This window comes from Ranitomeya variabilis, chromosome 4, assembly GCF_051348905.1.
Source record: "Ranitomeya variabilis isolate aRanVar5 chromosome 4, aRanVar5.hap1, whole genome shotgun sequence".
Taxonomy (NCBI): domain Eukaryota; kingdom Metazoa; phylum Chordata; class Amphibia; order Anura; family Dendrobatidae; genus Ranitomeya; species Ranitomeya variabilis.
This window is the reverse complement of record NC_135235.1, coordinates 499620809-499764987: the sequence shown is the minus strand read 5'-3', so window position 1 is coordinate 499764987 and position 144179 is coordinate 499620809. Positions and strand designations below refer to the sequence as shown.

Genomic DNA, 144179 nt, shown 5'->3' with positions numbered 1-144179 from the left:
GAGGAAGAGAGCCTTACAGTGTCTTCTGCTCCCTCCACTGTTCTGTCCCCAGCAGGCTGCAGTGTCTCCTCACTGTGAAGAGATGGGGGAGGAGGCTCACTGCACGGGACAGCAGGGATGCACCAGGGGGCTGATATCAGTGCTGTCTGCTCTGTGCCCCATCCCCCACAGTGGGGTCTGCAGCCCTCTCCAACTGAACTATGTGACCTCCTCCAGGGCTCATCTGATCACCTATACAAGATTAGTATGTGTGTATATATGTGCTTGTATGTATGTATGTATGTGTGTGTGCATCTGTGTGTATGTTTCTATCTGTGTGTATATCTGTGTATGTATGTACGGCATATGTGTGTATGTATGGTATATTTGTACGGCTGTGTGTGTATGCATGTACAGTATGTGTATGTCTATGTGTGTATGTATGTACAGTATCTGTGTGTATCTGTATGTGCAATAAATTTATTTGGATATATGGTATATATGTATGTTTATGTGCATGTACATACAGTATATGTGTATGTATATGTGTACGGTATGTGTATATACTGTATGTGTGTATGTATGGTACATGTATGTGTATCTGTATGTTCGGTATATGTATATATGTACGGTATGTGTATTTGGGTGTATGTATGGTATATGCATGTACGGTATGTGTGTACTATATGTGTATATAACTATCTGTGTATGTACGGTATGTGTGTGTATGCATGTAAGGTATGTGTATGTATGTACGGTGTATGTATGTGTATCGGTGTGTATGTATGGTATATGTATGTACGGTATTTGTGTGAATGTACGGTATATGCATGTGTGTATGTACGGTATGTGTATGTATGACGGTATATGTATGTGTATCTGTGTGCATGTAAGGTATATGTATGTGTTTGCATATACTGTATTTGTATGTATATCTGTGTGTATGTACGGTGTATGTATGTACGGTATGTGTATACTATATGTGTATATAACTGTATGTGTGTATGCATGTAAGGTATATGTCTGTGTATGTACGGTATGTGTATCTGTGTGTATGTATGGTGTATGTATGTACAGTATATGCCGGAACAAAAATCATTGTTCTCATCAGCACATCGCCCAGTTAAAACTGCAGATATGCTGCTAAGATGATACTGTATGGGGACAGATTGATTTACTAGTGATCATTCTGTCCCCATCATTATTCCTCAGCCAATGTAAAGAGGCTGGAAACAAGCGGCGAATGACTTCAATATTGTTAATCACACTCGTTTAGTGGCCTGAAATCAGCGCATGTAGCTACAACCAAAATGTTTCTGTTTGATGGTGCAATATGTTAGCATTTGGGGCCCCATTTTAAATATTTGCTTAGGGCCCTACTTTGCCAAAAACCGGCCCTGTGCAGGGGAACGTAGCTTTGTTGACTTGCGGTGTTGCACCCCCTGGTGGCATAAACTCATATGAACTATAGCGTGAGAAAATATTCAGAAAAATTCCCACGCTAGAGTTCATATGAGTTTATGCCATTGCTTTTGTCACCATTTTCAAAGATCCGTAACGTTCTCATTTTTCGGGATCTGGGGCTGTGTAAGGACTTTTTTTTTTTTTGCGGTCTGAGCTGATGTTTTTACCGATACCATCTTGGGGTAGATACAATGTTTTGGTCACTTTTTATTGCAATGCAATTCTAGCGTTTTGATTTGTTTTCTTGTTACGCCGTTTACTGATCGGATTTTTTATTTTGATATATTGGACAATACTGAATGCAGCAATAGCAATTTTTTTTTTATTTTTAAAATCAGGCAAAAGGGGGATGATTTGAACTTTTCTGTTTTTAAAACTTTTTTTTTTTTGCTTTTTACTGTATTCAATAGTCTCCTTAAGAAACCTGAGATCGTCCAATTGCCTGTGCTATGGGCAGGATCAAGAACATTTCCTGTCAGCGCACGTTAAATGCCGTCGTCACTGATTGAAAGCGGTATTTAAGGGCCCCAGAGCCCTTAGGTACATATATTTAGCCAAGGAAGGCACTTGATGGATGATTAAATCAGCCATAAAGTATGGGTAAAGAAGTGGGCTCAACGTGTGAGCCCGCATCAAAGGCTGATGATGTAAATATACGTCATCGGTTGTGAAGGTGTTAAATATTGTTGCTTTTTGTTAGACATCTTGAAAGCTCATCATAAACTAAACTTCATTTTAAAGGTGAACTTTTACCCAAATATTTCACGTTGAACTTGACAAGTTTTCACTGGGGAGGGGGGTATACTTTTTCCTGTATGATGCTGACCAATCATAAATAGGCAACAAACTCACAGGAAAAAAAGAGCATGCTCTCAACAATAGCTTAGAGCAGATTTCTCAGTGAGTGAGATGTATGATGAATCCTCGTCTCACCTCCTGCATGATTAAAAAGATATACCAGAGATTCCTGTATGTCAAAAAGGATACTTTGTATTTTCTTGTTGTTGAACAAGGGGCTCTCCTGTATTTCCATTACATTCATAGTGTATAACTTGTTATGTCGGCAGTAAGACAAAACTAGAGAACTCCAAGCCGATAGCTGCTTCTGTCGGGTATCGACATTTGGCTGTAACCTGCAAAAATTAAAGTATAGAAAAGAATTGAAAGCCATATAGGCATATCTGTTGGCATATCAGCAGAAGCAGCTGAGTCGCTGGCAAGAGCGGTACGTGACCTACGCTGGGCAGCACAGGCAGATAGTTAATTCTAAGGACCACAATAAAAAAAAAGTGTATATAGTCCTGCATAACCCCTTTCAAATTCTGTATTGTGTTGCCCCTCTGTTAATCCTACTGGAAATGTGTAATATAATTAACAAGGAGATGTTACCTTTTCATCGAGTTGTGTCTCTACAAACTGCCTAATTAAGTGTTGAAAATTTTAGAATGTATATAAATTATAAAACTGATTGAAAAGAGGAATGTTAACACCTAGATGTCAATAAAATCATACATTTCCAGGAAAATAATAATATAATATAATTTTATATAGCGCTAACATATTCCGCTGCGCTTTACAGACATTATCATCGCTGTCCCCAATGGGGCTCACAATCTAAATTCCCTATCAGTATGTCTTTGGAATGTGGGAGGAAACCGGAGTACCCGGAGGAAACCCACGCAAACACAGAGAGAACATACAAACTCTTTAACCGAGAAGCAACACAGCTCATTTAAAAAAAAAAGAAAAAAAAAAGGAGGGGACGATGCAGTATTATTTTATCGGACCTGTATGAAAACTGTCTAGAGAGCCAAAAGGTCCTTCTCAAACTCTGAAAATTAGGAACATAGGCAGGAAAATATGACACATACATATTTGTACTTACCCAAGGGGAATATCCAACAATAGATGCTTAACATCTAGCCACAGCTACGACCCTTTGCAAAGGCCACAACAATCAGGACTAATTATAAGGGACTTTATCTCTGGAATCGTATGATAGATTTAAAAAAAAAAAAGCAAAAAAAAAAAAAAAAAGCAGAATATTGAGTGGAGTACCGGGAATAAAATAAAAACTGGATACTTTTGACCAGGTGACAGGTCCACTTTAAAAGGAACCGGTCATGTCAGATAATACTATTAGCCTACAGATCTGTGGCTAACCTGAAGGATAATAGTGTTATGACGGTGCCCAGCTGCAGTATGGTAAATCCAACACCTGGGAGAAACCATAGGCATGCCTGGAGAGGCGGCTGTAAGCACACGCCGGCTCTGCGACTGACAGCCGGCTCTGAGACTGACAGCCGGCTCTGAGACTGACAGCCGGCTCTGAGACTGACAGCCAGCTCTGAGACTGACAGCCAGCTCTGAGACTGACAGCCAGCTCTGAGACTGACAGCCAGCTCTGAGACTGACAGCCAGCTCTGAGACTGACAGCCTGTCCAGTATCCTGTGTATACGAGTGGGAATAAGTGACTAGGATCAGTGGTACCATGCTAAGGGCGCATTCAGACGACCTCCGTGCATGGACCTGCCAGCTTCATATATTTCTATGAATCGGTCACACTGGGGAGACCCGCTGGTAAATCCATGCACTGCTGTCCGCTTTATCCGGCCCTCTGCCCCAGCTCTTGTCCGAACCTCTAATTATGGTAAGGGGCACGCCCGACCAGCTGATTACTAACTGGCACAAGCCCCTCACAGTGTAAAGCTATGGCAGAGCACCTCACACACAGTATTCCCCAGACTTCAGGCCATAAGAAGTAGTAGGAACAGGTTCTGTACAAGTGGAGCCTGTCCTCTGTGACATTACACAGCTGAGGGCACGGTGACAGAGAAACTAAGTGCACCCAGCAGTGAAGGAGTTAAGCCAGACTCCACTTCCTTGTTTCTACCGGAACTATTTAGAGAAGCACCTCTCCGGCACTGGGTGCTCTTCCCAAAGTGTTCCCCTCTTGTCATGCAGAACATTCACCCACGATCATACGAGAGTCTCTCACGTGTAGAACGGAGGAAAGTTGTACTGCCAGGGCCACTCGAAACCCATCTCTGCGGCGCCACCGGAAACCTCTTCCGGGCAGAGACAAGAAACAGCAAAGACTAGATGGTTCCTGGTTCCGACATACTTCACGCCCCGGCGCTGCGAGCTAATTGGCGGACAGTGGCTGAGGGGGCGGAGCTGCTGAGGGAAGGCGGGAAGGTCTTGTTGCCTGGTAGCAGTGTTGAGCTAGCGGTGCAGGTGTGAGGTGAGGCGGTGACCGGGCGCCATGCTCGTATTCTATGTGCGTGCACAGTGAGCCTCTGCAGTGGGAAGTAGCAGGACCGGAAACGTCACGTCTCATCATAAAGTGTGCACAAGCTGCTTTTCTAATTGTACGGGCGTGTGCACACTGTGAGGAACATTTCTGCATCTCTTGGCAAGAAAAAACCAAGCTGCAAAAACATTTTCACCAGCCCTTTCCATGCGTTTTTCTCTGCAGATTTGATTGAAGGCAATGGTGAAAATGCAGGGCAGGTTGCAGGTTTTGTCACAAATGTGCTGAGAAACCCCCCATCAAATCTGCCATGTGCGCACACAGCCTAACCCTGCCATGTGCGCACACAGCCTAACCCTGCCATGTGCGCACACAGCCTAAGGCTACTTTCACACTAGCGTTAACTGCAATACGTCGCAAATGCGTCGTTTTGCCGAAAATACGCATCCAGCAAAAGTTCGTGCTGGATACGTTTTTTCGTCATAGACTAACATTAGCGACGCATTTGCGACGCATTGCCAAACGTCGCGTCCGTTTTGCGACGCTTGGGCGTGTGGTAGCGGACCGTCGGGAGAAAAAAACCTTACATGTAACGTTTTTTGCTCCCGACGGTCCGCTTTTTCCGACCGCGCATGCGCGGCTGGAACTCCGCTCCCACCTCCCCGCACTTCCCCGCACCTCACAATGGGGCAGCGGATGCGTTGGAAAAATACATCCGCTGCCCCCGTTGTGCGGCGGAGACCACGCTAGCGTCGGGAACGTCGGCCCGACGCACAGCGACGGGTCTTTCCCGACGCTAGTGTGAAAGTAGCCTAACCCTTCACAACCCTGCCATGTTCAGTTTTTGCGTTTCTAGTTTTTGCTCCCTTTCATCCCAGAGCCATAGCTTTCTTATTTTTCCATCAATATGGCCGTGTGAGGGCTTGTTTTTTGCTGGACGAGTTGTTTTTTTTAATCAGCACCATTGCTTTTACCATACAGAGTACTGGGAAATGGGAAAAAAATTCAAATTGCAAATGAAATTAGAAAAAAGTGCAATTCCACAATTGTTTGTTATTTTCCCTGTTCACTAAATGCTAACACTGATCTGCCATTATGATTCTCCAGGTCATTACGAATTTGCAGATACCAAACATGTATAGATTCTTTTTTTTTAATTTTGAATGGAGGGTGATTTGAACTTTTTTTTTTATATATATATATATATATATATATATATATATATATATATATATATATATATTTTTTTTTTTTTTAAAAACATTTTTTCTCTACATTCTAGTTGCTTCAATAGTCCCCTTAGGAGACTTGAAGCTGCAATCTGATCTTGTCGGGGTCGTGATACGACAATTAATCCTCATTCACCAGTCATTCCAAATTGTAATGTGAGCGCAGAGCTTCTGGTACCGAAAAAGAAATGATTCAGACACGTAGCTGATTCAATCTTTGCTGATGCTCTGGCGTTCAGCTCAGTGAGTAGCCGAGCAACAACTGTGCTTTATTTTTCAATACATAGTACTAAAAAGGGAATGCAATGGGTGGGGTTTAAGCAGCATACATCTAGTGCTCAGTCTCTCTCTCTGATTCGTCGAACGTCTCCTGGTGAATTCCTCCTCTTCTTCTCATTCCTTTAGTTTCGATTCCAAAGAAATGATTCATCCCTCCAGACACAAACCAGAAACGAAACTGAACCCTGGCGGCCATTTTAAATACAATTACATTTGCATTAACTAACAGATAGGAAAAACTTATTGTTTCACAGTATAAAAGTATAGCAGTACAAAAAGAGTATAAAGTTATATAAAAGTATAAAAAGTATATAAGAAAATACATTTTCACCTTGACAATCCCCCCTAAACACTAAGTTTTTCCCTTAAAGAAGGATCCTTCGAGACTGTCCATGTGATGGGGAAAGGGGAGGTGGATTTCTCCATCCAGACACCTCAGAAACTCTCCCCTAGCGAGAGGCCTCCAGGCAGCTGAACCCCTCACTAACCTCACATGGAGTTCTCCCACTGTCCCTAAACTAAATCTCTTAGCATCATCTGAGAATGGGGGGTTCTGTCTACTCTCTTGAGAGGAATATACTTAGGGATTTCCCCTGGATCAGTACCATTGTACTCTGGTGGGTCTACTTCTTGATTGAGGAAGGTACCAGTCGGAGTTGCTTTGACAATGACCTTTTTGTACAAGGGAATAACACAACAGAGAATTATCGATCCAATTACAAGGAGGGCAATCAGTACCAGACAGGCCTGTTGAAAGAATCCCTTGAGCCCACCCAACCAACTGGAAAAGAAGGATGTGTCTACTCCGGCATTAGTTTTCAATTCTGCTGCTAACCCAGTTATCTTTTTAAGGGCTATCATGGTTTTTCCATTCACTCCAGTGTTCTGAGGGATATAGGTACAACACTCCTCTCCCACCATCCCACAAACTCCTCCTTTCTCAGCTAAAATCATATCAAGGGCTAGTCGGTTTTGAAGAGTCATTCTAGTGTTAGGGCCCAATTCTTCAACTATACCCTGGAAGGCATCTTGGCTAAAATTGACAAACCTTTGTTCACTGTAATATATGTAATTGATCCATTCAACATTTTTATTAATCTGCACCTGTGGGATTATAGAAGCAAAGCCAGCATAGATCTGGTTCTGGGCTTTAAACTGGTCCGGTACCCCCCTTGGCACTCCAATGGCATCAATATATACTAGTGGATCTTCTTCATAACTCATATGGAGCTGATCGAGACTTCTCCTCTTTCTGGTAGGTTCATCAGGTATCTTTGGATCCCAAGGTAGAATCTTGAACTGCATGGCTAGTTTAACAAGGGTGCATTGGCCTATCCAGGCATTAGGCAACCTAGGACGGAGCTTACCATCCCCACATAACCAATAAATGTCGTACATATAATGTGTATGTTTGATTAGCAAGTCAGTATCTAAAGAACTGTTCTCCCTGCAGAAACCTGTCTCGAAGATCCCTACTGGTGTACCTGTAGTGTTATAGGAATTGTAGCAGGTGTAATTGTCAGCTAATACGATTACTTCTCCTGGGACCTTTAGTTTGGGTCTCTCATGAATTAGTGGGACATAGTCTGGGCAATCAGTAGGCTTCAAACCTTTCAACAGATTCATAACACAGGCAGTGATGTTGTCATCAGGGAAAAGCAATGCATGTGTGTAGAGGTGCGTATTCGCAGCAGCACAAGCAATACATCCTACAGAGATGTTCTGGACTTTTACATTGTATCTTACCCATTCTAACCATAGGTTTTTCCTTGGGGCTGTTTGTGTTTCTATGGAGAAAACCTCTTGCCACCTGAGACCTGGAATGGGTATCACTTCATTAACTACACTTTGCAAACGCTCACTTGGACCTGTTTTAGGTATACTGGTAACAGGGGCCTTGGTTGGTTTAGAGCTAATATCCTGGAGCTGTATATGGCCTAAATACGCATGAGGTCCGGCACTAAATACATAATTATAATTTCTTCCCAATACAAATGTCTGCAGATCAGCAGATTGGCCGTTTTCAAGATTCAGGAGGAGGGGGTGACAACTTTTACCCCATTTACAGCCCCTAAGTGGTTGCAGAAGGGCTGTTAGATGCATTCTCTCACGAAGACTCCTACCCGTCCTATCCTTAGGGAACATGGCTTCGCTAGGTTTATATCCCCAATCTTTCCCTGTACTCCTGGCAGCATCTGTCTAATAATGACAATTATCATTGTATTGTCTGGTAACACACATATAAAACTGGATAGTTCCCCCTACTATCCGTTCAGTCTCAAGGCACTTGACTACATCACAGAAATCAAATCGCCAGATATTCACCGGGGCTGTCAGGTTTACCCAGAGAATAGTGGGGCCAGAATTCTTATTTACAACAGGGGCCGAAGAGGTAGGGGCGAGGATGGCCCCCAGTCCCAAGGTCAAAAACAGCAACATTTCCCTTCAGTCACTTCTGTGACTAAACACTGGTTCGGTCTCTTTTGCAATGTGAAGCGTGAATCCAGGTGCTCTTTCCTTCAAGTTTTACTGCAGTGGGGGTGACCAGGATCACCGTGTGGGGTCCTTCAAATCTTGGCTGGAGACAATCTCTGCGCACAAACTTTTTCACATACACCAGGTCTCCTGGCACAAAGTCATGGACCACGTCACCTGTGGATTCTGGAAGAGAAGCAGAAACTGTAGAATGGGTGTTAGACAGTTCCTTAGACAATGCAATCACAAATTGTACAACTTTATCATTTGTCTCAGACAACTCTTGAGGCCTAATATCTCCTATTTTAGGTGGAGCACCGAAAAGAATCTCAAAGGGAGTCAAGCCGTGTTTTCCCTGTGGGGTGTGTCTGATATGGTATAAGACCACAGGGAGCAAATCTGGCCATGGGAGTGGGTGGTCCTGGCTCATTTTAAGCAACTGTGTCTTAATTGTGGAGTTCATTCTCTCAACTTTGGCTGAACTGGAGGGGTGATAAGGGGTGTGTAGACCCAAATCTGTCCCTAACATGTGCCACAATTCCTCGTAGACATTGGCAGTGAAGGCTGGGCCTTGATCTGATTCAACAACTTCGGGTATTCCAAATCTGCACGAAATTTCAGTGATGAGCTTCTTAGCTGTAGTTTTGGCAGTCATATTGGTCACTGGGTAGGCTTCAGGCCATCCTGAGAACATATCCACAGCCACTAGGACATACTCATACTTTCCTGACTTGGGCATTTGAATATGATCAACCTGAATTCTCTGCCAAGGGTAATCTGGTTTGGCAAGATGCTGAAGTGGAACCTTGGCGGTGGCTGTTGGGTTACAAATGGCACAGACTGGGCAGGCTCTTGAGTAAGCTGTGACAGTTGTAGAGATTCCTGGGGCCCAGTAAAGCTTCTTGATACAGGCTAGTGCTTGGTTCTTTCCTCGATGAGTTGATCCATGAGCCCATGCTGCAACGGCTGGATACATTCTTTTGGGTAGACAGGGTCTCCCATCCACCTTATAGAGTCTAGGAAATTCGTATTGTCCGGCCGAACTACGATTCCCATGAATGGCTCCTGCAGCTTCCCACTGTTTCTTCTCTTCTCTAGAAGTCAACTTTTGTTCTTCCCACAATCTTTCTTCAGGTGGTCGAGCTGGCTTCCAGCCAGATCCGGTGGCAGGGTATTCCATTTCCATGTCTTCTATCAACTTCTTCTTCTTTCTTCGGGCTTCAGACTTCTCAAAGTCTCGTTCTTCTTCGGCTCGGGTAGCTTCTTTGGTTGCTTGTTCCTTTGTTTGTGCTCTGGTAAGCACAGGCATCACGGGTGTAGCAGTGTCTTCCCAACAGGGTTTTTCTGGTGCTGTTTCTTCTTCTTCCCACTTTGCTGAGACATTCTTTATGGCAGCAGCTTTGGCAGCTTGGTCTGCTAAATGGTTTCCTCTAGTTTCCTTCGAATTGACTTTCCCATGAGCTTTGACCTTGATCACCGCAATCTGTGCGGGGAGCTCTAGTGCCTTCATCAGGGCTTTAATCCTTAGTGCATGTTTAACAGGGGTTCCTGTAGCCGTAATGAACCCTCGGGATTTCCATAGGAATCCGAAATCGTGACAGATTCCATAGCTGTATCTTGAGTCAGTGTAGACATTGGCCGTTTTCCCTTCTGCTAGATAACATGCTTGTTGTAGGGCCACAAGTTCGGCTTCCTGAGCTGACAGGTGAGGTGGTAGAGCTTCAGCCAGAAGGACTTTTGTGTCAGTGGTGACAGCATATCCAGTGTGTAACTTGCCATAAGAGTCTGCAAATCGGGATCCATCAGTCCATAGTTGCAAATCAGGGTTGAGGAGTTCCTGAGTTACCACATTCTGTGGTGCAGAAATTTCTTGCTCCAGTGCTTTTACACAATCATGTGGGTCACCAGGTGATCTCCAGTCTGGTAAGTCCTTATACCATTCAGGTAACTCCCCCCTAGAATGTGGAAGCAAAGTGGCTGGGTTGATAGTAGTACATTTCTGGAAAGTGATGTTGGAAGGCAGAAGTAGAGAGCACTGAAGCCTGAGATGTCTTTGGCTCGTCAGATGCTTAGGAGATGTTTGTTGAAGGACAGCAGAGAGATCATGTCCAGCTTGAATGACCAAGTCGTGACCAAGGGCTATGTCAGCAGACTTGTCCAGGAGAACATGGGCCGCATGTACAGCCTTGAGACAGGATGGAGCAGTTCTGGCAACAGGGTCTAGTCTGGCTGAGTAGTATGCCAGAGGACGGAAACGATCAACATGTTTCTGTGCTAGCACACCAGAGGCATATCCTTCAGACTCTGAAACAAAGAGGTGGAACGGCTGAGTGTAGTCAGGGAGACCCAGAGCAGGGGCACTGACAACAGCTTCCTTGAGAGTCTCAAAACAGTCCTTTTGCTGAGCATAGATATACGGATTTTCAGCATGTTCCCAATCTGGTCCTCCAGTTTTAAGACAGTCATACAAGGGTTGCATGAGTCTTGAAGCATCTGGAATCCACTGTCTGCAGTAGGTAATGAGTCCTAGGAAAGACTGCATAGCAGAGTACGTCTTCAGTAGTGTAGCGTCGGGTGGTTTCGTCAAACTCAATTTGACAGGTGGACACGCCCCTATCAAGCTGTATCAAAGTGTGTAACCCCTCCCCCCTGACAGCTGTCCTCCTTGTCTTCTAACAGCAGCTGTGTGGCAGCTCCCCCTCCCTTTTTATATAATTTAATTTGTTAATAGAGTGAATATTATCTCCGTAATTGTTTTATATTAGAGTTTTATATTTATAGGGGTATTATAACGCATTATGTATGCGGGCATGTTACAACATGAATGTTATCCCCGGGGCATGTTACAACATGAATGTTACCCCCGTAATTGATTTATATTAGAGTTTATATTTATAGGTGATTTATAATGTAAGCACTACTATGTGTGCGACCATATTACAACAAGCGCAAGGTATGAATCGTGGTGTTTTATACGTTTATATAAAAAAAGCAAAGACGGGGTATTGTAAAAAAGTAAAAGATATTTATTGTAAATAAACACAGCTCAAATACATTTCAACGATTCTTGCAGAGTATAAAAGCAATAGCATTCAATAGCCCGTTGATTAGATGTCTATGTAGCACACTATCATCACTTTCTGAACACTTTTTTTTTTTTATTTATTTATTTTTTTTTTTTTCTGACTGGAGCCCCTGCAGCCTGTACACAGTACACTTCTTTCAAAATAAATTTAATTACCCTAACAGCTGCGATCACGGGGCCTGGAAAATGACTGGATCACTCTGCTTGGAAAATGTTTGCATATGATTCAAGCCGTTGTTTGTGGGGCTCCCCGCAGCTGTTTCTCTGGTACCCCCAAATAACAGCGCAAGCAGAGGATGGCTAAAAATAGCTTACTGTGTAAAGTAAGGTGTGCTAGAATTCTCACTAGCCGAGAAAACACAGAATTTTGCTAGCAGCTGTCACCCAAAGCAACTCTGTCACCCAAAGCAACTGTCACCTTGAACGTCCTCTAAGAATTTAAACAAGTAGTTAGATCACCGAAGACAAGTGCAGTTTTGATTAAATTGATAATTGCAATTAGAACGCGGTAAATTTGAAAATGTTGACGAAATAATCGTGACTGAAGACAAGTGCAGTTGGCCACGGCACATTTAGAGTGAAACAGCATATTTTTCAGCTTATAACGCAGTTTCTCATTTTCATGAGTTTTAAGAGGTCGTGTTATGTGTGATACGGGGGCTACATGCTCGTGTGGTTAATAGATAAAATACAGATATGATATGCCAATTCACCAACAGTGACCGGCTTACACATAACTCGACAATAATCAAGGGTAGATATACAATACAAGGCAATAGACTTTATTAAGTATGTATCAGACAGGCGTGATATTTACTAAGGCAGCTGAAATGAATTTGCCTCTGTAATCAGAGCAGTGTATTTTATACACAGTGTTCACATATAGTGAATAGTGCTTCTATATGTATTTGTGCTGAGCGTGCATTCTGCAACCAGAGCAATACTGCTAGCTATCAGTGTGAAACTTTCAGACAAGTACAGTATATTCTGGACATATTATGTATAATTATTAGTTAATTGTTCGCTAAAACGATCATTTCTGACAGAACAATGTCAAATTTTGACAAAGACAATTCAATAATATAAAAATTCTTACAGAATATAAAAAGCAAAAACATTAAATATGTATGTACACATGCATGATTTAGCTTAAAAGACATATTATGTATAATTATTAGTTAATTTTTCACTAAAATGACACAAAATTGTGTTTTATAATACACCATGCTGTTTATTCATTATATGTTGTATTAAATAGAGTCTAACTATCACATTACATGTCTTGCTGTACCAGTATGCATCAGTTTTATTGACATTTTCATAAACCTATAGTGCCAATAATATTTATTTAACCACCAGATAATTAATTAAAATCGCATAAAGCGTGTTAAATAGACATAACACCAAAAGCATAGCGAATCAAAAGCATAGCGAATCAAATTGTATTAAATTGATTACTGGTACGCTTCCAACAAATTGATAATAATATCATACAATACAAGGCAATAGACTTTATTAAGTATGTATCAGACAGGCGTGATATTTACTAAGGCAGCTGAAATGAATTTGCCTCTGTAATCAGAGCAGTGTATTTTATACACAGTGTTCACATATAGTGAATAGTGCTTCTATATGTATTTGTGCTGAGCGTGCACTCTGCAACCAGAGCAATACTGCTAGCTATCAGTGTGAAACTTTCAGACAAGTACAGTATATTCTGGACATATTATGTATAATTATTAGTTAATTGTTCGCTAAAACGATCATTTCTGACAGAACAATGTCAAATTTTGACAAAGACAATTCAATAATATAAAAATTCTTACAGAATATAAAAAGCAAAAACATTAAATATGTATGTACACATGCATGATTTAGCTTAAAAGACATATTATGTATAATTATTAGTTAATTTTTCACTAAAATGACACAAAATTGTGTTTTATAATACACCATGCTGTTTATTCATTATATGTTGTATTAAATAGAGTCTAACTATCACATTACATGTCTTGCTGTACCAGTATGCATCAGTTTTATTGACATTTTCATAAACCTATAGTGCCAATAATATTTATTTAACCACCAGATAATTAATTAAAATCGCATAAAGCGTGTTAAATAGACATAACACCAAAAGCATAGCGAATCAAAAGCATAGCGAATCAAATTGTATTAAATTGATTACTGGTACGCTTCCAACAAATTGATAATAATATCAAAAGTGTACCAACAATATTTATTCTCTTTTATTGACATCGGATATCGTAGTGCCTGTGCCGTCTATTTGCACACAATCATTTTGAAACCTTGGTATTATTCTGTTGTGAGCTTGAAGTCTGGGTACTATAACTGCTAACAGCTGCTAAGATTTTCTGTGCTGCAGATACAAACACTCCGCTTGCTAGCAGCTGTTAAAATGTGTCTGTACTGACCACTAACTAGATGTCAGGTTGTGCGTGTTAAGAGGTGTTTACCAAATATGTGAAACTTCTTACAAAACAATATTTTGTTACAAGTCATTTAACCACTATAAGATGTGCTGCTGACATTTTCATAGGCAGGACCCTCTTTTATTGACAGTTTGATACTATAAACAGTACTGATCTTTGTAAAATAAAGAACGAGAGAACTTTTCAGATAAAAGTAATAACGTTTATTGAACAAAATCAATTACATTTCTAAAAAAGTAATGTGAATAAATTTCGCTGTTCAATTAGATCAAAAGCTACTTCTTGAAATCCGCAATACATCACAAATAAACAAATCAAATCAATTATCACTGAACACTCATTATTACATTCCGATCCAGCGCAGCTCGCTGAGCGTTACCACTGTACTCATAGGCCCAATAATATTTATTTGGACTGCAGATAATTAATTAAAAGCGCATAAAGCGTGTTAAATAGACAGTACACCAAAATCACAGCGAATCAAAATGTATTAAATTGATTACTGATACGCGTCCAACAAGTTGATAATATCAAAAGTGTACCAATAATATTTATTCTCTTTTATTGACATTTTCATAAACCTATAGTGCCAATAATATTTATTTGACCACCAGATAATTAATTAAAATCCCATAAAGCGTGTTAAATAGACAGTACACCAAAAGCACAGCGAATCAAAATGTATTAAATTGATTACTGATACGCTTCCAACAAATTGATAATAATATCAAAAGTGTTCCAACAATATTTATTCTCTTTTATTGACATCGGATATCGTAGTGCCTGTGCCGTCTATTTGCACACAACCATTTGAATCCATGTTTTGCGGACCTTAAACATTTTGTATAACAGATGTGTTTCTCCGGATTTTTCTAGCGCAGCTCGCTGAGCGTTACCACTGCACTCATTTCTCTTTGCTGTTTCTGAATGTACACTATTCTTACCCATAGACAGCTCTCCTTTAAAAAATACGAATATTATTGAATATAATGTTTTACATATGTCACACTATTTTATTTTCCGAGTGTTACTTTAATAATAATAATGATAATAATAATAATAACCATACAGCGCAAAATTGTGCCAATATTGGACTACTATGAAATTTTCCATAAAAATCTTCTTGGTTATCCCAAGACACGTAAGAAACAAATGCAGGACTTTTACAACCGCCACAGACACGTATATTATTCCATCATTCTTTAATTCAACATTATTTTATCACACATTAATTTCACAGATGGCTGTGCCATCTATTTGCACACAACCATTTTGAAACCGTGTTTTGCTGACCTTAAACATTTGTATAACAGCTGTGTTTCTCCTGATTTTTCTAGCGCAGCTCGCTGAGCGTTACCACTGCACTCATTTCTCTTTGCTGCTTCTGAATGTACACTATTCCCAACCATGGACAGTTTTCCTTAAAAAATATGCGTATTATTGAATATAATGTTTTACATATGTTACAGTATTTTATTTTATTAATAGTTACTTTTAACTATTCTTTTAGAGTGTCTAGTAGATTTATATTCTTTGCCTGATATATTTCTACACAAAGCTTCAAACTATTTTGTAATTTATAATGTATCACAGTAGTTTCATATGAAGTTACATCTTAGGCCCCATTCAGACTATTGTAATATCTGTAGCTTAAAATAGAGGCAAATAGCTACTTTCAAATCCGGACATACACCACTGATTTTAATGGGGTCTAAGGGGGTTCTATCAAGGTTTCCACATAATAGTTATGGAAAGAATAATGCTACAGAACTGGCCGCTCCAGTTATAAAACAAAAATGATGAAAATTATCCATGATGTTAATGTGAAAAAGGCTTATGCAGTGGGTTTATGGATCTCTACAATAAACAACATGTGTAGAAATTTGGTTCTAGAACTTGTTGGATTAGTGAATATAATAACGTTTGTCATATTTTATAACATGCAGCTAATGATTCTTGCTTTCAAATTGTATGTAACAAGATTAAAATAAAGAATAATGACCTAGCTGATTTGAGTGATATTGTAAAACCATTTATTGTTTCTACTACTTGGCAATTGTTACATTCAGTTATTTTTATTTATGTATTTATTTATTTTTATTTATTTATTTATTTATTTTTCCATGGAATTTGTTAGCCATTACAATTATTTTTACTCCCAAGATAGGCTATTAGAGCCACCAAGCTACATAAATGTGCAGGCTCCTGAATATTACAATTACAAAACATTCAAAGTTTGTTTCTCCACTTTTTGCAGATAATAAATCTTAATTTCTTTATAATCTGACTTTTAGTTATAGTTTGTCGCAGTTCTTTGGCGTTCTATGTATACCGTAAATTTTGCGTCCTTTGAGTGAATAATATAAGACAGATTATTTTTATTCAAAAAACATCTAACTTATGTATACTTTTAAAGCTTTGTTACATTTCTAGCCACTCTACAACATGCTGTGTAACACAAATACATGCGCCCTTGTAGTGATTTAATATAGTGCACCAAACATGATATGGTTTTTGGTTTCTCTGAACTGACGCATACAAAACATATAAGGTAGTACGGCACAAGACGTGAGCGTGCCCGCAGCTCAATCTTTATAGAAATAATACTTCTGCACTCATGGCCACTTCTCCTCCACCTTTGCCTCCTGAACTCATCACTCACTGTGAAATAATGCAAAAATCCAGCTTTGTGGCACACACACACACAACAAACACACACACAACACATACAACACACACAACAAACATACACAACACATACAGCAAACACACACAACATACAGAACACACACAACACATACAACACAAACAACAAACATACACACACACACACACACAACACATGCAACACACACACACACACACACACACAACAAACACACACAACACATACAACACACACACAACAAACATACACACACACAACATACAGAACACACACAACACATGCAACACACACACACACACACACACACACACATACACAACACATGCAACACACACACACACAACAAACACACACAACACATACAACACACACAACAAACATACACACAACATACAGAACACACACAACACATGCAACACACACACAACAAACACACACAACAAACACACACAACACATACAGCAAACACACACAACATACAGAACACACACAACACATACAACACACACACACACAACAAACATACACACACACACAACATACAGAACACACACAACACATGCAACACACACACATCAAACACACACAACAAACACACACACAACATACAGAACACACACAACACATGCAACACACACACATCAAACACACACAACAAACACACAAAGCTGGATTTTTGCATTATTTCACAGTGAGTGATGAGTTCAGGAGGCAAAGGTGGAGGAGAAGTGGCCATGAGTGCAGAAGTATTATTTCTATAAAGATTGAGCTGCGGGCACACTCACGTCTTGTGCCGTACTACCTTATATGTTTTGTATGCGTCAGTTCAGAGAAACCAAAAACCATATCATGTTTGGTGCACTATATTAAATCACTACAAGGGCGCATGTATTTGTGTTACACAGCATGTTGTAGAGTGGCTAGAAATGTAACAAAGCTTTAAAAGTATACATAAGTTAGATGTTTTTTGAATAAAAATAATCTGTCTTATATTATTCACTCAAAGGACGCAAAATTTACGGTATACATAGAACGCCAAAGAACTGCGACAAACTATAACTAAAAGTCAGATTATAAAGAAATTAAGATTTATTATCTGCAAAAAGTGGAGAAACAAACTTTGAATGTTTTGTAATTGTAATATTCAGGAGCCTGCACATTTATGTAGCTTGGTGGCTCTAATAGCCTATCTTGGGAGTAAAAATAATTGTAATGGCTAACAAATTCCATGGAAAAATAAATAAATAAATAAATAAAAATAAATAAATACATAAATAAAAATAACTGAATGTAACAATTGCCAAGTAGTAGAAACAATAAATGGTTTTACAATATCACTCAAATCAGCTAGGTCATTATTCTTTATTTTAATCTTGTTACATACAATTTGAAAGCAAGAATCATTAGCTGCATGTTATAAAATATGACAAACGTTATTATATTCACTAATCCAACAAGTTCTAGAACCAAATTTCTACACATGTTGTTTATTGTAGAGATCCATAAACCCACTGCATAAGCCTTTTTCACATTAACATCATGGATAATTTTCATCATTTTTGTTTTATAACTGGAGCGGCCAGTTCTGTAGCATTATTCTTTCCATAACTATTATGTGGAAACCTTGATAGAACCCCCTTAGACCCCATTAAAATCAGTGGTGTATGTCCGGATTTGAAAGTAGCTATTTGCCTCTATTTTAAGCTACAGATATTACAATAGTCTGAATGGGGCCTAAGATGTAACTTCATATGAAACTACTGTGATACATTATAAATTACAAAATAGTTTGAAGCTTTGTGTAGAAATATATCAGGCAAAGAATATAAATCTACTAGACACTCTAAAAGAATAGTTAAAAGTAACTATTAATAAAATAAAATACTGTAACATATGTAAAACATTATATTCAATAATACGCATATTTTTTAAGGAAAACTGTCCATGGTTGGGAATAGTGTACATTCAGAAGCAGCAAAGAGAAATGAGTGCAGTGGTAACGCTCAGCGAGCTGCGCTAGAAAAATCAGGAGAAACACAGCTGTTATACAAATGTTTAAGGTCAGCAAAACACGGTTTCAAAATGGTTGTGTGCAAATAGATGGCACAGCCATCTGTGAAATTAATGTGTGATAAAATAATGTTGAATTAAAGAATGATGGAATAATATACGTGTCTGTGGCGGTTGTAAAAGTCCTGCATTTGTTTCTTACGTGTCTTGGGATAACCAAGAAGATTTTTATGGAAAATTTCATAGTAGTCCAATATTGGCACAATTTTGCGCTGTATGGTTATTATTATTATTATCATTATTATTATTAAAGTAACACTCGGAAAATAAAATAGTGTGACATATGTAAAACATTATATTCAATAATATTCGTATTTTTTAAAGGAGAGCTGTCTATGGGTAAGAATAGTGTACATTCAGAAACAGCAAAGAGAAATGAGTGCAGTGGTAACGCTCAGCGAGCTGCGCTAGAAAAATCCGGAGAAACACATCTGTTATACAAAATGTTTAAGGTCCGCAAAACATGGATTCAAATGGTTGTGTGCAAATAGACGGCACAGGCACTACGATATCCGATGTCAATAAAAGAGAATAAATATTGTTGGAACACTTTTGATATTATTATCAATTTGTTGGAAGCGTATCAGTAATCAATTTAATACATTTTGATTCGCTGTGCTTTTGGTGTACTGTCTATTTAACACGCTTTATGGGATTTTAATTAATTATCTGGTGGTCAAATAAATATTATTGGCACTATAGGTTTATGAAAATGTCAATAAAAGAGAATAAATATTATTGGTACACTTTTGATATTATCAACTTGTTGGACGCGTATCAGTAATCAATTTAATACATTTTGATTCGCTGTGATTTTGGTGTACTGTCTATTTAACACGCTTTATGCGCTTTTAATTAATTATCTGCAGTCCAAATAAATATTATTGGGCCTATGAGTACAGTGGTAACGCTCAGCGAGCTGCGCTGGATCGGAATGTAATAATGAGTGTTCAGTGATAATTGATTTGATTTGTTTATTTGTGATGTATTGCGGATTTCAAGAAGTAGCTTTTGATCTAATTGAACAGCGAAATTTATTCACATTACTTTTTTAGAAATGTAATTGATTTTGTTCAATAAACGTTATTACTTTTATCTGAAAAGTTCTCTCGTTCTTTATTTTACAAAGATCAGTACTGTTTATAGTATCAAACTGTCAATAAAAGAGGGTCCTGCCTATGAAAATGTCAGCAGCACATCTTATAGTGGTTAAATGACTTGTAACAAAATATTGTTTTGTAAGAAGTTTCACATATTTGGTAAACACCTCTTAACACGCACAACCTGACATCTAGTTAGTGGTCAGTACAGACACATTTTAACAGCTGCTAGCAAGCGGAGTGTTTGTATCTGCAGCACAGAAAATCTTAGCAGCTGTTAGCAGTTATAGTACCCAGACTTCAAGCTCACAACAGAATAATACCAAGGTTTCAAAATGATTGTGTGCAAATAGACGGCACAGGCACTACGATATCCGATGTCAATAAAAGAGAATAAATATTGTTGGTACACTTTTGATATTATTATCAATTTGTTGGAAGCGTACCAGTAATCAATTTAATACAATTTGATTCGCTATGCTTTTGATTCGCTATGCTTTTGGTGTTATGTCTATTTAACACGCTTTATGCGATTTTAATTAATTATCTGGTGGTTAAATAAATATTATTGGCACTATAGGTTTATGAAAATGTCAATAAAACTGATGCATACTGGTACAGCAAGACATGTAATGTGATAGTTAGACTCTATTTAATACAACATATAATGAATAAACAGCATGGTGTATTATAAAACACAATTTTGTGTCATTTTAGTGAAAAATTAACTAATAATTATACATAATATGTCTTTTAAGCTAAATCATGCATGTGTACATACATATTTAATGTTTTTGCTTTTTATATTCTGTAAGAATTTTTATATTATTGAATTGTCTTTGTCAAAATTTGACATTGTTCTGTCAGAAATGATCGTTTTAGCGAACAATTAACTAATAATTATACATAATATGTCCAGAATATACTGTACTTGTCTGAAAGTTTCACACTGATAGCTAGCAGTATTGCTCTGGTTGCAGAGTGCACGCTCAGCACAAATACATATAGAAGCACTATTCACTATATGTGAACACTGTGTATAAAATACACTGCTCTGATTACAGAGGCAAATTCATTTCAGCTGCCTTAGTAAATATCACGCCTGTCTGATACATACTTAATAAAGTCTATTGCCTTGTATTGTATGATATTATTATCAATTTGTTGGAAGCGTACCAGTAATCAATTTAATACAATTTGATTCGCTATGCTTTTGATTCGCTATGCTTTTGGTGTTATGTCTATTTAACACGCTTTATGCGATTTTAATTAATTATCTGGTGGTTAAATAAATATTATTGGCACTATAGGTTTATGAAAATGTCAATAAAACTGATGCATACTGGTACAGCAAGACATGTAATGTGATAGTTAGACTCTATTTAATACAACATATAATGAATAAACAGCATGGTGTATTATAAAACACAATTTTGTGTCATTTTAGTGAAAAATTAACTAATAATTATACATAATATGTCTTTTAAGCTAAATCATGCATGTGTACATACATATTTAATGTTTTTGCTTTTTATATTCTGTAAGAATTTTTATATTATTGAATTGTCTTTGTCAAAATTTGACATTGTTCTGTCAGAAATGATCGTTTTAGCGAACAATTAACTAATAATTATACATAATATGTCCAGAATATACTGTACTTGTCTGAAAGTTTCACACTGATAGCTAGCAGTATTGCTCTGGTTGCAGAATGCACGCTCAGCACAAATACATATAGAAGCACTATTCACTATATGTGAACACTGTGTATAAAATACACTGCTCTGATTACAGAGGCAAATTCATTTCAGCTGCCTTAGTAAATATCACGCCTGTCTGATACATACTTAATAAAGTCTATTGCCTTGTATTGTATATCTACCCTTGATTATTGTCGAGTTATGTGTAAGCCGGTCACTGTTGGTGAATTGGCATATCATATCTGTATTTTATCTATTAACCACACGAGCATGTAGCCCCCGTATCACACATAACACGACCTCTTAAAACTCATGAAAATGAGAAACTGCGTTATAAGCTGAAAAATATGCTGTTTCACTCTAAATGTGCCGTGGCCAACTGCACTTGTCTTCAGTCACGATTATTTCGTCAACATTTTCAAATTTACCGCGTTCTAATTGCAATTATCAATTTAATCAAAACTGCACTTGTCTTCGGTGATCTAACTACTTGTTTAAATTCTTAGAGGACGTTCAAGGTGACAGTTGCTTTGGGTGACAGAGTTGCTTTGGGTGACAGCTGCTAGCAAAATTCTGTGTTTTCTCGGCTAGTGAGAATTCTAGCACACCTTACTTTACACAGTAAGCTATTTTTAGCCATCCTCTGCTTGCGCTGTTATTTGGGGGTACCAGAGAAACAGCTGCGGGGAGCCCCACAAACAACGGCTTGAATCATATGCAAACATTTTCCAAGCAGAGTGATCCAGTCATTTTCCAGGCCCCGTGATCGCAGCTGTTAGGGTAATTAAATTTATTTTGAAAGAAGTGTACTGTGTACAGGCTGCAGGGGCTCCAGTCAGAAAAAAAAAAAAATAAATAAATAAAAAAAAAAAAGTGTTCAGAAAGTGATGATAGTGTGCTACATAGACATCTAATCAACGGGCTATTGAATGCTATTGCTTTTATACTCTGCAAGAATCGTTGAAATGTATTTGAGCTGTGTTTATTTACAATAAATATCTTTTACTTTTTTACAATACCCCGTCTTTGCTTTTTTTATATAAACGTATAAAACACCACGATTCATACCTTGCGCTTGTTGTAATATGGTCGCACACATAGTAGTGCTTACATTATAAATCACCTATAAATATAAACTCTAATATAAATCAATTACGGGGGTAACATTCATGTTGTAACATGCCCCGGGGATAACATTCATGTTGTAACATGCCCGCATACATAATGCGTTATAATACCCCTATAAATATAAAACTCTAATATAAAACAATTACGGAGATAATATTCACTCTATTAACAAATTAAATTATATAAAAAGGGAGGGGGAGCTGCCACACAGCTGCTGTTAGAAGACAAGGAGGACAGCTGTCAGGGGGGAGGGGTTACACACTTTGATACAGCTTGATAGGGGCGTGTCCACCTGTCAAATTGAGTTTGACGAAACCACCCGACGCTACACTACTGTCTTCGGATAAGGGATGTCCTCGATGGCATGTTTTCTGTCCTCGGTGAGGTGTCTCGAGCCTTGAGAGATGCAGTGTCCGAGGAAGACAACTTTCTCTTTGCACCACTGGACCTTGGCCTTTGAGACTTTGCAGTTAGCAGAGTGGAGGAAGAGGAGTACGGACTCAGAAGCAGCAAACAGATTCTCTTCAGTTCCACAGAGGAGTAGGTCATCAACATACTGGAGAAGCGTGACATGAAGATTCTGTAACACCCACGGATCCAGGGTCATCTTCATAGCATGAGTGAACTGGTTTGGGGAGTTCTGGGCACCTTGAGGTGTCCTGGTCCAGGTTAGCTGAGATCCTTGAAACGTGAAGGCAAATAAGAACTGTGAGTCTTCATGAAGCGGGACACTGAAGAAAGCATTAGCCAGGTCAATGACGGTGAAGAGTGTTGCTGAAGTAGGCACTTGGGAAAGCAAGGTGTTGGGGTTGGGTACCACAGGAGTTTCCAAGATGGTGGCTGAATTGACTGCTCTGAGGTCCTGTACGAGTCTGTATCTCGGAGGGTCTCCAGGAGCTGTCTTTTTCTTTACCGGAAACAGGGGCGTGTTGCAGGGTGAAACACATCTGATTAGCACTCCAGAACGCAGGAGGGAGGTAATCTGAACTCCAAGGCTCTGCTCTTGGGCAGCCTTAAGTGGATACTGAGGTAGTCTAGGGTACGGATGCCCAGGTTTGAGGTGTACTTTTACTGGGGGCACTTTGAGCAGACCCACATCTTCAGGTCCAGTTGACCACAGAGCGGTAGGTACATTGGGCAAATCCGGGGAAGGTGTCGTTTGCAGAGTCATCATCATCAGAGGGAAAGCTTTAAGGACACAGCGATCTTCAGCGCCTTGTTGTGAGGCAGGGTCCTGTAACTGCAGTTCCATCCCTTGATCACCAAAGGTGATGGTAGCATGAAGTCTTTGAAGGAGATCAGCTCCTAGAAGGTTGACAGGGCAGGTTTCAGACACCAGAAATTTGGCAAAGACACCAGAGAAAGGGCCAGCTGAGACAGGAACAGTGAGTGGTGATGAGGTTTGTTGGCCTTCAACTCCAATACACGTGAGGAAATCTGAAGACAGGGAAATCGTAGGAGGCAGCTGAGATGAAGAGATAACAGAGGTGGCCGCCCCAGTGTCCACTAAGAACTTGAGAGGTTGGCTGTCCACTTCCAGGGTCACTGCACCGCAAGATGAAGAAGTACAGGTGGCGGGAAAAGTGGGCACCGGTTGGCCTGAACTTCATGAGTGTGGAGGAGGAGGAGGTTTCTGAGGGTACCCCCTGCGAGGACAACTTCTTCTCATGTGACCAGGGCTGGCACACTCCCAACACAGAGGTCTCCCCTGGTCATCACGAACTGGTCTGTCCCTGTAATTCCGGCCTTCGGGCCCTCTCAACCTCAAGGGTGGTGGTCCATATCGATCCTGAGCCTGATACACCATAACAGGTACTTCTGAGGCCTCTGCCATATACATGGCTGGTTTCTTCTTGCCTTTGTCCTTCTGTGCTTCCTTCTCTGCTTCTTTTTCTGCTTCTTTTTCTTCCCTTTGAAGCATTTTCTGATAACTCTTCACAACAGTAAGGGCCTGTTTTAGGGGACCATCAGGTAATTCGGGACGAAGCTTCATGACCTTATCCTTCAGTGGATCTTCCAGACCATCAATAAAAGCACGGACCAACAAGGCTGCCTGCGTCTTCACATGAGTTGAATAACCCAAATCTTCAAACTGCATAGTTAGTCTGGCAGCATATTTCTCCACAGCTTCTCCAGATTCTTGTCGTATATCCTGTATTGATCCTGCTTCGTCACAGAGACGATCCTGGGCCCACTTTGTGAGTTGAGCAATAAACTCCTTTCCAGACTTGAACTTATTGAGAGGTCCTGCTTTAGTGGGATCCAGTTCCTTCATAATGGTGGGGAGGAAATATTCGGAGGCTCCGATAGAGGTAATACCTGATAGATCAGACCATGTAGCCCCGTAGATGCTCCTAATCTGCTCCAGTCTCCTCACATACTGCATGGGAAATTTGTCTGGGTCACATAACTTGCTGACAATAGCATCAATCTGTACCGGAGTGAAGGGTTTGTACTTCAGCTTCAGTTCTTCTTCTTCGTCATGTGTCACTACCTCGCCCTCCGGGGCAGTTGGGGGTGCTGTGGGTGTTATCTCATCCAGAGGCTTTATACCCGTATGCATCAGTGGCACCATGTATTCAGCTACCAAGGGCATGATGCCCTCTAATCCAGACTCGTGGTAACAGACGATTCTGACTTCTTGTAAGTCTAAATTTGGGGTTGATTGGAGGCAATTCTTGATGACTTCAACATGTTCCTTCATACAGGGGCCCAGTGGGTATCCAAAGAGTCCTGAAGATATCAATGGTACAGCCAAAGTTCTACGAGGAAGTGTATCTCTCCCTAGACGTCCTGCAAGGATGACCACTGTCTGCAGGGCAGTCTGCAACATTGTACGGCAGTGTTCGGGTGTCCTGTTGTCGTATATAGGGCCTGCAGTGTGTAGCACTATATCACAGGGCAAATTCCCTCCCTGGGTAGTCATAGCATCTCCTGGATGCAAGGGGCCATAATTGACAAGGTAGGCCTGACACTCTTGGGCTATGGATGGGCCCCCCTTTTTAGCTATCTGTTGGGCCAAACCACCTCTATGTGACAGGGCAGAATTAGCTGGGTTCACTATGGCTCCCACCTGGTGAGTAAGTATGTCTCCATAGCCCACTGAGAAGAGAACCTGGGAGCCCTGAGGTGTGATGTAATAACGTGAATGACAGGGGAACCAGATTTCGGGGTCATGGGGCAGCTTAGAGGATTTGTTGAGAGGGGTAGGTAGTGGGCTCCTTCCAGGCCGGGGGGATTCGAATGGACCTAATAGCATTGGCAGGGCAGGGGGAATTGTGGCGGCCTGGTTGTCCAGGTCTTCTGATTCTTCATCATCTCCGATAGCTTGGCGTCTCTTACGTATTACGGACTGGAAAGCTGCACTGCCGGTCAGAGCTTCGAGGGTAAAGGGACCCTGACCTGGCGTGTTTACAAATATCACAGTGGGTTGCACTGGGAGACTAGACCCCGAGACTGAAGTGGATACGGGAACATTGGAGGTGGAGGCAGCATCAGTCGGTGCTGGGGGTTTCTCAGGAAGTGGTGGTCCCTGATAGTACTCGCCGGAAAGTGTTACCAGCGGACATAGTGGCTGGGGAGGAATTCCAGGTGCACCAAGATGGCTGCCGGTGGAGGCGTGGCATGCCCCACTTCCGGGGGAAGTTCCGGGTGCACCAAGATAGCTGCTGGAGGAAGTGTGGCATGCCCCACTTCCTCCCATGATCTGGGCGGACCCCTGAGGACGGCCCGCCCCACACACACGGCAGATTTCCACCCAGTTTGGATTCTGCACGCCACAAGCAGGACACACCCACGCTTCTGGAGAGTTTGGCCCATCGCCATTATAGGGTGGTGGTTGGGACTGCATTTTCATCACCAGTGGCACGGCGGCCATTTTACAATCTGTAAGATCACAGTTCAAAGGCATTTTATAACCAAACATTGGCTCCGCATTGTCTGAACCTCCCCCCCCATCGACTTCTTTCCATCCTTCATTCTTCAAGCCCCGCGCAACTCGCAGATGAGCTTGTGCTTGTTCTAACAATCCTTTATCTTTCAACATGCCTCGCTTGTTCTCTATGAGGTTATACCACATAGCCGGCTGCAATCTGCCTGACGAGGGCAATCCTACATGCTTATACAATCTCTCAACATTCTTGACTGCCTTCTTGCCCTCCCGTGACTGAACTATTGCCCTGACTTCCACAGCATCCTCATCTAACTTGTGGGGCACGGACTTCTTCTGCTTTAAAAGACGCAACATGACTCTTACAGAATACTGTGATTTTCTGCAGTAAAACCACTAGCAGCGATATCAACGCTGGTGTCCCACAATACGGAAACTCGCTCAACGTATTAGAAAAAGATTTTCTGTCCCTAACTTGAACACCAACGATTAACAGACTATCCTGCTACGATATTCTAAACAGTCGGGAGGCGGTCTCCTAGTGAGAGCCCTCCACAGAAATACAGGTGGTCCCTGCTCGGGACGTCTTAATTACCTAGCTGGTACAATATCACAGAGGCTGCGTCTCCTATCCCTTCCTCTAAGCTGCCCCACAATCTACAACTTGCTCAATTTTTTTTTCAGTCCACTTCACTACTAGACAATAGTCATGGGTAGGGTGGTTGAACGGAGTACAATGACCGGTGAGGGAGGTGTGGTGTACAGAGATCGCACAGGATGCGATGTCTCTCAGTTGCTGGTTCAGAGCGTGGCACAGGATCACATTCGATCTCACCACTCGACCGGTCACTCTCCAGACCCAAGGAGACCACAGACAAACCAATAACGGCTGAGACACTAGCAAGTGTGACACATACAGTGTATATGATCGCCACTTACCGTGTGAGGGTGATCAGTCCTCGAGGTCAGCCACTACGGGTATCATCCACAGACATCCAGGCATGGGTCCAGAGGGTCTCGGATCGCTGGCCACGGCCCCACGTTGGGCGCCAAAATTGTCGGGGTCGTGATACGACAATTAATCCTCATTCACCAGTCATTCCAAATTGTAATGTGAGCGCAGAGCTTCTGGTACCGAAAAAGAAATGATTCAGACACGTAGCTGATTCAATCTTTGCTGATGCTCTGGCGTTCAGCTCAGTGAGTAGCCGAGCAACAACTGTGCTTTATTTTTCAATACATAGTACTAAAAAGGGAATGCAATGGGTGGGGTTTAAGCAGCATACATCTAGTGCTCAGTCTCTCTCTCTGATTCGTCGAACGTCTCCTGGTGAATTCCTCCTCTTCTTCTCATTCCTTTAGTTTCGATTCCAAAGAAATGATTCATCCCTCCAGACACAAACCAGAAACGAAACTGAACCCTGGCGGCCATTTTAAATACAATTACATTTGCATTAACTAACAGATAGGAAAAACTTATTGTTTCACAGTATAAAAGTATAGCAGTACAAAAAGAGTATAAAGTTATATAAAAGTATAAAAAGTATATAAGAAAATACATTTTCACCTTGACAATCTCTTGTGCCACACATAGCAAGGATTCAGCCCTGCTGTGTGTAGCGGAAATCATCAACGTGGCCGACGTTCATAGGAGATCTGCAATGACAAGCACGGGGGTCTTCTGCAGACCTCCAGGTCTCATGCCAATCCATCGGTACCCCGTGATCATGTGACAGGTTTGTGACACGCTTCCAGGGCGATCGTGTTAAATGCTTCTGTCAGAGGTTGACAGCGGTATTTTAACATGTTAACAGCTAAGGGTAGATCGCGATACCATCCACAGCTGCGGCTGTTACGGGGCATATTACAGCTGATCAAATCAGCTGTCGCATGCTGGAAAAGTTGCGGCTCATCTTCGGAGCCCGCATCAAATGCCGGTACGCGACCTATGACATACCTATATGTCATAGGTCAGGAAGGAGTTAAACATCCACAGGTCAACATAACCCCCCCCCCCACATGAGGACATATGGACACTGTACAGAGGTTTCTGGCAAGGACCCCAGTGCTGTTGAACAAAAAGTTTTGCAATACCCTGATCTACCGGCCATGTTGGTAGTCTGTGGCCACAGGACCGGAGTCCTGTAAAACTCCTACTATCTGGTGCATTTTTGATTGTTAGGCACCAGCGACATCAAGCAGGCCGCAGCACAGTGACGTCACAGGGCCTACTAATCCCTAGTAGTGTCGGGGAGGCCTCAGCAGGCAGGGCCGGCGTTAGGGGCAGGCAGACCAGGCAGCTGCCTGGGGCCCCGCTCCCCCAGGGGCCCCCAGCTAGCGGCAAGTCACGCAGCCGCTATGGGGCCCCTGTGAGGCAGGGGGGCCCGCCTGCCGCCAGCGCCGACTCCCCCGCCGCATTGAACTATACCGGCGTCTGCCGGTAGAGTTCAATGCAATGATGGAGGAGAGAGTGTCACCTGCGTCATCGCTCACTCACTGTGTGCCAGGCAGTGCGGCGGCAGCCGCCGACACAGGAGCAGGGAGCAGCGCGGGCTCGGGGAGAGGTAAGGAGCTTGTGTTTATTTTTTTTTTTTACTGGACTACGGCCATTCTCGGGAGGAGAGAGGCGGGGAGGGGAGGGAAGGGGGATGTGGGCTGTGCTGTATACTACTGTATGGGCAGCAGTGCTGTATACTACTGTGTGCAGTGCTGTATACTACTGTGGGCTGTGCTGTATACTACTGTGGGCAGTGCTGTATACTACTGTGGGCAGTGCTGTATACTACTGTGGGCAGTGCTGTATACTACTGTGGGCTGTGCTGTATACTACTGTGGGCTGTGCTGTATACTACTGTATGGGCAGCAGTGCTGTATACTACTGTGTGCAGTGCTGTATACTACTGTGTGCAGTGCTGTATACTACTGTGTGGGCAGTGCTGTATACTACTGTGTGGGCAGTGCTGTATACTACTGTGTGGGCAGTGCTGTATACTACTGTGTGGGCAGTGCTTTATACTACTGTGTGTGCTGTGCTATATACTACTGTGTGGGCTGTGCTATATACTACTGTGTGGGCTGTGCTATATACTACTGTGTGGGCTGTGCTATATACTACTGTGTGGGCTGTGCTATATACTACATGGCTGTGCTATATACTACTATGTGGGCTGTGCTATATACTATGGGGGTATATTATATTCTATGGGGGAGGCTGTGTTATATACTATGTGGCTGTGTTATATATTTGGGGGTACATTATACATTATATTCTATGGAGGGGGCTGCATTATATTCTGTCGGGGGCTTTATTAGATTTTATGAGGGATGATTGCATCATACCCTTTGATGGGGCTACATTATTTTCTATGGGGAGGTGGGCTGTATTATATCCTGTTTGGGGCTACATTATATTCTATGGGGGGGCTGTATTATATTTATGTTCTATGAGGGGTGATTGCATCATACTTTATGAGGGGGCTACATTATACTATATGGGGGCTGCATTATATTCTATGGGGAGGTTACATTATACTCTGTGGGGGGTTACATTATACTCTGGGGTGGCTGCATTATACTCTGGGGTGGTGGCTGCATTATACTATGTGGGCTGAATTAATGTATCGAGGACTATGGGGAATACATTATACTATATGAAGAACTATGGGGTGCATTATACTATGGGAAGTGAATTGTACTACATGGATGACTATGGCGGTGCATTATACTATATGGAGCACTGTGAGGAGTGTATTATGCTATATGAAGGACTGAGGAGTATATTTTAATATATGGAGGACTATGAGGAGTGTATTATACTATATGGAGGACTATGGGAAGTGTATAATACTATATGGAGGACTATGAGAAGTGTATTATACTATATGGAGGACTATGGGGCACATTATATTATATGGAGGACTATGGGGTGTGCATTTTACAATATGGAGGACTGTGGTGCACATTATAATATATGGAGGACTGTGGGGTGTATTATACTAAACAAGCAAAATGCTGCATATTCATTGGGTGATTGGATTGTTTATGCTGGATTAAAAATCCTTGTTCTCAGCAGCACATTGCCGGTGTAAACTGTAGATGTGCTGCTGATAACATGATACTGTATAGTGATCTGTTAGTGATCTATTAGTGATCGTTCTGTCCTCTTCATTCTTTCTCAGATGGTGGAAAGAGGCCGGGAAACAAGCGTCCAACAACTTCAGTATTGTCGATCACACTCGTTTAGCGGCCTGAGATCAGCGCATGTAAATACAACCGAAATGCTTCTGTATGATGTGCAATATGCTAGCATTTGGGGCTCCATTTTAAACTTTGCCTAGGGCCCCACTTTGCCTAAAACCGGCCCTGTCAGCAGGTTGGCAGTGCTGGACCAGTGGTCGCGGGCTACCAACATGTCCAGCTCCTTTGAAACTCTTTGTTCAACTCTACTACTTGTCATTGACCCCCCCATGGCTTTAACCCCTTAATGACCTCCGCTTTTTTCATTTTTCGCTCCCCTCCTTCCCATGGCCACATGAGGGCTTATTTTTTACGGGACGAGTTGTACTTTTGAACAACATCATTGGTTTTAGCATGTCGTGTACTAGAAAACGGAAAAAAAAAATCTAAGTTCGGTGAAATTGCAAAAAAGTGACATCCCATGCGTGTTTTTTGTTTGGCTTTTTTGCTAGGTTCACTAAATGCTAAAACTGACCTGCTATTATGATTCTTCAGGTCATTAGGAGTTCATAGACACCAAACATGTCTCGGTTATTTTTTCTAAGTGGTACAAAAAAATATTCCAAACTTCGCTTAAAAAAAAAAAAACAATTGCGCAATTTTCCGTTTCCTGTAGCGTCTCCATTTTTCGTGATCTGAGGTTGGTGGGTGAGGGCTTATTTTTTGCGTGCTGAGCTGATTTTTTTAACCCCTTTCTGCCAGCTGACGGAATAGTACATCAGCTGGCAGAACCCCCGCTTTGAGGTGGGCTCCGGCGGTAAGCCCACCTCAAAGCCACGACGTGTCAGCTGTTTTGTACAGCTGACATGAGCGCGAGCAGAATCACGATCCGCCCTCGCTCATTAACTAGTTAAATGCCGCTGTCAAGCGCTGACAGCGGCATTTAACTAGCGCTCCCGGACGCGCGGCCGGAAGTACTCACACCGCTGACCCCCGTCACATGATCGGGGGTCATCGGTGCATTGCCATAACAACCAGAGGTCTCCTTGAGACCTCTATGGTTGTTGATGGCCGATTGCTTTGAGCGCCACCCTGTGGTCGGTGTTCAAAGCAACCCTGGATTTCTGCTACATAGAGGTGATCTGTGCTTCACCTCTATGTAGCAGAGGGGATCGAGTTGTGCATGCTTCTAGCCTCCTATGGAGGCTATTGAAGCATGGCAAAATTAAAAAAAAAAAAGTGTTTAAAATCTAAAAAAAATATATAAAATTTCAAATCACCTCCCTTTCGCCCCAATCAAAGTAGAACAATAAAAAAAAATTAAACATACACATATTTGGTATCGCCGCGTTCAGAATCGCCCGATCTATCAATAAAAACAAAGGATTAACCTGAAAATAAATCAAAACGCCAAAATTACAGTTTTTTGGTCGCCGCAACATTGCATTAAAATGCAATAACGGGCGATCAAAAGAACGTATCTGCACCAAAATGGTATCATTAAAAACGCCAGCTCGGGATGGAAAAAATAAGCCCTCACCCAACCCCAGATCACGAAAATTAGAGACGCTACGGGTATCGGAAAATGGTGCATTTTTTTTTTTTAGCAAACTTTGGAATTTTTTTTTTACCACTTAGATAAAAGAGAACCTAGACATGTTTGGTGTCTGGAGAATCATAATGGCAGGTTAGTTTTTAGCATTTGGTGAACCTAGCAAAAAAGCCAAACAAAAAACAAGTGTGATATTGCACTTTTTTTGCAATTTCATCGCACTTGGAATTTTTTCCCGTTTTCTGTTACATGGCATGGTAAAACCAATGGTATCGTTCAAAAGTACATCTCGTCCCACAAAAAATAAGCCCTCTCATGGCCATATTGATAGAAAAATAAAAAAGTTATGGCTCTGGGAAGGAGGGGAGCGAAAAACGAAAAAACGGAAAAAGCTCCGGGGTGAAGGGGTTAACAACACCATTTTGGTGCAGATACATTCTTTAGATCGCCTGTTATTGCATTTTAATTGCATTTTCTCGCTACGCCATTCAGCGATCAGGTTAACTCTTTTTTTTTATTGATCGGGTGATTCTGAACACGGCGATAACAGATATGTGTAAGTTTGATTTTGTTTTTTTATTGTTTTATTTTGAATAAGGCGAAAGGGGGGTGATTTAAACTTTTTTTTTTCGTATTTTTAAAAATATTTTATTTTTACTTTTGCCATGCTTCAATAGCCTCCATGGCAGGCTAAAAGCTGGCATAGCTTGATCGGCTCTTCTACATAGGAGCGATGCTCAGATCGCTCCTTCGTAGTAGAATTGCTGCATTGCTATGAGCGCCGACCAAGGGTGCCTAAACTTTTGCATCTGCCGATTTTCATTTTTGTCATTTTTCAAATGTAAAATATATATTTTTTGGCCTAAAATACAAATTAAATGTGTCATCTTTAACTTTAGCCCTTTTAGAGATCATTTCATCTTCAACTTGCTTAACTGTTCACAGTAACAGTAATTTTGACTAGTGGTGCCCAAACTTTTACATGCCACTGTAACTGACTATAAGTAAATAACATAAAAGATTACAGCTCCATAATGTGAACAAATAAATTTGGTGATGCCACCAAAATAATCTACTAACAAAGGATATGTCCGGCGGATGACTCAAAATATACATACAGTGGGATGATAAAGGGGAATGAAGGCCGTAATGGTAGGGAGAGGGGAATGGGACACCTCCTGGCTCCCACCTGTGCCTGTCCCTAAGCACCCCTAAGACCCTAAGCGGGTCCATTCCCCTGTCACGTGCCTAGTCCCTGACTGTCACCTCTCTTAACCTTGGCTAGTGCATTGGCCGGCATGGATGCTAACATTTCCACTGTAGGTAATATAACACAGGGAAAGAGACAAGGGGCTGACAGAAAGGATACAACTCAGCTCAAAATCTGCTGCTACGCTCCACGGCAGCAGAGTAAGGCTACTTTCACACTAGCGTTAACTGCATTCCATCACAATGCGTCGTTTTGCCGAAAAAACGCATCCTGCAAAAGTGTTTGCAGGATGCGTTTTTTCGCCATTAACATTAAGCGACGCATTGTGACGGATTGCCACACGTCGCACCCGTCGTGTGACGGATGCGTCGTGCAGTGGCGGACCGTCGGGAGCAAAAAACGCTACATGTAACGTTTTTTGCTCACGACGGTCCACTTTTTCCGACCGCGCATGCGCGGCCGGAACTCCGCCCCCACCTCCCCGCGCTTAACCGCATCTCACAATGGGGCAGCGGATGCGCTGAAAAAATGCATCCGCTGCACCCGTTGTGCGGCGGAGACAACGCTAGCATCGGGAACGTCGGCCCGACGCACAGCGACGGGCCGAGCCCGACGCTAGTGTGAAAGAAGCCTAAACTGCACCAGGTTAACAGGACTCCCAACAGCGGCAATACAACAGTCACAGGAGAGCTCCACATACCTAGTTGGTCTGCATAGAATTAACTCTATAAGGAACGATCAGCTGATGAGTCATATGACTATTTAAAGGGAGATGGGAGTGGTTACCAAGCAACATCAGCTGAGCAGCCTAAAAGAAGCTGCCAGCAAGAGACTGACATTAACTCTTGCTGGACCAAAAGAAAAAAAAATATTTAAATTTATATTCCAGCAGACCCAGAGATTCCACATATCTCTCGTGACACTGTTTGTGAATTTCCAATAACTATTCTGCATAAATGAAAGAGGGAAAATTTGTGCTTTTCTTGTACAATGTTTAATAGCATGGCAAGTCTATACATTATATTTTTTCCAATTCCTCCCTAAAGTTCTGATTCTGTTTCTTGAATCCACTAATTATTCTAAGCTAGCAACTGTCACTCTGCCAGCCTGTCAACTGAGCGTGATAGGATGTCATCTAGATGATCCCCATTGGGAAGAAAATTATTATTGGAGCTGCAGCAAGACAAACATATCATTCCTTTACACATGGTGGCTCACATTTTCCTACCAGAAGATAACTGACTTTCAGGACTGTGTTTTTGTGTCCGTTTTCCTGTTTTCTTAGATCGAGGGAATTGAATTTTTTTTTAAGTACAGTAATATTAGTGATAAGAGATTGGTAATATACCAATCAATAGAATTACAGAATGTCAAAGCTCATCCAAAGAGCATGAGGGAATGAGATGTATTTTTTGCATTTTGAAAGCACATCTTGTTACATAGATTGAATTAGAAAATGCGTGGTACAAAGACTGCCCCTTCATTCATTTTCTGAGGGATGGGTGCGCATTAAGATCCAGTTTAAAGAAGCACTCCTCGTCCCATCAAAGTTTTATCCTCTTAAAGGGACTCTGTCACCTGAATTTGGAGGGAACAATTTTCAGTCATATGGGCGGGGTTTTCGGGTGTTTGATTCACCCTTTCCTTACCCACTGGCTGCAATATTGGATTGAAGTTCATTCTCTGTCCTCCGTAGTACATGCCTGCACAAGGCAATCTTGCCTTATGCAGGCGTGTACTATGGAGGACAGAGAATGAACTTCAATCCAATATTGCAGCCAGCATGCAGCCAGCGGGTAAGGAAAGGGTGAATCAAACACCCGAAAACCCCGCCCATATGACTGAAAATTGTTCCCTCCAAATTCAGGTGACAGAGTCCCTTTAATATATTGTAGTCATCACATTACATCACTGCCTACTTGATTAAAAACTGACGAGCTGAATCCTTCTAAGTTCTATGTAGAAACAGGAGGTACATTTTTTTTCCTGCATGACTCATGAGTCACTGCAAAAGTCCCTGGCAGGGAGAGGAGGGAGCAGTTGGGCCAGGAGTTGAAGAGGGGAATGATTTTTTTTCAGGGATAAGACACTAAAAATATCTACATAGCACAGAAAAAAGAATTAGCTCTGTAGAAAGGCAAAATGAGCAATTGTAAGTACACAGTGCTATATAATATGATGATTGCAATATATTAAGAAGATAAAAACTTTGTGGGAGTGCTTCTTTAAGTAGAGTATTGTGGCTAGTGGCTAGGGAGATAAGCTCACTGATTGAACTATCTAGGAAGGAAAAGGAATTTGGTCCAAAGAAATATGAAGTGCGCATTTTCACAATTTATTCAAATCTGTTAGAATCATTTTAGGTAAAAGTACAATCCTAATGCAAAGTAATAGTCACAGATAAGAATCAATCGAAAATTCTCACATACTTTGTTTTGCCACTGGAAAGGTAAGCTAGAGCAAATATATGGAGTCAAGTAAAAATATGCTGAACCTCTCTAATTTGACATTGACATTACTATTGTGCCTGCTAATGGTATCAAGACCATCAAGGTTTTTGGTCATATTAATTCGGGGTGAGGAACCACATACAAATTGGGGAATGGATTTCAAAAAGAAAGCAAAAGAATAAAAGGCGGAACAATTAAGAATGGTATGGTTCATAATAAAGGAACAAAAATTGGCTATATAATGAAGGTTGACAATGCACGTATTAGTAAATGAATGTACATTTAGGAACAAGTTGTATACAACATATAAAGAGCAATTAAAGGTATGGTACCGCGATTGTAGATTATTAATAAATCACTGTAATGTAGCATAACATGCTGCTATAACCAAGTTTTAAATGCATGTGAAACAGATTTCGTGTGTTATATGTGTTTAAAGAAGGAACTGGGGGCTGACATCTTGGTTTCACAGCAGTAGCACGTCACTAGCAGTGTCATTTTACAGCACCCCATGGACATAGGAGACAATAGACAGGCGCTGACCCTATCTATAACATTGGAGGGGTGTTAGCAGTGAGCTGGGCACGCCTCTGTGGGCTGCACAACTCACTGCTGTAGGTGTGACTAGCAGCCATTTTACTATAGCCCAGTGCTCTCTGCCCAGCTCCACTTACTCTCTATCGCTGCAGGACAGAAGCGCTGACTGGAGCCGGAGAGATCGGGTGATTTACCTCCGTGCTGAGCTCCTCTACTCCAGGCACCGCACGTCCTGAGCAGACATGCTCTGCTCCTCACACGCTGCCCTGTGTCCTCCTGCTCTGTCTCCACCTCCCCACTTGCACACAGTCCCAGACTAGTGATCTCCGGTAAGCTGCACTCTCCCCCTGTGTCGCTCTGCCTCCTCCCTGCGTTCTCTCCCCGTGTCCTTCTCTCCCCCCCCCCCCTCCCCCTCCCCCTCCCCCTCTGTGCTGGCTCTCCGGCACCGAGGACCCTGCTGATCCCGACATGCGGGAGGCACAGACCTCAGTGCGGTGACATTATCTCCTGCTCTGATCTCTCTGCTTTCATTTGGCAGAGAAGGAGATACCGGGGGAGGTGCCAGAACAGAGCTGCTGTGAGCAGGAGAACTGGAAGAGCTGCATATGGACATCAACCTGCTCTGCAACACAGTGACAGAAGTGTGTGTGTGTAGTCTGTGAGTGTGTAAAACATGAGTGTATGGTATCTGTACTGTGTGTGTGATGTGTGTGCGGTATCTAGTGTGTGTAATTGTGCGGTGTCTAGTGTGTGTGTGATGTGTGTGCGGTATCTGTAGTGTGTGTGATGTGTGTGCGGTATCTGTAGTGTGTGTAATGTGTGTGCGGTATCTGTAGTGTGTGTGATGTGTGTGCGGTATCTAGTGTGTGTGATGTGTGTGCGGTATCTGTAGTGTGTGTGATGTGTGTGCGGTATCTGTAGTGTGCGTAATGTGTGCGGTATCTGTAGTGTGTGTGATGTGTGTGCGGTATCTGTAGTGTGCGTAATGTGTGCGGTATCTGTAGTGTGTGTGCGGTATCTAGTGTGTGTGTGATGTGTGTGCGGTATCTGTAGTGTGTGTAATGTGTGTGCGGTATCTAGTGTGTGTGTGATGTGTGTGCGGTATCTAGTGTGTGTGTAATGTGTGTGCGGTATCTAGTGTGTGTGTGATGTGTGTGTGTGATGTGTGTGCGGTATCTGTAGTGTGTGTGCGGTATCTAGTGTGTGTGTGATGTGTGTGCGGTATCTAGTGTGTGTGATGTGTGTGCGGTATCTGTAGTGTGTGTAATGTGTGCGGTATCTGTAGTGTGTGTAATGTGTGTGCGGTATCGTGTGTGTGATGTGTGTGTGGTATCTGTAGTGTGTGTAATGTGTGTGCGGTATCTGTAGTGTGTGTGATGTGTGTGCGGTATCTGTAGTGTGTGTGCGGTATCTAGTGTGTGTGTGATGTGTGTGCGGTATCTGTAGTGTGTGTAATGTGTGTGCGGTATCTGTAGTGTGTGTGCGGTATCTAGTGTGTGTGTGATGTGTGTGCGGTATCTGTAGTGTGTGTAATGTGTGTGCGGTATCTGTACTGTGTGTGCGGTATCTAGTGTGTGTGTGTGTGTGATGTGTGTGCGGTATCTGTAGTGTGTGTAATGTGTGTGCGGTATCTGTAGTGTGTGTGCGGTATCTGTAGTGTGTGTGATGTGTGTGCGGTATCTGTAGTGTGTGTAATGTGTGTGCGGTATCTGTACTGTGTGTGCGGTATCTAGTGTGTGTGTGTGTGTGATGTGTGTGCGGTATCTGTAGTGTGTGTAATGTGTGTGCGGTATACTTCATCGCGGTAATGTGACCGCGACGTCATCGCAGGTCCTTCACACACACCACGGAAGCCGCTTAGGAGGTCGGGCCGCCAGAAGGTGAGTATATCGCTATTTTTTATTTTAATTCTTTTTTTTTTACCGTAATCTGATTACTTCCCGCATGGTGTGCACAGCCCCGTGCGGGAAGTAAGCAGATCAATGCACTCCTAGGTGTGCAGAATCGCCGCGATTCCGCAATTTTAATGAACATGCTGCGTTTTTTTCTGGATTGCGATTCCGCTCAGGAAAAAAATTCAGCATGTGCACAAAAAATGCGGATTGCATTCTGTTACATAGGATGCTTAATGTTAGGGTTTTTTTCGCGGTTTTATAGCATTTTTATAGCGGAAAAACCGCGAAAAAAAAGCAAAAAATCTGCTACGTGTGCACACAGCCACATACTCGTGTGTGTGTGTGTAATAATGAGTAATGTGTACATAATGAGCCTGTGTTGTCCACCATGTGTGCTGTGTACATGTATGATGTGTGTGTCTGTGTGACTATATGAAGTGATGAGCCTGTGTTGTCCAGCATGTGTGCTGTGTACATGTATGTGTGTGTCTGTGTGACTATTTGAGGTGTATATAATGAGGTTGTGTTGTCCAGCATGTGTGCGGTGTACATCATATATGAAGTGTATGTAATCAGTCCAGCCCTGGACCCGATCCTGCAGTCCAGCGAGCCCCGTCCCGTCCACACGGAGAGCGTGGAGTCTGATGAGGAGAGCGAGACAATTATTGAAATTTCTTTTTTTTTTTTTTTTTTTTTTATAAATTTAACAGATATGCCACGCTGCATTGTTAACAATTGTGGTAGTCATACCAAGAAGAATTCGTCTGAAGGAATAATATTGCATGGGTTTCCATACTCCATGGAAAGAATAAAACTGTGGCTGCAGCAGACAGGACAATTTACTAACATTGACACAGTTGCCAAAAGAATCCGCATTGGGAAAACGCACAACAAATTCAGAATGTGTTCAAAACACTTTGAAGAAGATTGTTATATTTCTGTATCGGAAAAAAAGATTAGTTGCCTAATGGATTCTGCAGTGACCACTATTTTTCAAAATAATTGCGCACTTCAACCGCCATGTAAAGTACGTAGAGTGTATGAAGAACACAACTACTTTTCTGTAAAAAAAAAACATGGTAACTACTTCTATAACATCTACATCTGGTCATATGGACACATCTGGTGAACTAAAAAGAAACAAACAACCTACATCTAGACATCTTTAAAATTGGGCATGCAGGACATGCGTATGCGTTGTTTTGACACTCCCGCCAACTGCATGGGAACGCAACAAGTTGCATTCCCGTCCTGTCGGCGTGAGCGTCAAAACGACGCATCCGCATGTCCTGCATGCCCAATGTTAATGATAGGTACGCAGGAAGCTTGTAGAAGTAGGCGGGGCTTAACGGAGGAAGTACACAGCCCTCCACAGAGCCCCCGAACGCTAATGTGAACCCAGCCTATGTGCCTATAACACCCACATAGTAATCCAAACGTTTCAGATGAAATAAAATGACAGTATTTTTGTATTAAACACACTTTATTTGCCAAAAAACATTTGTTTGAAAGTTGGGTTGCACCTTATATTCGAGTTGTGCTGTACCTGGCTGTGCTTTCTGGGTGTGAAGGCAGTGTGCAATTCTCTAGAGGCAGCCATAGGCGATCGTGTGTGTATATTCACTGCATCCCTCGCATTGTCATTGGCGTGTGAAGCATTGAATATCACGGCAGTGGATCCGCATGCCTTTTTTGTGCGTTTTTCTCCCCTTTTTTTTTTTTTGTGGATCTTTCGCTTTTTTTTTCTTGAGGTTCCCAATGCAATAATATAGTTGGAAATCCGCAAAATTAACCCCTTCACTCTGCAGCCCTTTTTCGTTTTTGTTTTTCGCTCCCCTCCTTCCCAGAGCCATAACTTTTTTTTTTTTAAATATTTTTTTTTACATTTGCCATGCTTCAATAGCCTCCATGGGAGGCTAGAAGCTGGCACAACTCGACCAGCTCTGCTACATAGCAGCGATCATCAGATCGCTGCTACGTAGCTGAAGTGCAGGCTTGCTATGAGCGCCGACCACAGGGTGTTGCTCACAGCAGGCATGCATCAGTAACTATAGAGGTCTCAAGGACCTCTATGGTTACTGTCCTGACGCATTGCCGACCTCCGATCATGTGACGGGGGTGGACGATGCGCTCATTTCTGGCCGGAAGTGGTAGTTAAATGCCGATGTCAATAGCCGCTGTCAAATGCTAACAGGTTAATAGTGGCGGGTGAATTGCGATTTCACCCGCCGCTATTGCGCGCACATGTCAGCTGTTCAAAACAGCCGACATGTTGTGACTTTGATGTGGGCTCACCGCCGGAGCCCACATCAAAGGGGGAGACACGGCATGCGCAGAACATGTTTCGTTTTTTACTGCAATGCGTTTTTTTCCCAGAAATAACGCAACATATGCACAAAAATTGCGGAATGCATTATAAATCATGGGATGCATATGTATGCACTTTAAAATTGTTTTTATCGCATTTTTATAGAGAACAAACGCTAAAAAAATGCGTAAAATCCTGAACGTGTGCACACAGCCTCAATGTGTATGTCCCCATCACACTCCATATGTGTCTCACTCATCATACTTCATGCCTTTTTCTCTCCCATCAGTCACTCTTAGGGTATGTTTCCACATTCAGGAAACGCTGCGTTTTTGACGCAGCGTCCAGATGTTACAGCATAGTGGAGGGGATTTCATGAAATCCTGTCTCCACTGTGCAGGAAAAAAATCGTGCGTTTTTCAGCCTGAAGCAATCCTGAACGTGGACACATACCCTTAGCCATACAATGTATCTTTCCCCTCCCTCCATAATGCCTGGCTATTCACTGCAGACCTGGAGCTCCTTCTTATCTTCTTGAGGGATGAGTCAGACAGCTCCTAATGCTGCTCCATGCACACCAGATGTCTTCACTCTTCCTTGGGTCCAGATGCTGCTGAGTCCACTGTGTTCTGCTCCTCTGTAAGCAAGCTTTGCTTCTAATGCAGTAAGTGCTGGTGATAGCAGATCACAGGTCAGTCACACACAAAATGGCTCTGCCCTGTGATGCTGCTCTTCATTCTGCCCCAGGGATATTAGACCACCCAAAAGGGGAGGGAAATGCTGATGTCAGCAGTTACTGCCCAGATTTTCCAGCTAACAGTAAAGCTGGTAAGTCTTACTATAGCTGCTTGAGGTCTAAAACGGAAAATGCTCCCCCTAGTGGTAAATATGTATATTTCTAAAAAAAATATAATATTTTTCATATAGAAATGTTTGCAAACAGTGCAAACATTGCATTAATACATTTTAATTACTATTATAAGCTTAATTTCACAAAAAAAAAAATACAAGAAAACTGGTGGCACCTTCCCTTTAAGTAAGACCATATTGTATAATCACATAAATTCCTATCTACAGCTAGCATTGTACAGTCCCTATTCTGCTGTCTCTTAGCTGAGTCTTATATTATTTTTTATTTGTTATCCAGTGATTTTTACATTGATTATGGTGATATAATTGACTGTACCCATAGTAATTTAATGCAAGAGTATATATAACATTAATATAACCTTCATGTCGCCATTTGGAACATGTTATTGAAATATTGAGTGAACCCTGAATGGACTTGGATATTTCTACTGTTATTTCTTGAAACCGTTTCACCAGTTTCCTGTGATTTATTGAGTAGGATTTTCTGTTGAGAACAGATGAAACGAGAAGCTGAACAATGAGCTTTGGATAAAATAATGTTGTGATCCATTTAGTCTAGCTATCACCAGGGGGCAGTAGTTTGTAAATGTAGAGTCAAGTCTAGTAAGTTAGTGAAATGCAATTAAAGTAAACTATGATGATTGTGCATACGCTTAAAGAGAACACCTCATATACTATTCAGATAGGAAACGCTTCACTAAAGATCATGTACTGATAGAGGCAATGAAGGAAATTTTTTACCAATAAAACAATTTTTTTTTATATTATCAAAAAATTAGAATAACGTATTACAATAACACTATCACCACATAGTGAAAACATGAGTACACATTGGATGGTGTTATCCACCCATAGAAAATCCAGGTTATTTGCACAAAAGAAGAGATAGAAAATCACACATCAATATGCATCATGGCCACTCCACTCGTATTCCATAAATGGCCTGGGATTATTAGTTACTAACATCAGTGATGATTAACAGCTTCATATAATATCACGGTTTAAATATTATTCCCAGCTACAGCTGTATTCATCATACTGAGCTAAAAGTGCATGTGCTCCATAGCAGAACTGCATATCAAATATAGCAATCCCTATATAAATCACTATTGCACCTATCCCGTTATATATCCCAATAGCAGAGAAACATCAATAGATCATCTTGATTTACCTGTGGTCATGATGCTTTGAGATATGTGAATCTATGCCGCATCGCGACGTGTGTTTCACCGCCTCTGCAGTTTCTTCAGGAGGTAAGTAAGCAGTATAACTAACCTTATATAGTGGGAGTATATTGCCGAATCATAAACAGCTGTGTGTCGTACGTCTCCGCTATGTTGCGTCGCGTGAAGGAGAGCAGCGCTCAAGGCGCGCGTCACCGGGTCACATGGTCCGGTCACATAACCATGCCGATGCAACTCCCGTGCTGAACGCCAATCCCCGCAACGAGAGGCAGCGTATGCTCGGTTCCCGCTCTGGCCGTCCGACCTGGGCAAGCAGGGGCTAAAGACTAGTACAAATACCTCTTAATGGAGGAGATAGATATATCTACTTTAGAATTTACCTTCAATCCATCGCTTATATCAGACATAGAAATGTATAAAAGTAGACCACTCAATCATTAGGGGCTAAGGACAGGTTTTGGGGCAATAATAACTTATCTAAATACAAAGTGTAACATTTTTTTCTACATCCCATTAACAACATCATGGAAATCAGAACATTTAACCCTTTCATAACACCCCACTCATGGCACCAGCCCCCCCAGTGTCTACACATGCTGAAATTATGGGAATAGCACTTAACGGACTCATCATGTACAGACTCATAATTCAAAACTATACTAACAATATAAATAATGTAGAATAAACCCATCTCCATATATCTAAACAGTTCAGCCTTTTAATGTACAATTGTGTATCATAGAAAAAAATCGTCTGATGCAATTGGTCTCAATGATGTTCATCCAACAGGCTGCCTCATGCAAAATTCACCATATTTAGCTCCATCCCAGACCATAAGCGCTATGTCCACACAGCTGCAAAGGATGAATAAATTCTCCCGTTTCTCAATGTTGTGTAGTTGAACAATCTATTAAGTGTATAGGTATGATGAAAGAGCACTAAACTACAAAATATGAAAAACTCATGATAATATAAAACATACAACCACTAACTAAAAAAGAAAAAGAAAACATTTTTTTTTTAAATTATACATATAAGATTCGCGCTTACTACTTAAATGAAGGGCTTGAAGCTTAATGACTTATTAAGTCCTTTTGGGGCAACAGTATCAATGCAAACGCAGACCATCCACTTTGTTTCACTTTTTAACAATTCCCTTTTGTAATCCCTGCCTCGAACACCCAATTGAACCCTATCTATGCCTTTATCTTTGAGCCATTTTGGATTACTATTATGGTGGATTCGAAAATGTCTTGGTATTGTTTTTAGAATTGTCTGGTCTTGAACCGTCGCTGCATTTTTTTATATCTCTCGCATGTTCCAAAATCCTCACCTTCAATTGTCTCGTTGTCATCCCTATATATATATTAATTTGCAAGGACAAAAAACATAATACACAACCATATTTGTAGTACAAGAGATATGGTGTGTAATCCTGTATGTCCTGGTGGCATCTCTTGTCAAATGTAAATGTTCTTTCAATGTATCGGCATGCAGAACAGTCTCCACATTGGAAACTGCCCCATGCTGGACCAGGTTGATTTGAAAAGGACTTCTGTGGAGCCACATAGTGACTACGTGTAAGTAGATCTTTGAGATTTTTTGATCGTCTCCAGGTAACAGATGAATTTGCAGGTAAATATCTGCATAAATATTCATCTGCCCATAAGATGGACCAATGTTTCCTCAGTATATCCGTTATATCTGTCCATCTAGAATTGAATGTGGTAATGAGCCTTACTGATTGTTCCTGTTGTCGTGACTTCCTTTTTTGTACCAGGAGTTGGTCCCCATTAGTGTTCACAGCTCTCCTGTAGCCAGCTCGTATGTATTTGTGATTGTACCCTCGCTGTTGAAGGTTCCTAGTAAGAATTTTTGCTTGATTTTGAATTCTACTATCGTCAGAACAGATCTGTTTCATGTGCAAAAATTGTCCCACCGGTATTGCCCTAGTCGTCTGAGGATGATGTGCCGATTTAGCATGTAAGAGGGTATTCGTTTCTGTGCCTTTACGAAAAACATCTGTTGGGATGCACTTAATTGCATCCACCTCTTTCCATACATCAAGGAATTCCACTTTTTCTTTACTATATTTACAAGTCAATTTGATGTTATACTGATTGTCATTTAATTTATCAATAAATGAATTCAATGATGTTTCAGAACCCTGCCATATAAAAAGTATATCGTCGATATACCCGGAACATGAGACCACGGCGGCAAAGTCCTCCATGTCATAGACCACCTCTGTCTCCCACAGCCCCAGGAACAAATTAGCATGCGAGGACGCGCAAGTGGCCTCCATAGCTGTTCCCTGGAGCTGTAGGAAGAATCTATCCTTAAATGTGAAAAATTTATGGATCAGAGCAAACTAAAAGATCTATAATAAAGTTAACAAGGTCACCTTCCAAATTTGTCATCTCCAGGAAGGACCTCGATACCGTGATCCCATGGTCATGGGATATCGACGTATGCAGTGATTCAACATCACAAACCATTAGGAACATATCTTGTTACAGTTGAATGTTTAAACGTGTCAGAATATCTGTGGAATCTTTTGTAATAGATGGCAAGGTTTCAACACAGCGTTGTAGAAAAAAATCAATGAACCGACATATACCCTCATTCGTGCCCCCAATTCCTGAGACTATAGGGCGTCCCGGTGGGTTTGTAATATCCTTGTGTATTTTGGGTATCAAGTAGAATGCTGGAACAACGGTGTATCTGTCATCAACCCTTCCAACATCCTACTTTAGCACAAGAAACTGGATAGTAATCCACTTAATACATTTAAAATGGAATTGGACATTTTAAATGTATTAAGTGGATTACTATCCAGTTTCTTATAACATTGTCTATTGTTTAGCTGTCGAAAGGCCTCCTGTTCATACATAGCACATGGCCAGATCACAACATTGCCCCCCTATCTGCTGGTTTAATAACTACATGTTTCATATTACGTAATTCTTGAATAGCTCTATTTTCAGCAGATGTTAAATTAAAAGAAGCTCATGATGATTGTGCAGTAGCATTTTATGACAAACCACTTCATGTGGGTAAATCGTACATTTTGGGCTTTCAGAAATGAATATTGAAACTCATGACACAGTATATCAGAAAGTACAGAAACACTTGTGCTTACATCAGCTTACTGTCATTGTTCTTTGTACTAAAGCAGATTTTGGTTCTCTCGAAGCTGCCAAGACCCTTTCAACTCTTCTTAGATATTTCCGCAAGTTGGAAAATTCACCAAAGTAGGTGTGTATGACCAGTACGCATTGACTGCATGCCTCAGCTCATCTATGTGCTCATACTAGTGAATTGTGACATGGAAATATTTCAGTTTATTCTTCTATAGTGCCATTAATTCCAAAGCGCTTTACGGACTTCATCATAGCTGTCCCCACTGGGGCTCACAATCTGAATTCCCTATCATTATGTCTTCGGAGTGAGGTAGGAAACTGGAGACCCAGAGGAAACCTACATAAACATGGGGAGAACAAACAAACTACTTGCAGATGTTGTCCTTGGTGGGTTCTGAAGCCAGGACCTCAGTGCTGCAAAGCAACGGTGCTAACCACTAAACTACCTTGTTGCCCACTGTATTGCTCAATTCAGTTGTATCAAAGTAGTTTTACTACAGTGAGGAAAAAAGTAGTCAGCCACCAATTGTGCACGTTCTCCCTCTTAAAAAGATGAGAGAGGCCTGTAATTGACATCATAGGTAGACCACAACTATGAGAGTCAAAATGAGAAAACAAATCCAGAAAATCACGTTGTTTGATTTGGCAAGATTTATTTTGCAAATTATGGTGGAAAACAAGTATTTAGTCACCTAAAAACATGCAAGATTTCTGGCTCTCACAGACCTGTAACTTCTTCTTTAAGAGGCTCCTCTGTCCTCCACTCATTACTTGTAGTAATGAAAAATATTTAGAATTGAGAGTCCTCAGTGGTTGATACCTTTTAATGGCTAACTGAAAAGATGGTAACAAATTGCAAGCTTTTGAGACTTTTCAGTTAGCCAATAAAAGGTATCAACAACTGAGGACTCTCAATTCTAAATATTTTTCTATCTGCTGGCTAACATGGTACCAAGATATATTTCTTTCCTGTACTTGTAGTAATGGCACTTGTTTGAACTTATCAGTATAAAAGACACCTGTCCACAACCTCAAACAGTCACGCTCCAAACCCCACTATGGTGAAGACCAAAGAGCTGTCGAAGGACACCAGAAACAAAATTGTAGCCTTGCACCAGGCTGGGAAGACTGAATCTGCAATAGGCAAGCAGCTTGGTGTGATGAAATCAACTGTGGGAGCAATAATAAGAAAATGTAAGACATACAAGACCACTGATAATCTCCCTCAATCTGGGGCGCCATGCAAGATCTCACCCTGTGGGGTCAAAATGATGACAAGAGTGGTGAGTGAAAATCCCAGAACCACACGGGGGGACCTAGTGAATGACCTGCATAGAGCTGGGACCACCGTAGCAAAGGCTACCATCAGTAACACTATGCTGCCAGGGTCTCAGATCCTGCAGTGCCAGACATGTCCCCTTGCTTATGCCAGTACATGTCTTTGCCCGTCTGAAGTTTGCTAGAGAGCTTTTCGATTATCCAGAAGAGCATTGGGAGAATGTCATATGGTCTGATGAAAACAAAGTTGGACTGTTTGGTAGAAACAAAACTCGTGTTTGGAGGAGACAGAATGCTGAGTTGCATTCAAAGAACTCCATACCTAGTGTGAAGCATGGGGGGTGGCAACATCATGGTTTCGGGCTGTTTCTCTCTAAAGGGACCAGGACAACTGATCTGTGTACATAAAAGAATGAATCGGGCCATTTATCGTGAGATTTTTATTGCAAACCTCCTTCCATCAGCAAGGGCATTGAAGATGAAATGCGGATGGGTCTTTCAGCATGATAATGATCCCAAGCACACCACCAGGGCAGCGAAGGAGTGGCTTCGTAAGAAGCATATGAAGGTCTTGGAGTTGGCTAGCCAGTCTCCAGATCTTAACTCCATAGAAAACCTTTGGAGGGAGTTGAAAATCCATCTTGCCTAGCGGCAGGCCCAAAGCATCACTGCTCTAGAGGAGATCTACATGGAGGGATGGGCCAACATACCACCAACAGTGTGTGCCAACCTTGTGAATACTTACAGCAAATGTTTGACCTCTGTTATTGCCAACAAAGGATATATAACAAAACATTGAGATGAACTTTTGTTAATGACCAAATACTTATTTTCCACCATAATTTGCCAAATAAATCTTGCCAAATCAGACAAGGTGACTTTCTGGATTTGTTTTCTCATTTTGACTCTCATAGTTGTGGTTTACCTATGATGTAAATTCCATCCTCTCTCATCTTTTTAAGTGGGAGAACTTGCACAGTTAGTGGCCAACTAAATACTTTTTTCTCCCCACTGTACTTGAGATAGTACCTTGAACCCTACTGATATTCATCAAAGGTGTTTTCTGGTTTCTGAAAACCCTTGTACCCTGCCTGCAGTTTGTTTTATAAAGATAAACTGTTCTTTACGCACCCACCCCGGTCCAGCATTGAGACTCTGCTGATGTTCCTGGTGTCTGTTATTGTTATGCTTTGAGAGCACTGCAGGCAATTACTGAGCTTAGCTTCTTGTGTCATCAACTGTCTATAATGTGGCATGGGGCTGTAGTCATGGGTGAGGTACTCATCTCCTGCACTCGAGCGCGTTACATGAAAGTGGGATCATGGCTGGGTGTGTGGACTTGTGCTGTCAGGGTGCTACATCAAGGCAGGCACATAAAACCGATTTGCGGGTTTGCCAAGACCAGATGTTTCGCAGTTCAATGAGGGAGACCACTTTTTGAAAATAAACTTTTTCCACACAGTTTCCTTCTTTTGTTTATCTATTGTTCACCTTTCCTCTTCATTCTCTCTACTTGTCCTCTGTCTCCATTGTTTCTCACTACTTCACCACAGCCAAACTCAGTACTACAGTCCTGTTTAGCAAAAGTCCATTACTCAACCCACCGTTCCGAATCTTTTCTCCGCTCAGTGTGCCATTATAGCAGGGACTTATCTTCTCTATTGTTGATGCTCTGTAACACCAGCCCGAGTCAATCTATTCATCTCGCATACTCAGTCCTTTCTTGGTCCTTTATCTTTAAGAACTGTAAGCTACACAGGGCCTTTCTGCTAGGCATCCTCTATCAGGACCCATCTTCAGTAGATCACTGTATCCTAGTCACTTCTTTTTCCTTCGGTCTCCACTCACTTTAGGGACACCCCAGAATATGGCACTGCTCACAATGGACGTTAGGTCCTCTGTTGTGATTCGGTTCGTGGGCTCCCCCGGTGGTCTCTTGTGGTACTGGTGTCCTGCAAGCTTTGCCTTCTCAGTTCACCTGTTCCTATCAGGATGTGGGAGTATCCTATTTAACCTTGCTCCTCAGTAATTCTAATGCTGGCCATCAATGTATCCAGAGTGATTCTGTTGCATGTTCCTGCTCCCAGTTTTCTGCTCAGCTAAGTTGGACACTTTAGTCCTTAAGTCTATTTTTGTATGTTTTGTCCAGTTTGCACTTATGTGAATCTCTGCAGCTGGAAGCTCTTGTTGGGCTGAAATTACCACTCCGGTGTCATGAGTTGTCACATGAGTTAAGGTAATTTCAGGATGGTGTTTTGAAGGGTTTTGCAGCTGACCGCGAAGTCCTCTGTTGTATCTTTCTGCTATTTAGTTAGCGGGCCTCTCTGTGCTAAATCTGCTTTCATACTACGTGTGTCTTTTCATCTGCTCTCACCGTTATTATATGTGGGGGGCTGCTATCTCCTGTGGGGACATTCACTGGAGGCAAGCCAGGACTGTGTTTTCTTCTACCAGGGGTAGTTAGTTGTCCGGCTGGCGCGCGGCATCTAGAGACAACGCAGGAATACCCCCTGGCTACTTCTAGTGTGGTGTGTAGGTTTAGCATCGCGGTCAGCTCTAGTTTCCATCACCCGAGAGCTTGTCCGTTTATTCTATGCTTCTGATGTTTCCTTGCCATTGGAAACCATAACAGTCCTCTTTCTTTGGACTACATGCCCTATCTGACTTCCTAACAGGAAATCGTCACTTTCCCTTCTGCCCAGCCCTTCCCACTCTGGGCTAGTCCCAAACATTAACTCTCACTATATTGTCAAATTACACGCATCATCAATATTACTAACATTTTTAATGCACATCACAATTTACACTATACCTCACATTTCACTACATAGCATTAAACTTGTTTCTGCAAGAGGGAAATGGGGGCAGTATATACATTTCCTTACGTGTCAACTTGTGCAGAGCTGCTGAGCTCTTATTTTCTACAGTGCAGATGTCTACAGCCAATAACTGACACCAGGGACAGTGGCAAAGATTCAGCTCTGGAGTCGGGAGACTGAGTAAAGCACAATATGTTTGTTTTTCTTTTTTTAAATCAAACTGAAGCATGTGTAGAGGGCTGTCACTGGTTTATCATGACAGGGAGGAGCCAGAAGACCGCAGCATCCTATTTTCTCCTATTCCTGCACTGACAAGAAGTACTTCACCTTCATATTAATCTGTGTAAATTTCTTTTAGCAGTGCAAGGGTTAATCTGCTCAGTTAAGAGCTCCTGGAAGATTCCCTGCATTAAGGGTATGTGCACACGTCAGGATTTCTTGCAGAAATTTCCTGAAGAAAACCGGAAGTTTTCTGCAAGAAATCCGCATTTTTTTTTTTTTGCGTTTTTTTCGCGGTTTTTTAGCATTTTGCAAGCGTAATTAGCTTGCAGAATGCTAAAGTTTTCCAAGCGATCTGTAGCATCGCTTGGAAAACTGACTGACAGGTTGGTCACACTTGTCAAACATAGTGTTTGACAAGTGTGACCAACTTTTTACTATAGATGCTGCTTATGCTTATGCAGCATCTATAGTAAAAGATAGAATGTTTAAAAATAATAAAAAAAATGGTTATACTCACCCTCTGCAGACAGCCGATATCCTCAGCGACGTCCGTTCCTATAGATGGTGTGGTTCAGGACCTTCGATGACGTCGCGGTCACGTGAGCGGTCACATTACCGGTCTCGCGACCAATCACAAGACAGCGACGTCATCGCAGGTCCTGAACCACACCATCTTTAGGAACCGAAGCGGCAGCATGCAGCGGTGAGAGGCAGGAAGACTCCGGGGCCATCGAAGGTGAGTATATGACTATTTTTTTATTTTAATTTTTTTTTTTACCAATTATATGGTGCCCAGTCCGTGGAGGAGAGTCTCCTCTCCTCCACCCTGGGTACCAACCGCATATAATCTGCTTACTTCCCGCATGGTGTGCACAGCCCCGTGCGGGAAGTAAGCAGATCAATGCACTCCTAGGTGTGAGGAATCCCCGCAATTCCGCATTTTTAATGAACTTGTTGCTTTTTTTTCTGCGATGCGATTTTTTCATGGAAAAAAGTGCAACATTTGCACAAAAAATGCGGAATACACTGTAAATAATAGGAGGCATATGTTAGCGTTTTTTTCGCGTTTTTATCACATTTTTATAGCGAAAAAACGCGAAAAATACTGAACGTTTGCACATGGCCTAAGTCTCAGCTGTGCACTGTTTGCTTCTCTTATCTCCAATATAATCTGGGCCCTGCTATCACTCATTGTCAGATAGCTTTAGCTGCATGGCTGGAAGTTGTTGGTTATTATTGGAGAAGGCGTTTGGTGGATTTATCAGTGACTGTTGCTAGGTTTTGAGTGTGTGATCATTTCCTTTCTTCTCCTACTTTGACTTAACTCCATCCTCCACTCCCTGATGCATTCCTCTGTTGTAAGTGTGAGTATATTTGTATGTTTGGTGTTTTCAGTTATCCCTGTTCGTATTACCTTGTTAGTCTGGTTAATGTAATATAGTACACTACTCCCCTCTTCCAAAGGTGGGGGAATGGTACAGACTGAGGGCAGATTCAAGAGCTAAGGCAAGGTAAGTGGCCCAGGTGTCTTCACTTTCACAAGTAATCCATGGAACAGGGCGAGCTAGGGCGCCCCTAGTGGTAGGGACAGGGAAGGAGCCTCTGGTCCTGGAACACCCGACAACAGAGTCATGACAAAGGAATTTCCAAAACCGTAAAAACCCTTTAATTTCTATTCATCCGCATCATGGTTCATTACCAATGCAGCGTGGGGCTATAATACTTCAATCTGTCTGACTGTTGAACACAATGTATTAGATTTCTATGTAAATATGCTTTGTGATATATACATATTCTATAGCCATGCAGTCACTAGATATGTGCCCCTGGCCTGACGAACATGTTGATATGGTGCTGATAGTTGCATATACATTTCTTTGTGGAGATTTTACTCCAGCCCATACTTTGGCTATTGTTTCTCCTTTACAATTACTGGTTAAGAACTATTGACAGCAAATTTGCACAGGGCGGTGTGTGGAAGGAGACCTTCATAACGCTATAGAACTTTGCTATTCTGATATGTTTGAATGAGCTTCAAACTGTTTTATTACATTCAATTAATTTTTCCATCATACATGATGGCACCACGAGAGAGGGGATCCGCCCTTCAAGGACAGGAAACATTCAAGATAAAAGGGGAGGCTCCTCTCTCCGCATCAGTTGGTTTCCTGTCCTTGATGGGGAACCCTCAAGATGGAAGATCTTGAAGATAGAAAAGGATGCCTGGGTTGGAAGGATTTGGGCAGGCACTAGTCTGCTGCTTCCATCACCAGGTGCCGGTAGTCGCCTTGGGGGCCATGTATATCCATGCCCCCCTGAGCGAAGCATGGCCACAACCCGTGATGCAATGCCCGGGTAAAGATTAATCCTCGGGGGCCGCATGTAGCGATTCCCCCCTATTGCCACAAAAACCTGCTGTCCGTGGAGGTCACTGTTATGGTGCCCTTCCTGTTGACCTAAGGTGGCCACGAAGCCTGTAAGGCACATCGGTGCCTGGGCTAGGTAAGTCTCGGAGGTTTTAAGGCCCTCCCTGTCGAGCATAGAATGCAGGTTCTCCCCCCTCCTCCCTCCCTGGTCGGTACCTGCAAGCGGCTATACGAGGGAAAAGGATCAGGTAGAACAAAAGGTTCCCAGAGAGACTGTCCTAGAAGCAATACCGGCCATAATAGCAGCGGCAGTATTTCTAGCTGAGGCTTCAGTGGACTCAGCTAGACTGGCAGCAAAGTCAGCAGCATTAGCCAATACAGGACGCCATACGATATGGCTTAAATGCTGGCCGGGAGACACACAGGCAAAAATGAAACTTTGCTCTCTACCATGTGAAGGGAATTTCCTGTTTGGACCGGCATTGGATGAGGTATTTGAAAAAGCCGGTGACAAGAAGAATTTCCCAAAACAGCCATTCCAGTCCTTTCGGCGCTCCTTTCAGAGAGGCCGAACGTTCAGAAGACAGCATTATAAAGACCTAGACAGAAACAGCTTTGACAAGCGATCCAGGGGAGGAAAAGGCTTCTATTTTGGCAAGCCCTCCAAAGATACCAAGAAACCCTCCCAGTGACGGTTCCTCTCAGGTGGGAGGGAGGCTCTCTCACTTCCTTCCAGCCTGGGAAAGGATCTCATCCAGCGCTTGGATCAGACAAATTGTGGGTTCAGGCCTGAAGTTAAAGTTCCACCACTGGCCTCCAAGAAAATACATGCAGACTCCAGTACAGCCCCCACAAAAAAAACAAAGGAGTCTGGAAGGGGAAGTAATATCGCTCCTAGACAAACATGTGCTGGAAGAGGTTCCGGTAGAGGAAAGAATGGAAGGATTTTATTCACCCCTTTTTCTTATAAAAAAAAATGGACAATTCTTGGAGAGCAATCATAAATTTGAAAGGCCTCAACAGATATCTAATAATCCCGTCATTCAAACTGGAGACGATAAGATCAACAGTGAAACTCCTATATCCTCAGTGTTACATGTCGGTCCTAGACCTAAAGGACGCTTATTACCACTTTCCGATCAGACAACAAGATCGCAAGTTTCTCAGGGTGGCAGTTCAGATGGGGTCTCAGTTACGTCACTTTCAGTACAGGGCTCTGCCCTTTGGGATAGCAATAGCCCCACGAGTATTTACAAAATTGATTGCAGAGGTCACAGCACATCTCAGCGAGAAAGATACTCTGATAATACCTTATTTAGATGACTTCCTGATAGTGGGGAAAAAATGTTCTCACTGTCAAGAGCAAGTCAGAATAGTGATGGACACACTACAGACACTAGGATGGCAGCTGAACCTCAAAAAAAATCCAAACTGGAACTAGCAATAGTTCAGAATTTCTTGGGGATAACAGTGGACTCGGTGGCACAGGAGTGTCGCCCCCAGAGGAGAAGGAAGAAAAAAATCAAACAAATAATTGTAACAACAATAAAAAAGCCAGAAATGACTTTAAGAAGAGCCATGTCAGTGTTAGGGTCCCTAACCTCCTGCATACCAGCAGTAAAATGGGCCCAGTTCCATGCAAGAGAACTGCAATGGTGTGTGCTGCTGAACGACCTGGAACTTCAGGGGCAGTTAGAGCAGAAGCTCACCCTCCCGGTCTCTGTACTCCAATCACTCAGATGGTGGTTACAGATAGAGTCATATTTGAGAGGAGTCCCCTGGACATACACAGCCACCAAAATAGTCACAACGGACGCCAGTTCTTGGGGGTGGGGAGCTCACTTAGACACACTATGGATCCAGGACCCCTGGGCTCAGGATGAAAAAAATCAAACGATTAGGAACTCCTAGCAATCGAAAAAGCGCCAAGGAGGTTGCTTCCACATTTAACAGGGCATCATATGAGAGTCCTATCGGACAACCGAACAGTGGTCGCATATGTAAACCACCAAGGGGGCACCCGTTCTCGGTCATTGATGCAGATAACCAAAAAACTCATGGCTCTTGCAATACAAAATTTTCTTTCATTATCGGCTCTGCACATCCGAGGTGTAGACAACTTGAAAGCAGACTTTCTAAGCAGGAACTGCTTAAGGTAAGGAGAATAGTCCCTAAAAAACGTTCATTTTTCAACAGATTGTGCACATGCGGGGAAGACCCAGTGTAGACCTCTTTGCCACAAAAGCCAACAAAAAGGTGCAGAAGTTCTGCTTCCTAAGCCCAGCAGACTGGCCGTTAGCAGTAGATGCCTTCAGCATAGAATGGACATCAGGACTCTTGTATGTCTTCCTACCGATATGTTTAATACCAGCAGTTCTGAAGAAGATCAGAGAGCACAAGGCCAGGGTGATTGTAATAGCTCCCTTTTGGCTGAAAAGACCATGGTTTTACTGGCTAAGAGTGATGTCAGTGACGGACCCATGGGTACTCCCAGAGGACCGGGACCTCCTAACACAGCGTCCCTTCAGCCACCCGCAGAATTCCGGGCTGCATTTGACAGCCTGGCATTTGAAAGGTCGTTGTTAGAAAAAGAAGGGTTCTCAGCTGGTTTAATATCCACCTTAGTAGTAGAAAACCAGTAACCAGGATTTATGGGAGAATGTGGAGAAAATTCTTGTCCAGCTCAGGACCAATACGGAAAGGGGAGGTCCCGATAGTGGTAATACTGGAGTTCCTGCAAAGGGGTTTAGATTTGGGATTAGCTGTTAGTACCCTCAAAGTGCACATTTCAGCTTTAGCAGCCTTATTTAACTGACCTGGCAAGCAATAGGTGGGTGACACGGTTTATCCGAGCCTGTAGTAGAGCTGACTCTGTTCCATCCCCTACTCCTCCACCATGGGATCTAAATTTAGTGTTGACAGCTTTGACAGAAAGCCCCTTTAAGCCATTAAATAGAACAACAGATAAGATACTAACATTTAAAACAGCCTTGTTAGTGGCACTGACATCGGCCCGTAGGGTTGGGGATTTACACGCGTTATCAGCAGATCCTCCCTACACACAAATTATAGACGCTAGAGTTGTATTAAAATTAGATCCAGCATATCTCCCCAAGGTGGTATCAAGATTTCATAGGGCTCAGGATATAACCCTACCCTCTTTTTGTCCTAACCCTAGCAACAAGAAAGAGGAAAGGCTCCATTGCCTAGATGTCAGGAGATGTATCTTGCAGTATTTAAAGGCGACAAAATCCTGGAGGGACAGAGGACTTTACTTGTTTCATTCCAGGGGTCAAGAAAGGGTCTTAAAGCCTCAAAACAAACTTATCGCTAGATGGGTGAGAGAGGCCATTATACTAGCCTATAATAGTGCCGGCAGGGCTGTTCCTCAGGGTCTAAAAGCCCACTCCACGTGGGCCATGGCGACGTCTTGGGCGGAGAGCGCAGATGCTACTATCGACCAAATCTGTAAGGCGGCCACTTGGTCCTCTCCGTTTACATTTTTTAAACATTATAGGCTAGACCTTCTACCTCTGATCTCACATTTGGGAGAAGAGTGTTACAAGCAGTGATCCCTCCCTAAAGAGAATACAAATCTCTGTAAGTCTCTCATGGTGCCGTCATGTATGATGGAAAAACATGGGTATTATATACCTAGTAATATGTTTTTTCATGAGACATGACGGCACCCTTATATTCCCACCATGTTGATCACATCATTGGTTGCATTATTAGCATTATACACTCCCTTGGGTGCTGGTGATTAGAATAATATATAGGATGTATTATGTGTACACTAATCTGCTGAGTTCCTCTCATGCTCTGTAAAACAACTGATGCGGAGAGAGGAGCCGCCCCTTTTATCTTGATGGTTTCCTGTCCTTGAAGGGCAGATCCCCTCTCTCGTGGTGCCGTCATGTCTCATGAAAAAAACACATTACCAGGTATGTAATACCCATGTTTTCTATTTACAGGTTTACACACGCCTCTTGTATGTCATCTAATTTGTTAAAGGCTTATTCACAAAATATTAAGTCATCCCCTATCAACGGGGGGATATAACATATTGATTGCTGGGGGTCTAATCAGTGGAACCCTCAGATATCTCAACCAAAGGGCTTTGAAACCCCAAGAGCAAGACTTGGCAACTCCATTGTGAATAGCGCGAAGGTGCACATGCTCATCCTACACTCCATTGATTTTCTGTAACTGTCAGAGAGAGCTGAGTACAATGCTCAACTTTTTCTGCCAGTCCCACAGACAATAATAAATGGAGCATTAGGTAAGTGTGAACACCTCTGTATTCAAGTCTGAGCTGCAGAGAACCATTCTCACAGTCCCACAGCCCTGTTCTTGGGACCACTGGAGGTCCCAGTTGTTGAACCCCCAGTGATCAGCATTTTATTCCCATCTTTTGGCTTATTTTGAATATTTTAGTTGGAAGGAGCACTCTTCAGAAAACGTTCCATTTTTTTGTCATTCATTGAACATTTAGATGATGCTGGCTTGATTACAATGTTGGCAGAGTATTTAGTTTCTTGATAATTATTGCGAAAGTTGAGCCATTGTTTCTCCTCTACAATTATGAATTAAGGACTACTTTCATTTTGCAAGGTAGTGTGTGGGAGGAGACCAAGGAGACCTTCATAACACTTCAGACCCTTTGTCCTATGCATTTCTAAGAACATTTCCTAACAATGCTCACTCTATTGAGGGTAATGTTTGGCATATTTAGTAATTGAAATAAGAGCCATTCAATTAGAAGAAACATTTGTTTTTAGGATACTGTCCAATAATAATTCTGAGTTACAAACCGCTGAATTTGTGAAGTATCTGATGGGAATAGTGTTGTTTTTTTTGTCTTCCACAATTCTGGGAATGTTAAAAGTCTGTTCTAATTCTCTTATGCGTATATAGTGATGTATAAAGAGAGGCATTGAGCACCAAGTTATTTGACTTTTACCTAGTAGGGCAATTTAACATATTGTAGGAGAAATTTTAGCTTAAACAAGCCAAACAGGATCTTAATGGTGTTGTTCAAACCTGACAGTTTTCTTTAAAATAATAAAAAAGCGCTGTACGCGCTTGTACTGCTATAACAAAATGTAAGCTCTACAGCCTGTCATTGACTGCAGATTTGTTTGATTAGGTGATCACCACTGTGGGCATTAATTGGTTGCAGTGGTCTTGGACATGGCTCTAGCAGGAGACGAACCACAGAGACTGGCTAGGGATGCAAACAATGCTAGAAGAAAAGCAGAAGGGAATAAGGATGAGAGTATACAAAAGCTGAAAACCTTATTGCTCATTTACGTGTATCTGTCATTATGTTGGTGTATTATGCAGGTTCAGTGTCATGGGTATGTCAGGTGTGACAGATAGTCATCTTGGATCTAGCTGTAGAAGTTCTTTGCATTTAGTTCAAGCATCTTGATTTTGATTTCTGTTATGGAGCAATAGCCTCCCTCTAGGACCCTTCTGTTGCTAATTGCACAACTTGTGCTGCTAATTACACACATGGTCTGAAGGTTTAAGTACATTCAATTGCTGCACCATGGTGCAGGTGTTAGCTCATACTTGCCTCAGTCTTGTTGGAGGTTCTAGCAGTCAGTGTCTTTCTCTGAGGGCCCTAGGAGGGTTGCTGGTGTGACATATCGGTTGTCTTCTCCAGCTAAGTGTCCCCCCGTCCGTCTCTCCTCTCTGTCTTTAGTTGTAGTGGGGACTGACTAGTGCAAACCCCGTCCACCCCTATGTAGGGCCTATCGCTAGGGTCAGGCAGGGATTAGGTTCCTGCTCGGTGATAGATGCAGAACATAAATAGGGACATTTAGGGCAGACAGGGTGATTTTAGATCTACCTAGGGATCTCCACTCCTCCCTTCCCTAGTGTTTGGGGTCACCCTTCCCTATTCCCTTTGTTGTGCACGTATCCTTCACCCAGCGTGACATTCAGGAGCTGAATGAAAAAGAAGAGGAAAGAAACCACTATAAGGTATGCGCACCACCAGTAGTGTGTCCAAATGGGCCTTAAAATGCCTAGGGAGATTGTCATGGAGGCACATCGGACCACTTGTAAAACGTGGAGCACAGCAGTGGTCATTGGCCATAGAGGAACCAGACAGAGCCCTGCTGAGCTGAAATAGGTGCAGCTGTCAAGCTCTGATAATGGCATTTAAGGAAGCACTCACATTATTTTCTTTATTGGCTATACTTGTGTAAGGGTTAGCATAGTGTTGATGTGTTGATATACTCACTATTTGCAGTCTTTGTCAGTTTTAATTGCTGTTCCGGTCCTCTTGTTAGTCACATGACCACAGGATGGCACTGTGCTCCATGTATGAGCTGGCAGTTTCTTTTTCAGTACACATCTAGGGAGCCTCTCTCTGACGCTCCATAGGCTTACATTGTAAAAGTTACTTTCAGCTCATACAGAGTGTAGTGTGTGCCAGTAAGTCAGAAGAAGTGTGACGTGACTTAAAAGAGGATAGGAGCCCTGGGAACCCGAGAAGACGGTGATTGACAAGTATATTAACATACTTAAAGGGGTATTCCATTTCCAAGATCCTATACCAATACTTGGTAAGTGTAATTATAATATTAGAAAATACCTTCAATTAGAAATGTAGTATAGTTCTTCTGATAACTATGTCTCTTTCCTCATGTGCAGGCCATTGCAGTAGCTTAGGTATCCATGGTTGCGACTACTCACATAGTGACATTTAGTTGCTAGTGGTCGTAACCATGGATACCTAAGCTACTGCAATTCCTGCACATGGTGTAAGCAATCTAGTTTATCAGCTGGAAATACCCCCTTAAAGTACATTACATTAAGATTTACACAGGTTTAGGAAATAAAAATAATGTAAGTGCTTCTAGACCAGTGTTTCCCAAATCCAGTCCTCACAGCCCCAAGCAGATCATGTATTCAGGATTTCTTTGGTATTGCACAGGTGATGGAAATATTATCAAGGTATCAAAAACTGCCACAGGTTCTCTCACCTGAGCAATACTAAGGAAATCCTGGAAACATGATCTGTTGGGGGCAGTGAGGACTGGAATTTGGAAACATTGGACTAGACCAATTTAAACCAAATTTGGCACATAGGTAAATCATTCGCTTGGGAAAGTTTTAGACCGGGATCAGTTCTCTAGGATGTACCATTCCCAAGCAAATATTAATTTACAGCAAACGACTGGATAAATCTACCCCAAATTTGGCATATTGGTAAATCAGACACTTCAAAAGATTTTACACTGGTTTTAGCTCTCTAGGACCTAAAAACGGAACAATTACAGTCAAACAGCATTTATACATAAACGGAAGGTTTTACTCCGGAGTTCAGCTCTATAAGACCTACTCATCAAAAATGCAATACAAAGACGTTCAAGATATCCAGCCAACAAAACAGAAGCAAGCATTTATTCAATTCCAAACGAATGGACTAATTTGCCCCAAATTTGACATGTGGGTAAAACAGGCTCTTCAAAAAGTTTTACACCGAGTTTCAAATCGCTAGTAGAGTTGCGCGATTATGTTCGGATTCAGTTGCCGAATGTGAATTTGCCATATTCATTCCATATTGCTACCCTATTCGTGCCAAATTTATGTTTGATCGGTTCCAAATATATTCAGTAATTTCTACTCCCTTTGACTCCAATGACATTGGGCTGTGTTCGGCGAATATTGCAAAAACAATATTCGCCGCCAATTGTAATCGGAACCGAATTTTGAAACATTCGCTCAACTCTACTCGCTAGGATCTGCTGTTTCTCGAGATATTTGCAAAAACACAAACAAAAAATCGAATAATTATTTATGGCCAAATGATAGGATCAGCCTGCGTCAAATTTGGCATATAGGTAAATCAGGTGCTTCTGCAGTTTTTAAACCGGATTTCAGCTCTCTAGAGCCTAGCATTCCCAATATATTCACCTGAAAAGTTAAAAAATGGAACACCAGTGCAAATATCAGAACCAAACAAAAACTTTTTAACCAAACACAAGCAACAAACACGTAAATCAAATTGCTAATGTAAAATTCTACAAGTACATTATAAATATAACTAGGCCATTATTTACTCTGTCTAAAAGAGTAATGGTCTTTGTTAAACACAGTAACCAATCAGAGCTCAGCTTTAAATTTTTTTTTAAATAGTTCTGATAAAATGAAAGCAGCTTTTTGATTGGTTGTTGTAGGCAACAAAGACAGATTTTGGAGAAAAGACACATAGGGGAAATATATTGGAAGTACACTGAATTGAGCATTAGAAACCTTTACACAGGTTAATAGGAACAGACAATTACATTTATTGACATTATTATTTATTATTATAGCGCCATTTATACCATGGCGCTTTACATGTGAGGAGGGGTATACATAATAAAAACAGGTACAATAACCTTGAACAATACAAGTCACAACTGATGCAGGAGGAGAGAGGACCCTGCCCGCGAGGGCTCACAATCTACAAGGGATGGGTGAGGATAGAGTAGGTGAGGATAGAGCTGGTCGTGCAGTGGTTTGGTCGATCGGTGGTTACTGCAGGTTGTAGGCTTGCCGGAAGAGGTAGGTCTTCAGGTTCTTTTTGAAGGTTTCGATGGTAGGTGAGAGTCTGATATGTTGTGGTAGAGAGTTCCAGAGTAGGGGTGATGCGCGAGAGAAATCTTGTATGCAATTGTGGGAAGAGGAGATAAGAGGGGAGTAGAGAAAGAGATCTTGTGAGGATCGGAGGTTGCGTGCAGGAAAGTACCGGGAGACGAGGTCACAGATGTATGGAGGAGACAGGTTGTGGATGGCTTTGCATGTCATGGTTAGGCTTTTTGTACTGGAGTCTCTGGGTAATGGGGAGCCAGTGAAGGGATTGACAGGGGAGAGGCCGGGGAATAGCGGGGGACAGGTGGATTAGTCGGGCAGCAGAGTTTAGAATAGATTGGAGGGGTGCGAGAGTGTTAGAGCGGAGACCACAGAGCAGGAGATTACAGTAGTTGAGGCGGGAGATGATGAGGGCATGGACTAGGGTTTTTGCAGATTCTTGGTTTAGGAATGTACGGATCCGTGAAATATTTTTGAGTTGAAGGCGGCAGGAAGTGGAAAGGGCTTGGATATGCGGTTTGAAGGAGAGATCAGTGTCAAGGATTACCCCGAGACAGTGAGCTTGTGGGACTGGGAAGAGTGGGCAGCCGTTTACTGTAATGTATAGGTTCGTTGGGGGGGTCGCTTGAGATGGGGGAAAGACTATGAATTCTGTTTTGTCCATGTTAAGTTTTAGAAATCTAGCGGAGAAGAAGGATGAAATAGCGGATAGACATTAAGGGATTCTGGTTAGTAGGGTGGTGATATCTGGTCCAGAGATGTAGATCTGTGTGTCATCAGCATAGAGATGATACTGAAAACCGTGAGATTCTACGAGGTGTCCCAGGCCAAAAGTGTAAATGGAGAAGAGCAGGGGCCCTAGAACTGAACCTTGAGTGACTCCGACAGATAGGGGGCGAGGTGAGGAGGTGGTGTGTGAATGGGAGACGCTGAATGTTCAGTCAGTTAGGTATGACGAGATCCAGGATAGGGCCAAGTCTGTGATGCCAAGGGATGAGAGTGTCTGTAGTAATAGGGAATGGTCCACTGTGTCAAAGGCAGAGGACAGGTCCAGGAGGAGGAGGATAGAGTAGTGTCGCTAATATTAGAAGCTATGCACAACACCATGTCACCTATTGCCAGCTCTGCCACGGTCATCAGTAACATGTCACAGAGCAGTTAGAGGACATCATGGGGCATGCAGGGAGCCTGAAGAAGAAGCATAGTGGTTGTGGGAAATGTAGTTTACAGTAAGAATCTGTGGCAGAAGCTCCTAATTGAACCTTTAGGTCAGACGTAAAGGAAGCCTTAAAGGGGTTTCCCTGGAACTAAACTTAATTTTAATCAATAGATCTTGGAATAATAATAACTACCACAATTGGATGTGTTAAAAAATGTCCCTGTACTGAGATAACCTTATAACTGTGCCCCTGCTGTGTACTGTGTAATGGCTGTGTCTGACCATACAGGGACATAGTCTGATGATACCACACCTGGCCAGGAGGGAGAAACAGAAAAAAAGTATGCAGATAGCACAGGATCGCAGCTGATTCTTTTTGTGAGGCAAAACGTTTCACTGCTTGTTTTTAACCCCTTAGTGACTGAGCCAATTTTGACCTTAATGACCAAGCCAATTTTTACATTTCTGACCACTGTCATTTTATGAGGTTATAGCTCTGGAGCTCTTCAATGTATCCCACTGATTCTGAGATTGTTTTTCATGACATATTGTTCTTCATGTTAGTGATAAAATTTATTCAATAAGACAAGTTTATTTATGAAAAAAGTGGAAATTTGGCAAACATTCTGAAAATTTTGCAATTTTCAAACTTAAAATTTTTGTGCCTTAAATCAGAGAGACATGCCACACAAAATAGGTGATAAATAGCATTTCCCACATGTCTGCGTTACATCAGCAAAATTTTGGAAACATAATTATTTTTTTTAGGAAGTTATAAGGGTTAAATGTTGATCAGCGATTTCTCATTTTTCCAACAAAATTACAAAACCATATTTTTTAGAGACCACATTATTATTATTATTATTATTATTATTATTTATTTATATAGCACCATTGATTCCATGGTGTTGTACATGAGACGGGGTTACATACAAATTACAGATCACTTACAGTAAAAAGCTAACAATTGAAGCGATGGCCGGGGGACCACCATGGTGCAGGAAGACTACTGTACACAAGATGAGGTGCAAACAACAAAGGGTAGATTTATTGGAAGGCAAGGAATGAAGGGAATGAGGAAGATGCAAACGGGTATACCATGGCAACAGACAATTTGCAAGAGTTATGAACTTTAACTTTTCCGTAAAACAGCAAGGTGCTACAACTATTGCAGACTCAAAATATGTCTAACAAGCAAATATAAACAATAAACGAGTGATGATGCTACTCTACGTATAACCTCCCTGGCCTTTACTAAGCAGGCCACACGGCTCCCGTGTACTGACTATTGAAGCCTACACTGAACCCTAACAGGTGCACCAAACAGGAACAGACTCACGGTGTTGTTGGAGAATCAGATCCAGTCCCAGGGGGGCCCCCAGCAGTCTACGGTGGTGCGCACGGCTTTCTGTCAGCTCTGTGAAGCGTGGTCTTCTCCTTGCTTCTGGATCCTAGGGATGCTTCGGGAAACTGTAAATCCCTTCCTCTGTATCTTCGTAGCTCTCTTACAGCTATATCAGGGCACAGTTCTTCTTTCAGCTATCAGGACAAAAAGTCCTCTCTGCACCAGCCTCCGCTCTCACACGCTGCTCCAGCTCCACACCTGCACTCTGCACAGACTAGTTCATCACAATTATTATTGCAGGGGAGAAGCAGAACATTCCATCACGCCAAACAAGGTGGTGCAGACTTTCCATAACAGCACCACCCTCTTACATGCCTCCCTTCTTAATGATGGTCGTCCTTGGCCATCACAGCATCAGGGTCAAAGTGTAATGGAGGAAGGTGCAATGCGGAAACAGCACCTATAGAGGGGGCAACAAAGGTGTAAAAACAGACAGCACACTGTTCTACATATCGGACTGGTGGAACCCCTGCATTAGACCTCTGGGATCTCCAAAGCTCTTGGCTGTCAGGCAAGGCTTGACTATCTTCCAGAGTACCACTTGTTGCAGGAGACATTGCGAGCTCTTGTCTGGTCTCATCCTCGCATGGCGGTACTGGTACATCCATGAGATTACCGTCTCTGTGCGGCTGAGGACCCCCTACTGTGTCAGGGACGGTCCACCACTCATTGATTTCACCATCAGGCATGACAGATTCAGGAAGTGGAGTAGCGCCTTCAGGCGACAATGGTGTAGAACAGACCTCAGACCAGCAAGGCCGCAGCATATTTCTGTGAAGTACTCTAGGGGCGGATGCCCCAGTCTCAATCTGTACCTTGTAGACAGGGCCGTTAGCATACACTCGCTCGATAACTTTGTACGGCTGTACTTCCCATCTCTCACTTAGTTTTCCCTTAGGGCATTTCTCTCTGACTAATACTCGGTCTCCAGGTTGGAGCGGTAACTCTTGAGTCCGTTTGCGGCCCTTATGTTCTTTTTCTTGCAGCTGCTGACCTGCCAACCGCCGTATCGTTTGCAATCGTTGCCGATGCTCTTTTCACCCATGAAGTTACAGTTCGCTCCATCAGCTCCTCTGGCTGTTCCAATTTCAGCTCAATGATCTCTCGTCCAGCTCTTCCAAACAACAGTAGATAGGGGTATAACCCGTGGTGGAGTGGACCCGATTGTTGTAGGTCCAGACCAATTCCGGCAGATAGTCTGGCCAACGCGCCTTATCCTCCTCCAAAGTTCTCAGCATTTGAAGTAAGGTTCGGTTGAAGCGTTCACAAGCTCCGTTGCCTTGAGGGTGGTAAGGGGTGGTCTGGGACTGCTCGATGCCATACATACGATACAATTCTTCCATCACTTTGCCTTGGAAACATGCGCCTTGGTCGGAGTGGATGCGCTTTGGGCACCCATACACCTGGATGAAGTGTTGACAAATGGCTCGCGCCGCCGATTCCGCAGTCTGATCTCTAGTCGGAGTGACTACTGCGAACTTAGAGAAATGATCGGTCATCACCAAACAGTATTGCAGCCCCCGAGCCGACGAGGAGATAGTCGATCATCAAGACTTCTAGTGGTTCCTTAGTTTGGATGGGTGCCCTCTGTTCGGTACTCTTAATGAGGTCACATACTCGACATTGCTGGCAAACCTCTTCCACCACAAACTCCAACCGGGGGCAATACACATACCGCTGTAACCATTGGTAGGTCTTTGTGGGGCCGAAGTGCGCTCCAAATTCATGGGCTTCTTTAGCTACTTCTTGAGCCATTATTCCTGGGATGACCATTTGCCACCTTACTTCCATATCTTTTGGCTGTTGCCTCTTACGATATAGCACTGACTCTCGCACTTCCAGTCTATCCCACTGGTGTAACACACTCCTCATTTCAGAGTCCAGATCATCTCTCTCTTGTTTGCCAGGCTTCCGCTTTTGAGTTACCCACCATTTCATCTGTCTCAGCCCTTCGTCTTCATCCTGAATGTGTCCCCATTCCTCATTGGTTCTCCGCAGGGACCGGGGTAATGTGCAGGCCTCCTTTCTTGACTGGGCCGCAACCATTGGGGGCTTAAACTTACGAAAGTCTGGGGTTTCCTCTTCGAGTTGCTCATCAAGATCCCCCACTGGAGTCTCCACAGTCACTCTTGACAGCCCAGAAGAAAATATAATGGGCACACTGTAGAGTTCAATGAAGAAGGTGCTGGCTAGACATCCAACGGCTACCTGTGGATAGGCCTCCTTGAGTAGGGGCCAGTGTTTATTAATGGTCTTATAGATCAAGGGCATAGTGGGATGGTGCGTGTGTATGAACGGAATTCGTTCCTGTTTAGGGGATCGTGGTCTAGAGGGAAGATACTCCAGGGCCCTTGTTTTTTCTTTTTGAAGGCTCTTATCGGGATAATTTCTGTCTCTAAATTTTTTTCATTATTTTTTTCATTTCCCCTTCATTTTAAATTAATAATTTTATTAATTTTTTCTCATTCATTTTCATTTAATTTTCATTTAAGGAGTTTTGTACTCTGACGGAATATGCATCCCTAATCTCATTCCTTTCATAACACCATGATCATGACCCCCAAGTGTGAATTCTCCCTACCATAGGTTACACTTATATCCCCCTTCTCTCTCCCTTAGGAGGACACTCCCTTATTGGCGCTACTTGTAGCCCCTATATGACAGGAGAAGCCCTTCATGCATAAAAGTTTACCCTGCATCTAACGCTAGGTTTCCCAGCCCCCTGATCGCCGCTACCATTTGCTCCCCTTACACGAACAGGACAAGTGAGGCCCCCCAGGCGTAATAGGTTTCTCAGCCCCCTGACAGCCGCCACCATTTGCTCCCCCTGCACTAGCGCTACTTGGTTCAGTCTCCTCAAAGCACACTGCGCATGCTCCAGGCCCTCTTGCACTATAGGCGCTGCCATAATATCTCTCTCCTAATCTAGCGATTACTGCGCATGCGCCAGTCTGACACGCACGCCGCTCTGCGGAGCAGACCTCGCTTTCACCACACAGGTGCACGTCAGCACACCGGATATGACCGCAACAGCGGTGTACTTAAAAACGCTGACAGCGCTCATTACAGCCACTGCACCACCAATAAGACGGACACCTTATTCCTGGAGTCGACCGTGAGCTGGTAAAAACTGCACCTTTGTGCTTGTATACCCTTTGCTTCCTTGTTATTCAATGTACCATATATTTAACCGCATCCTCTCTGTTTTTCCCTAGTCCTTGGGGACTCTCCTCCTTATTTCCTTTTCTTCTATACCATTCCTCTTACTTAAGGTCAGTATATCACTTTGGCGTCTTGAACAGTGTCGTTTTTGGTTTCTTTTGTCCTTTTTTTGCTTTTTTGATGTTCCCTGCATTCATTTGTTTTTTGCTTATTTCCAGCCCAATACGAGCTCTCAGTTTAGGAATGTTCTTTTTGAATAGTCTCCATACAGAACCTGGTTTCAGGTTATCTCCACCCTCTCTTTTATCTATGCCATGATTCATTGTCCTTGGACATAGATGTGTCCGTAGTTACAAACTGTGGGCATACATATGTATATTTCCTGTATATAATTTTCATGTAGTTTTTTTATATATACATTTTGTAGCTTGATTTAGGAAATTTGTGTTTTGTTTTGTCTTTATGAATTGCATGTTTTTCTATGCACATGTAAATATGTACAGCACACTTATACGTTGTATTTATTATTGCAGTGGGGTTTGAAAAAGACCGTGCCAGGTCGAAACGTCACCCTACCTTATGGTCCGCAACCACTTGTTATCTATGTAAAAATCACTTGATGGTGCCTGTACACTTGAATAAAAACAAAAGAAAAATCTTCACATTTCCAAGACTTGAGTGCGGCTATTTTCTGTATATTTGACTCTTGACAGCCCATCAGCATTTGCGTTTTCGGTAGCAGAGCGATAACGGATGGCAAAGTCGAACTTGGCTAGGCGAGCCACCCACCGTTGTTCCAAGGCCCCCAATTTAGCACTCTCAAGGTGGGCCAGGGGATTATTGTCTGTTCGAACTTGAATCTTGGTACCTGACAGGAAGCCTGCAAACTTTTCTGTCATGGCCCACACCAGGGCCAGGAGCTCTAACCGGAAGGAGCTGTAATTGTGAGGGTTTCTTTCGCTGTCTCGCAGGGACCTGCTGGCATACCCGATGACTCTCATGTCTATCCTGTATCTGAGAAAGTACTGCACCGAGTCCATGAAGGCTACTATCTGTGTACAACAGGAACGGTTGATCGAAGTCTGCGTAGGCCAAAATCGGGGCTGAGGTAAGGGCATTCTTTATAGCTTGGAAGGCATTGTCTTGTCCCTGTGCCCAGGGGATGCGCTGGGTCTTCGGCACTCCAGCGGTCCCCCTCAGCAACTCATTGAGAGGACCCACCACCTTTGCGAAGTTCTTAACAAACCGGCAGTAGTACCCAGCAAGTCCCAGGAAGGCCTGGAGTTCTCACTGTTCGAGGGACTGGCCACTTCTGGATAGCAGCCACTATTGGGTAGAACTCCATCTTGTGACACTATGTGGCCCAGGTACTCGATCTCTCTCTTGAAGAGGTGGCACTTTGGCTTCACCTTCAGGTTATGAGCCCGTAGTCTTCCGAGTACCTGTCCAAGCCGGGTAAGGTGTTCTTCGAATGAGGCCGAAAACACAATGATGTCATCCAGATAGATAATAGATCAGGGTAACCTCAAAATTTAAGTCTCCCAAACACTTTTCCATCAGCCGTTGAAATGTGCCTGGAGCATTGGAGAGCTCGAAGGGCATCCGGTTAAACTCGAACAGCCCCATAGGGAGGATGAAGGCGGTTTTCTCTTTGTCTTTCTCTGCCACGGCTACTTGCCAGTATCCGCTTGCTAGGTCCAGGGTGGAGAAGTACTTGGCTTTCCCCAACGCTGTCAAGGATTCCTCGATGCAGAGCAACGGATACGAGTCTCGAACAGTGCAGGCATTGAGTTTCCTGTAATCTACACAGAACCGGATGGTCCCATCCTTTTTCTTGACGAGCACCACTGGGGCAGCCCAAGGGCTCTGACTAGTCTGCACCACTTCTGAATCCAGCATCTGCCTCAGTAATGTTTTCACCTCTTGATATATCTTGGGCGGGATCTGCCGGTATCGTTCTCCAAAATGGACGAGCTTCCCCAGTCGGTATCTCATGTGTGATGGCTTCAGTACAGCTGAAATCTTCGGCGTGACGGGTGAATGCAGCCTGATTTTCCCACAGCATAGTTTCTATTGCTTGCATACGTTCAGGGCCCGGAGCCTTCACATCCACTTCCATTTGATCAAGGATGACCCGTTCACTCCACTCCAGGGATGGCATCTTTTCATCCCCCGCAGCAACTGCTAGGGTCCACCATACACCTTTCGGTGATAAAGACATCTCCTTCTGACTCACCACTTCACCCTTATGTAGGTACACCAGGGCCAGATCTGTCCCTTGTGGCAAGGTGACCTCCCCGGGGCCCACATTCAAAGCTCTTATGAGGACATGTCCTCGCTGGACCACAGCTATCGTACGAGCTATCATGACTTCTTGGTCCACTTCTCCACCTACCACAGGCTGAACAACCACTTCCAACCCGTCAAGGTTGTGGTGAGTCCCCACTGGAAGGTATACTATAGTTTCTCGCTCGGGAGGTAGGATTACAGGTTCTTTACCAGGAGCCCTGATGACCCCTACCGTCTGATAAGATGGCACACTCTTCTGCGTCCCACAGACGTGGATCAGTCGTTGAAGGGTTTCTTGAGTAGGCTTATGTGTAGTAGCCTTCCAATATCCAGGTCCCCGTTTGGTAAACATAATCTGATCGAGTTCACGTAGGATGTTCATTCCCAGTACTACAGGCACATCTTCCTTGATAGGCTCAGGGACTAGCAGGATCTCTTTTCTCCCAACTTCTTGCCCACAGATTCGAATATTCATCCACACGACCCCTGTGACTGGGATCGGTTGTTGGTTGGCAGCAAACAACCGGATCAATGTCTCTTTTTCTGGCTTGGCCAGGTCCTGGAAATGCTGCTTGAAATACACTACTGGCATTGTCACTTGTGACCCGGTATCTATCAGGCAATCCACTGGAACTCCTTTGAATTCAGCATGAAGGATGGGGCTCCCAGCAATCAAGTGTTCGTTATGATATGGAGCGGCCTCTCTGCTCGCCTCCCCCGCAGTGTGCCGCACTACTGCGGGGGTTGGTAGTTTAACGGCGGCTTCCGCTGGCCTTGCGTATAGTTCTGACAGTCTCTGGCAAGGTGCCCCCATCCTCCAAATTCCCAGCATTGGATGCCTCCTCCTCGCCGGGGATTCCTTCGAGCCTGTCCTCGTGCCTCCGATGCCTGACGGGAGGGGACTTGCTCCCTCTGATCCCTTATCGGTCGGGCTGAAGTATGGTTGCATGAGTACGGTGGGTCAGACTGTTGTAGTTCCCCCACTCTTCGCTCCATCTGGGTCAGTTTCTCTTGCACGTTGACAAGGGACCGCTGCAAGTCTTGCACCAGCTGGACCAGCACCTCCTGATGGTTTGGGTCCCCACTGGTATTGGCGCCCTGGACATGCATCACCCCAGACGCATAGCTCTCTTCTTTACTTCGGGCCACTGTTTCCGCCAGGATTTGACGAAACGTAAGAGCCGGATCTGCCCGGATCCGTTCTGACAGTGCTCGCCTCAAGGATGTGCTGTGCAGTCCCAGAATAAATTGCTCCCGGAGTATCTGGTCTTTAGAGCTCATGCCGCCAAATCCATCCACCTCCTTTTTCTGCACCTCTGCTAACACTTCTTGCAGTGCTGTTGCATACTGAGAGATTCCTTCTTCCCGCTGCAGCCTAGAGAAACATTTGGCGCAAAGGTGTCTGGCGCTAGCAGTCTCGCCGAAGATCTCTTCCAGGAACTTCACTAGCTCCTTCAGGGTACTGCGGGTGAGTTCTGGTTGTAGGCAGACTTTTCTACGGGCTTCTCCCTCTAGGGCAGTTAACGCAATGTCCACTTCAAGGTCTGGGCTAATGTTATAAATCTTCAGGGTGCTTTGCAGCCGGGACACCCAGTCGGACAGTGGCATATTCTTGCCGTCAAACTTTGGTAGCACCCTAAATATGGTGCCCATAGGGAGTGTCCTTGCAGGGGTTCCACCAATGCCCACAGCATCTCCATTGACACTAGCATTCCCGCCATTGCCGTCTGCTGCCTCCATCTTGGTGACAGTACCCTGCTCGCAGCGCCACTTGAAGCGATGACCGGGGGACCACCATGGTGCAGGAAGACTACTGTACACAAGATGAGGTGCAAACAACAAAGGGTAGACATATTGGAAGGCAAGGAATGAAGGGAATGAGGAAGATGCAAACGGGTATACAATGGCAACAGACAATTTGCAAGAGTTATGAACTTTAACTTTTCCGTAAAACAGCAAGGTGCTACAACTATTGCAGACTCAAAATATGTCTAACAAGCAAATGTAAACAATAAACGAGTGATGATGCTACTCTACATATAACCTCCCTGGCCTTTACTAAGGGGGCCCCCAGCAGTCTATATGGTGGTGCGCACGGCTTTCTGTCAGCTCTGTGAAGCGTGGTCTTCTTGCTTCTGGATCCTAGGGATGCTCCGGGAAACTGTAAATCCCTCTGTATCTTCGTGGCTCTCTTGCAGCTATATCAGGGCACAGTTCTCTCTTTCAGCTATCAGCACAAAAAGTCATCTCTGCACCAGCCTCAGCTCTCACACGCTGCTCCAGCTCCACACCTGCACTCTGCACAGATTAGTTCATCACAATTATTATTGCAGGGGAGAAGCAGAACATTCCATCATGCCAGACAAGGGGGTGCAGCCTCTTAAAGTGACAGCGTGTTCCTTACTGTCCATAACAGCACCACCCTCTTACACAATCGCAGACTGATTCAGAGAGGAGAGGACACTGCCCTTGTGGGCTTACATTCTACTGGATGGTGGGGAAGGAGACAGTAGGTTGGGGGGTTGTAGCAGCTCTGGTGTTGGTGAGGCGGTAGCTCCGGTAGTGGTAAGGAGGCAGCGGGGTCATTGCAGGCTGTAAGCTTTCCTGAAGAGGTGGGTTTTCAGGTTCTGTCTGAAGGATCCGAATGTGGTTGATAGTCGGACGTGTTGTGGTAAAGAATTCTAGAGGATGGGGATATTCGGTAGATGTTTTGGAGGTGGTTGGGTGAGGAGCGAATAAGTGTGGGGGAGAGAAGGAGGTCTTGGGAGGACCGGAGATTACGTGAGGGAAGATATTGGGAGATTATTTCAGAGACTTACGGAGGAGACTTTTTATAGATGGCCTTGTCGGTCAGTATTAGTAATTTGAACTGGATACGCTGAGGGAATGGAAGCCAGTAAAGAGATTTGCAGAGGGGAGAAGCAGAGGAGTAGCGAGGAAAGAGATGAATTAGTCGGGCAGCAGAGTTAAGGATGGACTGGAGAGGTGCAAGGGTGTTAGCAGGGAGGCGACAGAAAAGGATGTTGCAGTAATCGAGGCGTGAGATGATTAGGGCATGCACAAGCATTTTAGTAGATTGAGGAAATGACAGATTCTGGAGTTTTTTTGAGCTGGATGTGACAGTAGGTGGAAAGAGATTGGATGTGCGGTTTGAAGGACAGGGCAGATTCAAGGGTTACTCCGAGGCAGCGGACTTCTGGTACTGTGTGAAGATGACACTTGAAGGAATGTTGCTGGCGCACCACAATACCTCAATCAACTAACAAAGGGGGTGCAGAGACAGTGTCAAAAAATAGCAATAATAAAGACGGAGAAAAGGAGCCACTATATAATCCGCACACCACCCAATAGTAGATGAAAAAAGGACAAACTTTATTGGTAACAATGATAAAAAGAATTGAAAACAATGCAAACACTGCCTGTTCCCATATCAATCTAAATAACCATAGAATATGTCACAAAATACACCACATGGCACTGAGGAAATCACATAAAAAAGTTGAAAAATACATAAATTATATGTACAATCCTAATGGTTACCGTCATATGAAACACATGGTACTCAGACAATTCAATAGTACAGATTGCCTATGATGTGTGGTCTATCCCAGTAATTGACCAGTACACTGAGGACCCCCCAGGGCACTGCAAGGTGCATGTAAGGCAGGACCCCCGATGTAAAGTGCATAAGTGTGAATCCAGGGTCAGAAAATACCTGAAACAGGAGTCAAAAACAAAAGGAGGTCACCAACTGTGGATTTGAAATAAAAGTCCACGTTGCAGAGGTTAAATGCTGCACAAAAAATAGCCTGGTGATCCTCAGGAGGATGATAAACTGAGAGGCCACGGAAAGTAACAGTGTAAGGTGGAGGACCCAACGCGTATCGCTGTTACTAGGACAGCTTCGTCCCCTGTGATTTCCTCAGTGCCATGTGGTGTATTTTGTGATATATTCTATGGTTATTTAGATTGATATGGGAACAGGCTTAAGGAGAGAGTGTTGTTTGCATTGTTTTTAATTGTTTTTATCATTGTTACTAGTGATGAGCGAATATACTCGTTACTCAAGATTTCTCGAGCATACTCGGGGGTCCTCCGAGTATTTTTTCGTGCTCGGAGATTTAGTTTTTAGCACCGCAGCTGAATGATTTACATCTGTTAGCCAGCTTGATTTACATGTGGGGATTCCCTAGCCACCAGGCAACCCCCACTTGTACTGGCTAACAGATGTAAATCATTCAGTTGCGGCAAGAAAAACTAAATCTCCGAGCACTAAAAAAAAACTTGGAGGACCCCCGAACATGCTCAAGAAATCTAGAGTAACGAGTATATTCGCTCATCACTAATTGTTACCAATAAAGTTTGTCCTTTTTTCACCTACTATTGGGTGGTGTGCGGATTATATAGTGGCTCCTTTTTTCTGTCTTTATTATTAGGATCACACCTGAAGTGACTTTGAACAGTCAATATGACAGAAAAAAAAACAAAAGTGACACCATTCTAAAAATTGCACCCATCAAGAAGTTTATTAATCCTTTAGTTGCTTCACGAGAACTAAAGCAATATGGAAGGAAAAAATTAACATTTAACTTTTTTCAGAAAAAAATTACTTTAGACCAAAACTTTTTAATTTTCACATGGGTATCAGGAGAAAATTGGCCACAAAGTTTGTTGTGCAAATTCTACTAAGTACACCGATACCCTATATGTGGGGGAAATCCACTGTTTGGGCGCATGGCAGAGCTCAGAAGAGAGGGAGCACCGTTTGACTTTTTGAACGCACAATTGGCTTTAATCAATGGTGGGCACCATGTCACGTTTCGAGACCCTCTGATGTGCCTAAACAGTGGAAACCCCCCAATTCTAACTCCAACCCTAACACAGCCCTAACCCCAAGACACCCCTAACCACGACCTTAACCGCAACACAATCTAACCCCAACCCAACCTTAACCCCAACACAATCCTAACCCAACCCTAACCACAGCTCTAAGGCCAAACCCAACCCTAACCCTAACTGCAAATAATGGAAAAAAATTTTTTTTTATTTTTATGCAACTAGGGGGGTGACAAAGGGGGGTTTTATTTACTATTTTTTTTATTTTGATCACTGTGGTAGGGTCTATTAAAGTGATCAAAATGAACCAATAGGAAAAATCTACTGTTGCCTGGTACCACCTGGCAGATCTCGGCTGGTGTACTGCACCTGTGCCAGCCATTTTCTTCCGGGAAGATGACGCGGAGGACCAGGGGATGGAGCAGGAGGATACGGGAATGGTGGAGGTACCAGGTGAGCTTGGAGGACCACATTTCTCCTGGTTTGCTAGATCATATCAGAGGAGAGAGAAATGAATAGAAAACCGCATCACTAACACTTCCCATTAAAATTGCGGATGTAATCCTTCCAAAAAGCAACTTTCTATAGTTATATCTTACATGCTCTTTAGTCATAGTGGTGTGCTTCATCGCGTTCAGTCAGGCTTGTCCCCACCCATGCAATTTGAATTGTTCCCGGGGTTGCACTGTCACTTTCTAGCCCACACTTGCGCAGTGTTTATAGTTTTATGCGCACGGCGCATGAGTGGATCGCCAATGGACAATGCGCAGATCAGCAACATACTGCGCAAGCGTGGGTCCCACATTACACACTGCGCAAGCGCAGAAAACTAAACACTACGCAAGCGTGGACTATAAATTGACATTGTCGCAACCCCAGGAACAATTCAAGCTGCGTGGGCGGGGACAAGCCTGACTGAACACGTTGAAGCACACCCCTATGACTAAACAGGCAAGTAAGATATAGCTATATAAAGTGTTTTTCTTTTTTGTTTTTTTTTAAGTGATGCACATTGCATCACTAACAATGCACTGGGGACACTTCACATGCTGCAAAGGACATGACAGGTTCCCTTTAAACACATCCAGTTGTGGAAGTTATTATTATTCCAAGACGGATGTATTGAATAACTTGAAAGGCATTTACTTACAGCAAAATGTAAAAAAATAAATATCTGATAGATACAATGGTGTCGTAATGGCTAGTTCTTTGTGTGTTTGGCTGCCATATATCAATAGCATAACAATAGCTGATAACAGTTTTTCATCATTAAATTTTCACTTGTGAGAGTGACTTATCCAGCTCCTTTAGTGGATCTAAAAGTCTACACACACCCCTGATAAAATGTTATTTTTTGTCATGTCATACAGAGAAGAATCATCTGTTCAGTTTGTGTGGTGGGCTCCACCTTCATCTACTTTTGTATTCACTCTTCTGGGTCTTTTTAGCCCTGCTTCACAACTGCTTTGTTGGTCAGTCCTTTGCCTTCCAACTCTTGGATTTTCCCCTCTGTTGCCATGGACTACTCTGCTGTTGTTGGACTCTGTTCATATTGAGCCTTCATTCCTGCACTGTTCTGTGACTCCATCACTTGATTGCTTCTTCGGACTTGCCTGTGGCCTCTTTACCGGTCCTCTTTTGATCAGCAGCATGCCAAGTCCTCGCTCCACATGTGCCTTCCTACTTGCTGCACCAACACCCGGGGTCCGTGTGCCCACCCAGACATGAGGCTCAGTGGAACCTCACAAGGTTGTGTCTAATAGGTAGCCTTTTCTTATAAAGAAAACATCTAAACCCTGCTATGTTTTGACAAAACCATAAGTTAGGGACATACTAATTATGTCCCTAACCAAAATGTGCGATTTGCTAATTGAAGGTATTTAGGAATGTATTTATAATGACATTTCCTTTACTTATTTATTTTTCTAAAGTCCCGGAGAACCCCATTCCCCGTTAATGTTTGGTGAACCGGAAAAAGTTAATAAAATCCTTTCTAAATTGATTGTAATTGTTTGTAGAAGCCCAAATATGTGATTATGAAATGATGTGGTACAACAAAATTTGTGTAAAATTAACAAGACAATTTATTCTTCTTACATGTTCACATGGTGAACTTGAACTCTGCTTGATATTGTTTTCAATGGGAACCTATGCTGTTCATACAAGGCAGATATATTTCATATATACTGTATATTGCAGGAAAAAAGAATTGTCATGTAAATTCTTGGGACGATTTTTACAACAAGTAGCCACGTACAGATTTTCCCCTTTGAATTCGGCCCATAAGTGAAAGGATTTGAGGAAGTGCAAATCGCAAATCAACAGCAGAAATCTAAGGCTATGTGCACACGCTGCGGATTTTGCTGCGGATCCGCAGCGGATTTGACAGCATGTCAATTCTTTGTGCAGATTCTGCAGCGGTTTACACCTGCTCCTCAATAGGAATCCGCAGGTGTAAAACTACAGGTGGAATTCTCACAAAAACCACGGTAATTCCGCAGTAAATCCGCGGTGCGGTTTTACTGTGGATTTACCAAAATCAGCAGAAAAATCCGCACACCATTCCGCAGAGTGTGCACATACCCTAAGGGTCATCCTTTGATTTCTGCTACAGTTTTTCTTTTACATCAATGCCTGATTTTTCTGTATGAAAAATAAGCTACTTGAATACATAACCTAACCTGTATAGTCACGCGTGCATGGGATTGTCGCTGTAGTATATGTATGGATTTTTGCAAGCTCGATTCAGACGAATGTAGTATTTTCTGAAAAAAAAAAAAAGCCGCACGTACACTGTGTTCCAAATTATTATGCACAAAGAGTTTAGGAGTGATAAGGTTGGAATTTTTTTGTTTGTCATTTAAACTCATTGATGGTGATGTGTGTCAGGGCTCTTTATATCACTGAAAGCAATTGCAGATACCTGTGCAAATTAGTTTGGCAGGTGTGTCCACATAAAGGCAAGACTACTTAAGAAGGCTGTAGGTTGAAGTGAAGGACAGCATCCAGTCAGGGTGAAAGAAATTCTTCTTTATTTAAGCCATAATGCTAGCATTATGGCTTAAATAAAGAAGAATTTCTTTCACCCTGACTGGATGCTGTCCTTCACTTCAACCTATGGTATGTACTCTTCCTCTTGGCTCCAGTGGAATTAGGATGTGCATCTGCCTTCACTTGTTTTGCTGTCAGAGTGCTGTCAGCCGTTAAGCCTTCTACTTAAGAAGGCTGTTCCACATTATTAAGCAGCCTACATTTTTTGCCAAAATGGGAAAGAAAAAGGATGTGTCGGCTGCTGAGAAGCAACAAATTGTGGAGTATTTAGGTCAAGCCATGACTACAGTCAACATTGCCAAGACACTTCATCGTGATCATCGCACAATCAAGAAGTATGTAGCTGATTCCCAGCACACACATGTGCGTGCTGATAAGGAAAAATTGAGGACTCTATCCAACAGGCAATTGAGTAAGGTTAAAAGAGCAGCTGCAAAAATGCCTTGTCATAGCAGCAGACAAGTTTTTGAAGCTGCTGGTGCCTCCAACATCCCCAGAACAACAAGATGCAGGGTCCTTCAGAGGTTTGCAGGTGTGCGTAAGCCATCCTGTCGACCACCTCTATCCACTGCACACAAGCAGAAACGGCTCCAGTGGGTCAAACGATACATGAAGACTGACTTCCAAACTGTTTTGTTCACCGATGAGTGCTGTGCAATGCTCGATGTTCCAGATGGATGGAGTGGAGGATGGCTGGTTGATGGACACCCCATGAAAACACGGCTAAGGCGCCAACAAGGAGGTGGAGTAATGTTTTGGGCTGGAATCATGGGGAGAGAGATTGTCGGCCCCTTTATGATCCCTGAAGGGGTAAAGATGAACTTTCTAAAACAACACTTCCTGCCATGGTTCAAGAGGAAGAACCATGCTTTCCGCAGCAAGATTATTTTCATGCATGATAATGCACTGTCTCATGCTGCAAAAAACACATCTGCATCTCTGGCTGCTATAGGCATAAAAGAGGACAAACTTATGGTGTGGGCACCATCTTCCCCTGACCTCAACCCCATTGAGAACCTCTGGAGCATCATCAAAAGGAGTGTCTATGATGGTGGGAGGCAGTTCACATCTAAGCAACAGCTCTGGGAGGGTATTCTGTCCACATGCAAAACAATTGAAGCAGAAACCATCCAAAAACTGACAAATTCAATGGACGAGAGTGTTCAGAAGCTTCTTTCGAACAAGGGGTCCTATGTGCAAATGTAACATCACCTAGAATAAAGTTTTCACTTGAAAACTGTTTGATTTCATTTTGTAATAAGCTGATAATGCTTATAACTTCACAATTGACCATTTTTTTGTTCAAAATAAAAAAAAAGGTTGAAAACTCTGCTGTGCATAATAATTTGGAACATGCATTTTGAGTGTTTATTTTTTTTAAAAAGATACTGTTTTCATAGGCAGTTTGTTCCAAAACATTGCAATTATACTAGAATAGTAGATGACTGGAAAATAACAATTACTGCAATTCAGATACAGTAGGTAATTTAGAGAAAATATGAGGAAATATTATTTGCATAATAATTTGGAACACTGTGTTATAGAGGATCTGTAACGAAAATAGACCGCAGTAGTACATGTCAGTATATTAAACTATAAAATTATATCTTACAAGTATAAAAGGTGTATAACTCATAGAAATATAAAAATATATATGTTTATTAATAAATATAGAACAAAACAAAAGATATAATTACAATCCAGAGAAATAGACAATAATTAACACAGAGTCATATGAATATTGAGAACTGGGTGCACCAGAACCAGTGTTGTACCATGGACAAAGAGGGAAAACTACAATTTAAAGTGCAAATGCTTGATATACCGCAGTAATAGGTATAATAACAGAGGTAGGAAGGGATGTACCCTATGGTCAAGTGACCGTCATCCTAACAATATAAGAGAGCTAGTCTCATGCTGTCCTCTTACCCTTTTCTTTGTCCATGTGTAACAACACGCGCGTGTTGTTACACATGGACAAAGAAAAGGGTAAGAGGACAGCATGAGACTAGCTCTCTTATATTGTTAGGATGACGGTCACTTGACCATAGGGTATATCCCTTCCTACCTCTGTTATTATACCTATTACTGCGGTATATCAAGCATTTGCACTTTAAATTGTAGTTTTCCCTCTTTGTCCATGGTACAACACTGGTTCTGGTGCACCCAGTTCTCAATATTCATATGACTCTGTGTTAATTATTGTCTATTTCTCTGGATTGTAATTATATCTTTTGTTTTGTTCTATATTTATTAATAAACATATATATTTTTATATTTCTATGAGTTATATTACTTCATGTTTTTTGGTTTTGATTGTATTTGAAGTATCTCAGGGTATTATCCCGATAAGTCCTGGATGATCCAGACAGGACTACTTTCTAGGTAGTTATGGTTTCTGTATCTGAGGTCTTGTTTCTAAGTATAAAAGGTGGCATTTTCTTCACATACCATCAGCCGGTAGTTTCCTTCTTTTCTGGCTGAAGGCTTTGCTGTAAATGTATTTTTTCATGCTGATAATTTTCATTGAAATGTTTTTGTACAAGTTTTCAAATAGGTGAACCCTAGATTATGTAGATTAAGAGTTAAACAATTAAAGATGTTGAGGTTGTCTACTAGGGCAACCCCTTCTTGATCAAAATGTTTGGCCCCCATAAAATAAAGCTTATACTCCACTCCCATGCCCAGGGCTGCCATCACCTGACTGACATATGGGGATAGATGACCAGAGGGGGCCCGCATTGGGCCCCATCTCTTTTGGTCATCGGGCCCCAGTGGCAGGGTTCTGCCGGTGCAGAAACTGAACCTGCATCCGAGATACAGGTTCAGTTAAACTTTATTGCCGTGCGGGCAATAGTTAAAAGCCGCCAGCCAATCGGAGGCTGGCAGCTGATGTCGGCACATACGTGGCCGGTGTATGATGTCATTGCCATTCATCGGCGAGTGCTCGCTTGAACTGCGTGAAGGAAACTTCGCTGCAGGAGCACGGCAAGGTAAGGGGAAAGTTTTTTTGTTATTTTTATTGAAAGCAGCAGCGGGGCAGGATGGGAGACACAAGGCAGAATGGGAGACAGGGGGAAGAATAGAGACACGAGGCAAGAATGGAGACTCATGGGACAAGAATCGAGACACAGGGGGCAAGAATGGAGACACATGGGGCAGGATGGAGACATGGGACAAGATGGAGGCAGATGGGGCAGGATCATGGGCAGGATGGAGACACGGGGCAGGGTCATGGGGCAGGTATGAGACAGATGGGGCAGGATGGAGACAGATGGGGCAGGATGGAGACAGATGGGGCAGGATGGAGACATGATGCAGGATCATGGAGGATGGAGACACATGGTGCAGGATGGATACAAAGACAGATGGAGCAGGATCACGGGGCAGATGGAGCAGGATCACGGGGCAGATGGAGCAGGATCACGGGACATCACATGGGGCAGAATTGATACTGATGGGGCAAGGATGGGAGAACATATGGCTGGAGCCAGGAATGAGACACGTGGATGCGGGATATTATTACCATAGGGGCTAATTAACGGATTTTATTACTGCAGTCATATATTTATTTTACTTTTTGAGAGTACTGTTTTAAATGGGGGGGGCGGTCCTGTTACTGTGCAGAGCGACACTATCTTGCCTTTTTTTCTTCATCTGGTGTGTAGAAGTTGGGAAAAAAATAAGTAATGTGTTCTGCAAGCGGTGCTCTAGCTAAATTTGTTATTTCCAGCTGAGACGAGCCTTGGCTGGAAGAAGTGATGGCGGTCTGTGCTGGATGAAGATGAAAAGCAAAGATGAAGGACTTCACCTAGAGACATCACTGGTGAGTCAGTGTGTTACCTGTACACTGACACTATACACTGTATACTTTATACAGCGTTCCTGTGTACAATATCACCAGTGATCACTGTATTACCTTTACATTGACACTGTATACAGAGCTCCTGTGTATAATGTCATTGATCACTCTATAACCTGTACAATATATACAGCGCTCGTGTGTATAATGTCACTGTTGATCACTGTATTACCTTTACACTGACACTGTATACAGAGCTCCTGTGTATGTCATTGATTACTGTATAACCTGTACAATATATACAGCGCTCGTATGTATGCCACTGTTGATCACTGTATTACCTGTACACTGATACTATATACAGAGCTCCTGTGTATAATGTAATTGATCACTGTATAACCTGTACAATATATACAGCGCTCGTATGTATAATGTCACTGTTTATCACTGTATTACCTGTACACTGATACTGTATACAGAGCTCCTGTGTATAATGTCACCGGTAATCACTGTATTACCTGTACACATACACTGCATACTAAGTACAGATCTCCTGTGTATAATGGCACTTACGGTGATATTAGTATTTTTTTTTTATTATTAATGATCAGTATTGTAGTATTCAGTCACTATTTGGTGGTAATATTTTTTCCGGCCATGGTGTTGTGGTATTTGTTCCTTGTGTGTGCTATTATTTGGACACAATGTGGTGGTAATACACACGTGGTCAAAATTGTTGGTACCCCTCGTTTAACCCCTTCATGACCCAGCCTATTTTGGCCTTAATGACCTGGCCGTTTTTTGCAATTCTGACCAGTGTCCCTTTATGAGGTAATAACTCAGGAACGCTTCAACGGATCCTAGCGATTCTGAGGTTGTTTTTTCGTGACATATTGGGCTTCATGATAGAGGTAAATATAGGTCGATAATTTCTGAGTTTATTTGTGAAAAAAACGGAAATTTGGCAAAAATTTTGAAAATTTCGCAATTTTCACATTTTGAATTTTTATTCTGTTAAACCAGAGAGTTATGTGACACAAAATAGTTAATAAATAACATTTCCCACATGTCTACTTTACATCAGCATAATTTTGGAAACAAATTTTTTTTTTTGCTAGGAAGTTATAAGGGTTAAAATTTGACCAGTGATGTCTCATTTTTACAACAAAATTTACAAAACCATTTTTTTTAGGGACCACCTCACATTTGAAGTCATTTTGAGGGTTCTATATGGCTGAAAATACCCAAAAGTGACACCATTCTAAAAACTGCACCCCTCAAGGTGCTCAAAACCACATTCAAGAAGTTTATTAACCCTTCAGGTGTTTCACAGCAGCAGAAGCAACATGGAAGTAAAAAATGAACATTTAACTTTTTAGTCACAAAAATGATCTTTTAGCAACAATTTTTTTATTTTCCCAAGGGTAAAAGGAGAAACTGGACCACGAACGTTGTTGTACAATTTGTCCTGAGTACGCTGATACCTCATATGTGGAGGTAAACCACTGTTTGGGCGCACGGCAGGGCTCGGAAGGGAAGGAGCGCCATTTGACTTTTTGAATGAAAAACTGGCTCCAATCTTTAGCGGACACCATGTCGCGTTTGGAGAGCCCCCGTGTGCCTAAACATTGGAGCTCCCCCACAAGTGACCCCATTTTGGAAACTAGACCCCCCAAGGAACTTATCTAGATGCATAGTGAGCACTTTAAACCCCCAGGTGCTTCACAAATTGATCCGTAAAAATGAAAAAGTACTTTTTTCTCACAAAAAAATTATTTTAGCCTCAATTTGTTCATTTTCACATGGGCAACAGGATAAAATGGATCCTAAAATTTGTTGGACAATTTCTCCTGAGTATACCGATACCTCACATGTGGGGGTAAACCACTGTTTGGGCACATGGTAAGGCTCGGAAGGGAAGGAGCGCCATTTGACTTTTTGAATGAAAAATTATCTCCATCGCTAGCGCACACCATGTCACGTTTGGAGAGCCCCTGTATGCCTAAACATTGGAGCTCCCCCACAAGTGACCCCATTTTGGAAACTAGACCTCCCAAGGAACTAATCTAGATGTGTGGGTTGCACTTTGAACCCCCAAGTGCTTCACAGAAGTTTATAACGCAGAGCCATGAAAATAAAAAATAATTTTTCTTTTCTCAAAAATGATTTTTTAGCCCACAATTTTTTATTTTCCCAAGGGTAACAGGAGAAATTGGACCCCAAAAGTTGTTGTCCAGTTTCTCCTGAGTACGCTGATACCCCATATGTGGGGGTAAACCACTGTTTGGGCACACGTCGGGGTTCGGAAGGGAAGTAGTGACTTTTTGAAATGCAGACTTTGATGGAATGCTCTGCGGGCGTCAGGTTGCATTTGCAGAGCCCCTGATGTGCCTAAACAGTAGGACCTCCGCACAAGTGACCCCATTTTGGAAACTAGACCCCCAAGGGAACTTATCTAGATGTGTGGTGAGCACTTTGAACCCCCAAGTGCTTCACAGAAGTTTATAACGCAGAGCCGTGAAAATAATAAATGTGTTTCCTTTCCTCAAAAATATTTTTTTAGCCCAGAATTTTTTAATTTTCCCAAGGGTAACAGGAGAAATTTGACCCCAAAAGTTGTTGACCAGTTTCTCCTGAGTATGTTGATACCCCATATGTGGGGGTAAACCACTGTTTGGGCAGATGCCATGGCTCGGAAGGGAAGTGACGTTTTGGAATGCAGACTTTGATGGAATGGTCTGCAGGCATCATGTTACGTTTGCAGAGCCCCTGATGTAACTAAACAGTAGAAACCCCCCACAAGTGACCCCATTTTGGAAACTAGACCCCCCAAGGAACTTATCTAGATGTGTGGTGAGCATGTTCAACCCCCAAGTGCTTCACAGAAGTTTACAAAGCAGAGCCGTGAAATTAAAAAAAAAATTTCTTTCCTCAAAAAAAGATGTTTTAGCAAGCAATTTTTTATTTTCACAAGGGTAATAGGAGAAATTGGACCCCAATATTTGTTGCCCAGTTGTGAGTACGCTGATACCCCATATGTGGGGGTAAACTACTGTTTGGGCGCGCGTCAGGGCTCGGAAGGGAAGTAGTGACATTTGAAATGCAGACTTTGATGGAATGGTCTGTGGGCGTCATGTTGCATTTGCAGAGCCCCTGATGTGCCTAAACAGTGGAAACACCCCACAAGTGACCCCATTTTGGAAACTAGACGCCCCAAGGAACTTATCTAGATGTGTGGTGAGCACGTTCAACCCCCAAGTGCTTCACAGAAGTTTACAACGCAGAGCCGTGAAAATAAAAAATAATTTTTCTTTCCTCAAAAATTATGTTTTAGCAAGTAATTTTTTATTTTTGCAAGGGTAACAGGGGAAATTGGACCCCAACAGTTGTTGCCCAGTTTGTCCTGAGTACGCTGGTACCCCATATGTGGGGGTAAACCACTGTTTGGGCGCACGTCGGGGCTTGGAAGGGAGGGAGCACCATTTGACTTTTTGAACGCAAGATTGGCTGGAATCAATGGTGGTGCCATGTTGCGTTTGGAGACCCCTGATGTGCCCAAACAGTGGAAACCCCTCAATTCTAACTTCAACACTAACCCCAACACACCCCTAACCCTAATCCCAACTGTAGCCCTAACCCTAATCACAACCCTAACCCCAACACACCCCTAACCACAACCCTAACCCCAACACACCCATAACCCTAATGCCAACCCTAATCCCAACCCTAACCCTAATCCCAACCCTAACCACAACTGTAACCCCAACACACTCCTAACCCTATCCGTAACCCTAACCACAAGCCTAATCTTAACCCTATTTCCAACCCTAGCCCTAATTCCAACCCTAACTCTAATTCCAACCCTATCCCTAAGGCTATGTGCCCACGTTGCGGATTCGTGTGAGATTTTTCCGCACGATTTTTGAAAAATCTGCAGGTAAAAGGCACTGCGTTTTACCTGCAGATTTACAGCGGATTTCCAGTGTTTTTTTGTGCGGATTTCACCTGCGGATTCCTATTGAGGAACAGGTGTAAAACGCTGCGGAATCCGCACAAAGAATTGACATGCTGCGGAAAATACAACGCATCGTTTCCGCACGGAATTTTACGCAGCGGATTTGGTTTTCCATAGGTGTACATGGTACTGTAAACCTGATGGAAAACAGCTACGAATTCGCAGCGGCCAATCCGCTGCGGATCCGCGGCCAATCCGCTGTGGATCCTGTCATGGTTCCCAATGGCAAGGGAACGTCAGAGAACATAAATAACAACAGCTCTTGGGTGATGGAATCTCGAGCTGACCGTGAGCTAAACCTACCACACAACTAACAGTGGCCGGGTGGCGTACCTACGTTTTATCCCTAGACGCCTAGCGCCAGCCGGAGGACTAACTAACCCTAATAGAGGAAAAGACAGACCTGGCTTACCTCTAGGGAAATTCCCCCAAAAAGGAGACAGAAGCCCCCCACATATATTGACGGTGAGTTCAGAGGAAAAGACATACGCAGTATGAAGGTAGGTTCAGCAAAGCGAGGTCCGCTTACTAGATAGCAAGAAGATACAATAGGGAACTTCACGGTCAGCTGAAAACCCTATTAAAGTACCATCCCGAAATTACTTTAAGACTCATGTGTCAACTCATGACACCGGAGTGGCAATTTCGGCCCACAAGAGCTTCCAGCTACAGAAAAATAACATAACTGTGAACTGGAACAAAAATGCAAAACAAACTTAGGACTAAGAGTCCAACTTAGCTGATAGTAGTCTAGAAGCAGGAACATGCAACAGAAAGGCTCTGGTTACATTGATGGCCGGCACTAGAATAACTGAGCAGCAAGGCTAAATAGGATACACCCATATCCTGACGGAAACAGGTGAACAGAGAAAGTGAAGCACACAAGTCCAGTACCACCAGTGACCACCGGGGGAGCCCAAAAACCAAACTCACAACAGTACCCCCCCCTCAAGGAGGGAGCACCGAACCCTCACAAGAACCACCAGGGCGATCAGGACGAGCCCCATGAAAGGCACGGACCAAATCAGAGGCATGAACATCAGAGGCTGTCACCCAAGAATTATCCTCTTGACCGTAGCCCTTCCACTTGACCAGATACTGAAGTTTCCGTCTGGAAACACGGGAGTCCAAGATCTTCTCCACAACGTACTCCAATTCACCCTCAACCAACACCGGAGCGGGAGGCTCAACGGAAGGCACAACCGGTACCTCATACCTGCGCAACAATGACCGATGAAAAACATTATGAATAGAAAAAGATGCAGGGAGGTCCAAACGGAAGGACACAGGGTTAAGAATCTCCAATATCTTGTACGGGCCGATGAACCGAGGCTTAAACTTAGGAGAAGAAACCCTCATAGGGACAAAACGAGAAGACAACCACACCAAGTCCCCAACACGAAGACGAGGACCAACACGACGACGGCGGTTAGCAAAATGCCGAGTCTTCTCCTGGGACAACTCCAAATTGTCCACCACCTGTCCCCAAATCCGATGCAACCTATCCACCACAGTATCCACTCCAGGACAATCCGAAGACTCCACCTGACCGGAAGAAAAACGAGGATGAAACCCCGAATTGCAAAAGAAAGGAGAAACCAAAGTGGCAGAACTAGTCTGATTAGTGATGGCAAACTCCGCCAACGGCTAAAAGGCAACCCAGTCATCCTGATCCGCAGACACAAAACACCTCAAATAAGTCTCCAAGGTCTGATTAGTTCGCTCAGTCTGGCCATTAGTCTGAGGATGGAACGCAGACGAAAAAGACAAATCAATGCCCATCCTAGCACAGAACGCCCGCCAAAATCTAGACACGAACTGGGTCCCCGTCAGAAACGATATTTTCCGGAATACCATGCAAGCGAACCACATTTTGAAAAAACAGAGGAACCAACTCGGATGAGGAAGGCAACTTAGGCAAGGGCACCAAATGAACCATCTTTGAAAAACGGTCACACACCACCCAGATGACAGACATTTTCTGAGAAACAGGGAGATCAGAAATAAAATCCATAGAGATGTGAGTCCAAGGCCTCTTCGGAATAGGCAAAGATAACAACAATCCGCTAGCCCGAGAACAACAAGGTTTGGCCCGAGCACAAACATCACAAGACTGCACAAAAACTCGTACATCTCGAGACAGGGAAGGCCACCAGAAGGACCTAGCCTCCAAATCCCTGGTACCAAAGATCCCGGGATGATCTGCCAACACAGAAGAATGAACCTCCGAGATGACTCTACTGGTCCAATCATCAGGAACAAACAGTCTACCAGGCGGGCAACGATCAGGTCTATCCGCCTGAAACTCCTGCAAAGCCCGTCGCAGGTCTGGGGAAACAGCAGATAATATCACCCCATCCTTAAGGATACCTGTAGGTTCAGAATCACCAGGGGAATCAGGCTCAAAACTCCTAGAAAGGGCATCCGCCTTCACATTTTTAGAACCTGGTAAGTATGAGACCACAAAATTAAACCGAGAGAAAAACAACGACCAGCGCGCCTGTCTAGGATTCAGGCGCCTGGCAGACTCAAGATAAATCAAATTCTTGTGATCGGTCAATACCACCACCTGATGTCTAGCCCCCTCAAGCCAATGACGCCACTCCTCAAAAGCCCACTTCATAGCCAAAAGCTCCCGATTACCAATATCATAATTTCGCTCGGCGGGCGAAAATTTTAGAGAAAAGAACGCACAAGGTCTCATCACGGAGCAGTCGGAACTTTTCTGCGACAAGACCGCCCCAGCTCCGATCTCGGAAGCATCGACCTCAACCTGAAAAGGAAGAGTAACATCAGGCTGACGCAACACAGGGGGCGGAAGAAAAGCGGCGCTTAAGCTCCCGAAAGGCCTCCACAGCAGCAGGGGACCAATCAGCAACATCAGCACCCTTTTTGGTCAAATCAGTCAAAGGTTTAGCAACATCAGAAAAACCAGTTATAAATCGACGATAAAAATTAGCAAAGCCCAAAAATTTCTGAAGGCTCTTAAGAGAAGAAGGTTGCGTCCAATCACAAATAGCCCGAACCTTGACAGGATCCATCTCAATGGAAGAGGGGGAAAAAATATACCCCAAAAAAGAAATCTTTTGAACCCCAAAAATACACTTAGAACCCTTCACACACAAGGAATTAGCCCGCAAAACCTGAAAAACCCTCCTGACCTGTTGGACATGAGAATCCCAGTCATCCGAAAAAATCAAAATATCATCCAGATACACGATCATAAATTTATCCAAATATTCACGGAAAATGTCATGCATAAAGGACTGAAAGACTGAAGGGGCATTTGAAAGACCAAAAGGCATTACTAAATACTCAAAATGGCCCTCGGGCGTATTAAATGCGGTTTTCCACTCATCCCCCTGCTTAATTCGCACCAAATTATACGCCCCACGGAGATCAATCTTAGAGAACCACTTAGCCCCTTTTATTCGAGCAAACAAATCAGTCAGCAGTGGCAGAGGATACTGATATTTGACTGTAATTTTATTCAAGAGTCGATAATCAATACACGGCCTCAAAGAGCCATCTTTTTTAGATACAAAGAAAAAACCGGCTCATAAGGGAGATGAAGAAGGACGAATATGTCCCTTTTCCAGGGACTCCTTAATATATTCTCGCATAGCAGCATGTTCAGGTACAGACAGATTAAATAAACGACCCTTTGGAAATTAACTGCCCGGAATCAGATCTATGGTACAATCGCAGTCTCTGTGAGGAGGTAGTGAACCAAGCTTAGGCTCCTCAAAAACATCACGATAATCAGATAAAAATTCCGGAATCTCAGAGGGAATAGATGACGAAATGGAAACCAAAGGTACGTCCCCATGAGCCCCCTGACATCCCCAGCTTAACACAGACATTGCTTTCCAGTCAAGGACTGGGTTATGAGATTGCAACCATGGTAATCCGAGCACCAAAACGTCATGTAGATTGTACAACACAAGGAAGCGAATCATCTCCTGATGGTCTGGATTCATACGCATATTCACTTGTGTCCAGTATTGTGGTCTATTACTAGCCAATGGTGTAGAATCAATACCCTTCAGAGGTATAGGAACTTCCAGAGGCTCTAGATCAAACCCACAGCGCCTGGCAAAGGACCAAGCCATTAGACTCAAAGCGGCGCCAGAGTCGACATAGGCATCCGCGGTAATTGACGATAATGAACAAATCAAGGTCACAGACAGAATAAACTTAGACTGTAAAGTGCCAATTGAAATAGACTTATCAACCTTTTTTGTACGTTTAGAGCATGCTGATATAACATGAGTTGAATCACCACAATAGAAGCACAACCCATTTTTTCGCCTAAAATTCTGCCGTTCGCTTCTGGACAGAACTCTATCACATTGCATATTTTCCGGAGCCCTCTCAGAAGACACCGCCAAATGGTGCACAGGTTTGCGCTCCCGCAAACGCCGATCAATCTGAATAGCCATTGTTATGGACTCATTCAGACCTGTAGGTGCAGGGAACCCCACCATAACATCTTTAATGGCATCAGAGAGACCCTCTCTGAAATTCGCCGCCAGGGCGCTTTCATTCCACTGAGTAAGCACAGACCATTTACGAAATTTTTGGCAGTATATTTCAGCTTCATCTTGCCCTTGAGATAGGGCCATCAAGGCTTTTTCAGCCTGAATCTCTAAGTTAGGTTCCTCATAAAGCAACCCCAAAGCCAGAAAAAACGCATCCACATTGAGCAACGCAGGATCCCCGGGTGCCAATGCAAATGCCCAGTCTTGAGGGTCACCCCGCAGCAAGGAAATTACTATCCTAACCTGCTGTGCGGGATCTCCAGCGGAGCGAGATCTCAGGGAAAGAAATAATTTACAATTTTTTTTGAAATTCAGGAAACGAGATCTATCCCCGGAGAAAAATTCTGGCATAGGAATTCTAGGCTCAGACATAGGAGCATGAACAACAAAATCCTGTAAATTTTGAACCTCCGTAGCAAGATTATTCAAACCTGTAGCCAAACTCTGAGGATCCATTTTAATCAGGTGAGATCAGAGCCATTCAAGGATTAGAAGGAGAGAGAGAGACAAAGGCTGCAATTAGAGCAGAAATGCAACTAAGTCAACTATAGAGCAAGCTCAGAGGAAAAAAAAAAAAAAAAAAAATCTGCAGACTTCTTTTTCTCTCCTTTCTTCTGCCAACGGTTTTAACACTGGGCCGGCCATACTGTCATGGTTCCCAATGGCAAGGGAACGTCAGAGAACATAAATAACAGAACAGCTCTTGGGTGATGGAATCTCGAGCTGACCGTGAGCTAAACCTACCACACAACTAACAGTGGCCGGGTGGCGTACCTACGTTTTATCCCTAGACGCCTAGCGCCAGCCGGAGGACTAACTAACCCTAATAGAGGAAAAGACAGACCTGGCTTACCTCTAGGGAAATTCCCCCAAAAAGGAGACAGAAGCCCCCCACATATATTGACGGTGAGTTCAGAGGAAAAGACATACGCAGTATGAAGGTAGGTTCAGCAAAGCAAGGTCCGCTTACTAGATAGCAAGAAGATACAATAGGGAACTTCACGGTCAGCTGAAAACCCTATTAAAGTACCATCCCGAAATTACTTTAAGACTCATGTGTCAACTCATGACACCGGAGTGGCAATTTCGGCCCACAAGAGCTTCCAGCTACAGAAAAATAACATAACTGTGAACTGGAACAAAAATGCAAAACAAACTTAGGACTAAGAGTCCAACTTAGCTGATAGTAGTCTAGAAGCAGGAACAAGCAACAGAAAGGCTCTGGTTACATTGATGGCCGGCACTAGAATAACTGAGCAGCAAGGCTAAATAGGATACACCCATATCCTGACGGAAACAGGTGAACAGAGAAAGTGAAGCACACAAGTCCAGTACCACCAGTGACCACCGGGGGAGCCCAAAAACCAAACTCACAACAGGATCCGCGGCCAATCCGCTGCGGATCCGTGGCCAATCCGCTGTGGATCCGCAGCCAAATCCGCACTGTGTGCACATGCCCTACCTTTAACCCTACCCCTAGTTATAACCCTAGTTCTAACCCTAACCCTAGTGGAAAAAGAAAAAAATATATATATTTTTTATTATTATTGTTCCTACCTATGGGGGTGATAAAGGGGGGGTCATTTACTATTTTTTTTATTTTGATCACTGTGATAGGTTTTATCACAGTGATCAAATTATACCTGGAACGAATCTGCCGGCTGACAGATTCGGCGGGCGCACTGCGGATGCGCCCGCCATTTTGGAAGATGGCGGCGCCCATGGAGAAGACGGATGGACACCGGGAGCCTTGGTAAGTATAAGGGGGTGGAGATCAGGGCACGGGGGGGTGTCGGAGCATGGGGGGGTGGCATAGGAGCACGGGGGGAGCGGACAGGAGGACGGGGGAGCGGAGCACAAGACGGAGCGGAGTGGCTTGGGGGGGGCGATCGGTGGGGTTGGGGGTCACATCAGTGTTTACAGCCATGGCCGATGATATTGCAGCATCGGCCATGGCTGGATTGTAATATTTCACCAGTTTTTTAGGTGAAATATTACAAATCGCTCTGATTGGCAGTTTCACTTTCAACAGCCAATCAGAGCGATCGTAGGCACGGGGGGTGAAGCCCCTCTCCATGTTGTCGTGTCAGTACTGCGGTAGCATGTCTTCCCTGCTCTGTGCAAAATAAGAAAAATGGCTGATCATAGTTGTGTGATGTGGTTGGTTCTCTGGTGGTGGGGGTGACTAGATGACCGGTTGGGGGTGACTAGACATGCTGGTCTACAGCTCCTTCCCAAAAGGATTACTGTCAGCCTACTCTCAAAAGTTAATGTCCCCACTATCCACCAACCACAATCCTGTGTCATCTTCTTATGTCACTACATGTGATCTTGTCTGGACAGGATTCAGTGCAATTCATAGGTCAGGTTGCAGCACAGATCATACAAGTATTTCTCCAGTCTGGGTTTGTCTGATCATGGTGTTTAGAAGTCCATCTGTCTTGTCTGGGTCTCTGGTTATACAAAGGTATGACCGTGGCGGTAATGTGTCAGTCATAGTCGGACTTCATCAAAACATTCATAATACACCTTACTTCCATCCTGCTGCACTCTCTCAGACGCCATTTTTTCACTTGCTATTTTCCTCCTTTGTCTGTGCCTTTTTGAACAACCAAACATCCACACACTGGCATTTTTGCCTTTTTCAATATTGGTTTTACATCTTTCACTGCTTCCTTTTTCCAATCTATACAGCGGTTTTGGATCCCATTGGGGGCCCTGACTGCACACAGAATAAGTTGCCCATGGCTTCAACTTATCCGCTCAAAAACACCAAGCAGGTTAACCACCTACCACTCGGTAAATCAGCTGGCTAGCACAGCTCCATGGACGGCAAGGTTACACCACCTAATGCCGTAGACTGACTGTAGCAGGTTACACCACCTATACTACATCAGCCGTGCAGTTGGTTACCTCCTCTGCTGATCCTCAGACATTCGTAAGTTAACCCTTTCACCCGATCTGCAGGGACGCGATCATTCCATGACGCCTCATGGGTCGGATTGGCACAGATTTTCATGACGCCTACGTGGCGTCATGGGTCGGGAAGGGGTTAATGACAGCAAAACCCACAATGGTCACAGAAATAACTTGATTCTGACAAATGTAATAATAAATAAAAGATCTATGAAAATGAACAAATGAAAGTCAGACATTGCTTTTCAACCATGCTTCCACAGAATAAAAAAAAATAAGCTCATGAAATAGGTCTGGACAGAAATGATGGTACCCTTAATATTTTGTTGCACAACCTTTTGAGGGAATCACTGCAATCAAACAGTTAATGTAACTGTCAATGAGACTTCTTCACCTCTCGACAGGTATTTTGGCCCACTCCTCAAGAGCAAACTGCTCTAGTTGTCTCATGTTTGAAGGTTGTTTTTTTTCCAGATGGCATGTTTCAGCTCTTTCCAAAGATGCTCAATAGGATTTAGGTCAGGGCTCATAGAAGGCCACTTAAGAATAATCCAATGTTTTCCTCTTAGCCATTCTTGGGTGTTTTTACCTGTGTTTTGGACCATGCTTTCTGACACTAGGCAGCGCATTTTAATCTAGAATCCTTTGATAGGCTTGAGATTTCATCGTACAGTGCACAGATTCTAGACACCTTGTGCCAGATGCAGCAAAGCAGCCCCAGAACATAACAGAGCCTCCTCCATGTTTCACAGTAGGGACAGTGTTCTTTTCTTGAGATGCTTCATTTTTCCGTCAGTGAACATAGAGCTGATGTGCCTTGCCAAAAAGTTCAATTTTTGTCTCATCTGTCCATAGGACATTCTCCCAGAAGCTTTGTGGCTTGTCAACATGTAGTTTGTCAAATTTTTCTCATACAACAACGGATGGTGCGATCTGTCACTGATGTTCCTTGAGCTTGAAGTTCCCCTTTAATCAGTTTAGAAGTTTTTCTGGGCTCTTTTGTTACCATTCGTATTATCCAACTCTTTGATTTGTCATCAATTTTCTTCCTGCGGCCAGGTCCAGGGAGGTTGGTTACAGTTCCATGAATCTTAAATTTCTGAATAATATGTGCAACTGTAGTTACAGGAACATCAAGCTGCTTGGAGATGGCCTTATAACTTTTACCTTTTAACATCTTAATATATACTTACCTTGTAATGTCTTCATATCCTGTTCCATCCAGATGTGTCTGCATCCCAGAATTCCAATTGGCGGAAGTTCACCGACCTTCATATTGGGACACCCAAGTGATGGGTGTCTCAATATGGAAACTGCTAGTGGTACCAGCCTCTTGCGTGGTACCACCAACGGACCACCGTCGCACTACACACACACATACTGTATAGTCCGTACACACCACACACAAACACACTGTACGCCGTATGCACCACACACACACTGTACGCAGTATGCACCACACACACACACACACACATTATACGCCGTATGCAGCCTCTTGCGTGGTACCACCAGCGGAACACCGTCTCGAACACGCCGCTGTCTGGATCAGTTGAATGATTTACAGACCGCCGCCATCTCTGAACAGGAGGAGTGCATGCGCAGTTTTAATGTGACTGCTGCTATCTGTCTTCACAAAGATGGCAGTGACCTACTTTGCTTTCAATTTAATCCTAAGGATAAACAGTCGCACTGAGAGATCCTTTAAGGTGCAAACAATTTAGAATTTTATTTTCAAAACACCCAAATTAAATGATTCACTGCAGTTTAGACAATAAGGTATCCCAATGGTCTAAGGTAACGTTTCGACCCACTGGGTCTTTATCAAACCTTACTCAGTAGAAAGGCAAGGAGAGGAAATATTTCATGAGAGGTGCTGGAGTCCCATTAGGGGCTACTTGTATGCTGCATCTGGAGACCGGTGGTGTGACACCACCGCAGTCTCCAGATGCAGCATACAAGTAGCAGATGAGGGGAGAACATAGCACAAGAAAGAGAGAGACAGCAGACAAGGGTGATTGCACATGGGGTAGACAGGTCAAAGAATAGAGCACAGACGGGAGAAGTCAGCACATGGGGAAAGAGAATGGATAGGTGGGTGAGCACATGGGGGGAGAGATTCTCAATGCTGCAAAGCTTGCCCCCATCTTGACATTACCGCCCTCCAGATGCGATAGCATCGGGCCTCCATCTAGTGTTTGTCTATAATTTTCTTTCTAATCTCCTGAGACATCTCTTTCCTTTGCTTCCTCTGGTCCATGTTGAGTGTGTTACACACAATGTCACCAAACAGCACAGTGAGTATCTGTAGCCCTATATACAGGCCCACGCACTGATTCCAAGATTGATGACACCTGTGATGCTAGTTAGTGGACATACCTTGACCGAATTCTACAATGCATTTGGCCACTCATCACTGCTACAATAATATCATCATCATCTGTACTATCTAACTCGAGCTGTTCTCCTCTTCCCACAAGCATGCACTGAATGTCTCCAGCTTCCCCTAGACCCTGAATGTCTATCTGATCTCCATTTTTTTTCCTCTGGTATGCACTGAATGTCTCAAGCTTCCCCTAGACCATGATTGTCTATCTGATCTCTTTTTTTCCTCTGGTATGCACTGAATGTCTCCAGCTACCCCTAGACCCTGAATGTCTATCTGATCTCCATTTTTATGCACTGCTCACCCTTAACTTTTGTTCCATAATGTACTTCAGTTCTCTGGTGTCTTCCATGCATACCTCTGAGTGGTCAGTGTAATCCCTCCTCCCTCTTTTATGATCTTTGTTTTACTCTGAACATGTGTTCTGGCCACACATGCTCTCACAGCTGAACCCACTTTCCAACTCATATATTCACATGCAGGCGTCTGCTCCAGACATAGTCTGCTCCATTCATCTTTTAACTTCCATCTTTTAAATTACATCTTTTTAATTACTTTGAATTAGACTGAATTGGACTGGAATTGACTGGAAGGTAATGGACTAGCAAACGTCTACAATATTTCGGTTTCTTTTCTCTTTCACTCCCATACTACTTTCCTTCTTACAATCTCCTGCAATCCCTCCACCTAGTAAAGAACAAGTCATTTCTCCATCCATCCTCCCCAGCCATCTCACCTCCTCAGAACTGTTCCTCCACATACAATCTTTCTCCAGACACACACGGCCACATCATGTCCTATCCTGCTCCCACCTTCTAATGCTCTGTCTGCTACTCATCTCTGGTGATGTATCCCCAAATCCCGGCCCTCCTCAACACATCCCCACACATTTCTAACCCCCTGCCACGATCCTCTGCACGTTTTCCCAACCATGATAACCAAATACCCATTCATCCAGCCCCCACTCCCCTGGTCCCTCTACCTGGAGCACTATGGAACGCATGCTCTGCAACAAACTGCCATTCATCCATGACCTCTTCATCACCAACACACTCTCCTTCCTTGGCATCACTGAAACCTGGCTCACCCCCGCTGACTCAACCTCTCCGGCTGCACTTTCCTATGGCAGATTCCACCTCTCTCATACCCCTCACCCCAGCAACAAATGTGGTGGAGGAGTTGGCTTGCTCCTGTCTGACAACTGCTCCTTTAATCCAATCCCTCTACCACCTTCTGCTGCTCTTCCCTCGTTTGAGGTGTACTCCGTCCGCATCTATTCCCCCTCCAACCTCCATCTGGCTGTCATCTACTGCCCCCCAGAACTAGCCTTCTCCACCTTTCTTGACCACTTCACCACCTGGCTACTTCATTTCCTCTCTGCTGACATCCTCACTATCATCATGGGTGACTTCAACATCCCCATTGACACTTCCACCTCAGCTGCCTCTAAACTTTTATCACTGACTGCCTCCTTTGGCCTCAGTGTTCCTCTGAGGCCACTCACAAAGATGGCCACACGCTGGACTTCATCTTCACCTGCCTCTGCTCCCTTACTAATCTCACTAACTCTCCTCTCCCCCTGTCTGACCACAACCTACTGATATTCTCTTCCCTCTCCTCTCCTAGCGTGCAACCCCCGCTCCACAAACTCACTCACCCTCGCAGAAATCTCAAAACCTCAACTTACAATCACTCTGAGTCCCTTCTCCCTCTTACAGACAGCCTCCTTTCATGACACAGAGGCTGCTGCCACTTTTTATAACAGCACAATAACAGCAACACTCGGTTCAGCCACCCCCTTTCATGCATAGCAAAACCCGTACACTCAACAGGCAGCCCTGGCTAACCAGCCTGACCAAAGAACTGAGATGGGCCTCCAGGATGGCTGTGCGGAGATAGAAGCGATCCCGCTCTGCCGACCACTTCACTGCATACAAGCAGTCCCTCGCCAGCTTCAAGTCCACGCTCACTGCCGCAAAACAAACTTCTCATCTCATCCTCCCTGTCTCACAACCCTAAACAGCTTTTCAACACTTTCAATTCTCTACTCCTTCCCCCCACACCTCCCTCCCCTCTTATTTCTGCTGAAGACTTTGCCTCTTTCTTTAAGCAGAAGATCGATACAATCAGAGAAAGCTTCAGCCCACAGGGCCCAATGCCCCTCTTAGCTGCTCAACCCTGTTCCCACAAAACCAGCTTGACACATGACAGAAGATCAGCTCTCCACCCTCCTGTCAAGATCACACCTCACTACTTGCACACTTGATCCACTACCGTCCCACCTCATCCTTATCCTTGCCACGGTCTTCATCCCAACCCTAACGCACCTCTTCAACCACTCACTCACAACAGGTGTCTTCCCCTCATCCTTCAAGCATGCCAAGATCACACCCATCCTCAAAAAGCCCTCCCTCTACCCATGCTCTGTGTCTAGCTATCGCCCGATATCTCTTCTCCCTTATGCCTCCAAATTACTGGAACAACACATCCATCTTGAACTGTCCTCCCACCTCTCCTGCTCCCTCTTTGACCAGTTACAATCTGGCTTCCGACCCCATCACTCAACTGAAACTGCCCTAACTAAAGTCACCAATGACCTAGTAACTGCCAAAAGTAAGCGACACTACTCTGTCCTCCTTCTCCTAGACCTCTCTTCTGCCTTTGATATTGTGGACCACTCCCTTCTGCTATAGATGCTCTCATCTCTTGGCATCACAGACTTGACCCTTTCCTGGATCTCGTCAGATATGACAGCCCGAACATTGTGTCTCCCTCCCCCACACCACCTCCTTACTTTGCCCCTTGTCTGTCATTGTTCCTCCAGGCTCTGTTTTAGGACCCCTACTCTTCTCCATCTACACCTTCGGCCTGGGACAGCTCAAAGAATCCCACGGTATGCAGTACCATCTCTACGCTGATGACACGCAGATCTACCTATCCAGACCTGACCTCACCTCCTTACTTACCAAAATCCCACACTGTCTGCTATCTTGGCCTTTTCTGCTCTCTTTCTAAAACTGAACATGGACAAAACAGAATTCATCATCTTTCCCCCATCTCACTCTACCCCTCCACCAGACCTTTCCATCAATGTTAACGGCTGCTCACTTTCTCCAGTCCCACACGCCCGGTGCCTGGGGGTGATCTTCGACTCTGCCCTCTTTCATGCCACATATCCAAGCCCTTGCCTCTTGCCATCTGAAACTCAAAAATATTTCCTGGATCCGCGCATTCCTTGACTGCGACACCACAAAAACACTAGTGCATGCCCTTATCATCTCCCACCTTGACTACTGCAACCTACTCTCTGGCGTCCCCTCTGTCACCACTCCAATCCATCCTATACTCTGCTGCCTGACTAATCTACCTGTCTCCCCGCTATTCCCCAGCCTCTCCCCTATGCCAAGCCCTTCACTGGCTTCCAGTCGCCCAGAGACTGCAGTTCAAAACCCTTACAATGACATACAAAGCCATCCACAACCTGTCTCCTCCATACATCTGCGACATGGTCTCCCAGTACTTACCTACACGCAACCTCCGATCCTCTCAAGATCTCCTATTTCCCTCTCATCTCTTCTTACCATAACCGCATCCAAGACTTCTCCCGTGCTTCCCCCATACTCTGGAACTCTCTACCCCAACACATCAGATATTGCCTGCCATAGAAACCTTCAAAAAGAACCTAAAGACTCACCTCTTCCGACAAGCCTACAGCTTGCAGTGATCCTCAACCTACTGAACCACAGCACAACCAGCTATATCCTCTCCTAGTGTATCCTCACCCATCCCCTGCAGACCCCCTTTTCACATGTAAATAAAAGAATAAATGGCACTATAAAAATGTATAATAGTAATAATAATTTAACCCCTTCATGACCCAGCCTATTTTGGCCTTAATGACCTGGCCGTTTTTTGCAATTCTGACCAGTGTCCCTTTATGAGGTAATAACTCAGGAACGCTTCAACGGATCCTAGCGATTCTGAGACTGTGTTTTCATGACATATTTGGCTTCATGTTAGTGGTAAATTTAGGTCGATAATTTCTGAGTTTATTTGTGAAAAAAATGGAAATTTGGCGAAAATTTAGAAAATTTCGCAATTTTCACATTTTGAATTTTTATTCTGTTAAACCAGAGAGTTATGTGACACAAAATAGTTAATAAATAACATTTCCCACGTTTTTACTTTACATCAGCACAATTTTGGAAACAAATTTTTTTTTTGCTAGGAAGTTATAAGGGTTAAAATTTGACCAGTGATTTCTCATTTTTACAACAAAATTTACAAAGCCATTTTTTTTAGGGACCACCTCACATTTGAAGTCAGTTTGAGGGTTCTATATGGCTGAAAATACCCAAAAGTGACACCATTCTAAAAACTGCACCCCTCAAGGTGCTCAAAACCACATTCAAGAAGTTTATTAACCCTTCAGGTGTTTCACAGCAGCAGAAGCAACATGGAAGTAAAAAATGAACATTTAACTTTTTAGTCACAAAAATGATCTTTTAGCAACAATTTTTTTATTTTCCAAAGGGTAAAAGGAAAAACTGGACCACGAACGTTGTTGTCCAATTTGTCCTGAGTACGCTGATATGTCATATGTGGGGGTAAACCACTGTTTGGGCGCACGGCAGGGCTCGAAGGGAAGGAGCGCCATTTGACTTTTTGAATGAAAAATTGGCTCCAATCTTTAGTGGACCCCATGTCGCGTTTGGAGAGCCCCTGTGTGCCTAAACATTAGAGCTCCCCCAAGGAACTTATCTAGAAGCATAGTGAGCACTTTAAACCCCCAGGTGCTTCACAAATTGATCCGTAAAAATGAAAAAGTACTTTTTTCACAAAAAAATTTCTTTTAGCCTCAATTTTTTCATTTTCACATGGGCAACAGGATAAAATGGATCCTAAAATTTGTTGGGCAATTTCTCCTGAGTACGCCGATATCTCATATGTGGGGGTAAACCACTGTTTGGGTGCACGGCAAGGCTCGGAAGGGAAGGCGCGCCATTTGACTTTTTGAATGGAAAATTAGCTCCAATCGTTAGCGGACACCATGTCGCGTTTGGAGAGCCCCTGTGCGCCTAAACATTGGAGCTCCCCTACAAGTGACCCCATTTTGGAAACTAGATCCCCCAAGGAACTTATTTAGATGCATAGTGAGCACTTTCCTCAAAAATGATTTTTAGCCTGGAATTTTTTATTTTGCCAAGGGTAATAGGAGAAATTGGACCCCAAATGTTGTTGTCCAGTTTGTCCTGAGTACGATGATACCCCATATGTGGGGGTAAACCACTGTTTGGGCGCATGGCAAGGCTCGGAAGGGAAGGCACACCATTTGGCTTTTTGAATGGAAAATTAACTCCAATCATTAGCGGACACCATGTCGCGTTTGGAGAGCCCCTGTGTGCCTAAACATTGGAGCTCCCCCACAAGTGACCCCATTTTGAAAACTAGACCTCCCAAGGAACTAATCTAGATGTGTGGTGAGCACTTTGAAACCCCAAGTGCTTCACAGAAGTTTATAACGCAGAGCCATGAAAATAAAAAATAATTTTTCTTTTCTCAAAAATGATTTTTTAGCCCACAATTTTTTATTTTCCCAAGGATAACAGGAGAAATTGGACCAGAATAGTTGTTGCCCAGTTTGTCCTGAGTACGCTGGAACCCCATATGTGGGGGTAAACCACTGTTTGGGCGCACGTCGGGGCTTGGAAGGGAGAGAGCACCATTTGACTTTTTGAGTGCAAGATTGGCTGGAATCAATGGTGGCGCCATGTTGCGTTTGGAGACCCCTGATGTGCCTAAACAGTGGAAACCCCTCAATTCTAACTTCAACACTAACCCCGACACACCCCTAACCCTAATCCCAACTGTAGCCATAACCCTAATCACAACCCTAACCCCAACACACCCCTAACCAGAACCCTAACCCCAACACACCTGTAACCCTAATCCCAACCCTAATCCCAACCCTAATCCTAACTCTAATCCCAACACTAACCCTAATCCCAACCCTAACCACAACTGTAACCCCAACACACCCCTAACCCTATCCGTAACCCTAACCGCAAGCCTATTCTTAACCCTATTTCCAACCCTAGCCCTAATTCCAGCCCTAACTCTAATTCCAACCCTAACCCTAAGGCTATGTGCCCACGTTGCGGATTCGTGTGAGATTTTTCCGCACAATTTTTGAAAATCCGCAGGTAAAAGGCACTGCGTTTTACCTGCGGATTTACAGCGGATTTCCAGTGTTTTTTTGTGCGGATTTCACCTGCGGATTCCTATTGAGGAACAGGTGTAAATCGCTGCGGAATCCGCACAAAATTGACATGCTGTGGAAAATACAACGCAGCGTTTCCACACGGTATTTTCCGCACCATGGGCACAGCGGATTTGGTTTTCCATAGGTGTACATGGTACTGTAAACCTGATGCAAAACTGCTACGAATTCGCAGCAGCCAATCCGCTGCGGATCCGCGGCCAAATTCGCACTGTGTGCACGTGCCCTAACCCTACCCCTAACCCTACCCCTAGCCTTAACCCTAGTTATAACCCTAACCCTAGTGGAAAAAGAAATTTTTTTTTTATTTTTTTTTATTATTGTCCCTACTTATGGGGGTGATAAAGGGGGGGGGGTCATTTACTATTTTTTTTATTTTGATCACTGTGATAGGTTATATCTCAGTGATCAAAATATACCTGGAACGAATCTGCCGGCCGGCAGATTCGGCGGGCGCACTGCGCATGCGCCCGCCATTTTGGAAGATGGCGGCGCCCATGGAGAAGACGGACGGACACCGGGAGGCCCGGTAAGTATGAGGGGGGGGGATCTGAGCATGGGAGGTGGTTTGGAGGACGGGGGGGGTGGCATCGGAGCACGGGGGAGCGGGCAGGAGGACGGGGGAGCAGACAGGAGACGGAGGGGAGCGGAGCACCGGACGGAGGACCGGGGAGGAGATCGGTGGTGGTGGGGGGGTACATAAGTGTTTCCAGCCATGGCCGATGATATTGCAGCATCGGCCATGGCTGGATTGTAATATTTCACCAGTTTTTTAGGTGAAATATTACATATTGCTCTGATTGACAGTTTCACTTTCAACAGCCAATCAGAGCGATCGTAGCCACGGGGGGTGAAGCCACCCCCCCTGGGCTGAAGTACCACTCCCCCTGTCCCTGCAGATCGGGTGAAATTGGAGTTAACCCTTTCACCCGATCTGCAGGGACGCGATCATTCCATGACGCCACATAGGCGTCATGGGTCGGATTGGCACAGGTTTTCATGATGCCTATGTGGCTTCATGGGTCGGGAAGGGGTTAACATGTCCTTTTTGTCACATTATTTTTAGGGGTACCATCATTTCTGTCCAGGCCTATTTTATGAGTTGTTTTTTTTTAATTCTTTGGAAGCATGGTTGAAAAGCAATGTCTGACTTTCATTTGTTCATTTTCATAAATCTTTTATTATTACTTTTGTCAGATTCAAGTTATTTCTATGACCATTGTGGGTTTTTCTGTCATTAAACGAGGGGTACCAACAATTTTGACCAGGTGTGTATGTGGTCTGGACATGGTGTGGTGGTATTTGTTCCTTGTATGTGATATTATTCTCTCACTGTGGTGGTAATATGTGGTCTGGACATGGTGTGGGGTGGAGTCTCAAGGGAGTCCTGAAAATTTTGTCAGTATGAGGCCCTGAAATTCCTAGTGGCACCCCTGCCCATGCCTACTGTGCTGCTGTTGTGACACATGATGCCGGCACCCAATGAGCGCTGGCGTCACTGTCCAGAATGGAGCATGTCAATTCTTTTAGCGTTTTTCTGTGGGTGGTGAAAAAATGCACCAAAAAAACCATGCATTATGTTTTGCTGCATTTTTTGGCAAAAATCTGATTCTATAAAATAGGACTTTTTTTCAACACTAAACTTTATCAGCATGCACAAGAGACAAATCTAGCATGCCAAAACTGCCTCAAAAAGCGCACAAAAAACTCAGCAATGAACGCAAGAAAAAACAAGGAAAACCTACTTTTTTACTGCCAAGAGATCAGGTTTTGCTGCAGTCAAAAAATGCTGAAAAAACACCAAGTGTTAACTTACCCTTAGAACTGTTTGCATGTCATGGCATCGAGGATTGGAACTTTTTAAAACTGCTTTCTAATTTTTGTCACATTTTTGTAAAAAAATTGTAAAAAAGAATTGTAAACATATATTTTTGTTCATTTAGCTAACATATTTAGTTCATAATCGGGATATAGATGTGCTGGAAAAAAAATCTAAATTTTTCCAAACTGTTCCTTTGTTACTGGGCGGATCCATTTCCTTCCTCAGTACTTTTAGACTTGCTGGCCTGTAAATGGCACACGCTCCCATCAGCATATTTCAGAACAATGAGGCATCCTAATAAAAAAAATATATATATATCTCAAACTATCCTGCTGAAAAGTTAGACAAAAAGCAACTCTATTTATAAATCCAGTTGTTGAAAATGGATAACATAGTAGTTGTAATATAGTAGTCGTACTGACAATTTGCACAGAGCATCTTTTAGGCTAGATTATGAAAAGTAGCTCTAATGAAAACATTTTTCTTTGTTTTACAGCATTATTGTATAAAGTAGTGACAGGATTGAGGACATGGCGACTTTAGGAAGCCTATGTAGCCTCCAAGTTTACCCATGCGATGTGGTTTCAGGAAAACTCCCACGGTCGTTTTCCTAAAGTGGCTTGCTGGTGGTTTTGCCATTGTTCTTATAGCAGCCCAGCCGCCAACATCTTTTCCTCTATACTGTGAATTATAGAGAGCGGGCGGCTTCCACTATGAGGAGAATGAGTATGTCTCTTCTTTTAACCCCTTCAGGGTTTGGAAAGAAGTGACATGAGACTGAAGTGTGCACTGCAATATTGTTTTGACATTACTGTGCATTATGGCCATTTTTTTGGGTGGTTTTGCGGTGCCTTTACAGGTGGATTCCAGACAGAATCCTCTTGAAAAAGACTCCATATGCACATACTCTTAAGTGTCTTTTCAAAATTTTTGTCTAAGGCTGGGGTCACACTAGACCGTAATACGGACGAGTGCTATGCGATAAAAAATCGCATAGCACTCGGCCCAATGTTAATCTATGGTGCAGCTCCCATCATCCGATATTTTCTCACCCGTATTCTGGATCCGAGTGAAATCGCAGCATGCTGCGATTGTCAGCGTGTCTCGGCCGAGAATCACCAATGCAAGTCTATGGGTGCGCAAAAAAATCGGATTACACACGGACCAGGCGTGTGCATTGCGAGAAATACGGAAGACTTCTCCAGGTGACAGGAAATTGAATCATCCATTATCAGGAAGCTTTGGCATGCTAATTTATGGCCCACGCTGGATTGCAAAGCAAGAAGCACGCCTCCACGGAGTGTACTGTGTAGCAGCATGGCCAGGCATATAAATGTTGAGATGCTGATTGCTCTGGTCCATGATAGACCAGAATTATGGGACCAACACGACGCACATTATGCGGACCGTGCACGTAAAGACGCAGCATGGAGGGCAATCTGTCGCCACATGTTCTCCGATTTTGATGAGCGACCTCAAGAGGTTCAGCAAGAAATTTGTAACTACCATCCTTTACCAAAAAATGGGCTTTTATATTGGGTTCCTGAGAAAAATAGGCATGAACACATCATATGTGGTGTGTTTATGAGTGATGTAAATGTTCAAAGCTCTTGGTTGAGGCTACAAAAACATTAACAAGACACACAAATATGGTTCAAATATAGTAGCTATAGTCCTTTCATATATTACCAAGGGAGTTTTATGTCCCCTTAGGCTCCAGGGCCTGTGTGTGATTGCAAACCCTGGACCTGTTGGAGTTATGTGCTTGGCCAGCATGGTGGCTCAGTGGATAGGAGTCCTGGGTTCAAATCCCACAAATGACAAAATCTGCAAAGAGTTTGTATGTTCTCTCCGTGTTTGCGTGGGTTTCCTCTGGGCATTCCGCTTTCCTCACACAATCCAAAGACATACTGATAGGGAATTGAGATTGGGAGCCCCATTGGTGACAGCAATGATAATGTCTGTAAAGCGCTGCAGAATATGTTATCGGTGTCTAAAAATAAAGATTATTTATTATTATTTTAGTCCCAAAACAACTTTTGATTCTTTGCAGTGAATGATGTCACTAGACGCTGGCGGAGTTGCCGGGATCAATACCGGCGTGAACGTCAAGTTTCTGGGCGGAGTGGTGATGCAGCACCCAAAAAAAGGAAATATCTTTATTTTGATCTGCTGAATTTTCTTGCACCGGTGATGGAGCTCAGACCGTAAGTGCATGCATGTCCCAAAATCTTTTACACATCATCTAACGTGAATATGTTTCTAATTTTTTCCTCTAAAATCATTTGTGAAATACAGAACAGAGTCCAATCTGACAGAAAGAGAGACTGCATCTGACTCGGAGTTGGTGATTGACCCTGTTGGTGAAGGTTCCGAAATGGCTGGACCATCAGGGCAAGCACCAAGCAGCAACCAACCACCACCACAACCAGCAGCAGCGTCTTCTGCCACACAGGAGGCCAATCCAGAGGTTGAGGAAGGAGGCCAGAGCAGCAGTCCAACCTTGGCTCTGGATACATCACCACAGCCTACTACAAGACCAAACCGTGGTCGTCGCAGAAGGGTGGCTTCTAACCCTGGCACCAGGAGGCAAGTGGATACAGGGGTGTTGGACTATTTGTCCAGGGCTGCACATGACGATGGGGAGGAAGCGTACTTCCGCAGTCTTGCCCGCTATTTACGCCCCATTCCACGCTCGCTCAGGCTGCGGACCAGAGGTTGTCTACAAATTGTTATTGATGCGGCAACACCCCCAAACAACCCCACTCATGTGTTCAACTACCTTGAATGGTGGCAAATGTCACCTACAAATGTTCTGGCGGTGCAAGACCTTCCACAGGAACAAAACCAAACAGTTGCAGCACCACCCTTGCCACGTATAGCTCCACAACAACAGCCTGCCCAAAACACCCAACAACACCAAAACAGGCCAATTAATGAATATCCAGCAAATGCCCAATCTGACCACTTGAACAGACACATGTTTGGAGGCTGGTCCCAACATGTCTGCTCGACATGGCCATATTGGGGGGTATGACCAAATGGGTCAATACAGTACACAGGACTTGATGCCCTTCTACCCTCAACATCAAGTTTTACCTCACACACAGGATAGAAACTTGAAACAACACCCTACATATATATCTGCCATACCACAGGTTGACAGTCTGGTTGGTCCACCACCTAGGCCAAGTTCAGCACATGCTGGACACCCGCCATCACCATCGCCACCCCCAACCTACCAGAACCTGTAATTTCTGTAACCAACGTTTTGGCAGGTTATTTATGCTTTTTAATGTGAAAAGTTATTTGCGCCATTGGCATGTTCTGGTTTCTGGTTTACTCTGGTTAATATGCCTACAATTACATATGATGTCAATATGTTTTTGGCAAATATATATATGCTTTGAGCAGTAAAAATGTTTTTCCAAATATGAGTGTTATGTATTCTTCGGACTAAAAAGATGATGTGGCAACTTAACAAATTTTGTTTTTTTAAAAGGAGAAACATACTACACAATTCAAACATGAACATTATGCTATTTATTAACTAACAACATAACTAAACTTTAAAGCACAACAGCATTGTCTTGCCAATCAGTCGCTCCCTCTGGTGACACAAAATAATTTGTTAACACATCACGAACTTTTAGGCCTGAGGGCTGACGATGAGAAGGAAGAACACGTGGAGTAGTCAAGACAGTATTAGCATAATCAATTTCAACAGCAGCAGATGATGGGCAATCATGGTATCTAGTAAAGTTGTGAAGAACAACACATGCTTTGATTACACCATTGACATTGCCTTCACTCAGTTGTATTGCGGACTGAAGTACCCGCCATTTTGCCGTGAGAATGCGGAATGAACACTCTACCAGACGGCGGGCACGGGAAAGGCGCAAATTAAACATTCTATGCCGGTAGTCCAGGCCTCTCCGTGGATATGGCCTCATGACGTTCCTTGATAATTGAAACGCCTCATCTGCTACCATCATGTAAGGCACCGCATCCAAATTCACCCCTGGTAGGTTACTTGGGGGTGGGACATCCAAATCATTGTTGCGCAGCCGCCGACCCATAATGGAAGAACTGAAGACTCTAGAGTCTCCAGTTCTCCCATAGGCCCCAATATCTACAATTATAAACCTGTAGTTGCTGTCGACTAGGGCCCACAGCACTACAGAGAAAAACTGTTTATAATTATAGAATTGGGTCCCTGATCCCGGCGGCTTACGCACACAAATGTGCTTTCCATCCAGAGCCCCAATACAGTGTGGAAACTGGCAGGTGTCCTGAAATCCTTGGGCAATACGTAACCAATCGGACATTTTCGGCTCAGGCATCACCTCTTGATGGAGTCTTCTCCATATTTCCGTGCATGTATCCCGCACAATTCCCGAAATTGTCGATTTACCAAGTAAAACCTCTAAATGCAGTGCCGCATATGATAGTCCAGTGGCAAGGAAGCTAAAAGAAAAAAGAGGATTTTTTCACCATACAAAATTAACACATTACAGTGTTCTCTGGGCCAAAACTACAATTAGATAAATAATATGCCATGATTCATCAAACATTAAGGACATGCGATGGCTTTGATGTTCGATACAATAAAATATTCTAAAATAAGCCTAAATTATGTCGAAGTTTCCAAACCAGTTAATTAGCTAATTTTCAAAATGGGTAAGACCATTAAACACAAAACATTGTTTGGAAACAGGATTTATACATACCGTAAAGTAAGGATAAGGCGCTCCTCTGCAGAAATTGATTTTCGCATCCTGGTGTCCTTCTTGGTAATCCCTGGTCGCAAAATCTCCAACAAAATATCAAACGTTTGTATCCTCATCCGACAATAGTTGAAGAACTTGTCTGGATTTGTCCTCAGAGCAGCATACAGACGGTTGAAATGGCCTGTATTGATCCTTTGCTTCATAAGTGGATGTACCCCCATCCGTCTCCGCCTCCTCGGATCTACAATAACTGGGTATGGCTCTCCAAAACGTTGGCAAAGAACCCAGTTGTAAAGCACACGCTCTGTGGTGTTAAAAGTCAGATCTGACATGTTGCTCATCAAGCAGAAGTGCACCAACACAAGCAGGGACTCCGCTGCCTAGATTGGTGGCTGCCACCTGTTTTAGGGCCATTAAATAATGTTCTTGGTGATGATTTAAATTTTTTCAGGTGAAAAAAACGTTATATGTCCATTTTGCAAGCTTGAGAGAAAATCTCGCAAGACGGATGGCATACGGATGTCACACGGATCATTTGATGCGAGAAAAACGCATCCTCGCACTGCACACGGATCACTGTTTTGTTAACATTGTGATTCTCGTCCGTGAAAAACGGACCGTTTTTTTATACGTTGTGTATGTCCCCGGCCTAAAAGGGAACCTGGCACCATAAAAAAAAAACGCTATTAACCTGCAGATATGGGTTTAACTGCAGGTTAATAGCGTTATTCACCTGCTCTGTGCCTGCACTTAGCCAAATTCTACTGGGAGAAACTGCATTCTGGTTTCAGTCACATGGGCAACACCGGCTCAGTTTCAGTTACCACTCTGAGCAGGCCCAGACTGCTAATCTGCCCTTCTGGGCCGCAGTTTGGCACCGTTTGGGGGGGCCGCCAACCTGTGTTTATGGCTGCCAGCCCCTTTAATTTGCTAGTTGCCTGCTCTGGTGGTTTGGCATTACCGGGGGCGGGGTGCACGCACGCATCGTTCATCTGAGCCCAGCAACACACTTCTGTCTGGAGCAGGGAACATAACACCGTCAGTGCGCTCTGTGGACAGAGAGCGTGCGGTCTGTTCTCCCACCCGCGGCCCTAGTAATGCTGCAGCTGTAGCCTGGCCAGAGCAGCAAGGAACAAGGTGTCTTTTTTTTCTTTTTCTTTTTTAAAATCAAATAGTACTATGTGGGGTCAGCATACTAAATGGAGGATTACAAATAGGGCCATTATACTATATGTGATGCCATTATATATGGGTCCATCATACTAAACTATGTTCCAAATTATTATGCAAATGACATTTTTCTCTGATTTTCCTAAATGGTTGGTGCAAATGACAGTCTAATAAAAGTAATCACCTGTTAGAGTATACATCGAATTGTATTCAATAAACTTCCCAATGATAACAGTATAATCTCCAAAATGAATAAAAACTTAAAATGCACTGTTCCAAATTATTAGGCACAGTAGAATTTCTAAACATTTGATATGTTTTAAAGAACTGAAAATGCTCATTTGTAGAATTGTGAATTTGCAGCATTAGGAGGTCACATTCACTGAACAAAAAGCTATTTAACTCCAAAACATCCTAACAGGCCAAGTTACATGTTACCATAGGAACCCTTCTTTGATATCACCTTCACAATTCCTGCATCCATTGAGTTTCTGCTTGTATTTCTTTGCATGAAGTCAGAATAGCCTCCCAGAGCTGCTGTTTTGATGTGAACTGCCTCCCACCCTCATAGATCTTTTGCTTGATGATACTCCAAAGGTTCTCTATAGGGTTGAGGTCAGAGGAAGATGGTGGCCACATCATGCGTTTATCTCCTTTTATGCCCATAGAAGCCAATGACTCAGAGGTATTCTTTACAGCATGAGATGGTGCATTGTTATGCATGAAGATGATTTCGCTCCTGAAGGCACATTTCTGCTTTTTATACTATGGAGGAAAGTTGTCAGTCAGAAACTCTATATACTTTGCAGAGGTCATTTTCACACCTTCAGGAACCTTAAAGGGCCCTACCAGCTGTTTCTCCATGATTCCGGCCCAAAACATAACAACTCCACCTCCTTCCTGTTGTTGCAGCCTTGTTGGGACATGGTGGCCATACACCAACCATCCACTACTCCATCCATTTGGACCATCCAGGGTTGCTCAACACTTATCAGTAAACAAGAATGTTTGGAAATTAGTCTTCATGTATGTGTGGGCCCAATGCAACCATTTCTGCTTGTGAACACTGTTTAAGGGTGGCTGAATAGTAGGTTTATGCACCACAGCAAGCCTTTGAAGGAGCCTACACCTTGAGGTTCGAGGGACTCCAGAGGCACCAGCAGCTTCAAATATCTGTTTGCTGCTTTGTAATGGCTTTTTAGTAGCTGCTCTCTTAATCCAATGAACTTGCTTGGCAGAAATCTTCCTCATTATGCCTTTATCAGCACAAACACATCTGTGCTCAGATACAGCCACAAATCTCTTAACAGTACGATGATCAAGTTTTCGGGAAATTTCTAATGTTTTCATCCCTTCACCAAGGCATTGCACTATTTGATGCTTTTCGGCAGCAGAGAGATCCTTTTCTTTCCCATGTTACTTGAAAACTCTGACCTGCTTAATAATGTGGAATATCATTTTTAAGTAATTTTCCTTTAATTAGAATCACCTGGAAAACGAATGATCCCATGTGTTTAAGATTGATTTCAGTGATCCATTGAGCCCTGAGACACAATACCATCCACGATTTTATTTAAAAAACAAAACAATTAAATCTTTATCACACTTAAATCCAATTTGCATAATAATGTAATGAAATGAAACAGTGTATATGTGATGTTATTATATCTAGGGCATTATACTATATGTGATGCTGTTATATGTGGGGCCATTATACTATATGTGAATCCATTATATCTGGGGCCATCATACTATATGTGATGCCATTATATCTGTGACCATTATACTATACAGGTGAATATCACAAAATTAGAATATCATCAAAAAGTTAATTTATTTCAGTTCTTAAATGCAAAAAGTGAAATTCAAATATTATATAGAGTCATTACAAACAGAGTGTTCTATTTCAAGTGTTTATTTCTGCTAATGTTGATGATTATGGCTTACAGCCAATGAAAACCCAAAAGTCATTATCTCAGTAAATTACAGTTAGGTCCATATATATTTGGACAGAGACAACATTTTTCTAATTTTGGTTATAGACATTACCACAATGAATTTTAAACAAAACAATTCAGATGCAGTTGAAGTTCAGACTTTCAGCTTTCATTTGAGGGTATCCACATTAAAATTGGATGAAGGGTTTAGGAGTTTCAGCTCTTTAACATGTGTCACCCTGTTTTTAAAGGGACCAAAAGTAATTGGACAGTTAACTCCAAGGCTATTTCATGGACAGGTGTGGGTAATCCCTTTGTTATGTCATTCTCAATTAAGCAGATAAAAGGCCTGGAGTTGATATGAGGTGTGGTGCTTGCATTTGGAAGGTTTTACTGTGAAGTAAACATGCGGTTAAAGAAGCTCTCCATGCAGGTGAAACAAGCCATCCTTAAGTTGCAAAAACAGAAAAAACCCATCCGAGAAATTGCTACAATATTAGGAGTGGCAAAATCTACAGTTTGGTACATCCTGAGAAAGAAAGAAAGCACTGGTGAACTCATCAATGCAAAAAGACCTGGGCGCCCACGGAAGACAACAGTGGTAGATGATTGCAGAATAATCTCCATGGTGAAGAGAAACCCCTTCACAACAGCCAACCAAGTGAACAACACTCTCCAGGAGGTAGGCATATCAATATCCAAATCTACCATAAAGAGAAGACTGCATGAAAGTAAATACAGAGGGTTCACTGCACGGTGCAAGCCACTCATAAGCATCAAGAATAAAAAGTCTAGACTGGACTTTGCTAAAAAACATCTAAAAAAGCCAGCACAGTTCTGGAAGAACATTCTTTGGACAGATGAAACCAAGATCAACCTCTACCAGAATGATGGAAAGAGAACAGTATGGCAAAGGCGTGGTACAGCTCATGATCCAAAGCATACCACATCATCTGTAAAACACGGTGGAGGCAGTGTGATGGCTTGGGCATGCATGGCTGCCAGTGGCACTGGGTCACTAGTGTTTATTGATGACGTGACACAGGACAGAAGCAGCCGAATTAATTCTGAGGTATTCAGAGACATACTGTGTGCTCAGATCCAGCCAAATGCAGCCAAACTGATTGGTCGTCATTTCATACTACAGATGGACAATGACCCAAAATATAAAGCCAAAGCAACACAAGAATTTATTAATGCAAAGAAGTGGAATATTCTTGAATGGCCAAGTCAGTCACCTGATCTCAACCCAATTGAGCATGCATTTCACTTGTTAAAGACTAAACTTCAGACAGAAAGGCCCACAAACAAACAGCAACTGAAAACCACCGCAGTGAAGGCCTCGCAGAGCATCAAAAAGGAGGAAACACAGCGTCTGGTGATGTCCATGAGTTCAAGACTTCAGGCAGTCATTGCCAACAAAGGGTTTTCAACCAAGTACTAGAAATGAACATTTTATTTAAAATTATTTAATCTGTCCAACTACTTTTGGTCCCTTTAAAAACAGGGTGACCATGTTAAGGAGCTGAAACTCCTAAACCCTTCATCCAATTTTAATGTGGATACCCTCAAATGAAAGCTGAAAGTCTGAACTTCAACTGCATCTGAATTGTTTTGTTTAAAATTCATTGTGGTAATGTCTATAACCAAAATTAGAAAAATGTTGTATCTGTCCAAATATATATGGACCTAACTGTAGAATACTTTATAACACCAGCTTGAAAAATGTTTTTAACCCCTCTGTGACCATAGACGTACTATCCCGTCGAGGTGACCTGGGCCTATCTGACCCTCGACGGGATAGTACGTCATAGCCGATCGGCCGCGCTCACGGGGGGAGCGCGGCCGATCGCGGCCGGGTGTCAGCTGACTATCGCTGCTGACATCCGGCACTATGTGCCAGGAGCGGTCACGGACCGCCCCCGGCACATTAACCCCCGGCACACCGCGATCAAACATGATCGCGATGTGCCGGCGGTGCAGGGAAGCATCGCACAGGGAGAGGGCTCCCTGCGGGCTTCCCTGAGCCCCCCGCAGCAACGAGATATGATCGCGTTGCTGCGAGGGTCTTACCTCCCTCCCTGCCTGCTCCAGACCCGGATCCAAGATGGCCGCGGATCCGGGTCCTGCAGGGAGGGAGTTGGCTTCACAGAAGCCTGCTCAGAGCAGGCACTGTGAAGCAGCCTGCACTTCTCTCAGATCCGTGATCTGTCAGAGTGCTATGCAAACTGGCAGATCACCGATCTGTATTGTCCCCCCCTGGGGCAAAGTAAAAAAGTAAAAAAAAAAAATTCCAAATGTGTAAAAAAAAATAAAAAAAAATATTCCAAAATAATGAAAAAAAAATATATATATTATTCCCATAAATACATTTCTTTACCTAAATAAAAAAAAAAACAATAAAAGTACACATATTTAGTATCGCCGCGTCCGTAACGACCCGACCTATAAAACTGGCCCACTAGTTAACCCCTTCAGTAAACACCGTAAGAAAAAAAAAAAAAAGAGGCAAAAAACAACGCTTTATTATCATACCGCCGAACAAAAAGTGGAATAACACGCGATCAAAAAGACAGATATAAATAACCATGGTACCGCTGAAAGCGTCATCTTGTCCCGCAAATAACGAGCCACCATACAGCATCATCAGCAAACAAATAAAAAAGTTATAGTCCTGAGAATAAAGCGATGCAAAAATAATTATTTTTTCCATAAAATAGTTTTTATCGTATAAAAGCGCCAAAACATAAAAAAATAATATAAATGAGATATCGCTGTAATCGTACTGACCCGAAGAATAAAACTGCTTTATCAATTTTACCAAACGCGGAACGGTATAAACGCCTCCCCCAAAAGAAATTCATGAATAGCTGGTTTTTGGTCATTCTGCCTCACAAAAATCGGAATAAAAAGCGATCAAAAAATGTGACGTGCCCAAAAATGTTACCAATAAAAACGTCAACTCGTCCCGCAAAAAACAAGACCTCACATGACTCTGTGGACCAAAATATGGAAAATTTATAGCTCTCAATATGTGGTAACGCAAAAAATATTTTTTGCAATAAAAAGCGTCTTTCAGTGTGTGACAGCTGCCAATCATAAAAATCCGCTAAAAAACTCGCTATAAAAGTAAATCAAACCCCCCTTCATCACCCCCTTAGTTAGGGAAAAATAAAAAAAAAGTATTTATTTCCATTTTCCCATTAGGGCTAGGGTTAGGGCTAGGGTTGGGGCTAGGGTTAAGGCTACAGTTAGGGTTGGGGCTAAAGTTAGGGTTAGGGTTGGGGCTAAAGTTACGATTAGGGTTTAGATTACATTTACGGTTGGGAATAGGGTTGGGATTAGGGTTAGGGGTGTGTCAGGGTTAGAGGTGTGGTTAGGGTTACTGTTGGGATTAGGGTTAGGGGTGTGTTTGGATTAGGGGTTCAGTTATAATTGGGGGGTTTCCACTGTTTCGGCATATCAGGGGCTCTCCAAACGCGACATGGCGTCCGATCTCAATTCCAGCCAATTCTGCGTTGAAAAAGTAAAACAGTGCTCCTTCCCTTCCGAGCTCTCCCGTGTGCCCAAACAGGGGTTTACCCCAACATATGGGGTATCAGCATACTCAGGACAAATAGGACAACAACCTTTGGGGTCCAATTTCTCCTGTTACCCCTGGGAAAATACAAAACTAGGGGCTAAAAAATAATTTTTGTGGGAAAAAAAAAGATTTTTTATTTTCACGGCTCTGCGTTATAAACTGTAGTGAAACACTTGGGGGTTCAAAGTTCTTACAACACATCTAGTCAAGTTCCTTGGGGGGTCTAGTTTCCAAAATGGGGTCACTTGTGCGGGGCTTCTACTGTTTAGGTACATTAGGGGCTCTGCAAACGCAATGTGACGCCTGCAGACCATTCCATCTAAGTCTGCATTCCAAATGGCGCTCCTTCCCTTCCGAGCCCTCCCATGCATCCAAACGGTGGTTCCCCCCACATATGGGGTATCAGCGCACTCAGGACAAATTGGACAACAACTTTTGGGGTCCAATTTCTCCTGTTACCCTCGGGAAAATACAAAACTGGGGGCTGAAAAATAATTTTTGTGGGAAAATTTTTTGTTTTATTTTTACGGCTCTGCATTATAAACTTCTGTGAAGCCCTTGGTGGGTCAAAGTGCTCACCACACATCTAGATAAGTTCCTTAGGGGGTCTACTTTCCAACATGGTGTCACTTGTGGGGGGTTTCTACTGTTTAGGTACATTAGGGGCTCTGCAAACGCAATGTGACGCCTGCAGACCATTCCATCCAAGTCTGGATTCCAAATGGCGCTCCTTCACTTCCGAGCCCTTCCATGCGTCCAAACGGTGGTTTCCCCCCACATATGGGGTATCAGCGCACTCAGGACAACTTGGACAACAGATTTTGGGGTCCAATTTCTCCTGCTACCCTCGGGAAAATACAAAACTGGGGGCTAAAAAAATAATTTTTGTGGGAAAAAATTTTTGTTTTATTTTTACGGCTCTGCATTATTAACTTCTGTGAAGCCCTTGGTGGGTCAAAGCGCTCAAAACACATCTAGATAAGTTCCTTAGGGGGTCTACTTTCCAAAATGGTGTCACTTGGGGGTTTCAATGTTTAGGCACATCAGTGGCTCTCCAAACGCAACATGGCGTCCCATCTCAATTCCTGTCAATTTTGCATTGAAAAGTCAAACGGTGCTACTTCCCTTCCGAGCTCTCCCATGCGCCCAAACAGTGGTTTATCGCCACATATGGGGTATCAGCGTACTCAGGACAAATTGTACAACAACTTTTGGGGTCCAATTTCTTCTCTTACCCTTGGGAAAATAAAAAATTGGGGGCGAAAAATAATTTTTGTGAAAAAATATGATTTTTTATTTTTACGGTTCTGCATTATAAACTTCTGTGAAGTACTTGGTGGGTCAAAGTGCTCACCACACCTCTAGATAAGTTCCCTAGGGGGTCTACTTTCCAAAATGGTGTCACTTGTGGGGGGTTTCAATGTTTAGGCACATCAGGGGCTCCCCAAACGCAACATGGCGTCCCATCTCAATTCCAGTCAATTTTGCATTGAAAAGTCAAATGGCGCTCCTTCGCTTCCGAGCTCTGTCATGCGCCCAAACAGTGGTTTACCCCCACATATGGGGTATCGGCGTACTCAGAACAAATTGTACAACAACTTTTGGGGTCCATTTTCTCCTGTTACCCTTGGTAAAATAAAACAAATTGGAGCTGAAGTAAATTTTTTGTGAAAAAAAGTTAAATGTTCATTTTTATTTAAACATTCCAAAAATTCCTGTGAAGCACCAGAAGGGTTAATAAACTTCTTGAATATGGTTTTGAGCACCTTGAGGGGTGCAGTTTTTAGAATGGTGTCACACATGGGTATTTTCTATCATATAGACCCCTCAAAATGACTTCAAATGAGATGTGGTCCCTAAAAAAAAAATGGTGTTGTAAAAATGAGAAATTGCTGGTCAACTTTCAACCCTTATAACTCCCTAACAAAAAAAAATTTTGGTTCCAAAATTGTGCTGATGTAAAGTAGACATGTGGGAAATGTTACTTATTAAGTATTTTGTGTGACATATCTCTGTGATTTAAGGGCATAAAAATTCAAAGTTGGAAAATTGCAAAATTTTCAAAATTTTCGCCAAATTTCCATTTTTTTTGCAAATAAACGCAGGTAATATCAAAGAAATTTTACCACTATCATGAAGTACAATATGTCACGAGAAAACAATGTCAGAATCGCCAAGATCTGTTGAAGCGTTCCAGAGTTATAACCTCATAAAGGGACAGTGGTCAGAATTGTAAAAATTGGCCTGGTCATTAACGTGCAAACCACCCTCGGGGGTGAAGGGGTTAAAATCCAAAATGTTGGCCTACTGAAATGTATGTTCAGTAAATGCACTCAATACTTGGTTGGGGCTCCTTTTGCATCAAATACTGCATCAATGCTTCGTGGCATGGATGCAGTCAGCCTGTGGCACTGCTGAGGTGTTATGGAAGCCGAGTTTGCTTTGATAGGAGCCTTCAGCTCGTCTGCATTGTTGGGTCTGGTGCCTCTACTCTTTCTCTTGACAATACCCCATAGATTTTCTATGGGGTTAAGGTCAGGCGAGTTTGCTGGTCAATTAAGCACAGTGATACTGTTGTTTTTAAACCAGGTATTGGAACTTTTGGCAGTTTGGACATGTGCCAAGTCCTGCTGGAGAATTAAGTTTCTATCTCCAAAAAGCTTGTCTGCAGAGGGAAGCATGAAGTGCTCTAAAATTTCCTAGTAGACGGCTGCGCTGACTTTGGTCTTTATAAAATACAGTGGACCTACACCAGCAGGTGACATGGCTCCCCAAACCATCACTGATTTTTGAAACTTCACACTAGACCTCAAGCAGCTTGGATTGTGTGCCTCTCTACTCTACTCAGACTCTGGGACCTTGATTTCCAAATGAAATGCAAAATTTACTTTCATCTGAAAACAACACGTTGGACCACTGTTATGGACCTGTACTGAGGCTTATTCTTGGCCAAAGGCGTAGCATCAATTCCCCTTAATGGAATAGGATACTGCACGGGCTCCAAGAAAAAACCACTGCGCCTGGCAAACTCCAAGTCCATTAAATTCAGGGCAGCACCTGAGTCCACAAATGCCATAACCGAGTAGGACGACAAAGAGCAAATCAGAGTAACGGACAAAAGAAATTTAGGCTGTACAGTACCAATGGTGACAGACCTAGCGAACCGCTTAGTGCGCTTAGGACAATCAGAGATAGCATGAGTGGAGTCACCACAGTAAAAACACAGCCCATTCTGACGTCTGTGTTCCTGCCGTTCAGCTCTGGTCAAAGTTCTATTACATTGCATAGGCTCAGGCCTCTGCTCAGAGGATACCGCCAAATGATGCACAACCTTGCGCTCACGCAAGCGCCGATCGATCTGAATGGCCAAGGACATTGATTCATTCAGATTAGCAGGCATGGGGAACCCCACCATAACATCCTTAAGGGCTTCAGAAAGACCTTTTCTGAAAAATGCTGCAAGGGCACACTCATTCCATTGAGTAACAGACCACTTTCTAAACTTCTGGCAATATACCTCCGCTTCATCCTGACCCTGACACAAAGCCAGCAAGATTTTCTCTGCCTGATCCACAGAGTTAGGTTCGTCATAAAGCAATCCAAGCGCCAGAAAAAACGCATCAACATTAAGCAATGCAGGATCTCCTGGCGCAAGGGAGAATGCCCAGTCTTGAGGGTCGCCACGTAACAAAGAAATAATGATTTTTACTTGCTGAATGGGGTCACCAGAGGAGCGGGGTTTCAAAGCAAGAAACAGTCTACAATTATTTTTGAAATTCAGAAAATTAGATCTATCTCCAAAAAACAAATCAGGAATTGGAATTCTAGGCTCTAACATAGGATTCTGAACTACATAATCTTGAATGCTTTGTACCCTCGCAGTGAGGTGATCAACACAAGAGGACAGACCTTGAATGTCCATATCTACACCTGAGTCCTGAACCACCCAGAGGTTAAGGGGAAAAGAAAGACAAAACACACTGCAGAGAAAAAAAATGGTCTCAGAACTTCTCTTATCCCTCTATTGAGATGCATTAACACTTTGTTGGCCAGCTGTACTGTTATGGACCTGGTGGTTAGGTGCACCTGGAATGACCTGATGGTTAAACTAGATGACAGGACAAGCTCTGGGAAGTGGGAACTCTGCTGACCGCAAACCCTAATCCTATAACACACAAACTAGAAATAGCTGTGGAGCGTACCTAACTCTCCCTAGACGCCTATTCACAGCCTAAGAGCTAACTACCCCTAAAGATAGGAAATAAAGCCTTACCTTGCCTCAGAGAAATTCCCCCAAAGGTAAAGGCAGCCCCCCACATATATTAACTGTGAGTTAAGAGGAAAGTCACAAACACAGGGATGAAACAGGTTTCAGCAAAGGAGGCCAGACTTACTAAATAGACTGAGGATAGGAAAGGGATCTATGCGGTCAGCACAAAAAATTCGGGGAGGAGGGGGCGGAGTTTCAGCCGCGCATGCGCGGTTGAAAATGGCGGACTCGACGCACAAAAAAAGTTACATGTAACTTTTTTTGTAGCGGAGGGCCGCCAAAACACGACGCAACCGTCGCACGACGGTTGCGATGTATGGCAATACGTCGCAATGCGTCGGTAATGTTAGTCTATGGGGAAAAAACGCATCCTGTAGACAATTTTGCAGGACGCGTTTTTTCTCCTGAACGACGCATTGCAACATATTGCAAATGACGCTAGTGTGAAAGTAGCCTTACCCTCCTTGTGGAGTGTGTCAATAGCTGCCTTTTGGACATCTGTCAAGTTAGCAGTCTTCCCCATGATTGTGGAGCCTACTGAAGCAGACTAAGTGACCTTTTTAAATGCTTAGGAAGCCTTTGCAGGTGTTTTTTGTTAATTATTCTAATGTTCAGTATTGAGATAATGACTTTTGGCTTTTCATTGGCTGTAAGCCATAATCATCAACATTAACAGAAATAAACACTTGAAATAGATCACTCTGTAATGATTCTACATAATATCTATAACTCTGTACGTAACCTCTTTCTCATGTACAGCACAATGGAATTAATGGCGCTATATAAATAAACCATAATAAAAAAAAAAAGTAATAATATATGAGTTTCACTTTTTGTATTGAAGAACTGAAATAAATTAACTTTTTGATGATATTCTAGTTTTGTGAGAAGCACCTGTATGTGATAACATTATATGTGGGCCAATATATTATATGTGAATCCATTATATCTGGGGCCATCATACTATATGTGAATCCATTATATCTGGGGCCATCATACTATATGTGATTCCATTATATCTGGGGCCATCATACTAAATGTGGTGCCATTATAGATGGGGTCATCATACTATATGTGATGCCATTATATTTGGAGCCATTATACTATATGTGATGTCATTATACAGTATCTGGGGCCTCAAATGGAGGATGTGAAGACAATTTTAATGCAGTCCACATAAAGTAGTATATGTACAGACATTTCGGTCCATAGGACCTTCCTCAGTGTACTACAATAAAGATACAAAAACATGTATAAAAAATAAGGTATATACATCGAAGACTAGTCAACAGTAATAAATTAGATATAGGTATGTGTGAAGAGAACATTTTAACATTGTTGATCAATCAATATGACTCCCCTCCAATAGGGGGCAGATAGCACAGATACAATTATATAACATCCCTGAGAAAGAAAGGGTAGGGAAAACAGATAAGGAAAAGGACCTACCCGTCTGTTTGAATAAATGGTAGTAAGCGATTTTGTTTAGTACTCAAAAGTCCCTTGTGAACCTGTCCTATGGAATAAATTGTGCACATAAACAAATGACCATATATAATCTATGCAATCCATAGCATATGTAGGGGTTAAAATAAGCAATGTAGAAAGTTCCTACCCGTTGGTGCAATGCTGTTATAGCAAGCCTTGTGATATCGGTATCCATCATAAATAAGATTCCTTTGAACCTGTATTCCGGTATGTACTAGGTTAGTGACAATACGTATGGCTGGCAAGTTATAAGTGCATACCCAAGCATGGAGGAGTGTAGAGCCGGATGCAGACACGGTATCCACCACTGATCATCAGTTGTAATGGCTATAACGCTGGGGCAGTGGATAGCACTGCAGCCTTGCAGCGCTGGAGTCCTGGGTTCAAATCTCATCAAGGACAACATCTGCAAGGAGTTTGTATGTTCTCCCCGTGTTTGCGTGGGTTTCCTCTAGGTACTCTGGTTTCCTCCCACAAAGACATACTAATAGGGAATTTAGATTCTGAGCCCCAGCAGGGACAGCGATGATAATGTGTGCAAAACTGTAAAGTTAAGCTGAATATGTTAGCGCTATATACAAATAATGATTATTATTATTATTATATACAGCTCTAGCAAAAATTAAGAGACCACTGCAAAATGTTCAGTTTAAACAAAAATGTCCATAAACATAATACTGCTAATCACAGGGTTCCTCCACCAGGATAGGAAATCCCATAGGAAGCATATAGGGGGTGTGGAAAGCTTGCACTAACCCAATAGGATACAAAGTATCAGAACACACCACTCAGGAGATTGTATAAAAAAATAACAATTTTTATTGAAAATACACATATACTGAAACAATTAATAACAAGCAAAAAAACAGTAAGAGGAAGGATAATACCCGAGTAAAGTGCACAAAAACCAGAAAAATGAGGTAGAAGAGTAATGTTGCCACAGGCTATGGGGATGAAGTAGGTATCCATAATATACTAACTCCGTGATAACATGCATAAAAATTAGCCATCTTAACCAAGGTATAAAGTGCCAGTGCAAAGAGAGTTAGTATAGTTGTAAACACATACCCATAAAATCCGCCTGTCTGTCCTCAGCCTCAAAAGGGAGCCCTGACGCGCGTTTCGCGTTCTTTGCTTTATCAAGGGGAGAGAAATTGTGCATACAGACAGGCGGATTTTATGGTCGCCACGCGACCAATCACAAGCCGCGACGTCATTCTCTAGATTCCAGGAATGAGGAGTTTAGGGCCTGAGAATGACGTCACGGCTTGTGATTGGTCGCGTGGCGGTCACATGAGCGGCACGTGACCAATCAGAAGTCGTGACGTCATGGAAGGCCCTAAACGCGCTCATTTTAAGCAAAGAAGGCTGCCGGTTACCAGCGGTGATGTCCAGGGGCCTCCGGAGAGGTGAGCATATCAATATTTTTTATTTCAATTCTTTATTTTATACAGTAATATGGATCCGATACCGATTCCTGAAACCACAAAAGTATCGGATCTCGGTATCGGAATTCCGATACCGCAAGTATCGGCCGATACCCGATACTTGCGGTATCGGAATGCTCAACACTAGTCGTGATTGTTAACTCACATACCAGCTGTTCATTCCATCTGTGTGAAGTCTGTAGTCTGTAGAGAGTGAAGGAGAAGGCCCAAATGACAGCCCCCACCCTCCTAAGAGCCGTGGATATATATGTCCCATAGAGCACGTGTTCTCTCTATATGGTGTTAGCTTTTACTCTGAGCTAAATATACGGGAATAGCTTTTGTAATGTCAGCGAAAGGCAATGTGCTCAGTACAGAATTTAATAATTAATATTTAACAATGACCTATCCAAAGGATAGGTCATCAGTGTTAATACCTTAATGACCAGATGTATTTTTGTTTTTGCATTTTCACTTGTTGCTCCCCTTCTTCCCAGAGCCATAACTTTTTTATTTTTTGGTCAAAAGGCCATGTGTGGGCTTGTTTTTTGAGGGACAAGTTTTACTTTTGAAAAAAAACCATTGGTTTTAACATGTTGTGTACTGGAAAACAGGAAAAAAAATCTAAATGCTGTGAAATGGCAAAAAAAGGGCAATACCACAGTTTGTTTTTCTACCATGTTTTCTAAATGCTGACCTGCCATTATGATTCTCCAGGTCATTACGAGTTCACAGACTCCAAACATGTCTAGGTTCTTTTTTATTTAAGTGGTGAAAAAAATTCCAAAGTTTGTTAAAAAAAAAAAAGCAAAAAAATTGCGCCATTTTCCAATACCTGTAGCGTCTCCATTTTTTGTGATCTCGGTATGGGTGAGGGCTTATTTTTTGTGTGCCGACCTGACATTTTTAATGATACCATTTTGGTGCAGATAACGATTTTTTGATCGCCCGTTATTGCATTTTAATGCAATGTTGTGGAGACCAAAAAAAGGTAATTCTGGCTTTTTGGCTTTTTTCTCGTTACGCCATTTAACGATCTGGTTAATTCTTTTTTTATATTGATTGATCGGACGATTCTGAATGCAGCGATACCAAATATGTGTTCATTTGATTTTTTTTTTATTGTTTTATTTTGAAAGGGGGGTGATTTGAACTTTTTTATATTTTTTAAATATTTTTAAAAACATATTTTTTTTACTTTTTGCATGGTTCAATAGTCTCCATAGGAGACTAGAAGCTGCAGTTATTTGATCGGCTCTGCTACATACAGGCGATGATCAGATCGCCTGTATGTAGCAGAAATGCTCACTTGCAGTGAGCGCCACCACCGGGCGGCGCTCATAGCAATCTGGCTATGACATCCATAGAGGTCTGCTGGAGAACTTTGTTTATCATGCCATCCCATCTGTGACCCATGATCACGAGACAGGGTCACCAATGGGTTGGATTTCTGGCGTGCTTGCTAAAGCATGAGTTAAATGCCGCTGTCAGAGGTTGACAGTGGCATTTAACTAGCTAATGGCAACGGGTGGATCAGGATTCCACCCGCTGCTGTTGCGGGCACATGTCAGAAGTATATATCAGCTATCATGTGCCTGAAAAGGTGCATGCACCAAAGAGGGGAAGTCTGACATTGGTGTACTATTACGCCCAATTTTGGAAATGGTTTAAATTAGTGGAGAGTCCCTTTACAAATTCATGTTTCCCTACTCTGGTCCAAAACTGGCTGGTGGCTGACTTTTGGGGCTGATGTTAACTACGTTTTTGCCCTACTAAAAACGGCCAGTCCTCCAGCCAGTTTTGCACCAATAGCTTATTTGTCCAATAATATATGATTTGTATAAGTGCTGGACATTCTGCCCTATACATATAAATTATATCTTCTTGGCCAAATAAGTTCCTGGTGCAAAACTGGCTGGAGGACTGTCCATATTTAGTAGGGGGACAACCCCTTTAATTTTTTTCTTTATGTGATTACAACATTAAGGACTCATTCACACGATTGTTGATTGCCAGAGAATTAGATTGATTATGGTAATGGCATTGATCACACTCCGTTCTGAGTTTGATAAGTGTCAGTTTACTGTGATCTGATTCTCTTACATGAGAGCATGGTATCACATGAGCAGAGGAGATCAAGAACTTAATTTCACCATCTTCTCCCTTGTTTAAGGGTATGTTCCCACGGTCAGGAAACACTGCTGGTTGGACACTACGTACATCCGAAAACTGACAACTAGGGTTGAGCGACTTTCATTTTTTTAAGATCGAGTCGGGTTTTGGGAAACCCGATTTTGTCCAGAGTCGAGTCGAGTGAAGTCGGCCGATTATCGCTAAAAGTCGGGGATCGACCGAAACACGAAACCCAATGCAAGTCAATGGGGAAGCATAGCCGGCAGTGAGTGGAGGCCAGGAAAACACCTACAGTGCCCATTTTAATGCCAAAAACATCCATTCTTGTTTTCTGAAGCTTGTCAATCTAAATTAACTTTATAATAATAGTTGGGCACTGGAAATTGGGGGTGATTTGGCAAAAGTTGTGGGGGGTAGGGCTGGTTCAAGGTTTTAGTGGGCACAGGAAACATGGACTACGTCACGGCGGTGGAGCAGTGAGAGGTAAGTATGTCAAGTTTGCAAGTGCTGTGATCCTAAGCAAGCAGGGGGGCCCACTCGTTGGCATTGGCACTGGCACAGGGCCCCTCAAAGTACAGCGGTGTGTTTGCACGGCGGGGGCGCCTCCCACCAGCAGCGACACTTTTGCGTACTCTGAGGGGCCCTGTGCCAGTGACGTCGCCAACGAGTATGCCCCTCCCACCTGATGAAGGAACCTGTACTTTCATCTGCACCTTCCTCTTTGTCCCTGTGTAAGGTGGTATAACATGCGGGAAGGGGAACCTGACTTTCAGCAGGGTCAGATTCTGGCTGTGTAGAGTGCAAGGGGAATGTAGTGGTCTAGGTCAATGTACCAGCAGACTCATGTAGCAGTGGCTGGGCAGTGGGCAGGATGAGGAGGAAACAGATATAGGGCCAAAGAATAAAGTAGGCTAAATGCAGTTCAAAATTGGTAACAGGACTAAACAGGCGGCATTGCTTTGTTGAGTGGAGTAGCAAACCCAGGAGCAGCAGACACTGTTTTAAGGGCCCAAACACACTAATAGGCCAAATGCAGTTTAATATCTGATACTATAGGCCGAAAGCCATAAGGTTGAAGCTCAGCTTTTTTTAGTTGAGGACAAACACCAGGGAGGAGCAAACAGAGCTATTAGGCCCCATCCAGCAATTTAAAAAAAAAAAAAAGAGCCAAAAGGTGGAAACTCAGCTTTGTTCAGTGGAGGACAACACCAGGCAGGGGCAGACACCGTTAGTAGGCCCTAACCACCAATTTTTAAAAACACAGCACTTAATGAGAGCCAGAAGGTTGAAGCTCAGCTGTATTCAGTTGAGGGCAACACCAGGGAGGGGCAGACACCGTTAGTAGGCCCTAACCACCATTTTGTTTTTTAAAAAACACTTAATGAGAGCCAGAAGGTTGAATGTTATGATTTTCCCAATGGCAGGGAAATCAAAAATAACAAACGGACTAGCTCTCGGGTGATGGAAACTAAAGTGACCGTGACCTGAACCTGACACAACACTGGAAGTAGCCGGGGAGTGTTTCCTACGATGCCCTAGACACCACGCGCCAGCCGGAGATCTAACTACCCCTATCAGAGGAATATACAGGCCTGCCTTACCTCCAGAGATGAACCCCAAAAGGAGATAGCAGGCCCCCACAAATATTGACGGTGAGTCAAGAGGAAAAGACATACGTAGGATGAACAGCAGATTTAGCACAGTGAGGTCCGCTTACTAGATAGCAGAAGTACAGGAAAGAGTTACTTCACGGTCAACTTCAAAACACTACTCAAAAACACCATCCTGAAATTACTTTAAAACTCCAGTGACAACTCATGCCACTGGAGTGGCAATTTCAGTCCACGAGAGCTTCCAGCTACAGAGAGTCACATTGCAGATAGCTGGACAAAAAATAGCATTAACTAGGAACAAAATTCAACTTAGCTGAACTGGAACTTGAGGCAGGAGAATGCAACAGAATGCTACTGATACATTGTTGGCCGGCATCAGACCAGCAGCCAAGCAGGCTTAAATAGGAAACTCCCCTAATGGGTGTCAACAGGTGATCAAGGATAGAAGAAGGCAAATAAGTGGCAATACCATAAAACACCACCGGGGGAGCCCACAAACAGAATTCACAACAGTACCCCCCCCTTAAGGAGGGGGCACCGAACCCTCACCAGAACCACCAGGGCGATCTGGATGAGCACTATGGAATGCACGAACCAAATCAGGAGCATGAACATCAGATGCTGTCACCCAAGAATTATCCTCCTGGCCATAGCCTTTCCACTTAACCAGATACTGAAGTTTCCGTCTGGAAACACGGGAGTCCAAGATCTTTTCCACCACATACTCCAACTCACCCTCAACCAGCACAGGAGCAGGAGGATCAGCAGACGGAACAACCGGCACCTCATACCTCCGCAATAATGACCGATGAAAAACATTATGAATAGTAAAAGATGCTGGGAGGTCCAAACGAAAGGACACAGGATTGAGAACCTCCAGAATCCTATAAGGGCCGATAAACCGAGGCTTAAACTTAGGAGACGAGACCTTCATAGGAACAAATCGAGAAGACAACCAAACCAGGTCCCTAACACAAAGACGAGGACCGACACGCCGATGACGATTAGTGAACTGTTGAGTCTTCTCCTGGGACAACTTTAGATTGTCCACAACCTGTCCCCAAATCTGATGCATTCTATCAACCACAGCATCTACTCCAGGACAATCCGAAGACTCCAATTGACCGGACGAAAAGCGAGGGTGAAACCCTGAATTACAAAAAAATGGAGAAACCAAAGTGGCAGAACTGGCCCGATTGTTAAGGGCAAACTCTGCCAATGGCAAAAAATCAAGCCAATCGTCCTGATCAGCGGACACAAAACACCTCAAGTAAGTCTCCAAGGTCTGATTAGTACGCTCAGTCTGGCCATTAGTCTGAGGATGGAACGCAGACGAAAACGACAAGTCGATGCCCATCCTGGCACAGAACGCCCGCCAAAATCTAGACACAAACTGAGTACCCCTGTCAGACACTATATTCTCAGGAATACCATGCAAACGCACAACATTCTGAAAAAATAGAGGGACCAGCTCAGAGGAGGAGGGCAATTTGGGCAAAGGTACCAAGTGAACCATCTTGGAAAAACGGTCACACACCACCCAGATGACGGACATCCTACGAGAAACAGGAAGGTCAGAAATAAAGTCCATAGAGATGTGCGTCCAAGGCCTCTTAGGAATAGGCAAGGGCAACAACAACCCGCTGGCCCGGGAACAGCAGGGCTTAGCCCGAGCACAAACATCACAAGACTGCACAAAAATACGTACATCTCGAGACAAGGAAGGCCACCAGAAGGACCTAGACACCAGATCCCTGGTGCCAAAAATTCCAGGATGACCTGCCAACGCGGAAGAGTGAACCTCCGAAATAACTCTACTGGTCCAGTCATCAGGGACAAACAGTCTACCAGGCGGACAGCGATCAGGCCTATCCACCTGAAACTCCTGCAAAGAGCGCCGCAGGTCTGGGGAGACAGCTGACAATATCACCCCATCCTTCAGGATGCCAGTAGGTTCGGAATCACCATGCGAGTCAGGCTCAAAACTCCTAGAGAGGGCATCCGCCCTCACATTCTTAGACCCAGGCAGATATGAGACCACAAAGTTAAATCGAGAGAAAAACAACGACCAGCGCGCCTGTCTAGGATTCAGACGCCTGGCTGACTCAAGATAAATTAGATTTTTGTGGTCAGTCAAGACCACAACCTGGTGTCTAGCACCCTCAAGCCAATGACGCCACTCCTCAAATGCCCACTTCATGGCCAAGAGCTCCCGATTTCCAACATCATAATTTCGCTCAGCGGGCGAAAACTTTCGAGAGAAAAACGCACATGGTCTCATCACTGAGCAGTCAGGACCTTTCTGCGACAAAACTGCACCTGCTCCGATCTCGGAAGCATCTACTTCAACCTGGAACGGGAGCGAAACATCAGGCTGGCGCAACACAGGAGCAGAAGAAAAGCGGCGCTTAAGCTCCCGAAAGGCCTCCACAGCCGCAGAGGACCAATTAGCAACATCAGCACCCTTCTTGGTCAAATCAGTCAAAGGTCTAGCAATGGCAGAAAAACCCGCTATGAATCGGCGATAGAAATTAGCAAATCCCAAGAACTTCTGAAGACTCTTTAGAGAAGTAGGTTGTATCCAATCACAAATAGCCTGAACCTTAACAGGGTCCATCTCCATAGATGAAGGGGAAAAAATATATCCCAGAAAGGAAATTCTCTGAACCCCAAAAATACACTTTGAGCCCTTCACAAATAGAGAATTAGCTCGTAAAACCTGAAAAACTCTCCTGACCTGTTGAACATGAGATTCCCAGTCCTCCGAAAAAATCAAAATATCATCCAAATACACAATCATAAATTTATCCAGATATTCACGGAAAATATCGTGCATAAAGGACTGAAAGACGGATGGGGCATTCGCGAGACCGAAAGGCATTACCAAATACTCAAAATGGCCTTCAGGCGTATTAAATGCGGTCTTCCACTCATCCCCCTGCTTAATCCGCACCAAATTATACGCACCACGTAGATCGATCTTAGTGAACCACTTCGCCCCCTTTATGCGAGCAAAAAGATCAGTCAGTAAAGGTAACGGGTACTGGTATTTAACAGTAATCTTATTCAGAAGTCGATAGTCGATACAAGGTCTCAATGAACCATCCTTTTTACCCACAAAAAAAAACCCTGCCCCCAATGGAGACAAAGAGGGGCGAATATGACCCTTTTCCAAAGATTCTCTGATATACTCCCGCATAGCAGTATGTTCAGGTACAGACAAATTAAACAAGCGACCCTTAGGAAATTTACTACCGGGAATCAACTCAATAGCGCAGTCACACTCTCTGTGAGGGGGGAGAGAATCAGTTTTAGGCTCCTGAAAGACATCATAAAAATCTGACAGAAATGCTGGGATCTCAGAGGGAGTAGATGAAGAAATGGGAACCAAAGGTGCATCCCCATGAATCCCCCGACATCCCCAGCTCAGCACAGACATTGATCTCCAGTCCAAGACTGGATTATGAATTTGTAACCATGGTAATCCAAGTACTAATACGTCATGTAGATTATATAACACAAGGAAACGAATAATCTCCTGATGGTCTGGGGAAAGATGCATAGTCACTTGTGTCCAATATTGTGGTTTATTGCTAGCCAAAGGTGTAGAATCAATACCCTTTAAGGGAATAGAAACCTCCAGAGGCTCTAAATCAAACCCACAACGCTTGGCAAAGGACCAATCCATGAGACTCAGAGCGGCGCCAGAATCCACATAAGCATCCACAGTAACAGATGATAAAGTACAAATCAATGTCACGGACAAAAGAAATTTAGACTGCAAGGTACCCATAGAAAAAGATTTATCAACCTTTTTATCAACCTTCTTTATGCGTTTAGAGCATGCTGATATAACATGAGCTGGATCTCCACAATAGAAGCACAACCCATTTTTGCGCCTGTAATTCTGTCGTTCGCCTCTAGACAATACACTATCGCATTGCATATGCTCTGGTGCCTTTTCAGAGGTCACCGCCAAATGATGCACAGGTCTTTGCTCAGAAGATACCGCCGTATGGTGCACAGGTTTTTGCTCAGAAGATACCGCCATATGGTGCACAGGTTTTTGCTCAAAAGATACCACCATATGGTGCACAGATTTTTGCTCAGAAGATACCGCCATATGGTGCACAGATTTGCGCTCCCGTAAACGCCGATCAATCTGGATAGCCAATTTCATGGCATCATTCAGACCTGTAGGCACAGGGAACCCCACCATGACATCCTTCACGGCATCAGAGAGACCTTCTCTGAAATTAGCTGCTAGAGCGCACTCATTCCATTTAGTAAGCACCGACCATTTACGAAATTTCTGGCAGTATATCTCAGCTTCATCTTGCCCTTGGGAAAGAGCTATCAAGGCTTTCTCAGCCAAAATCTCTAAATTAGGTTCTTCATAAAGCAACCCCAGAGCCAGAAAAAACGCATCTACATTTAATAACGCAGGATCCCCTGGCGACAATGCAAATGCCCAACTTTGTGGGTCACCCCGCAATAGAGAAATAACAATTTTAACCTGTTGCGCAGGATCACCAGCAGAGTGAGATTTCAGAGACAAAAACAATTTACAATTCTCTCTGAAATTCAAAAAACGGGATCTGTCTCCGGTAAAAAATTCAGGCATAGGAATCTTAGGTTCAGACATTGGAGCACGTATAACAAAATCTTGTAAGTTCTGGACCTTTGTAGCCAGGTTATTCAGACCTGCAACCAAACTCTGTGGATCCATGATTCAAACAGGTGTAACCAAAGCCATTCAGAGATTAAGAGGAGAGGAAGGAAAAAAAAAAGGCTGAAGACTGCAGTTTAAGCAAGGAGTACAAATAAGCACTAAGGTGCACTTTCCAAACACAGAAGGAAAAAAAAAACCTTTTCATATCCTTTCCTGCTTTAGTGCATAGTTTTAACACATGTGGGCCGGCCAAACTGTTATGATTTTCCCAATGGCAGGGAAATCAAAAATAACAAACGGACTAGCTCTCGGGTGATGGAAACTAAAGTGACCGTGACCTGAACCTGACACAACACTGGAAGTAGCCGGGGAGTGTTTCCTACGATGCCCTAGACACCACGCGCCAGCCGGAGATCTAACTACCCCTATCAGAGGAATATACAGGCCTGCCTTACCTCCAGAGATGAACCCCAAAAGGAGATAGCAGGCCCCCACAAATATTGACGGTGAGTCAAGAGGAAAAGACATACGTAGGATGAACAGCAGATTTAGCACAGTGAGGTCCGCTTACTAGATAGCAGAAGTACAGGAAAGAGTTACTTCACGATCAACTTCAAAACACTACTCAAAAACACCATCCTGAAATTACTTTAAAACTCCAGTGACAACTCATGCCACTGGAGTGGCAATTTCAGTCCACGAGAGCTTCCAGCTACAGAGAGTCACATTGCAGATAGCTGGACAAAAAATAGCATTAACTAGGAACAAAATTCAACTGAGCTGAACTGGAACTTGAGGCAGGAGAATGCAACAGAATGCTACTGATACATTGTTGGCCGGCATCAGACCAGCAGCCAAGCAGGCTTAAATAGGAAACTCCCCTAATGGGTGTCAACAGGTGATCAAGGATAGAAGAAGGCAAATAAGTGGCAATACCATAAAACACCACCGGGGGAGCCCACAAACAGAATTCACAACAGTTGAAGCTCAGCTGTATTCAGTGGAGGACAACACCAGGCAGGGGCAGACACCGTTAGTAGGCCCTAACCACCAATTTTTAAAAACACAGCACTTAATGAGAGCCAGAAGGTTGAAGCTCAGCTGTATTCAGTTGAGGGCAACACCAGGGAGGGGCAGACACCGTTAGTAGGCCCTAACCACCATTTTGTTTTTTAAAAAACACTTAATGAGAGCCAGAAGGTTGAAGCTCAGCTGTATTCAGTGGAGGACAACACCAGGCAGGGGCAGACACCGTTAGTAGGCCCCAACCACCAATTTTTAAAAACACAGCACTTAATGAGAGCCAGAAGGTTGAAGCTCAGCTGTATTCAGTTGAGGGCAACACCAGGGAGGGGCAGACACCGTTAGTAGGCCCTAACCACCATTTTGTTTTTTAAAAAACACTTAATGAGAGCCAGAAGGTTGAAGCTCAGCTGTATTCAGTTGAGGACAACACCAGGGAGGGGCAGACACCGTTAGTAGGCCGTAACCAAAGTTGAAGGCCAAATGCAGTTTAATATCTGATACTATAGGCCGAAAGCCAGAAGGTTGAAGCACAGCTTTATTCAGTTGCAGCTTCTTTGCAATAATATAAAGAAGACGCGACAGGACAACACTCGGTGGATGCCATATCTGTGTTTTCAATGGAAAAAAACCTTTCAGTTAACTACTTGCAGGAGAAAGTTTTTGTAGCTGGTGGCCAATTTTGGTACTGTACCAGTTTTTGGTTGTATGTGTTTTTGTTTTTAATGTTAAAATGTATGCATTTGATATCTCTCCAGTATTTTCTTTATTATAAGCAAAATACTTATTTTTATATTTTCTGATGTTTTATACCGGAGTGTTCCTCGGGACACGCTTATAAACTTGATAATTGGTTCCAGGGTTACACGGGCAGCAGTGATCTGGTCAGTGGAGGCCTAGTGGAAGGAGGGACCGCAGACAGGCTTCGGAGGCCTAACACAATAAAATGGGCTGGCTGTAGGCACTTTAAAATTGGTTCCAGGGGTACATGGGCAGCAGTGGTCTGGTCAGTGGAGGCCTAGTGGAAGGAGGGACCGCAGACAGGCTTTGAAGGCCTAACATGATAAAATGGGCTGGCTGTAGGCACTTTATAATTGGATCCAAGGGTACACGGGCAGCAGTGGTCTGGTCAATGGAGGCCTAGTGGAAGGAGGGACCGCAGACAGGCTTCGAAGGCCTAACATAATAAAATGGGCTGGCTGTAGGCACTGTAAAATAGGTTCCAGGGGTACACGGGCAGCAGTGGTCTGGTCAGTGGAGGCCTAGTGGAAGGAGGGACCGCAGACAGGCTTCGAAGGCCTAACATGATAAAATGGGCTGGCTGTAGGCACTTTATAATTGGTTCCAGGGGTACACGGGCAGCAGTGGTCTGGTCAGTGGAGGCCTAGTGGAAGGAGGGACCGCAGACAGGCTTCGAAGGCCTAACATAATAAAATGGGCTGGCTGTAGGCACTGTAAAATAGGTTCCAGGGGTACACGGGCAGCAGTGGTGTGGTCAACGGAGGCCTAGTGGAAGGAGGGACCGCAGACAGGCTTCGGAGTCCTAACACAATAAAATGGGCTGGCTGTAGGCAATTTAAAATTGGTTCCAGGGGTACACGGGCAGCAGTGGTCTGGTCAGTGGAGGCCTAGTGGAAGGAGGGACCGCAGACAGGCTTTGAAGGCCTAACATGATAAAATGGGCTGGCTGTAGGCACTTTATAATTGGTTCCAGGGGTACACGGGCAGCAGTGGTCTGGTCAGTGGAGGCCTAGTGGAAGGAGGGACCGCAGACAGGCTTCGAAGGCCTAACATAATAAAATGGGCTGGCTGTAGGCACTTTAAAATAGGTTCCAGGGGTACACGGGCAGCAGTGGTCTGGTCAGTGGAGGCCTAGTGGAAGGAGGGACCGTAGACAGGCTTCGGAGGCCTAACACAATAAAATGGGCTGGCTGTTGGCACTTTAAAATTGGTTCCAGGGGTACACGGGCAGCAGTGGTCTGGTCAGTGGAGGCCTAGTGGAAGGAGGGACCGCAGACAGGCTTCGAAGGCCTAACATAATAAAATGGGCTGGCTGTAGGCACTGTAAAATAGGTTCCAGGGGTACACGGGCAGCAGGGGTGTGGTCAACGGAGGCCTAGTGGAAGGAGGGACCGCAGACAGGCTTCGGAGGCCTAACACAATAAAATGGGCTGGCTGTAGGCAATTTAAAATTGGTTCCAGGGGTACACGGACAGCAGTGGTCTGGTCAGTGGAGGCCTAGTGGAAGGAGGGACCGCAGACAGGCTTTGAAGGCCTAACATGATAAAATGGGCTGGCTGTAGGCACTTTATAATTGGTTCCAGGGGTACACGGGCAGCAGTGGTCTGGTCAGTGGAGGCCTAGTGGAAGGAGGGACCGCAGACAGGCTTCGAAGGCCTAACATAATAAAATGGGCTGGCTGTAGGCACTTTAAAATAGGTTCCAGGGGTACACGGGCAGCAGTGGTCTGGTCAGTGGAGGCCTAGTGGAAGGAAGGACCGCAGACAGGCTTCGAAGGCCTAACATAATAAAATGGGCTGGCTGTAGGCACTTTATAATTGGTTCCAGGGGTACACGGGCAGCAGTGGTCTGGTCAGTGGAGGCCTAGTGGAAGGAGGGACCGCAGACAGGCTTCGGAGGCCTAACACAATAAAATGGGCTGGCTGTAGGCACTTTAAAATTGGTTCCAGGGGTACACGGGCAGCAGTGGTCTGGTCAGTGGAGGCCTAGTGGAAGGAAGGACCGCAGACAGGCTTTGAAGGCCTAACATGATAAAATGGGCTGGCTGTAGGCACTGTAAAATAGGTTCCAGGGGTACACGGGCAGCAGTGGTGTGGTCAACGGAGGCCGATTGTAATGAGTGTCTGCCAGTTAGTAGTCAAAAAACAACAAATAAATGTGAATGTCTCGCATTAAAACAAAGACACTAAAGGGTGCAATCATTAGGTTCAGGGGTGGGATCCTCTGCGTTGTTTCAGACCTACTAATTTAGCGCAAAGTATTTACTGTGGTAAATAGAGGACACTGCCCCTGACTATGTTATGTACCATCATACATGTCAACACAATGGTATTGTCAGTGGCAGGTATGGAAGGATGTCAGCGCATAGACTAAACATTGGTGGAAGTGTGAGAGATAACTGTGGAAGTGGTAGAGCAATGTTTGACCTGGGGGTGGGTGAACTCTCTTGTGGCCGGCGGTACAGGCCCAGGGCCCCTCATGTTACAACAGTGTGTCTGACGTTGGGTGCGCACCACCACCGCCAGAGACACTTTATTGTACTATGAGGGACCCAGTACCAATGCCGTCGACCAAAAGCGAGCACACCCACCTCTTCAGGCAAACAGCTGTCTCACGGGTGCTTGCGCCAAGTCGCGATACCACGGCCCCGTGTGGGGAGTTTGGCCATTTAGGGAGGTGTAAACATGTCATATGCCGGACAATCAGCTGCAGAAAATTAGACATTAGAAAAGTAATTCACAGTAGTCCACAGGCAAGAGCTTTTCATAGGAAAGCTAGGTGTCGGCCGGGCAAGGTGGGGCAAAAGATTTTGAAATCCAGTTGTGGTTGATTTTAATGAATGTTAGATCGTCAACATTTTGGGTAGCCAGACGAGTCCTTTTTTCGGTTAATATTGAACCTGCAGCACTGAATACTCTTTCTGATAGGACACTTGCTGCCGGGCAAGCAAGCTCCTGCAATGCATATTCTGCCAATTCTGGCCAGGTGTCTAATTTTGAGGCCTAGTAATCAAATGGGAATGACGGTTGAGGGAGAACATCGATAAGGGATGAAAAATAGTTAGTAACCATACTGGACAAATGTTGTCTCCTGTCACTTTCAATTGATGCAGCAGTACCTGTCCTGTCTGCGGTCATAGCAAAATCACTCCACAACCTGGTCAGAAAACCCCTTTGTCCAACGCCACTTCTGATGTGTGCACCCCTAACACTACTAATCTGCTGCCCCCTGGAGCTCGTGTGAGAACGATCACGTGCGCTGTGTGCTGGGAATGCCTGAAGCAAACGGTCAACAAGAGTTGATTGTTTGGTTGCTAATATTAGTTCCAAGTTCTCATGTGGCATAATGTTTTGCAATTTGCCTTTATAGCGTGGATCAAGGAGGCAGGCCAACCAGTAATCATCATCGTTCATCATTTTCGTTATGCGTGTGTCCCTTTTTAGGATACGTAAGGCATAATCCGCCATGTGGGCCAAAGTTCCAGTTGTCAAATCTCCGGTTGTGATTGGTTGAGGGGCAGTTTCAGGCAAATCTACGTCACTTGTGTCCCTCAAAAAACCAGAACCCGGCCTTGCCACGCAACCAATTTCCAGTGCCCCCGGGAAAGCTTCCGCATTAAAAATATACTCATCCCCATCATCCTCCTCGTCCTCCACCTCCTCTTCGCCCGCTACCTCGTCCTGTACACTGCCCTGACCAGACAATGGCTGACTGTCATCAAGGCTTTCCGCTTCCTCTGGTGCAGACGCCTGCTCCTTTATGTGCGTCAAACTTTGCATCAGCAGACGCATTAGGGGGATGCTCATGCTTATTACGGCGTTGTCTGCACTAACCAGCCGTGTGCATTCCTCAAAACACTGAAGGACTTGACACATGTCTTGTATCTTGGACCACTGCACACCAGACAACTCCATGTCTGCCATCTTACTGCCTGCCCGTGTATGTGTATCCTCCCACAAAAACATAACAGCCCGCCTCTGTTGGCACAGTCTCTGAAGCATGTGCAGTGTTGAGTTCCACCTTGTTGCAACGTCTATGATTAGGCGATGCTGGGGAAGGTTCAAAGACCGCTGATAGGTCTGCATACGGCTGGAGTGTACAGGCGAACGTCGGATATGTGAGCAAAGTCCACGCACTTTGAGGAGCAGGTCGGAGAACCCAGGATAAGTTTTCAATAAGCACTGCACCACCAGGTTTAAGGTGTGAGCCAGGCAAGGAATGTGTTTCAGTTGGGAAAGGGAGATGGCAGCCATGAAATTCCTTCCGTTATCACTCACTACCTTGCCTGCCTCAAGATCTACTGTGCCCAGCCACGACTGCGTTTCTTGTTGCAAGAACTCGGACAGAACTTCCGCGGTGTGTCTGTTGTCGCCCAAACACTTCATAGCCAATACAGCCTGCTGACGCTTGGCAGTAGCTGGCCCATAATGGGACAACTGGTGTGCAACAGTGTCATCTGCCGATGGAGTGGTTGGCCGACTGTGGTCTGTGGAAGAGCTGTAGCTTCTGCAGGAGGATGATGAGGAGGAGGAGGAGGTGGTGCGAACGCCTACAGCCAACTGTTTCCTAGACCGTGGGCTAGGCACAACTGTCCCGAAATTGATGTCCCCTGAGGACCCTGCATCCACCACATTCACCCAGTGTGCCGTGATGGACACATAACGTCCCTGGCCATGCCTACTGGTCCATGCATCTGTAGTCAGGTGCACCTTTGTACTCACAGATTGCCTGAGTGCATGGACGATGCGCTGTTTAACATGCTGGTGCAGGGCCGGGATGGCTTTTCTGTAAAAAAAGTGTCGACTGGGTAGCTCGTATCGTGGTTCAGCGTACTCCATCAGGGCTTTGAAAGCTTCGCTTTCAACTAACCGGTAGGGCATCATCTCTAACGATATTAGTCTAGCTATGTGGGCGTTAAAACCCTGTGTACGCGGATGCGAGGATAAGTACTTCCTTTTTCTAACCAGAGTCTCATGTAGTGTGAGCTGAATTGGAGAGATGGAGATCGTGGAACTTGCGGGTATGCCGGTGGACATGGCAGACTGCGAGACGGTTGGAGATGGTATTGTTTCCGCCGGTGACCTAGATGCAATATTTCCTCCTACAAAACTGGTGATTCCCTGACCCTGAGTGCTTTTGGCTGGCAAAGAAACCTGCACAGATACTGCCGGTGGTGCGGAAAATGGTGGCCTTACAGTGACGGAAGGGATGTTGCGTTGCTGACTAGCTTCATTGGCCGAGGGTGCTACAACCTTAAGGGACGTTTGGTAGTTAGTCCAGGCTTGAAAATGCATGGTGGTTAAGTGTCTATGCATGCAACTAGTATTGAGACATTTCAGATTCTGACCTCTGCTTAAGCTAGTTGAACATTTTTGACAGATGACTTTGCGCTGATCAATTGGATGTTGTTTAAAAAAATGCCAGACTGCACTCTTCCTAGCATCGGATCCCTTTTCAGGTATTGCAGACTGAGCTTTAACCGGATGGCCACGCTGTCCTCCAACAGGTTTTGGCTTTGACACGCGTTTTGGGCCAGATACGGGCCCGGCAGATGGAACCTGTTGCGATGTTGATGCCTGCTGCGGCCCCTCCTCCACCTCCGCTTCTGAACTACTGCCGCCTGCACCCTGTTCCCCCAATGGCTGCCAATCGGGGTCAATAACTGGGTCATCTATTAACTCCTCTTCGAGCTCGTGTGCAACTTCGTCTGTGTCACTGTGTCGGTCGGTGGTATAGCGTTCGTGGCGGGGCAACATAGTCTCATCAGGGTCTGATTGTGGATCAGTACCCTGAGAGGGCAATGTGGTGGTCTGAGTCAAAGGAGCAGCATAGTACTCTGGCTGTGGCTGTGCATCAGTGCACTCCATGTCAGAATCAACTTGTAATGGGTATGGCCTGTTAAGTGTTTCACTTTGTAAGCCAGGGACGGTATGTGTAAAGAGCTCCATGGAGTAACCCGTTGTGTCGCCTGCTGCATCCTTCTCTCTTGTTGTAGTTTTTGCTGAAGAGGACAAGGAAGCGACTTGTCACTGACCGTGGACATCCACAAGCGACGCGCTGCTTTTACATTTACCAGTTTCAGAAGAGGAGGCAAAAGAGCTAGAGGCTGAGTCTGCAATGTAAGCCAAAACTTGCTGTTGCTGCTCCGCCTTTAAAAGCGGTTTTCCTACTCCCAGAAAAGAGAGCGTTCGAGGCCTTGTGTAGCCAGACGACGAAAATGGCTCCACAGCTCCAGACTTACGTGGAATATTTTTATCCCCACGACCACCTGATGCTCCACTACCACTACCATCATTACCAGCTGACAATGAACGCCCACGGCCACGACCTCTTGCACCAGACTTCCTCATTGTTTTAAAAACTTAACCAAAGTAACTTTATTTGTTGCTGTCAAACAACTTACACGGTAAGCTATAACTTCAGTATGATTTCAATATCCCTTAACAGGTTGGTGAGACCACAAGGAAAATCAGGCACAATGTTACACACTCTGTTTTCTGTGGCACAAAATCACAGAGATGCCACACACGCAGGACTGTCACTCAAGCACAAATGTCAATATTAATCTCCCACCTTTTTTTTTTTTTTTTTTTTTTTCCCTCAGGGAGACTTTAGAAACCAAATAAGATAAATTGTTTTTTTCAGGGACAATTTAGAAACCAAATAATAATAATAAAAAAAAAGCTTTCTATGGCCCAGTGCCCACTGAGTGAGAGATGGCACACACAGGAGTCAGGATCAGGAGTGGCACACAAGCCCTGAGGACAGTATTAATCTCCCACTGATGGATGTAGTGATTTTTTTTTCAGGTAGATTTTAGAACCCAAATCAAGCAAAAAAATAAATAGGCTTTCTATGGCCCACTGAGTGAGAGATGGCACTCATAGGAGTCAGGATCAGGAGTGGCACACAAGCCCTGAGGACAGTATTAATCTCCCACTGATGGATGTAGTGGTTTTTTTTTCAGGTAGATTTTAGAACCCAAATCAAGCAAAAAAATAAATAGGCTTTCTATGGCCCACTGAGTGAGAGATGGCGCGCACAGGAGTCAGGATCAGGAGTGGCACACAAGCCCTGAGGACAGTATTAATCTCCCACTGATAGATGTAGTGATTTTTTTTTCAGTTAGATTTTAGAACCCAAATCAAGCAAAAAAATAAATAGGCTTTCTATGGCCCACTGAGTGAGAGATGGCGCTCACAGGAGTCAGGATCAGGAGTGGCACACAAGCCCTGAGGACAGTATTAATCTCCCACTGATGGATGTAATGTTTTTTTTTCAAGTAGATTTTAGAACCCAAATCAAGCAAAAAAATAAATAGGCTTTCTATGGCCCACTGAGTGAGAGATGGCGCTCACAGGAGTCAGGATCAGGAGTGGCACACAAGCCCTGAGGACAGTATTAATCTCCCACTGATGGATGTAGTGTTTTTTTTTTCAGGTAGATTTTAGAACCCAAATCAAGCAAAAAAATAAATAGGCTTTCTATGGCCCACTGAGTGAGAGATGGCGCGCACAGGAGTCAGGATCAGGAGTGGCACACAAGCCCTGAGGACAGTATTAATCTCCCACTGATGGATGTAGTGTTTTTTTTTTCAGGTAGATTTTAGAACCCAAATCAAGCAAAAAAATAAATAGGCTTTCTATGGCCCACTGAGTGAGAGATGGCGCTCACAGGAGTCAGGATCAGGAGTGGCACACAAGCCCTGAGGACAGTATTAATCTCCCACTGATGGATGTAGTGTTTTTTTTTTCAGGTAGATTTTAGAACCCAAATCAAGCAAAAAAATAAATAGGCTTTCTATGGCCCACTGAGTGAGAGATGGCGCGCACAGGAGTCAGGATCAGGAGTGGCACACAAGCCCTGAGGACAGTATTAATCTCCCACTGATGGATGTAGTGGTTTTTTTTTCAGGTAGATTTTAGAACCCAAATCAAGCAAAAAAATAAATAGGCTTTCTATGGCCCACAGAGTGAGAGATGGCGCTCACAGGAGTCAGGATCAGGAGTGGCACACAAGCCCTGAGGACAGTATTAATCTCCCACTGATGGATGTAGTTTTTTTTTTTTTTTCAGGTAGATTTTAGAACCCAAATCAAGCAAAAAATAAATAGGCTTTCTATGGCCCACTGAGTGAGAGATGGCGCGCACAGGAGTCAGGATCAGGAGTGGCACACAAGCCCTGAGGACAGTATTAATCTCCCACTGATGGATGTAGTGTTTTTTTTTTCAGGTAGATTTTAGAACCCAAATCAAGCAAAAAAATAATTAGGCTTTCTATGGCCCACAGAGTGAGAGATGGCGCTCACAGGAGTCAGGATCAGGAGTGGCACACAAGCCCTGAGGACAGTATTAATCTCCCACTGATGGATGTAGTTTTTTTTTTTTTTCAGGTAGATTTTAGAACCCAAATCAAGCAAAAAAATAAATAGGCTTTCTATGGCCCACTGAGTGAGAGATGGCGCGCACAGGAGTCAGGATCAGGAGTGGCACACAAGCCCTGAGGACAGTATTAATCTCCCACTGATGGATGTAGTGTTTTTTTTTTCAGGTAGATTTTAGAACCCAAATCAAGCAAAAAAATAAATAGGCTTTCTATGGCCCACTGAGTGAGAGATGGCGCGCACAGGAGTCAGGATCAGGAGTGGCACACAAGCCCTGAGGACAGTATTAATCTCCCACTGATGGATGTAGTGTTTTTTTTTTCAGGTAGATTTTAGAACCCAAATCAAGCAAAAAAATAATTAGGCTTTCTATGGCCCACAGAGTGAGAGATGGCGCTCACAGGAGTCAGGATCAGGAGTGGCACACAAGCCCTGAGGACAGTATTAATCTCCCACTGATGGATGTAGTTTTTTTTTTTTTTCAGGTAGATTTTAGAACCCAAATCAAGCAAAAAAATAAATAGGCTTTCTATGGCCCACTGAGTGAGAGATGGCGCGCACAGGAGTCAGGATCAGGAGTGGCACACAAGCCCTGAGGACAGTATTAATCTCCCACTGATGGATGTAGTGTTTTTTTTTTCAGGTAGATTTTAGAACCCAAATCAAGCAAAAAAATAAATAGGCTTTCTATGGCCCACTGAGTGAGAGATGGCGCGCACAGGAGTCAGGATCAGGAGTGGCACACAAGCCCTGAGGACAGTATTAATCTCCCACTGATGGATGTAGTGGTTTTTTTTTCAGGTAGATTTTAGAACCCAAATCAAGCAAAAAAATAAATAGGCTTTCTATGGCCCACAGAGTGAGAGATGGCGCTCACAGGAGTCAGGATCAGGAGTGGCACACAAGCCCTGAGGACAGTATTAATCTCCCACTGATGGATGTAGTTTTTTTTTTTTTTTCAGGTAGATTTTAGAACCCAAATCAAGCAAAAAATAAATAGGCTTTCTATGGCCCACTGAGTGAGAGATGGCGCGCACAGGAGTCAGGATCAGGAGTGGCACACAAGCCCTGAGGACAGTATTAATCTCCCACTGATGGATGTAGTGTTTTTTTTTTTTCAGGTAGATTTTAGAACCCAAATCAAGCAAAAAAATAAATAGGCTTTCTATGGCCCACAGAGTGAGAGATGGCGCTCACAGGAGTCAGGATCAGGAGTGGCACACAAGCCCTGAGGACAGTATTAATCTCCCACTGATGGATGTAGTTTTTTTTTTTTTTCAGGTAGATTTTAGAACCCAAATCAAGCAAAAAAATAAATAGGCTTTCTATGGCCCACTGAGTGAGAGATGGCGCGCACAGGAGTCAGGATCAGGAGTGGCACACAAGCCCTGAGGACAGTATTAATCTCCCACTGATGGATGTAGTGTTTTTTTTTTCAGGTAGATTTTAGAACCCAAATCAAGCAAAAAAATAAATAGGCTTTCTATGGCCCACTGAGTGAGAGATGGCGCGCACAGGAGTCAGGATCAGGAGTGGCACACAAGCCCTGAGGACAGTATTATTCTCCCACTGATGGATGTAGTGGTTTTTTTTCAGGTAGATTTTAGAACCCAAATCAAGCAAAAAAATAAATAGGCTTTCTATGGCCCACTGAGTGAGAGATGGCGCACACAGGAGTCAGGATCAGGAGTGGCACACAAGCCCTGAGGACAGTATTAATCTCCCACTGATGGATGTAGTGGTTTTTTTTTCAGGTAGATTTTAGAACCCAAATCAAGCAAAAAAATAAATAGGCTTTCTATGGCCCACAGAGTGAGAGATGGCGCTCACAGGAGTCAGGATCAGGAGTGGCACACAAGCCCTGAGGACAGTATTAATCTCCCACTGATGGATGTAGTTTTGTTTTTTTTTCAGGTAGATTTTAGAACCCAAATCAAGCAAAAAAATAAATAGGCTTTCTATGGCCCACTGAGTGAGAGATGGCGCTCACAGGAGTCAGGATCAGGAGTGGCACACAAGCCCTGAGGACAGTATTAATCTCCCACTGATGGATGTAGTGATTTTTTTTTCAGTTAGATTTTAGAACCCAAATCAAGCAAAAAAATAAATAGGCTTTCTATGGCCCACTGAGTGAGAGATGGCGCTCACAGGAGTCAGGATCAGGAGTGGCACACAAGCCCTGAGGACAGTAATAATCTCCCACTGATGGATGTAGTGATTTTTTTTTCAGTTAGATTTTAGAACCCAAATCAAGCAAAAAAATAAATAGGCTTTCTATGGCCCACTGAGTGAGAGATGGCGCGCACAGGAGTCAGGATCAGGAGTGGCACACAAGCCCTGAGGACAATATTAATCTCCCACTGATTGATGTAGTGTTTTTTTTTCAGGTAGATTTTAGAACCCAAATCAAGCAAAAAAATAAATAGGCTTTCTATGGCCCACTGAGTGAGAGATGGCGCACACAGGGATGGCACACACACGGATGGCACTCTAGCAGAAATGCAAATCTTAATCTCCCACAAAAAAAAAAAACAAAAAAAAACAGGGACTGTCCTACAATTACTATCTCCCTGCAGTAATCTCAGCCAGGTATGGCAGGCAGCAATAGGAGTGGACTGATGCACAAATTAAATAAAAAGTGTGGACAAACAAAAAAGATAGCTGTGCAGAAAGGAAGGAACAAGAGGATATGTGCTTTGAAAAAAGCAGTTGGTTTCCACAGTGGCATACACACAGCAATACAGCTATCACGGAGCCTTCTAGGGCAGCCCAATGAGCTACAGCGCTGAGAGAAAAAAAAAAAATGTAACTTCCAGTGTCCCTGCACACCGAAGGTGGTGTTGGACAGTGGAAATCGCTACAGCACAAGCGGTTTGGTGGTTAGTGGACCCTGCCTAACGCTATCCCTGCTTCTGACGAAGCGGCAGCAACCTCTCCCTAAGCTCAGATCAGCAGCAGTGAGATGGCGGTCGGCGGGAACGCCCCTTTATAGCCCCTGTGACGCCGCAGACAGCAAGCCAATCACTGCAATGCCCTTCTCTAAGATGGTGGGGACCAAGACCTATGTCATCATGCTGCCCACACTCTGCGTTCACCTTCATTGGCTGAGAAATGGCGCTTTTCGCGTCATTGAAACGCGACTTTGGCGCGAAAGTCGCGTACCGCATGGCCGACAAGCACAGGGGTCGGATCGGGTTTCATGAGACGCCGACTTAGCTAAAAGTCGGCGACTTTTGAAAATGAACGACCCGTTTCGCTCAACCCTACTGACAACAGATATGAAAAATACCATAGTACAAAAAGATGTTGAATACATAATTGGATTCACGGATCCCATAACATATACATATATAAATAAATGCCACCCCAAATAATCCTCATAAAGTGCAAATCTATAAGCAGACAATAACCCCTTTACCCCCAAGGGTGGTTTGCATGTTAATGACCGGGCCAATTTTTACAATTCTTACCACTGTCTTTATGAGGTTATAACTCTGGAGCGCTTCAATAGATCCTGATGATTCTGATGCTGTTTTCTCCTGACATATTGTACTTCTTTGATATTACCTGTGTTTATTTGTGAAAAAATGGAAATTTGGGGAAAATTTTGAAAATTTTGCAATTTTCCAACTTTGAATTTTTATGCCCTTAAATCACAGAGATATGTCACACAAAATACTTCATAAGTAACATTTCCCACATGTCTACTTACATCAGCACAATTTTGGAACCACATTTTTTTTGTTAGGGAGTTATAAAGGTTAAAAGGTGACAAGCAATTTTACAACACCATTTTTTTTAAGGGACCACATCACATTTGAAGTCACTTTGAGGGGTCTATATGATAGAAAATACCCTAAGTGTGACACCATTCTAAAAACTACACCCCTCAAGGTACTCAAAACCACATTCAAGAATGTTATTAACCCTTCAGGTGTTTCACAGGAATTTTTGGAATGTTTAAAAAAAA

General features: G+C 43.5%; 2 protein-coding genes across 4 annotated transcripts in view; one reads left to right on the top strand and one right to left on the bottom strand.

Moving 5' to 3' along the window:
* VPS25 (vacuolar protein sorting 25 homolog) overlaps positions 1-4598 on the bottom strand; it is a 17633-nt gene extending 13035 nt beyond the window's left edge. Inside the window, exons 1-2 of the mRNA XM_077256783.1 lie at positions 4443-4598; positions 2431-2576 (exon numbers count right to left, since the gene is read on the bottom strand). Coding sequence (XP_077112898.1) covers positions 2431-2576; positions 4443-4489 — 193 coding nt within the window. The 5' untranslated portion in view covers positions 4490-4598. The remainder of the gene's footprint in view (positions 1-2430; positions 2577-4442) is intronic.
* Positions 4599-30949: 26351 nt separating this feature from the next.
* LOC143765395 (uncharacterized) lies at positions 30950-106621 on the top strand. 3 transcript variants are annotated; one of them, XM_077252008.1, is made up of 3 exons: positions 30950-31035; positions 105093-105246; positions 105338-106621. In XM_077252008.1, the coding sequence occupies exons 2-3, from the start codon at positions 105233-105235 to the stop codon at positions 106074-106076; spliced, it is 753 nt and encodes a 250-aa protein (XP_077108123.1). In that variant the 5' UTR covers positions 30950-31035; positions 105093-105232; the 3' UTR covers positions 106077-106621. The 3 variants fall into 3 exon arrangements, with proteins under 3 accessions (XP_077108123.1, XP_077108122.1, XP_077108121.1); XM_077252007.1 differs by lacking the exon at positions 30950-31035 and adding an exon at positions 46129-46213; XM_077252006.1 differs by lacking the exon at positions 30950-31035 and adding an exon at positions 59241-59361.
* Positions 106622-144179: the final 37558 nt, after the last annotated feature.